We start from the raw sequence: 144,179 nt of genomic DNA on the forward strand, positions 1-144,179 counted from the left end.
AGAGGTAACTCCAATCGTCCTCCAACAGCACCAGAGAGGAAGTAAGCCGACTGCTATAGCTCCAAGCCTTCACAAGGGAAAATGTGAATATCACCAGTGACTCCCTGAAGCAGACTGAGAGTGTATAAACACTCAGGTCCAGGTGTGTTAATTAGAGCTGGAGGGAGGTTGTTACTGGTTCCAAAAGTCAGAAGCATTAAACAGGCATCTGTAATGCCAAACGCAGAGACCTTCTGCAACCAGATGCAGAGCACCTGTATGTACCATCTGACACACCCGTTACACGTACTGGGAATTGTAGGTTCATGAGATTCAGAAGGGCCTGACTTATAGGATTCAGCTCTTCAATTATTAATCATGTGATTATAGACCTAATACAAAAGAGAAGAATTTGCATGGTAGAAAAGCAAAATGAGCAATTATAAGTATACAGTGCTATATAATATGGTGATTGCAATATGGTACAAGGATAAACCCTGTGATGGGAGGAGGATAAGAAGGAGGGGTGAGGATGAGAAGGAGGAGGAGGGGTGAGAAAGAGGAGGAAAGAGGACAAGTAGCATAACAAGGAGGAGAAGGAGGAAAGATGAGGAGAAAGAGGGGGGAGTAGGAAAAGCAAGAGGAGAAGGAGGGGAAGGAGGAAGATGAGGGGAAGGAGGATGAGAAAAAAGAGGAGAAGGAGGGGTGAGGAGGAAAAGGAGGAAGTGTGGAAGAGGAAGAGAAGCAGGAGTGGGGAGAAGAAAGAGGAGGTGGTGGAGGAGCAGAAACATGGGAGAGGAGGGGGGAGGCTGAGTAGAAGAAGGAGGGGAAAAGAAGGAGGAGGAGGATGCGGCGGTGGAAAAGGAGGGGAGGAGAAAGAGGGGAGAGGAGAAGGATGAGGGGGAAGAAGCAGGAGGAGCAGGTAGAATGAGGGGGGAAGGCAAAGGAGGGGGAAGAAGCAGAAAAAATTATGATGGAATCACTGACTCAGTGAATCATGGAAATGTGGTAGATATAGTATATCTCGACTTCAGCAAAGCATTTGATAAAGTATCTCATCTGATCCCTATTGAAAACATGACCAAGTATGGGATTGACAAGGCTATGGTTAGGTGGATTCACAACTGGCTCAATGATCATACTCAAATAGTGGCAATTAATGGTTGCACATCCAATTGTTAAAGTATTTCAAGTGGGGTACCACAATGCTCTCTCCTGGCCCCAGTGTTGTTCAACATTTTTATAAATGATCTAGATAACGGAACTGAAGGTAAACTGATCAAATTTGCAGACGATGTAAAGCCAGGAGGGATAGCTAACACTAGAGAAGACAAAGCATTCAGAATGATCTAGAGAAGCTTGAACAGTGGGCAGCAACTATTAGAATAGCATTTAACAGGGAGGAATGCAAGATTCTACATCTGGGCAAGAAAAATGAAAATTATATGGCTGCGTTCACACGTCGCTTTTTTTTTGCGTTTTCGCTGTGTTTTTTAATGCGCGATTTTGCCATGAAAACGCAAAAAAACAGCATCCCATGCAATCCTATGGGATTCCGCAATGCTGTTCTAATGCTGCGGATTTTGCCGAGGCGGAATCGCATCGTGGAAAAAAACGCAGCATGCTCATTATTTTGCGGAATCGCGGCGATCCCGCACCCATAGGATTGCATTGTTCCGCTTACTTCCCGCATGTGACTGTGCCCACCATGCGAAAAGTAAGCAGAACATTTGCGGATGGTACCCACGGTCCGGAGGAGAGGAGACTGTCCTCCGGGCTGTGGGTACCATATCCCTGTAAAAAATAGAATAAAAAATTTAAAAATGGTGTTATATTCACCTTCCGGCATCCCGCGCAGCCTTCCCGGGCCTCAGCGATGCTTCCGTTCCCAGTAATGCCTTGCGAGACCTTTAATGACGTCGCGGTCTCGCTATAATGTAGCGGTCCCTATTCCTTGCGAGACCGCTACATTATCGCGAGACCGCAGAATGGAATTCTAAGGAATTCTCGCGGTAACTTCTGTGAGAGTTCTGCTACGTGTGCACATAGCCTATCTATAGAAAGGGAGGAATAAAACTATGGGCTCCACATTTTAAAAATAGTGTACATTGAAAAACTGGAGTAAGTTCAGAGAAGAGCTACCAGAATGTTGAGCGGACTGGAAAGTATGTCCTACAAGGAGCTATTAAAGGATCTAGGAATGTTTAGCTTGCAAAAAAGACTAGGAGGCGACCTTAGGTAAATCCGAAAAAAAAAATGCGAAAAAAACGCGAAAAAAACTCAATGTGTGAACACAGCCTAAGAGCAGGCTACAAATATCTGAAGGGCTGTCACAGTTTAGAGAGATCATCATTATTCTCATTTCCACACGAGAAGCAATGGAATGAAACTGAAAGGGAGAAGATACAGATTAGATGTTAGAAAAAACTTTCTGACAGTGACGGTGATCAATGAGTGGAACAGGCTGCCACTAGGGGTGGTGAGTAGAGATGAGCGACTTTGCCTTTTTTCGGGTTGAGTCTGGTTTCATGAAACCCGACGTTCTCAAAAGTAGGGTCGAACGAAATCGGCCGATTATCGAGAAAAGTCGAAGGCCGACTGAAACACGAAACCCAGTGCAAGTCAATGGGGAACCAAGGTTGGCAGTGAGTGGAGGACAGGAAACACACCTACAGTGCCCATTTTAATGCCAAAAACATCAGTTCTTATTACTTAAGCTTGTCAACCTTAATTTACTTTATAATAATAGTTAGGCAGTTAGGCATTGAAAACTGGGGGTTATTTGGCTAAAGTAGTGGGGGGGGGGGGGGTAGGGCTGGCTCCAGATTTTCATGGGCCCTGGGCCAAAGAGTGTCACTGGGCTCCTTTAACACATGCCACAATTCATGATCCTCTGATACGGCAGAGAAATAGCGGTATAGTACAATAAAAAATACTTCACTTCTTACATCTCATGACTGATATCCATTTTAAATTCTCCAATAGCTCCAAAAACGACAGTATATTACTCCATACAGTATTATGGCCACCGCATAGTGCGCTATACAGAGTAATGAGGCCCATATATTTCTCCATACAAAATCATTGGTCCCATATAATGTTTGAAATGGTATATGATGAGCTCCACATAAATGCTACAGTGTATGTTGGTCACCATGGATGAAGCTCCACTGTGTTATGGGCCCAAATAATGCTCCATATATAATGGGTCTCATTTCTAATGCTCCAGTGCATAATGGGCCCTGTAAATGCTGCTCCAGTGTCTGATGTCCACCTTTGGAATGCTCCAGTGTATGGTGGGCCCCATATATTATTCTCCAGAGTATAGTGCTCCCCAAAAATAGCTGTCCCAACATTGAAAACAATTAAATAAGTCTCCTCGCTAGGGAATCCCTGTACTAGTCTGGACTCCTAATCGTCCCCATCTTCCATCTCTCTGCACTTGGACTGTTTAGGCAAAGGGCGTACAGACGTGATGTCATCATGCTCTCTGACCAGAATGTCTCTTTGTCACCGTGTAAGGTGGTATAGTATGCGGGAAGGGGAATCTGAATTTCATCAGGGTCAGATTCTGGCTGTGTAAAGTGCAAGGGGAATGTAGTGGTCTGGGTCAATATACCAGCAGAATCATCAAGCAGTGACTGGTCATCAGTGCACTTGTGGCGCCCCCAGGAGTATGGTCGCCACAGTGGCATTACCTTCCTCCTAGGGAGTGTGATGTCATGCTTGGGAGCAACGAAGGATCTCTCTAGCAGTTAAACCAACACACAACACAGTTCCCACTCCAGGCCAGCAGGGAGAGCTCTGAACCTGACTGCTGAGGAGCTGCTCTCTGTGGTCGGGAGGAGGTAAGTTAGGGCAGTCTGTGAAGGGAAGGGGAAGTGTGTGGACGTGAGAAGGGGAGCTGGAGGATGAGCAGAGTTAAGGCTCACTCCTAGCTGGAGTGCATGGTCGGGATTCTGGTCTCCGAGTTTGTAGGGACACTGATGGTTCTGCAGCAGAAACTGGAGGAAGTAGCAGCTGTAAATGCTCTGTTCCCAACTAAGGCTCGGAGGCCCCAGCAACGACATGTGTGATACATGTGGAAAAGGCTATGGCTGCCTGCCATATGAGAAAGTTCCAAAAGAGAGTCAACAGGGGGAACTTCAGTGAACTCAGTACTGCGAGTACCTCAGATAAGCGCTAGAACGGAGGCCACACTACCTATCTGCAGAGAGAGAATTCCAAATTTGCTTCCAGGCTGACCAACTCCTTCTCCATCTGTACTCTGGGTCCTGGATGGCACTTACCAAGTACAGGTAAAGGAACTGCATGACTGTGTCTGTCATCTTTCTCCTGCACCTGGCGCACGGCTCTGCTACATACTACACTGCACACCATCTACCAACTCTTTCATCTGCCCTGCGACTATGGCCCTACCTATGCATGGCTTCTACATCTTAGCTGCACCACAACATCTGTCCCAGAGAAGCGACACTGTAGCGCGGGTCAATCTGATCAGAAACCATAGGTGGCGTCACGTATCATTCACCTATAAATGTTATTCACCTCTTTGCATGGATGCTCAGGGCCACGGAACGGGTCATCACCACCAACGTGACACATCCCTCTGAGACACCGGCCCGGTACCGATTAACCCCATTGCCCTGGCTGGCCACCCACACTCCATGTCAGGTTCATCTTGGACTGTGGAATTCACGTTTTGACTTGATAACCCAGGCATGGTATGATAGAAAGCGCTAGATGGACTAATGTGAAGTGTGGCCTGCTGCATCATTCACTTTTGGTGGGGGTGAAGGACACAAGGAAAGGGGTTCTTCCTGACCAGGAGCCAGCACTTGACGACTCAGTGCTTGCATTTTTTGAAACTTAAGAAGAGGAGGGCATATTTTTTGGAGTCTGTTTTGGCAATGTAAGCCAAAACCAATTCTTAATGCTCCGGCTTTAAAAGCGGTTAACCTACTCCCAGAAAAGGTAGCCTTCCAGGCGTTCCGGAGCCAGACCATGGCACAGGCTCAACACCTCCTGCCTTAGCTGCTATTGTGCTTTTGCCACTACCAGCAGATGCACCAGCTGGCTCCCCCACGTCCGAGGCCTCTTCCGCCAAACTTCAAAATGTTGCAGAACATGAACCCAAAATAACATCAGATATATGGTACTGTATCAGAAGCGTACAGCTCTATACAGTCAAAGGATGATTGTCAATCTCCCTATATATACCATCAGTCACACAGAGACACTCACAGGCTCAGTATGGATTAGACAAGAATATAAAAAGTAGAAAAAGTGTACCGTATCATCAGATAGCAGGTATATATAGTATAGTTTAAACATTCTAAATCTCCGTAGATATTTCAGGAGACAGACACAGACACTCTCAGGCTCAGTATGGATTACAGCACAATATAAAAAGCCATAAACCAGTAATGGATCTGAAGAGTACAGCTGTACACAGTGTAGGGGTCATTGTTGTCAATCTCAGTATTTATTTTCACAGTCAGAAAATAACTCTCACTTGGTCAGTTTGGATTAGACCAGAATATAACAAGCAGTAAATGGGTAATGTATCACAAGTGTAGAGCTGTATACACTAGTGTTGGGGAAATTTTTAAATGTACATCTAAATTGCAGGAGTAACCCACAGACTGTCACACGCTCAGGATGGATCACATCACAATATAACAAGAAGATCCGCAAGAAATAATCACACATGTGGGACAATGTTCCTGGTGTCAATGATACACTTAGAGTGGTGGGTGGAGGAGGACTTCCTGGCAGAAAGGGTACAGTATCACCAGATACCAGGTATATATAGCATAGTTTAAACATTAAAAATGTACGTTTATATATTCAGGAGTAGTGTTGAGCCACCCCGCTAGTGTTCCAGTCCATTTTGGTTCGTCGAACACAAGGCAAGTTCGTCAAATGTTTGTCGAACACCATTGAAAACAATCGCAGGCAAACACAAACACATACAAACACATAGAAAACAATTACAAAACACCTTAAAAGGTGTCCCAAAGCAGACAAAATGCTCAGAATACAAAAATAACATATGGAAAATGGCAACTACATATAGAAAAGAGGTGGAGGAGTAAAAGGAGGAGGAGGAGGAGACACAGATATAGGCATGTCATGCCCTTATGAAGTCAAGAAAGGCTGGAATAAAAATGTAAAATACCAAAAAACAGTAAAAATCTGAAATCGAAGACGATCATATACCGTCGGACTTCCTACCATAAATTAGGCCAACTGCTGATCGGGCGGCGTTATTCCCACAAACCCCCGAACAGCGTCCATGAAGGCAAAGTGTTTGGTTTCTGGGGGCAGTATGTGTTGTGAGTTCATTTTCCCCTTCATTACTGAGGCCCGAGGAACTCCCTATTCTGGTAAAGAAAGGTAGTGAGCCTGATTATCAAACACCTGAGGCTGATGATGATGACTGGCTGAGTGGAGTTACTGACTGGATATAAGGCTGCCGACGCCCTTCTGCCCTGCGGGTGATTTCTCTGTGGGATCCTTGGAGACCAGTCTGAATTCCTGCTCCTCTAAAGCTAAGTTTGCTGCTCGGCCTTTTGCTTTGGTGCTTTGACTTTGTTTTGCTTTGTTTTTCTGGATTTCTGCCATTCCCTGCTGGGGTGTGCTGAATTCATTTAGCTCTGTCTTCTGAAAATACCTGAGTGCTGATTTAGTTTTTGAAGCCTAGCTGCTTCAGGGCCTTTTTCATATCAGCTTGTTGGCTTATGTCTTTGATAGGGTTTTGGCAGATTGCAGACAGCAGCCTTCCTGTCCTGTCTTATCTAGGTAGTTTTGGGCCCCGTCTTTGCTCAGTCTATCTTTCTGTCTGTGTTAGTATTTTCATCTTGCTTCACCGTCATTATATGTTGGGGGCTGCCTATTGCTTTGGGGTCTGCTCTGGGGCAGTTTAGATTTCCCCTTTCTTTCTTTAGGCCTATGTAATTCTCTGGCTGTGATCGAGGGGTCTAGGGCATCGTAGGAACCCCCCACGGCTACTGCTAGTTGTGTTGATAGGTTCAGGGGTCTGCAATCTGATAGTTGCCAACTTCTCTGGTTTTCTGGACTTAGCTTGTATTTCTGCTTTTGCCTCCTACGGTGACTCATTCATAACAGAATCACCCGCCATACCGCAGATCCTAGGGTACTCAATAGCAGGAAAGAAGTGTAAAAAAAAAAAAAAAGTGTGTATATTTTTTCCTCTATATCTCTGAGGCCGTAGGGGGAATTTTTTTTTTTCTCTCAATGGAGATAAAGCAATTGTCTGATCATGTGGAGCCGCTCGCTGCGGAAGTGCGGGGAATTTCCGCCTACCTTGCTCATTCACATGCTGCTGAACCAAAGATTCCTACACCTGATGTATTTTTTGGGGATCGGTCTAAATTTTTGAATTTCAAAAATAATTGTAAATTATTTTTTGCCTTGAAGCCTAACTCGTCAGGGAGCTCCGCGCAGCAGGTTAAGATTGTCATCTCTTTGCTGCGTGGCGATCCCCAGGATTGGGCGTTTTCTTTGAAACCAGATGATCCTATTCTGACCAATGTGAACGCATTCTTTCAAGCTTTGGGGTTGTTGTATGACGAACCTAATGCCATTGATCAGGCTGAAAAGACCCTGCTGGCATTGAGCCAGGGCCGTGATTCTGCAGAATTGTACTGTCAAAAATTCCGAAAGTGGGCAGTACTTACTACCTGGAATGATAATGCCTTGGCTGCTCTCTTTCGGAAGGGGTTGTCAGAAGCCATAAAAGATACTATGGTGGGATTTCCTGTTCCCTCTGGTCTTGACGATTCTATGTCATTAGCCATTCAGGTTGATCGGCGTTTGCGCGAACGCAAAGCTGCACGAGAGGTGTTGCCACCTGTTGAACAAATGTCTGAACCTATGCAATGTGATAGAGTTTTTTCCAGAGAGCAGCGTCAGGAGTTCAGAAGGCGTAATAAGTTGTGTTTTTCTGTGGAGATGCCTCGCATATTATTTCTGTCTGTCCTAAACGAGAGAAACGCTTTGCACACACGTTTTCTGTTGGGGGTGTTCAACCTAAGTTTCTTCTGGCTATTACTCTGATCTGCTCCCTGTCCACATTTTCCGCCAAGGCTTTTGTGGATTCGGGAGCAGCCCTAAACCTAATGGACTTGGATTTTGCTAAACGTTGTGGATTTCCGATGACACCTCTGCAGACGCCTATCCCTTTGAGGGGGATTGATGCTACTCCTTTGGCTAAAAATAAACCCCAGTTTTGGACCCAGGTGGTAATGCGGGTCACCCCAGACCATCAAGAAAATTGCAGATTTTTGGTGTTGCATAATCTGCATGATACTATTGTTCTGGGGTTTCCCTGGTTACAGATTCATAATCCAGTTTTGGATTGGAAATCTGTGTCTGTGGTGAGTTGGGGTTGTCGGTGTGCCTTTAGTGAGGCTCCGGTGTTTTCCACCTCTCCTCAGTCGCATGATGTTCCTGATTATTTGGCGGGCTTTTATGATGTATTTAGTGAGAATGAGTCTGCGTCTCTGCCTCCTCATAGGAGTTATGACTGTGCTATTGAACTGAGCCCGGGGTGTAAATTTCCCAAGGGTCGGCTCTTCAATTTATCTGTACCCGAGCACGAGGCTATGCGATCCTATATTAAGGAAGCGTTGGAGAAGGGTCATATTAGACCATCCTCGTCACCCTTAGGTGCCGTTTTTTTTTGTAGCCAAAAAGGATGGATCATTAAGACCTTGTATTGATTATCGTGCCCTCAACAAAATTACTGTTAAATATCAGTATCCGTTACCCCTGATTTCTGATCTATTCTCCAGAGTTAAAGGTGCTTGCTGGTTTACCAAGCTTGACCTCAGGGGGGCGTATAATCTTATTCGCATTAAGCATGGGGATGAATGGAAGACGGCGTTTAATACTCCGGAGGGACATTTTGAGTACCTGGTGATGCCTTTTGGGCTCACTAATGCCCCTTCTGTCTTCCAGTGCTTCATGAATGATATTTTCCGAGATTTTGTCGATAAATTTTTGATTATCTATCTGGATGATATTTTGATCTTCTCCAAGGATTGGGATTCTCATGTGGAACATATTCGGACTGTGTTCTGGATCTTGAGGGAGAATTCCATGTATGTCAAAGGATCTAAATGCCTTTTTGGAGTACAAAGGATTTCTTTTTTGGGATTTATTTTGTCCCCGTCAACTACTGAAATGGACCCGGCCAAGGTACAGGCCATTCACGATTGGGTTCAGCCCACTTCTTCGAAGGCCCTCCAGAAGTTTTTGGGTTTTGCTAATTTTTATCGGAAATTTATAGCAAAATTTTCTAGTATTGCCAAGCCATTGACTGATTTGACTAAAAAGGGTGCTGATGTGTTAAATTGGTCTCCGGAGGCTGTTTCTTCCTTTCAGGAGCTGAAGCGAAGATTCACCTCCGCCCCGGTTTTGCGGCAACCTGATGTCTCACTTCCATTCCAGGTAGAGGTGGATGCTTCTGAGATTGGTGCAGGAGCTGTTTTGTCCCAAAAGGATCCTGTAACATCTAAAATGAATCCCTGTGCTTTCTTTTCCCGAAAGTTCTCTCCATCTGAACGTAACTATGATGTGGGGAATAGGGAACTGTTGGCCATGAAATGGGCATTTGAGGAGTGGAGACATTGGTTGGAGGGAGCTAAGCATCAAGTCGTGGTCCTCACTGACCACAAGAATTTGATTTACCTAGAGTCGGCTAAGCGCTTGAACCCTAGACAGGCTAGGTGGGCCTTGTTTTTTACATGTTTTGATTTTGTGGTTTCTTTTCTTCCTGGAACAAAGAATGTCAAGGCAGACGCCCTCTCTAGGAGCTTCTTTGCTGATTCTCCTGTGGTGACCAAGCCTGCTACCATCTTAGGCGAAGGGGTAGTTCTTTCTGCCATCTCGCCCGATTTGAGACGTGCTCTGGAAGAGTTCCAGGAGGACAAACCTGATCGTTGTCCCAGTGGAAAGTTGTATGTTCCTGACCAGTGGAAGAAGAGAGTGATGTCTGAAGTTCATTGCTCTGCTTTGGCTGGTCATCCAGGTATTTTTGGTACTAGAGATCTGGTGAGTCGTTTTTTTTGGTGGCCCTCCTTGTCTCGTGATGTCAGGAATTTTGTGCAGTCCTGTGGGACGTGCTCCCTGTCTAAATCGTGTTCTCGCTCTAGTGGGTTGTTGATGCCTTTGCCTGTCCCCAAGAGGCCATGGACCCATATTTCAATGGATTTCATCTCTGATATGCCTGTCTCTCAGAGGATGACTGTTATTTGGGTGATTTGTGATAGGTTCTCTAAGATGGTTCATCTTGTACCACTCCCTAAGTTGCCGTCTTCCTCTGAGTTGGTGCCCCTGTTTTTACAACAGGTGGTTCGTTTGCACGGGATTCCTGAGAACATTGTATTTGACAGAGGAGTCCAGTTTGTGTCTAGATTTTGGAGAACTTTCTGTTCCAGGCTGGGAATTCAGTTGTCCTTCTCCTCTGCTTTTCACCCTCAGACCAATGGGCAGACAGAGAGAACAAACCAGACCTTGGAGTCATATTTGAGATGTTTTATTTCTGCTGGTCAGGATGATTGGGTTTCATTTTTGCCCTTGGCCGAATTTGCTTTAAATAATAGAGCTAGTTCTGCCACTTTGATGTCACCTTTTTTTGTAACTTTGGGTTTCATCCTCGATTTTCTTCAGGGCAGGTGGAGCCTTCTGCCTGCCCAGGTGTTGACACTGTGGTGGAGAGAATGCACCAGATCTGGGACCAAGTGGTGGATAAGTTATCTCTCTCCCAGGAAAAGGCCCAGCGGTTTTCCAATCGACATAGGACCATTGGTCCCCAGTTTAAGATTGGTGATATGGTGTGGTTATCATCAAAAAATATTGCTATGAAGGTGGCTTCTCCTAAGTTTAAGCCTAGATTTATTGGACCTTACAAGATTTTGGAGATTATTAATCCAGACTCTTTTCGTTTGGCTCTTCCTGTCACATTTATAATCCATAATGTGTTCCATAAGTCCTTGTTGAAGAGGTTTGTTGAACCAGTTGTTCCTGGGGTGGCACCTCCAGACCCTGTATTGGTTGAAGGTAACATGGAATATGAGGTAGAGAAAGTACTGGATTCCCGTCTGGCTAGACGGAGACTCCAGTATTTGGTTAAGTGGAAGGGTTATCGTCAGGAGGATAATTCCTGGGTCTCTGCCTCTGATATTCATGCCAAAAGATTGGTGCGTGCCTTTCATCGGGCTCACCCTGATCGCCCTGGTGGCGTAGTTGAGGGTTCAGTGACCCCTCCTCAAGGGGGAGGTACTGTTGTGAGTTCATTTTCCCCTTCATTACTGAGGCCCGAGGAACTCCCTCTTCTGGTAAAGAAAGGTAGTGAGCCTGATTATCAAACACCTGAGGCTGATGATGATGACTGGCTGAGTGGAGTTACTGACTGGATATAAGGCTGCCAACGCCCTTCTGCCCTGCGGGTGATTTCTCTGTGGGATCCTTGGAGACCAGTCTGAATTCCTGCTCCTCTAAAGCTAAGTTTGCTGCTCGGCCTTTTGCTTTGGTGCTTTGACTTTGTTTTGCTTTGTTTTTCTGGATTTCTGCCATTCCCTGCTGGGGTGTGCTGAATTCATTTAGCTCTGTCTTCTGAAAATACCTGAGTGCTGATTTAGTTTTTGAAGTCTAGCTGCTTCAGGGCCTTTTTCATATCAGCTTGTTGGCTTATGTCTTTGATAGGGTTTTGGCAGATTGCAGACAGCAGCCTTCCTGTCCTTTCCTATCTAGGTAGTTTTGGGCCCCGTCTTTGCTCAGTCTATCTTTCTGTCTGTGTTAGTATTTTCATCTTGCTTCACCGTCATTATATGTTGGGGGCTGCCTATTGCTTTGGGGTCTGCTCTGGGGCAGTTTAGATTTCCCCTTTCTTTCTTTAGGCCTATGTAATTCTCCGTCTGTGATCGAGGGGTCTAGGGCATCGTAGGAACCCCCCACGGCTACTGCTAGTTGTGTTGATAGGTTCAGGGGTCTGCAATCTGATAGTTGCCAACTTCTCTGGTTTTCTGGACTTAGCTTGTATTTCTGCTTATGCCTCCTACGGTGACTCATTCATAACAAGTATGGTTGCAAAGCTGAACCATAAAGGAATGTCCAGAAGGGCACCACCAGGAGTGGAGCCTGCGGCTTAATTCAACTCCACCCGGGAAACCTCAACCATGCCAGCTACAGAAAAGATTGACAGATTGCAAGCTTTGTTGATACTGTGGGTGGTGGTGGATGTCCGTTTCTAGTTGTGCTAGCGATTCGTCAGCTTAATTCCATTAACGAACGAGACTCCGGCATGCCCCCGCGGTACACGTCAAGCTTACTAGAGGGACACGCGAGGCTCTGGCACGCGAGATCGATCAATAACAGGTCTGTCATGCCCTTACATGTCCGGGGCTGCATGCGCGCTACACTGAAAGGTCCAGTGTGTGTCGCTTACAGGTGCAGATAACCCGCTGAACCCCGTTAGTGATGGGGATCTGGGATTCCAATTCTTCCCCGCGAACGAGGATTTCCCAGTAAGTGCAGGTCAACCGGAATTCCGGAATTAGGCCTAACCGGCATTCCAGAAAAAATGAAAAAATGAACCACAGGTGCTGTAGCTTGCGTAACAGCTGGGCTCCTATGCTGAGTAGCATGCAGTTCTTACGTAAACAGGCGGCATAGCTTGGTTCACTGGTGGGCTCCTCTGCTGAGTAGCAGACAGTGCTACAAGGCCCAAAAGGATTTTCTGGACAAGATGCGGTAAAACATAATTAGAAACACACACGGTGTAGCTCCTCAACAGGTGTACTACACCGCTGGCTACCACACACCGCTACTATGCCATGAAACAGTCTATTAACATTGAAAACCATTATTAATGTGAAAATGAAGTTACGCTTTTGGTGAACGAACCGTTCTCGAACGGAACCTCGAACAGCCGAATTTTAAGCAAAGCATTCGAGTTCGAGGAACGGCTCGAACACTGCCGAAAACAGCTGGAATTTTAACTTGGCGAACAGGTCGACTCGAACACCGCTCATCTCTAATCAGGAGGCAGACTCAGACGTTCTCAGGCCCAGTATGGATTCAACAAGATTGTAGAAAGTTGAGAAAGGGTACAGTATCACCCGATAACAGGTATATATGTAGCATAGTTTACACATTAAAAATCTATGTCTATATATCAGGAGGCAGACTCAGAGGGTTACAGGCCCAGTATGGATTTGACGTGATTGTAGAAAGTTGAGAAAGGGTGCAGTATCACCGGATAACAGGTATATATAGCATAGTTTAAACATTAAAAACCTATGTCTATATATCAGGAGGCAGACTCAGATGGTCTCAGGCCCAGTATGGATTCGACGTGATTGTAGAAAGTTGAGAAAGCGTACAGTATCACTGGATAGCAGGTATATATAGCATAGTTTAAACATTAAAAATCTGCGTGTATATTTCCGCAGTCTGACAAAGACACTCACAGCCTCAGTATGGATTAGACAAGAATCTAAAAAGTAGAAAAAGGGTAATGTATTCGAAGCGTACACCAGTATACACTGTTGGGGTATTTTTCAATCTTCATATATATTTCAGTCTCAGTAAGACAGTCCAGACTCTCTGCAAGAGGAAACGAGATGGATACAAGTACAGACGGAAAGTCGAGTGATTGCAGAAATTTTGGAATTACTAATCACGGGAAAAACTCCCAGGAGAATTCTCAGAGGCGATGCTGACCCTCAATTACTTTGTCTGTGGAGACAGCGAAAACAGTTCTTGTGAAGAAAGGTTTGCTGTATCGCAGTGCCGTGGAACCCATCACCGTTACTCATCTCCATCAAATTGTGATCACAGGGACAGATGTAGACATTGTCCTCACTGCCTATCATGATCTGTCAGGTAACTTTGGAGTGCAAAGGACACAAGCCACATGCTGTAGACGATTCTATTGGATTGGCATGAGAGGACACATTTAAAAATGTGGGCAGGAATGTCACACGTCTGTGAGTCGGAAAACCGTGAAAGCTGATGATAAACCACCACTGCATCTCATTGTGATTCGACGTCCATAACAAATGGAAGCCATTGATCATCTGAAGATAGAGCCCAGCAGGACAGGGCATAGCTACGTCTTACCCATCATCTATCATTTCATCAAATTTGTATTGGCAGTCCCAGTGAAGTATTTAACAGGCCAGACTACACAGTGGTGGAGCAGGGAGAGGTAACTATTGCAAGTGCTAGTGCCCTGAGCAAGCAGGGGGGGCCCACTCGTGGGCGGCGGTACTGGCACAGGGCCCCTCATAGTACGCCGGTGTGTCTGACGGCGGGTGTGCACCCCCACCGTCAGAGATACTTGATTCTACTATGAGGGACCTTGTGCCAGTGCTGTTGCCAAACAGTGTGCCCACCCACCTGTCCAGGGCAACGGCACTCGCACGGGTGCGTGCGCCAGGTGGTGACCCCCCGGCCCTGTGGGGGGAGGCAGCCCAGTTAGGGAGGTGGAAAAAATGGCATATGTTGATGTTGGACATTCATCAACTGCAAATGGAGTAATTGGAGAAGTCCGCGGAAGAGGAGGACAAAAGCAAGCCATTTTTCTGGCAACCTACGTGTCAGCAGGGGAGGGTGGGACAGAATCCTTTGAAACCCATGCAAGGTTCATTTTAATGAAGGTTAGATCATCAACATTTTGAGTCGACAGATGGGTCCTTTTTTCTGTCAGGATTGATCCAGCAGCACTGAAGACTCGTTCAGATAACACACTAGCAGCAGGGCAAGCGAGCTCCTGTAAGGCATATTGTGCCAATTCAGGCCAGGTGTCAAGTTTACTGGCCCAATAGTCAAAGGGGAATGACCGGTCAGGGAGAACATTGATATGGGAGGAGAAGTAGTTTGTTACCATACTTGACAACTGCTGTCTCCTGTCACTTTCGATCGATGCAGTATTACCAGTCGTGTGAGCGGTACTTGAAAAATCAGTCCACAACATGGTCATGAAACCCCAGTGTCCAACGCCACTTCGACTGTGTACACCACGAACACCTCTTCCATGTTGCCCCCTATGGCTCATTGGAAAAACATCACCGCTGCTGTGTGCTGGGAATGCCTCAAACAAACGGTTTACCAGAGTTGCTTGTTTGTTAGCCAATATTAGCTCTAGGTTCTCCTGTGGCATGATGTTTTGGAATTTGCCTTTATAGCGTGGATCCAGGATGCTGGCCAACCAGTAGTCGTCATCGTTCATCATTTTGGCAATGCGGGGGTCCCTTTTTAGGATCTGCAAGGCATAATCAGACATGTGGACCAATGTTCCAGGTGTCAATGATGCACTGCGAGTGCTGGGTGGAGGAGCACTTTCTGGCAAGTCAACATCCCTCCAGTCATGCACAAACCCCCGTACCTGACCTTGCCACGCCAACATTTTTTCTTGCCCCCTGAGAAGCATCCTCCTCCCCAAAATAATCATCCCCATCATCCTCCTCCTCTTCCTCTTCTTCCTCCACCTCGTGGAGATTTCCCTGAGCAGACAATGGCTGACTGTCATCAAGGCTTCCCTCCTCCTCTTCCTCCTCGGCTGCAGACACCTGCTCCTTAATGTGCGTCAAAGTTTGCATGAGCAGACGCATAAGTGGGATGCTCATACTTATGATGGCGTCATCTGCGCTTACCAGCCATGTGCATTCCTCAAAACACTGAAGGACTTTACAGAGGTCTTTCAGCTTCGACCACTGCACACCAGACCACTCCATGTCTGCCTGCAAACTGCCTGCCCGTGTATCCTCCCACAAATGAATTACAGCCTGCCTCTGTTCGCACAGCCTCTGAACCATGTGCAGGGTGGAGTTCCACCTTGTTGCAATGTCGATAATTAGGCGGTGCTTGGGAAGGTGGAGCAATCGCTGCAGCTTCTGCATACGACTGGAGTGTACGGGCGACCGGCGGATGTGCGAGCACAGTCTTCGCACCTTATGGAGCATGGGTGTTAACTCCGGATAATTATTGAGGAAGCACTGCACCACCAGGTTCAAGGTGTGAGCCAGGCAAGGTATGTGTCTGAGTTTTGAAAGGGCTATGGCTGCCACAAAATTCCAGCAGTTATCACTAACTACCTTGCCTGCCTCAAGATGTAGACTGCCCAGCCATGACTCAGTTTGTCGCTGCAAGTAGTCGGCCAGTACCTCCGCAGTGTGTCTGTTGTTGCTCAAACACATCATCTTCCACACAGCCTGCTGACGCATACCACTAGCTGCTCGATAGTGGGACAACTCGTGTGCAACATTGGCAGCTGCGGATGGAGTGCTCGTGCGACTGCGCTCTGTGGACGAGCTTTCGCTTCTGGAGGAGGAGGGTGGAACGCCTACAGCCAAGTGTCTCCTATACCATGGGCTAGGCAGGACTGTTCCACAGCCGTTGTCCCCTGTGGACCCTGCATCCACCACATTAACCCAGTGCGCAGTGATGGACACGTAACGGCCCTGGCCATGCCTACTGGACCATGCATCTGTTGTGAGGTGCACCTTTCCACTCACTGATTGCTTGAGTGCATGGACAATGCGATCTTTCACATGCACGTGGAGGGCTGGGATGGCTTTTCAAGAAATGAAGTGCCGACTGGGTAGGTCATAGCGTGGTACTGCGTAGGCCACGAGCTCGTGGAAAGCTTTGCTTTCAACCAACCGGTAGAGCATCATCTCTAACGAGATTAGTTTGGCAATGTGGGTGTTCAAAGCCAGTGTACGTGGATGAGAGGATGAGTACTTTCTTGTCCTACTCAGAGTCTCTGGTAGGGTGAGCTGGACTTGAGAGCTGCTTATGGTGGAACTAGCAGTGGACATGGCGGACTGAGAGAGGGTTGATGATGGTGATGGTGTTGGTGGTGTTGCTGATGGCTTAGATTCAGTCTTTCGTAGCAATAACATTGTGATTCCATGACTGCTTTGCCCTTGCGATGACACCTTGACATTTGCTGGTGGTGGTGTGCTATCTGGTGGGCTTCCAGAGGGGGAAGCGATGTAGTGTTGCTGACTACCTTCATTCGGAGCAGGTGCACATGTGGTACGTGAGGTTTGGTAGTCTGTCCACGCTTGCAAGTGCATGGTGGTTAAATGTCTAAGCATGCAACTGGTATTCAAATTTCCCAGATTTTTCCCTCGGCTAAAGGTCTTTGTGCACTCCTTACAGATAACTTTTGCCTGATCATTAGGATTTTATTCAAAAAAGTGCCACACTGCACTCTTCCTACTATGGAAGACATTTTGAGACCTTGCACGCTGTGCTAATTTGACCGTCTGGCCAAGCTGTCCTGCAACTCTTTTGGTTTTTGTAACACGTTTTTGGACTGCTATGGTCATGCCAGATAACAGCTGTTGTGATGTCGTTGCCTGCTGCGGATCCTCCTCCTCCTCTTCTGAGCTTTTGGCAGCGGCACCCTCTTCCCCCAATGGATGCCAATCTGGGTCAACAACTGGGTCATCCATCACCTCCTCTTCAATTTCATGTGCACCTTCCTCTGTGTCCCCGTGTAAGGTGGTACAGTATGTGGGAAGGGGCACCTGAGTTTCATCAGGATCAGATTCTTTCTCAGTACACTGCGAGGACAATGTAGTGCTCTGAGTGAATGTACCAGCAGAAAAATCTAGCAGTGGCTGTGCATCAGTGCACTCCATGTCAGATTCATCTTGGACTGGTGAATTCACGATTTGACTTGATAACCCAGGCATGGTATGTGAAAAGAGCACCATAGAGTAATCGGTAGTGTGGCCTGCCACATCCTTCACTTTTGGTAGGGTTGAAGGACACAAGGAAATGTGTTGTTCCTGACCAGGAGCCTCCACTGATGACTCAATGCTTTTATTTTTTAAACTTCAGAAGAGGAGGCGAGAGAGCTGGAGGCTGTGTCAGCAATGTAAGCCAAAACTTGTTCCTGAAGCTCCGGCTTTAAAAGTGGTTTACCTACTCCCAGAAAAGAGAGCCTTTGAGGCCTTGTGGAGCCAGACGATGATGCAGGCTCAACACCTCCTGCTTTAGGTGCTATTGTGCTTTTGTCACTACCAACAGATGCAACACCACAACCACCACCATCGGGACCAGCTGGCAACCCCCGCCCACTTCCATGGCATCTTCCACCATACTTCCTCATTTTTGTGAAAATGTACCCAAAATAACACCAGCTATATGGTACTGTAAAACAAGGTAGAAGGTGTATCTACTATTGTTGAGAATTTGAATCTCACTATTGATTTGAGGACGCAGAACTATTGTCTCAGGCCCAGTAGAGATTACACCTCAATGTAACAGGCTGAAATTGGATGGTGTATGACAAGGTGGAGGGTGTCTATAGGATTGGTGAGAATTTGGATCTCCCTAGAGATTTGAGGACGTGGAACTATTGTCTCAGGCCCAGTAGAGATTACACCTCAATATAACAGGCTGAAATTGGATGGTGTATGACAAGGTGGAGGGTGTCTATAGGATTGGTGAGAATTTGAATCTCACTAGAGATTTGAGGACGCAGAGCTATTGTCTCTGGCCCAGGAGAGATTACACCTCAATGTAACAGGCTCAAATTGGATGGTGTATGACAAGGTGGAGGGTGTATGACAAGGTGGAGGGTGTATATAGTATTGGTGAGAATTTGGATCTCACTAGAGATTTGAGGACGCTGAACTATTGTCTCAGGCCCAGGAGAGTTTACACCTCAATGTAACAGGCTGAAATTGGATGGTGTATGACAAGGTGGAGGGTGTCTATAGGATTGGTGAGAATTTGAATCTCACTAGAGATTTGAGGACGCTGACAATGATGCTCTCAGTCCAAGTATGGACGCAGGCAGCCTAATAAGCAGGACTGCTGCACACACAAAAGGGTGGAAAAATGAATGCTTGGTAACTGTGCAGAAAAGAGGAAGAAAAGTATTTTTGCTTTTAAAAAAGCAGTTTGCACAGCAGTGTGCAAACAGCAATGCAGCTATCAGGGAGCCTTATAAGGCAGCCTAATAACCAACAGAGCTTATGCACAAAAATAGAGCCTCCCCTGTCACTGCACACAAACTGTTGTGTTGTAAGTGGATATCGCTAACTGCAGAAGCAGTTTTTTAGTTCTTCTTCCCTGCCTAACGCTCTCCCTTATTCAGAATCAGCAGCAGCAACCTCTCCCTAATGCTAAGATCGGCAGAAGTAAGATGGCGGTCGGTGAGCACGCCCTTTTATAGCCCCTGTGACGCCACACAAAGCCAGCCAATCACTTGCATGCCCTTCTCAAAGATGGTGGTGACCGATGCCTATGTCATGGCTTTGCCCACAGTGTGCGTCCTCCATCATTGGCTGAAAAAGGGCGCTGGAAGCATCTTTTGAAACGCGACTTTGGCGCTCTGGTCGCCAACCTCGTGGCCGACCTCACGCTATTGTCAGGTTTCGTTTCATGAAACCCGACTTCAGCGAAAGTCGCCAACTTTTGAATATGACCGACCCGCTTCGCTCAACTCTAGTGGTGAGTTCTCCTCCAATGGAAGTCTTCACACAGAGGCTGGATAGACATCTGAGATGGTTTAGTGACTTCTGCACCGAGTAGGGGGATGGACATGGTGACCCAGGAGATCCCTTCCAACTCTAAGGGCCCCGTCACACATAGCGACTCACCAGCGATCCCACCAATGATATGAACTTGTCAGGATCGCTGTTGTGTCGCTCATGATCGCAGGTGAGCTGTCAAACAGACAGCTTCACCAGCGATCAGCACCAGCGACGACGAGCCCGCGCGTCACTGTGTACCTTAGATACCAGCGTGCTGGTGCTGGTGCACTTAGAAACCAGCTGTTTACCTTGGTTACCAGCTCCCTGCACCAGCGTGCTGGTATCTAAGGTACACAGAGGGTTTCTAAGCGCCGCGCAGCGCTTAGAAACCCGCTGTTTACCTTGGATACGAGCTCCAGCTCGCTGATCGCTGATCGCTGATCGCAGCGATGCATGCTGGCCAGAGGGAGACCAACGATCAAAAAAAAGTCCAGGCCATTAGAGCACGATCAGCGTTACCCGGCAGGGGGCCGCTCGCTGATCCCCGTCACACACAGCGATCTCGCTGGTGAAATCGCTGTTGCGTCACAAAACTTGTGACTCAGCAGAGATGTCGCTAGCGAGATCGCTGTGTGTGACGGGGGCTTAACATTCTAGGATTCTATGAAAAGGAGGGGGGGAGGAGGAAGAGAAGCAATAGGATGAGAAGGAGGGGGGAGGAGGAGAAAGAGGAGGAGGAGAAGAAAATGGAGAAGGAAGGGGAATGAGGAGGAGAAGGAGAAGTGGGGGAAAAGGATGAGGAGGAGCAGGACAAAGAGGAGAAAGAGAAGGAGAAGGAGGGGTAGAAGGAAGGGGGAGGAAGAGGAGGGCTTCTTTAAAAACCATCAGATTCAAACATATCCCTTTATCTATAATGGGGTCTGTTTAGCTTCCATTGGGGTATCTGCCAAATGGTGGCCACCATATAGTTATGCTCTCCATGACCATCCTCCTATCGGACGTCAGGGATGAATATTTCTCTCCTGTATTGTGTAAATGGTGCACAAACAATAAATGAATCTGTATGTAACTTTGAGAACGCACTCCCTGCTGAGCCTCCTCCTAAAGTACATCCCTTTTTTTAACTTTTGCTGGTATTTTTTGATGATAAACGGGGGCTACCTTCAGCTTCATCTGCCCAGGGCATGAAAATATCTTGCCATGGCCACAACGTCTAACTATTTTAAAGGAAGCACAAAATACTTGCCTTGCCCTGGATGTTGGCAACTCACGCTGCGCCACTGGCGCTTTGCCGTATGTTTGTGCTATATGAAGGAATAAAATAATGATGACATATAGTTGATGGGTTTGCATAAAATCTCATGTGCTGTAATTACAGTGTTGGCCATCGGGGCAGTGTGGTTTTTTGGTACAGTGCTTTTTTTGGGCAAGATGCCACTCAATTTTCCAGGTACATTCGCAGTCTTATGTGGGTGATCAGTTCTAGAGCCGCCTGCAGGGGGCATCCAGAGCCCGTTGTGCAGTGTTGAGAATACACTTTTACTCACTGAGCCGCCTTATCTTACGTGGGGGAGGGGGATTCTCTCGCTTAAAGCATGGCTCTTTAATCCCCTTAATCTCCATGAGATCCACATTTACTGTAGGAATTCACAGAACTGAGGGTCATGGTGACCACTGGCGCTGTCAGCTCTGGAGTATAAGGGGTCCGCACACTACACAGATGTAGATCCAGGCCATAAGTGTTACAATGCCGCTTATCTGATGCTTTTTTCCATAGGTTTCCGCTGACTTTTTTGAACTTTTATGATGGAAACTCAGCACCAGAGAAAACCGTGTAAAACATAAATTCCTGTAAATAATTGATGGCGCTCCCCATTACCATTCCACGCTGTGCATCCAGGAGGCGAGGAGAGAGAAATCCACAGCCATTGCTCTGCTTCGTTAACCCTTCCAACAGCCTCTTCGCAGATGAAAATCGCAACCCTGGGAATAGTGATTGTGGCAGCGCTCAGAGACGTTCGCGCTGTCTGTAGCACAATGGGCGCATGAGCGGGCCGCTGGGATCTATAGAACGCTGCGATTGAAATGTGAGATCTCATTAATTTCGCCTCATTGTTTGGAAGGAGAGATTTGATGTAAATTGCAAGCGGTGGCGGAGATAGAGATTATTCTGAGTGATCGGCTAATGAAAAGGCTTATGAGCAAACAAAAAGTGTGATGGAGTTATCCACGCTATTTACTCAGGGGTTGGCGGGAAATTAAATCTTCCACTTGAGTCGGTTGTTTCCTTGTGATGCCAAATACGTGATGGGAGATGCAGCTGTCCCAACCCCCCTCAATTACTGTTTTCCCACCGACATTTCCTCACCCTACAGCCCAAACATGAGATTCCGCCCGTACAGCATGGTAGATGCCGGCTGACATGATGTGCGCCATCGGGCGAGTGCCCGTCATCCGTTCTGTTTAGTTTTGGAGACTCAGATTGACAAAAAGGGCCGGACCCATGTGACCAAAGCTGATCAATAAGGATGAATTCAACTAGAGCAATCAGTAATACAGAGCAAGTGATAATTTTACCTGACCTTAGCCGAAATTTAATAAGAATTTTATTTCAAGGCAAGTCAGAGGATATCCAAACTTTCCCGTTGCTTTGAAAGATGTGTATGACATTATTCTCTTTTTTATCACAAACTATCATCACTGCTGTCCTGTCACACACTATATAATTTTTAGTCAGTATTTTCTGACTTTTTGTCTCTATGTCTAATTCGTCATATAATGGCTGTGTCACGGTAAGTGACTGACCAGATATGAAATGACCCAGCAGTAGGTTGGTCACCAACAACACAACAAACAAGGTAAGGATAGATAGACAGCAAAAGGAACAGGGTAACAAAAACCACACTTAGCTTTCTCTCATGCAATGCACCGCACAGCAGAGTAAGGCACCAGATCACAGCATTCAGCTGAAGCACCACTGCACCAGTTACCTCCTATCTTCATCACAGTTGGTATCCAAAAGGACCTGTATAACCAACAGTCAGCTGACGCATCAGGTGACCTTTTAAAGGAAGGTGGGAGTGGTCACCACCTGCATCAGCAAACTCACAGCAATGTAATTACACAAGCGGCCACCGGGGGAAAAACTGACATTAACGCCCGATGGCCTGAAAGGAAAAAATTTTGTTTGTGAGAATCCAATCTGCCACGGATCCAAGAATGGATCGTGACAGGCTGATACATTCCCTGCCTCAGCCTTTATACAGGCTTATGATAATGCCTCCTGATTGGTGGCATTATACCATGTGATGTGATACCTGAACAGGTTTATGGGGAAACCCACAAGGCCATGTGATCCTACTGCAGTTTGTAAAGTGATAGCAGACTGTAAAGAATTCACATCCAGGGGTGTCAAGCAGAGCATGCCACTGTTACCACTTTGTCAAGGGAATGCAACTCCGCTGCCTTCAATTGTCAGGACAATTATACAATTGGCTCATGAGATATGGACAAGGTCACGGCTGCTTCCATTACTATGCTGGGTATTGTAGAACTCACTGTGAGTGTATGGTATATACACCTCTGATTCCAACACATGTAATATATGTATCCTCAGAGTGACTACCAGCTCCAAATAGCAAAAGGAACTAGCTGCACCACCAATCGTATGGTATATACACCTCTGATTCCAACACATGGAATCTAATATATTAAGCTCAATGTGGGTGTGTATGTATGTGCATGTATGTATGTATGTCCGGGATTGGCATCCGCACCGTCACAGCTACAGCCACAAAATTTGGCACAGTCACACGTCTGGACCCCGAGAGCGTCATAGGCTATGTTGTGAGGCGTAATTTTAACCCCACATGGTCAAATTCACCAAACAATTTTGCCCCTACCTACATAATGGGGGAAAAAGTGTGTGTGTATCAAGCCCCGCCCCTCATTATGATGTCATAATGGTTGCCATGGCGACGCTGATGTCATCATAGGTTGCAAGCCCGGCCCCTCATTGTGATGTCATAATGCTTGCCATGGCGACGCTAATGTCATAATAGGTTGCAATGGCGAAGATGCTGTCACAATGGTTGCCATGGTAACGATGATGTCTTAATAGGTTGCAATGGTGACTAACGATGATGTCTTAATAGGTTGCAATGGTGGCTAATGATGATGTCTTAATAGGTTGCAATGGTGACGGTTATGTCATAACGGTTGCCATGGTGATGATGATGTCATAATGGGTATATGGGCACGGGACTATGGGGTGGAGGATGTATGACGGGTATATGGGCATGGGACTATTGGATGGCGGATATGTATGATGGGTATATGGGCACGGGACTATGGGATGGAGGATGTGTGATGGGTATATGGGCACTCGACTATGAGATGGAGGATATGTATGATGGGTATTTGGGCACGGGCCTATGGGATGGTGGATATGTATGATGGGTATATGGGTACTGGACTATGGGATGGAGGATAATTATAATTTATTATAACTAACCACAGTTGGTTACTATGCCCGGGCAGCGCCGGGCTCTTCAGCTAGTATATATATATATTTATATATCTCCACAGTACAGCCAGCTCCAAAATAACAAAAGGAACTATCTGCCACCACCAATCATATATACAGGTCGACTGGACGCCTCCGATTCCAACACATGGAATATATACAGTGCGTTGCGAATATACTCGGCCCCCTGGAACTTTTCAACCTTTTCCCACATATCATGCTTCAAACAAATTTTTGGTGAAGAATCAATAACAAGTGGGACACAATTGTGAAGTTAAATGAAATGGCTTTCTTCTTGCCACTCTTCCATAAAGGCCAGATTTGTGCAGTGTATGACTGATTGTTGTCCTATGGACAGACTGTCCCACCACAGCTGTAGATGTCTGTGGTTCATCCAGAGTGATCATGGGCCTCTTGGCTGCATCTCTGATCTGTCTTCTACTTGTTTGAGATGAAAGTTTAGAGGGATGGCCGGGTCTTGGTAGATTTGCAGTGGTATGATACTCCTTCCATTTCAATATGATTGCTTGCACAGTGCTCTTTGGGATGTTTAAAGTTTTGGAAATCATTTTGTATCCAAATCCGGCTTTAAACTTCTCCACAACAGTATCACGGACCTGCTTGTTGTGTTCCTTAGTCTTCATGATGCTCTCTGTGCATCAAACAGAACCCTGTAACTATCACAGAGCAGGTGCATGTATACAGAGAAATGATTACACACAGGTGGATTATATTTATCATTAGTCATTTAGGACAACATTGGATCATTCAGAGATCCACAATGAACTTCTGGAGTGAGTTTGCTGCACTGAAAGTAAAGGGGCCGAATAATATTGCACGCCCCACTTTTCAGTTTTTAAATTTCCAAAAAATTTAAAATACCCAATAAATTTCATTCAACTTCCCAATTGTGTCCCACTTGTTGTTAATTCTTCACTAAAAACTTACATTGGTATTGTAAAAAAATGTGTATTCTTATATAATATTCAGGACTAGTTACCAGATGACAATGTTCTTATAAAAAAATGTAGTGGTTTATTTGGATTCTTCTATCAAAGAAAAGATTATTACAGAAAAACATAAAAATAGGTGAAAGAGAGATTGTCCATTTGTTCATAACTAAGATTGTAACCTTCTTTCCTGGAACTCTGAAAAAGACATGTGTCTTGTAGTGCGTAGCTTCACTGGATGGTAGTTGGATTACATACCAGCTGTCCGTAGTGTCATGGCCCAGCACAGATGACTCCTCAAATGTGTTTCATGGTGATAGGGAAGGAGAGAGCGAGCGCCCCCTAGAGTGAGCCATGATTTATATATCCGTCTGTTAGAGCACGTGGTCTATATACTGTATATATGGAGTTGACCTTTACCATGAGCTAATCTTACATATGTAGTGGAGTTGACATTTACCATGAGCTAAACTTGCTAAAACAACACATGCAATGTCAGCGAAAGCAATGTACAGAACTGAGTGTAATAAGAAATTAACAACCAAATATATGAATATTTAACAGGTATCTTTATGTTTGAAGCATGATATGTGGGGAAAAGGTTGAAAAGTTCCAGGGGGTGAATACTTTCGCAATGCACTGTATATATATATATATATATATCCCCGGAACAGCCAGCTTCACAATAACAAAAGGAACTAGCTGCCAACACCAATCATGTATACAGGCTGACTGGACGCCCCTTACAGGCAGCGTATGGTATATACACCTCTGATTCCAATACATGGAGTATACAGTACATTGTGAAAGTATTTGGCTCCCTGGAACTTTTCAACCTTTTCCCACATATCATGCTTCAAGCATAAAGATACCAAATGTAAATTTTTTGGTGAAGAATCAACAAGTGGGACACAATTGTGAAGTTGAAAGAAATTTATTGGTTATTTTATTTTTTTGTGGAAAGTCAAAAACTGAAAAGTGGGGTGTGCAATATTATTTGTCCCCTTTAACTTAATACTTCGTTGCGCCACCTTTTGCTGCCATTACAGCTGCAAGTCGCTTGGGGTATGTCTCTATCAGTTTTGTACATTGAGAAACTGAAATTCTTGTCCATTCTTCCTTGGCAAACAGCTCGAGCTCAGTGAGGTTTGATGGAGATCCTTTGTGAACAGCAGTTTTCAGCTCTTTCCACAGATTCTCGATTGGATTCAGGTCTAGACTTTGACTTGGCCATTCTAACACCTGGATACGTTTATTTGTGAACCATTCCATTGTGGATTTTGCTTTATGTTTGGGATCATTGTCTTGTTGGAAGACAAATCTCTGTCCAAGGCTCAGGCCTTTTGCAGACTCCAACAGGTTTTCTTCAAAAATGGTCCTGTGGCTCCATCCATCTTCCCATCAATTTTAACCATCTTCCCTGTCCCTGCTGAAAAAAAGCAGGCCCAAACCATGATGCTGCCACCACTATGTTTGACAGTGGGGATGGTGTGTTCAGGGTGATGAACTGTGTTGCCTTTACGCCAAATATATCGTTTGGCATTATTGCCAAGAAGTTCGATTTTGGTTTCATCTGACCAGAGCACCTTCTTCCACATGTTTGGTGTGTCTCCCAGGTAGCTTGTTACAAACTTTAAACAACACTTTTTATGGATATCTTTGAGAAATGGGTTTCTTCTTGTCACTCTTCCATAAAGGCCAGATTTGTGCAGTGTACAACTGATTGTTGTCCTATGGACAGACTGTCCCACCTCAGCTGTAGATCTCTGCAGTTCATCCAGAGTGATCATGGGCCTCTTGGCTGCATCTCTGATCAGTCTTCTCCTTGTTTGAGATGAAAGTTTAGAGGGACGGCCGGGTCTTGGTAGATTTGCAGTAGTATGATACTCCTTCCATTTCAATATGATCGCTTGCACAGTGCTCCTTGGGATGTTTAAAGTTTTGGAAATCATTTTGTATCCAAATCCGGCTTTAAACTTCTCCTCCACAGTATCACGGACCTGCCTGTTGTGTTCCTTGGTCTTCATGATGCTCTCTGTGCTTCAAACAGAACCCTGAGACTATCACAGAGCAGGTACATTTATACGGAGACTTGATTACACACAGGTGGATTATATTTATCATCATTAGTCATTTAGGACAACATTGGATCATTCAGAGATCCACAATGAGCTTCTGGAGTGAGTTTGCTGCACTGAAAGTAAAGGGGCCGAATAATATTGCACGCCCCACTTTTCAGTTTTTGAATTTCCACAAAAATTTAAAATAACCAATAAATTTCATTCAACTTCACAATTGTGTTCCACTTGATTCTTCACCAAAAATTTACATTTGGCATCTTTATGTTTGAAGCATAATATGTGGGAAAAGGTTGAATTGTTCCAGGGAGCCAAATACTTTCGCAATGCACTATATATATATATATGTATATATATATACTAGCTGAAGAGCCCAGCGCTGCCTGGGCATAGTAACTACCTACTGTTAGTTATAACAAATTATAATGATTATATATATATATATATTTTTATATATATCTGAGTTTAGAGCCCCGCCCACTCCGCATAGCCACATTCACTATAATATCCCACATCATCCCGTCAGCCAGAGCCACAAGACTACTACTCCTAATATCCCACATCATTCTGTCAGCCGCCACCGGACTACTACCCCTAATATCCCACATCATCCCGTCAGCCAGAGCCACCGGACTACTACCCCTAATATCCCACATCATCCCGTCAGCCAGAGCCACCGGACTACTACCCCTAATATCCCACATCATCCCATCAGCCTGGGGTCAGAACCAGAGCGCTGAGAGGATTTGCCCTGACTTCCATACCAATGATCCCTTTAATAGAAGCCTGGGGTGAGAATCAGAGCGTTGATGGATTTACCCTAACTTCCTTACCAGAGATCCCTTTAAGAGAGGCCTGGGGTCAGTACCAAAGCGCAGAGTGGATTTGCATTCACTTCCATACCGGGGATCCCTTTAAGAGGGGCCTTGGGTCAGAACCAGAGCGCTGAGTGGATTTGCCCTAACTTCCATACTGGGGATCCTTTTAAGAGAGCCTGGTGTCAGAACCAGAGCGCTGAGTGGAATGGTCCTAACTTCCATACCAATGATCCCTTTAATAGAACCTTGGGGTCAGAATCAGAGGACTGAGGGATTTGCCCTAACTTCCATAAAGGAGATCCCTTTAAGAGAGGCCTGGGGTCAGAACCAAAGCACTGCATGGATTTGCCCTGACTTCCATACCGGGGATCCCTTTATGAGAGGCCTGGGGTCAGAACCAAAGCACTGGATGGATTTGCCCTGACATCCATACCAATGATCCCTTTAAGAGGGAAGATGTGCCTATGGATGTAGGATGTGTGATGGGGATATGGGCACGGGAGGGGGGATTCATTTCTGTCATTTGCTCTCTGCTCCTTTCAGGGGGGCAGACAATGGCTGGGAGCTTATGTTCCCAGGGATGTTAGATTTCTCCCACCATGTCAGTGTCTGCTGGGGTGTTGTCAAGTGGGAAAACTTGCTCATAGCAACCAATCACTGCTCAGCTTCTTTTAACCCGCTCAGGTGAAATGAGAGATGCTTAGTGATTGGTTGCAAGGAAAACTGTTGCTCATAGCAACCAATCACAGCTTAGCTTCTTTTGAACAGCTCTGGTGAAATAAAAGATGCTTCGTGATTGGTGATACACACACACATACATACACTTATATATACTGTGTGTGCATACATATATATATATATATATATATACACACTAGCTGAAGAGCCCGGCGCTGCCCGGGCATAGTAACTAACTAATTTTTGGGATGCTACTAATGCAGGACCTGATGCAAAACCTCTATTGTACTGGCCTAAGAGAGGGAAAGCTCACCTTGCCCAGAAACATGACATGCATGCAATCACCTCATCATTTTTCTAGATTTTCAGGACTGAGATGAGACTTAGGGACACTCTTGAAGATTTGCTGTCTGGCATCCGCCACCCATCTGAAACATCATTGATTTCAATGAATGGTCACATCGAAAGAAGCTAAATGATGGCGCAATCATTCCAAATCAGATTTGAGCTTCTGGCCATCAGGTTGATGGCCGTACAGCATGTGGACGTTTTGGATAAATCAAATCTATTACAGGACCACGATCCATTACCTCCTCCTGGATGGATTTGACTAATAATGTCCATCTTGTTGGCCATGCAATGGGCTAGGTCTTAATGAAAACTCCTGCTCATTCCGGGGGTCATCAGCTTTTTTCTTCAGGTCCTGGCATGATGATTGACATCTGGCATCACCTTAGATATCCACAACTCTCGTGGCAATTTCCCTGCCTCAGTTAGCTCTTTTAGTACTGTGATACATGTTTATTAGACCAAACGCTTCTCGTCACAGGGTCTAAGAGGATGACTTATCTGGAGATATGTCCGATATCCCAACATTTCTCAATCTTGTCCTGGTTCTGGACTGGAGCTGAGCGGTCAGCGACTGCAGTATCCATGATTTACTAGATCATATCTATCTATAGGATTGCACTGTGACCCCGAGGAAAGGATAATGGATAGATATTGGGACCATGAAGGGTTGAAGATCGTAATTCTTACAACACTTTTCTTAACTGCTGAGAGGCTACACAAAAGATGCCAACCAATATTGTGGCACAAAGATTGTCTCTGCTAATAAGATCATTGAAGCTGGCTGTAACATTACATTTTACCAAAATTCTAGCTGACAATTGATTCAAAATTATATCTGAGCAATATTTCCGACAGCCAAAAACTCTCTGCCAAAAATATCTGGCAAGTTGGAATTTCTTCTCCCACTGTGGGCTAACACTAGTGGATTTTTCACATGTTGAAAAGTCATAACTTTGAGCAAGAGTCTTAGGCTGGAGTCAGACACAACGTATAAAAATACAGACCATATTTTACAATCGCAATAAGCAGAGATGTTCCCTGAACAGTGATCCGTATGTCATCCGTTGTCAAGGTGTGGCTCCGTTTTTTGTGCATGTAAGCATCCATATGTCAGCCGTATGGCATCTGTATAGCGTTATTTTCTCGCAACCTTGCAAAATGGACACTTAATGGTTTTGAGGCCTGAAAATAATTTAAATCATCCTCAGCAACCCTATTTATTGCCTCTGCAACAGGTGGCAGCCTCCAATCTGGCCATTTTGGTGCTGTGCTTCTATTGGTGTTTTGTTGGTAACATGTCAGACAGACTTGCGTTCACCCCAACTGAGCGTGTTCTATACAACTGGGTTTTGTCACAACGCTTTGGGCAGCCATACCCAGTGATTGTGGATCCGAGGAGGAGAGGAATATGGGTCCATTCGCTTTTGAGGCAATGCCTCACTAAAGGCCATTTCCACCGGCTCTATAAATATCTGCAGACACATCCCGACAAGTTTTATCAATATTGTCGCATGAGCCTTGCCACCTTTGATGCTTTGTTGGAGACAGTGCACCCTCGAATCTCCTTTCAGGACACCAGGATGTGCAAATGTATATCTGTTGAGGAGCGCCTTCTCCTTACGTTACGGTATGAATGCCTCCTCCTCATACTCTATGTTGATGTTTCTATAAATGTAGTATCTAGTTCGGGTTACCAGTTTTTGTTCTTTTCTTCTTAATATATCACAAATATCTACTCTTTGGAATAATATGTTATATATGTCAAATTCACATAGCCATTATAAATTGTTTAATGTTGTGATAGCCTGGCTTATTAGTTACACACTGTTCTTGTGATCTATATGATTTTTGGTAAATCTTGAACATGTTTTAATTTTAATATTTTGTCTACATTTCTCTTCTTTTAGCTTCCTCACAACTGGTCTGTCCTATGCAGCACTCCATGAATTTTTAATTGGGAAATCTACAATATCAGGCATAGTCCAGTCAACGTGTTCCGAAATCTGGTCACGACTTCATCAAGTGGTCATGCCTGAGCTCAAGATGGAAGACTGGTTGCGGATTGCCTGAGGATTTGATGAGCACTGACAATTTCCCAATTGTATTGGAGCCCTGGATGGGAAGCACATTCGTATGTGTAAGCCGCTGAACTCTGGGTCCCAATTCTATAATTATAAGCAATATTTTTCTGTAGTATTGTTGGCTCTGGTTGACAGTCACTGCAGGTTTATAATTGTAGACATTGGGGCAATTGGAAGAACTGGAGACTCTAGAGTCGTCAATTCTTCCATTATGGGTCGGCAGCTGCGCAATAACTAGTTGAACCTACCACCACCACGTCAGCTTCCTGGCTCTAATCAAGATTCTGTGCCTTATGTTCTTGTTGCAGATGAGGCCTTTCAATTAACCCGACATGTAATGAAGCCATATCCCTGTCGAAACCTGGACCACAGGCACAAAATCTTTAACTTGCGCCTATCACGAGCACGAAGACTGGTGGATTGCGCCTTTGGCATTCTTCATGCCAAATGGCGGGTCCTCCAGTCAGCCATTCAGCTGAGTGAAGCCAATGTAAAAGAGGTCATCGAGGCATGTGTGGTCCTACATAACTTCACACGAATTCATGATTGCTCCTCATCTGATGGTGCTGAAGGTGTGTTGGGCAATGTGGGTAGGCCTAGACCACATGTGATCCCTCTCCGTCGTCTGCTCTCAAAGTCCATGATGTTTTCACCAATTATTTTGTAACCCCTCAGGGTGCTACTCCCTGGCAAGAGCATGCTGTATCTATGTTGTATATGTCAAATATTTGTGTATATAAATGTCATTTTTCCTTTAAGTTATTGTGTACTTTCAGTTAAATTATCTTATATGTTTTCTATTTTTGATCTTAAAAGTTATGAAGTCAATAAGAGACAAAACTTTGCATTTTGAAACTTTTTATGGTGCCAAGAGAAAACTTTTTTAACGGAAACCATATTTCAGTCATATGGCTTTTGTGCCCATGCAAATTTGGGCATATCTTTTTTCAAAATTTGTAAAATCAAATATTTTAACATAAACAGAAATTTGCTACAGCAAAATCAGACAAAAATAATAATTACAAATTTTGGGAGGTTGGGGGTGGGAATGGCGGGAGTCCAGCCTCTGTTTGTTGCTGGCTTTGGTGGCCAACTTGGCCTTGACCCTGTGTGGGTGCATAATCTTGGCCATGATGTATGATGTGGAGAGGATCATGTTGCTGAGTTGCAAAGTGGCCAGAGGGATACCGGAGATGATACTCCTGGGGGTTTTGGTAGCCACGTGAGTCATACCCCCCAATATGGCCATGTCGTTCAAAGCCAGGTTGGGACCAGCCTCCAACACTGGGTCTGAACAAGTGGCCACATTGGGTAGATGGGTTATAGGCTGCCATTTGGGCCTGTGGTGGCCAAGGTTGGGTTAGGGGGGATGAGTTGAGGTGTAGGCACATGTGTAGGAGGTGCCTTAGACCCATATTGAGCATGCACTTCTGGGTTGGGGGCAACTTGGAGGAGGTTAAGGGGTGGCAGCTGCCACCACTCCAAGAACTCAAATACCTCATATGGGGTATTGGGGTGTGCATGCATCAATGAGAATCTAAATGGATCCTCACACACGTAGCCTCACCTCACGGGTTAGGGGACGGAGGTACCGGGCCAGGCTGCACGAATATGCCTCCTCATCCTCATCCAGGGCAGCCCTGGACAGGTAATTCAGCACCCCCATGTCAACACGCCTCCGGGTATCAGAGGCAGGGATCTCTCGCCTTCGTCTCCCACGGCGGGATATGACAGAAGGCTGGGGGGAGGCCTCAAGACGCACAGTAGGGCTGCTGCTGTTGCCCTGGTCATCAAGGCTGCCAGGTGCTGGTGCAGCTGCTGGTACAGGTGCTGGTGCAGGTGGAGCTTGGGGGATGCAGCTGGAAGGTTTAGAAGATGGGCCAGCCACCTCTTCACCTCCCCCAACCGGATCTATAATGGCCTCAGAATCCGACCCTATCTCCCTCTCAGTGAGGTTGAACTGAGTTCTGTTTGGAAATGTGATAAAAAAAAGGTTGGAGATATGACCCTAAAAACCATATGTGTAATGTGGTGTGATGTATGTATTTACGGTCTGAGATCCAGAATTGGAGCCAGAAATGCCAGCCGGTCGTAATATATATACTTCCGCTTGGACAGTGCTGCATCCCCACTCCTGGCCCGCTGCTGACGTTCCCGCCTGTACTGGTCGCGGATGCTGCGCCAGTGCCTCATCACATCTTCCACTGCAATGTGACACAAAAATGTATTATTACATTGCGCAAAAAGTGTATATACAGTACATTTAACATAGTCATGTGGCCAAGTAAGGTGGCAGTTTGAAACATAATCGTGATTACACAGAATGAGCCACAAATACACATAATAGGATTTTAGGGGCTACTGGGAAAACGTGGTGTTTAGTGCAGTTAATAGGATTTTGCAAAAATAAGAAAACTTACTAATTTGTTGCTGTCCCTCATGTGGACGATCCTGAAAATCTGGAAACATTTGTCCACAGATGCGCCTCCATGCCGCCTCTGTTCTGGCCCGGTCGGAGTAATGTGCATCCCTCTGGTCCCAAAGTTCTGGTCTTTCCTGAACCAGAACTATGAGAATCTCGACATTTATGTATGTAGACATGCTGCAGGACTCCGTGGAGGCGTTCTTCCGGGATGTCTGGAGCGCTTTTTGACCTAATTAGCATGTCTTAGGAAATGGGCCATACCATAATCAGAAAGCTGTCACCTGGAAAAGTCTTGCGTATTTCTCGCAAGTCACATGTGTGGTCCGTGTGTAATTTGTATATTTCTCGCCCCCATAGACTTGCATTGGCGTATTTTGACCATAATACGCTGACAATCGCAGCACGCTGCGATTTTCTCAGCCCGTAAAATAGGGCGGAGAAATATACGGCTGATGGGAGCTGTCCCATAGAGAATCATTGGTCCGAGTGCAATGCGTGGTTTTAGCGCCTCTCACTCGTCCGTATTTCTCTCTAGTGTGACGCAGGCCTCACAGTTTCTAAAACATGTCTGTGATCTGCTGCTTTATTCTGGAGCGAAGATGGTGAGATTATCGGAGCAGCTTCCATGGGACTCATTCCCCACCCTAGAACCAGATGGAATGTGGGCTCACACCACCTACTCAAAATGCACAAGGGCAATGTCAGCCATTGTCCGGTCCAACATGGATGTATCATGATTCATCTATAGTTCATATATATGAGATGAAAGCTCTTTTCCTAGCGGATGTCGACATCTAATGCTGGACCTGCAGTTTAGAGGACGGGGTTCTGGGCACAGCCATTAACTGGATGGAAGGCGCCCTGTCAATCATGAGTGGCTGCTATTGTGCACACAGTTTATAATCAGCTGGAGCCCCCAGGAAGAGCGGCAGTCGGGAATTGTCACATCTGCTAACCTGGAGATTTATCACTCTCATCAGGACGGACTGACCTCCTGCTCCTTTCAGCTCTACCCAAAGCAATCACTTAGTATTGTCAACACTAATCGTTTTCCTCATTCAGCGTGGGCACCAATGTCCTCTCTCTTCTTCTGCCTGCGCGTCTCATGCACTTCACTGCCTAAGTCACTGATGGTTACTCCTGGACAATGGGAAACACTTATAAGAAAGAGAAAAATTGCCAGCGTAAAGTTATCATCTTGGAAGATTGGGGGCCCATCTATGAGTGACCTTCATAAGAATTTCCCACGGCTTCTACATGCCTCAGTCTAGGGCAGTGTGGGACAGGGATGCCAAGGGCCCCCCAGTAACCAACCTCAGGGCGCCACTTTTCAGGTACATGGAATTGTGATATTATTCTCAATCACAAATTTATATACCAATGTACTGGGGAGATGGGCATCACGGTGGCTCAGTGGTTAGCATTGCAGCGCTGAAGTCCTGGGTTCAAATCCCACCAAGGACAAGATCTGCAAGGAGTTTGTATGTTCTCACTGTGATTGCGTGGGTTTTCTCTGGGTTCTCCGGTTCCTCCCACATTCCAAAGACATGCTGATAGGGAATTTAGATTGTGAGCCCCATCGGGGGACAATGATGATAATGTGTGCAAATTGTAAAGCGCTGTGGAATATGTTGGTGCTATATAAATAAAAGATTATTATTGTTAATGAATAAGATGCTGCCTTTGTCTGATTACAGTATATTGCGCTGTAAGGTTCCACTATGCGAGTGGACGGGGATTACTCACTTTGCAGGTCTTTGAGGTAAACACTGGCATGCTCAGGGTTAAAATGAAGCCATTCAGTTTATTACTAAGACAGTTCCATCAGCCATTTCACTGTCTATTAAGCATCCAGCTTTAACACATGAATACAGTCTCTCACTGACCCCGGTCAGTATAATACGGACACCTGTCCGTTACCTGCTGGTGTCGGCCACACAGGTTCCCGGGTCTCTCTTGTCCTCAGAGGTATCCGTAAACATGGAAACAAATACAGTCTTTTCCTGAAACATACTTCTCACTGACCCAGGTCAGTATAACACACGGATGTCAAGACCATTACCTGTTGGATCGCCACACAGGTTCTCGGATTCCTCTTGTCCTCAGAGGCATCCGATAAATGTCCATTCACACACAGTCTCTTTCTGACCCCGGTCAGTATCACACGGTTTTCAAGACCATCCGCTCCTTTTGGCTCGGACTCGCCAGCACGGCTTCCCCAGGCTATGTGACGTCCGAGCCTGGAACATGGGAGCTCTGTCTGGGCTGACAGACTCCAACACACTCCCTCACATGTGCAACACACCTGCCTTGGATAGCTGTAACCACTCCCAGCTACCTATCACATGGCTAGTCACATGATCATGACCTCATCACAGGTCCTGCAGATTCACAACCACAACCACACACAGCTAAAACGGGGTACAGTGAGCCCCCTCACCACAGTGTGTGGTACATGGGTAGCCAGACCCTCTCAACTCTCAAAGCTACTCATAGCCCGGACCCAAATGTGAACAACAACTACTTAAAAATTCACGTACACTCAAGAAAACATACCGGGCTACATGACAGGGAGCTGCCATCCCTGTGACACATACCTTCCATTAACCACTTGACCACCAGTCACACCACAATGCCAAGTGATACTCATATAAGAGGGTGTTGGCCCACCGGAGGATTCTCCTGTTATCCTCTGGGCCAGTCCAAGCCTGTTTTGGGGGTTAAATTATGCCAGCCTCGCAAAGGAGGGATACTATATAGGCAGAGGCTTTATAAACAAGCTAACACTACTGGACACTGTCACCAGCGCCGCCCGCAGAGTTGGGCTCAGGATGAAGATTCTACCTGCCAAGACTCAGTGGCGGATTAAGTGGACTATGGGCCCGGGGCTGTTCATAAAACCTGGGCCCCTGTACCCCCCTTCCCACCTGAGCACTGCGGTCCCCGTGCGGGAATTGACAGCCGTACGGACCGCAGCACTTGGTTTGCTGCGGGTCCATACGGAAAACCCGCCACTAGAGTTGAGCGAAACGAGTTGAAAAAATTCAAAAGTCACCGACTTTTGGCAAAGTCGGGTTTCATGAAACGAAACCCGACCCTAGGATGAGGTCGGCCACGAGGTCGGCGACTTACGCGCCAAAGTCGCGTTTCAAAAGTTTGTTTTGCGCTCTTTTTCAGCCAATCAGGATCCACGGACACTGTGGGCAACGTGATGACATAGGCACGGGTCACCACCATCTTTCAGAAGGGCATGCAAGTGATTGGCTTGCTTTGGTGGGCGTCACAGGGGGTATAAAAGGGCGTGCACGCCGACCGCCATCTTACTTCTGCCGATCTTAGTATAGGGAGAGGTTGCTGCTGATTCTGTAGGGAGAGCGTTAGGCAGGGAAGAAGACAAAAAAACTGCTTCTGCTGCTAGCGATTTGGCCTGCACAACACACCAGTCACTGTGTGTGCAGTGCAAGGGGAGGCTATATAGTGGTGTATCAGTGGTGTTGGTTGTTGGGCTGCCTTCTAAGGCTTCCTAACATTCCTGCATTGCTGTTTACCCACTGCTCCGCAAACTGCTTTTTTAAAAGCAATCCCAATTTTTTTTTTTGTCCTGCTGAGAAGACAAAAAAACTGCTTCTGCTGCTAGCAATTTGGCCTGCACAACACACCAGTCACTGTGTGTGCAGTGCAAGGGGAGGCTATATAGTGGTGTATCAGTGGTGTTGGTTGTTGGGCTGCCTTCTAAGGCTTCCTGACATTCCTGCATTGCTGTTTACCCACTGCTCCGCAAACTGCTTTTTTAAAAGCAATCCAATCTCCCTTATCCTCTAGTCACTTTTGTCACAGCTGTGCCATCGAGCCTGTCACATAGCGCTCAGATATTCATTGGGCCTCACACAATCCAAAAGTGTCCAGTGTCCAAAAGTGTGTGCAGAGATTCAAAATCTCCCTTATCCTCTAGTCACTTTGGTCACAGCTGTGCCATCGAGCCTGTCACATAGCGCTCAGATATCAGTGGGCCTCACACAATCCAAAAGTGTCCATCCAGTGTCCAAAAGTGTGTGCAGAGATTCAAAATCTCCCTTATCCTCTAGTCACTTTGGTCACAGCTGTGCCATCGAGCCTGTCACATAGCGCTCAGATATCAGTGGGCCTCACACAATCCAAAAGTGTCCATCCAGTGTCCAAAAGTGTGTGCAGAGATTCAAAATCTCCCTTATCCTCTAGTCACTTTGGTCACAGCTGTGCCATCGAGCCTGTCACATAGCGCTCAGATATCAGTGGGCCTCACACAATCCAAAAGTGTCCATCCAGTGTCCAAAAGTGTGTGCAGAGATTCAAAATCTCCCTTATCCTCTAGTCACTTTGGTCACAGCTGTGCCATCGAGCCTGTCACATAGCGCTCAGATATCAGTGGGCCTCACACAATCCAAAAGTGTCCATCCAGTGTCCAAAAGTGTGTGCAGAGATTCAAAATCTCCCTTATCCTCTAGTCACTTTGGTCACAGCTGTGCCATCGAGCCTGTCACATAGCGCTCAGATATCAGTGGGCCTCACACAATCCAAAAGTGTCCAGTGTCCAAAAGTGTGTGCAGAGATTCAAAATCTCCCTTATCCTCTAGTCACTTTGGTCACAGCTGTGCCACCGAGCCTGTCACATAGCGCTCAGATATCAGTGGGCCTCACACAATCCAAAAGTGTCCATCCAGTGTCCAAAAGTGTGTGCAGAGATTCAAAATCTCCCTTATCCTCTAGTCACTTTGGTCACAGCTGTGCCATCGAGCCTGTCACATAGCGCTCAGATATTCATTGGGCCTCACACAATCCAAAAGTGTCCAGTGTCCAAAAGTGTGTGCAGAGATTCAAAATCTCCCTTATCCTCTAGTCACTTTGGTCACAGCTGTGCCATCGAGCCTGTCACATAGCGCTCAGATATCAGTGGGCCTCACACAATCCAAAAGTGTCCATCCAGTGTCCAAAAGTGTGTGCAGAGATTCAAAATCTCCCTTATCCTCTAGTCACTTTGGTCACAGCTGTGCCATCGAGCCTGTCACATAGCGCTCAGATATCAGTGGGCCTCACACAATCCAAAAGTGTCCATCCAGTGTCCAAAAGTGTGTGCAGAGATTCAAAATCTCCCTTATCCTCTAGTCACTTTTGTCACAGCTGTGCCATCGAGCCTGTCACATAGCGCTCAGATATTCATTGGGCCTCACACAATCCAAAAGTGTCCAGTGTCCAAAAGTGTGTGCAGAGATTCAAAATCTCCCTTATCCTCTAGTCACTTTGGTCACAGCTGTGCCATCGAGCCTGTCACATAGCGCTCAGATATCAGTGGGCCTCACACAATCCAAAAGTGTCCATCCAGTGTCCAAAAGTGTGTGCAGAGATTCAAAATCTCCCTTATCCTCTAGTCACTTTGGTCACAGCTGTGCCATCGAGCCTGTCACATAGCGCTCAGATATCAGTGGGCCTCACACAATCCAAAAGTGTCCAGTGTCCAAAAGTGTGTGCAGAGATTCAAAATCTCCCTTATCCTATAGACACCTTGTACCTTGTTTTACATTACTATATAGTTTGTTGGATTTTGTCTACATTTCTACCAAAAATGAGGAAGGCTGGTGGAAGAGGCTGTGGAATTGGGCGGGGGTTGGCAGCTGGTAATGATGGTGTTGGTGGTGGATCTGATGGTAGTGGCAAGAGCAAAATAGGACCGAATGCAGGAGGTGCTGACCCTGCGTCATCGTCTGGCTACATAAGGCCTCGAACGCTTAGTTTTCTAGGAGTTGGCAAACCGCTTTTAAAGCCAGAGCATCAGGAAAAAGTTTTGTCTTACATTGCTGACTCAGCCTCCAGCTCTATCGCCTCCTCTTCTTCAGTTGTAAAAAGTAAAAGCACTGAGTCGTCATTGGAGGCTCATGTTCATGAACCACACCTTTCCTTGTGTCCTTCACCCCAACCAAGATTGAAGGATGACGCAGGCCATACTACTGATTACTCCATGGAGCTGTTTTCACATACCATGCCTGGATTATCAAGTGAAATGGTGAATTACCCAGGCCAAGATGAATCTGACATGGAGTGCACTGATGCACAGCCGCTGATGGATGATTCTGCTGGTACATTCACTCAGAGCACTACATTGTCCTCGCAGTATACAGAGCCAGATTCTGACCCTGATGAGACTCAGGTGCCCCTTCCCGCACACTATACCACCATACACGGTGACACAGAGGAAGGTGCACATGACATAGAAGAGGAGGTGATGGATGACCCAGTTGTTGACCCAGATTGGCATCCATTGGGGGAAGAGGGTGCTGCTTCCAATAGCTCAGATGAGGAGCATCCACAGCAGACATCGACATCGCAACAGCTGTTATCTGGCAGGCCCGGAGCACTCCAAAGACAGGTTCCAAACATCAAAAGAGTTGCTGGACAGCTTGTCCAGAGGGTCAAAAGATCACAGCGTGCTAGGCCGCAAAATGTCTGCCAAAGTAGGAAGAGTGCAGTGTGGCACTTTTTTGAACAAAATCCTCATGATCAGGCCAAGGTTATCTGTAAGAAGTGCGCAAAGACCTTTAGCCGAGGGAAAAATCTGAAAAATTTGAATACCAGTTGCATGCTTAGACATTTAACCAGCATGCACTTGCAAGCGTGGACACAACACCAAACCTCAAGTGCCACATGTGCAACTGATCACAACGAAGGTAGTCAGCAACGCTACATTGTTTCCCCCACTGTAAGCCCACCGGTTAGCACAGCAGCAAATGTTGAGGTGTCGTTGCAAGACCACAGCAGTCAGGGAATCCCACTGTTATATCAACGAAAGACTGATTCTAGGCCATCAGAAAGAACACCAACTCCATCACCATCATCAACCCTCTCTCAGTCCGCCCTGTCCACCGCTACTTCCACCATATGCAGCTCTCAAGTCCAGCTCACCCTCCCAGACACTATGAGTAGGTCAAGAAAGTACTCAGTCTCTCATCCACGTACACTGGGTTTGAACGCCCACATTGCCAAACTAATCTCGTTTGAGATGATGCCCTTTCGGTTGGTGGAAAGCACAGCTTTCCGCGAACTCATGGCCTATGCAGTACCACGCTATGACCTACCCAGTCGCCACTTCTTCTCTCGCAAAGCCATCCCAGCCCTCCACCATCATGTGAAAGACCGCATTGTCCATGCACTCAAGCAGTCAGTGAGCGGAAAGGTGCACCTCACAACTGATGCATGGTCCAGTCGGCATGGCCAGGGCCGTTACGTGTCCATCACTGCGCACTGGGTTAATGTGGTGGATGCAGGGTCCACAGGGGACAGCGGTGGTGGGACAGTGCTGCCTAGCCCACGGTATAGGAAACAGTTGGCTGTAGGCGTTCGACCCTCCTCCTCCTCCTCCTCCTCCAGAAGCGAAAGCTCGTCCACAGAGCGCAGCCGTACGAGCACTCCATCTGCAGCTGCCACTGTTGCACACGATGTGTCCCCCTATCGAGCAGCTAGTGGAAAGCATCAGCAGGCTGTGTTGCAGATGATGTGTTTGGGCGACAGACACACCGCCGAGGTGCTGGCCGAGTACTTGAAGCGACAAACTGAGTCATGGCTGGGCAGTGTACATCTTGAGGCAGGCAAGGTAGTTAGTGATAACGGCCGTAATTTTGTGGCAGCCATAGCCCTTTCAAAACTCAGCCACATACCTTGCTTGGCTCACACCTTGAACCTGGTGGTGCAGTGCTTCCTCAAAAATTATCCGGAGTTAACAGCCCTGCTCCAGAAGGTGCGAAGACTGTGCGCGCACATCCGCCGGTCGCCTGTACACTCCGTTCGTATGCAGAAGCTGCAGCGATTGCTCCACCTTCCCAACCACCGCCTCATTATCGACATTGCAACAAGGTGGAACTACACCCTGCACATGGTGGAGCGGCTGTGCGAGCAGAGGCAGGCCATAATGCATTTGTGGGAGGATACACGGCCAGGCACTTTGAGAGCAGACATGGAGTTGACAGTTGTGCAGTGGTCGAAGCTGAAAGACCTTTGTAAAGTCCTTCAGTGTTTTGAGGAATGCACACGGCTGGTAAGCGCAGACGACGCCATCCTAAGCATGAGCATCCCACTTATGCGTCTGCTCATGCAAACTTTGACGCACCTTAAGGAGCAGGCGTCTGCAGCCAATGTTGATGAGGAGGAAGAGGAGGAGGGAATCCTTGATGACATTCAGCCATTGTCTGTTCAGGGACCTCTCCTGGACGAGGTGGAGGAAGAAGAGGAGGAGGAGGATGATGATGGGGATGATTACTTAGGGGAGGAGGATGCATCTCGTGGGGCAAGTGAAAATGTTGGCGTGGCAAGGTCTGGTACAGGGTTTGTGCGTGACTGGAGGGATGTGGATTTGCCAGAAAGTGCTCCTCCACCCAGCACTCGCAGTGCATCATTGACACCGGGAACATTGGCCCACATGTCAGATTATGCCTTGCGGATCCTAAAAAGGGACCCCCGCATTGCCAAAATGATGAACGATGACGACTACTGGTTGGCCAGCATCCTGGATCCACGCTATAAAGGCAAATTACAAAACATCATGCCACAGGAGAACCTTGACCTAATATTGGCTAATAAACAAGCAACTCTGGTAAATCGGTTGCTTGAGGCATTCCCAGCACACAGCAGCGGTGATGGTTCTCACACGAGCCGTATGGGCCGGGGGCAGCTTGGCAGAGGTGTTCGTGGTGCACACAGCAGAAGTGGCGTTGGAGACAGGGGTTTCATGACAATGTTGTGGACTGATTTTTCAAATACCGCTCACACAACTGGTAATACTGCATCGATGGAAAGTGACAGGAGACAGCAGTTGTCAACTATGGTTACAAACTACTTTTCCTCCCATATCGATGTTCTCCCACACAGGTCATTCCCCTTTGACTATTGGGCCGCTAAACTGGACACCTGGCCTGAATTGGCCCAATATGCTTTACAGGTAGTGTTGAGCATTCCGATACCGCAAGTATCGGGTATCGGCCGATACTTGCTGTATCGGAATTTCGATACCGACTTCCGATATTTTTTCAATATCGGAATTCGGCATCGGAATCGGAAGTTCAAAGTTGATTGACAGCCTGACGTCATCATGATGCGCGGTGTGTGCGCATCATGATGCGCCGTCATTTCGGGCCTTCCGGGGGTCTCTGCCGGCCTGCCGGGGGGCTGTGCCGGCCTGCCGGGGGGCTGTGTGGACTGCCCGGGGTCTGTACCGGCCTGCCGGGGGGCTGTGCCGGCCTGCCGGTGGTCTGTGCACCCTGTGGGGGTCTGTACCGGCCTGCCGGGGGGCTGTGCCGGCCTGCCGGTGGTCTGTGCACCCTGTGGGGGTCTGTACCGGCCTGCCGGGGGGCTGTGCCGGCCTGCCGGTGGTCTGTGCACCCTGTGGGGGTCTGTACCGGCCTGCCGGGGGGCTGTGCCGGCCTGCCGGTGGTCTGTGCACCCTGTGGGGGTCTGTACCGGCCTGCCGGGGGGCTGTGCCGGCCTGCCGGGGGGCTGTGCTGATGTCCGGGGGTCTGTGCAAGCATCGTCCGATGGGACTACAAGTCCCATCTGGCGATGCCTGCTACCATGACAGTGATTGACACATTAGCCAATGATGGGACAGTAGTAGTCCCATCATCCGGCTAATGTGTTAAAAAAAAAAAAAAAAAAAAATACTACATACATACTACATGCATGCTACATACATACTACATGCTACATACATACTACATATATACTACATACATACTACATACATGCTACATACATGCTACATACATACTGCTGCGTGGGAAATTCCCACACAGCAATGGCATAAAGTGAGACTAGGGACTTTTATTTTTTTTTAAGTGGCGGAGGAATACAGTGCGGAAGGATACCTACCTTCCGTCATTGGATTCCTGCAGCCCGTAGAGAACGGCAGCATCAGCTGATGCTGCAGTTCTCTACCCAAGATCGTCGTGGGACACACTCGTGGACTGCTTCGGATCGTGGGTGAGTATTTTTGTGGTTTGTTATGTTAATATTTATTCCGGAAAAGACAATGGCTTCGGGGAACAATGTGACAAGTATTGGTAAGTATGTTACTCTATGTTATATGTACTGTATGTCTATGTATGTATTGTATGTATGTAGTATACACTCACTGGCCACTTTATTAGGTACACCTGTCCAACTGTGTGTTAAGACTTAATTTCTAATCAGCCAATCACATGGCGGCAACTCAGTGCATTTAGGCATGTAGACATGGTCAAGACAATCTCCTGCAGTTCAAACCGAGCATCAGTATGGGGAAGAAAGGTGATTTGAGTGCCTTTGAACGTGGCATGATTGTTGGTGCCAGAAGGGCTGGTCTGAGTATTTCAGAAACTGCTGATCTACTGGGATTTTCACGCACAACCATCTCTAGGGTTTACAGAGAATGGTCCGAAAAAGAAAAAAAATCCAGTGAGCGGCAGTTCTGTGGCCGGAAATGCCTTGTTGATGCCAGAGGTCAGAGGAGAATGGGCAGACTGGTTCGAGCTGATAGAAAGGCAACAGTGACTCAAATTGCCACCCGTTACAACCAAGGTAGGCAGAAGAGCATCTCTGAACGCACAGTGCGTCGAACTTTGAGGCAGATGGGCTACAGCAGCAGAAGACCACACTGGGTACCACTCCTCTCAGCTAAGAACAGGAAACTGAGGCTACAATTTGCACAAGCTCATCGAAATTGGACAGTAGAAGATTGGAAAAACGTTGCCTGGTCTGATGAGTCTCGATTTCTGCTGCGACATTCGCATGGTAGGGTCAGAATTTGGCGTAAACAACATGAAAGCATGGATCCATCCTGCCTTGTATCAACGGTTCAGGCTGGTGGTGGTGGTGTCATGGTGTGGGGAATTTTTTCTTGCCACTCTTTGGGCCCCTTGGTACCAATTGAGCATCGTTGCAACGCCACAGCCTACCTGAGTATTGTTGCTGACCATGTCCATCCCTTTATGACCACAATGTACCCAACATCTGATGGCTACTTTCAGCAGGATAATGCGCCATGTCATAAAGCTCGAATCATCTCAGATTGGTTTCTTGAACATGACAATGAGTTCACTGTACTCAAATGGCCTCCTCAGTCACCAGATCTCAATCCAATAGAGCATCTTTGGGATGTGGTGGAACGGGAGATTCGCATCAGGGATGTGCAGCCGACAAATCTGCGCCAACTGTGTGATGCCATCATGTCAATATGGTCCAAAATCTCTGAGGAATGCTTCCAGCACCTTGTTGAATCTCTGCCACGAAGAATTGAGGCAGTTCTGAAGGCAAAAGGGGGTCCAACCCCTTACTAGCATGGTGTACCTAATAAAGTGGCCAGTGAGTGTATATGTGGTATGTATGTAGCATGTAGTATGTATGTAGTATGTATGTAGCATGCATGTAGCATGCAGTATGTATGTAGCATGCATGTAGTATATATGTAGTATGTATGTAGCATGCATGTAGTATATATGTAGCATGTATGTAGTATGTATGTGGTATGTATGTAGCATGTAGTATGTATGTAGCATGCATGTAGTATATATGTAGTATGTATGTAGCATGTAGTATGTATGTAGCATGCATGTAGTATATATGTAGTATGTAGCATGTAGTATGTATGTAGCATGCATGTAGTATATATGTAGTATGTAGCATGTAGTATGTATGTAGCATGCATGTAGTATGTATGTAGCATGCATGTAGTATGTATGTGGTATGTATGTAGCATGTAGTATGTATGTAGCATGCATGTAGTATATATGTGTTATGTATGTAGCATGTAGCATGCATGTAGCATGCATGTAGTATGTATGTAGTATGTATGTAGTATATATGTGGTATGTATGTAGCATGTAGTATGTATGTAGCATGCAGTATGTATGTAGCATGCATGTAGTATATATGTAGTATGTATGTAGTATATATGTAGTATGTATGTTGCATGTAGTATTTATGTAGTATGAATGTAGCATGTATGTAGTATGCATGTTGTATGTATGTAGCATGTAATTTTTTTTTTTTTACATTCAACACATTAGCCGGATGATGGGACTATTACTGTCCCATCATTGGCTAATGTGTCAATCACTGTCATGGTAGCAGGCATCGCCCGATGGGACTTGTAGTCCCATCGGACGATGCCTGCACAGATCCCCGAAGCCTGCACAGACCACCGGCAGGCCGGCACAGCCCCCCGGCAGGCCGGCACAGCCCCCCGGAGCCTGCACAGACCACCGGCAGGCCGGCACAGCCCCCCGGCAGGCCGGCACAGCCCCCCGGAGCCTGCACAGCCCCCCGGCAGGCCGGCACAGCCCCCCGGCAGGCCGGCACAGCCCACCGGAGCCTGCACAGACCACCGGCAGGCCGGCACAGCCCCCCGGCAGGCCGGCACAGCCCACCGGAGCCTGCACAGACCACCGGCAGGCCGGCACAGCCCCCCGGCAGGCCGGCACAGACCACCGGAGCCTGCACAGACCCCCTGGCAGGCCGGCACAGCCCCCCGAAAGGCCCGTACAGACCCCAGAGAGGCTGTACAAGGGCAGGAAAGGGTTTTTCTTATTCCGATACCGGAAGTCCCATAGACTTGAATGGGACTTCCGGTATCGGAATCGGCGATACCGATACTTTTTTTAAAGATCGGCCGATACCATCCGATACGATACTTTGAAGTATCGGACGGTATCGCTCAACTCTATTTACAGGAGCTCGCTTGCCCAGCTGCAAGTGTGCTATCGGAAAGAGTCTTCAGTGCAGCTGGATCAATCCTGACAGAAAAAAGGACCCGTCTGTCAACCCAAAATGTGGATGATCTAACCTTCATTAAAATGAACCACGCATGGGTTTCCAAGGATTTTGTCCCACCTTCCCCTGATGACACATAGGGTGACAGAAAAATGGCTTGCTTTGGTCCACCTCTTCCTGGTACTTCACCTATTTCGCCTTTTGCATCAGCTGAATGTCCAACATCAACATATGCCACTTTCTAAAACTCCCTAACTGTGCTGCCTCCTCCCCCATGGCCGGGGTCACCACCTAGCGCACGACACCGTGCGAGTGCCGTTGCCCTGGACAGGTGGGTAGGCCGACTCTTGGGCGCGGGCACTGGCACAGGGTCCCTCATAGTGCAATCAAGTGTCTCTGACGGTGGTGGTGCACACCCGCCGTCAGACACACTGCTGTACTATGAGGGGCCCAGTGCCAGTACCGACGCCCACGAGTGGGCCCCCCTTGCTTGGGCAGGGCCCCAGCATTTGCAATCTTTACCTCTCCCTGCTCCTCCGCTGTGTAATCTGGGCCGTCAAATCCATACTGTGCCTGACACCGTCTGAGCCTGCCTCCTGATGTATAGACATATATTTTGAATGTGTACGCTATCCATACATGTTATCCGGGGATACGGTACCCTTTCTAACCTTTGTGCAATCACGTGCAATCCATACTGGGCCTAACACCGTCTGAGCCTGCCTCCTGAGACATATATTTTGAATGTGTACGCTATCCATACATGTTATCTGGGGATACGGTACCCTTTCTAACCTTTGTGCAATCACGTGCAATCCATACTGGGCCTAACACCGTCTGAGCCTGCCTCCTGAGACATATATTTTGAATGTGTACGCTATCCATACATGTTATCTGGGGATACGGTACCCTTTCTAACCTTTGTGCAATCACGTGCAATCCATACTGGGCCTAACACCGTCTGAGCCTGCCTCCTGAGACATATATTTTGAATGTGTACGCTATCCATACATGTTATCTGGGGATACGGTACCCTTTCTAACCTTTGTGCAATCACGTGCAATCCATACTGGGCCTAACACCGTCTGAGCCTGCCTCCTGAGACATATATTTTGAATGTGTACGCTATCCATACATGTTATCCGGGGATACGGTACCCTTTCTAACCTTTGTGCAATCACCTGCAATCCATACTGGGCCTAACACCGTCTGAGCCTGCCTCCTGATGTATAGACATATATTTTGAATGTGTACGCTATCCATACATGTTATCTGGGGATACGGTACCCTTTCTAACCTTTGTGCAATCACGTGCAATCCATACTGGGCCTAACACCGTCTGAGCCTGCCTCCTGAGACATATATTTTGAATGTGTACGCTATCCATACATGTTATCTGGGGATACGGTACCATTTCTAACCTTTGTGCAATCACGTGCAATCCATACTGGGCCTAACACCGTCTGAGCCTGCCTACTGAGACATATATTTTGAATGTGTACGCTATCCATACATATTACCTGGGGATACGGTACCCTTTCTAACCTTTGTGCAATCACATGCAATCCATACTGGGCCTAACACCGTCTGAGCCTGCCTCCTGAGACATATATTTTGAATGTGTACGCTATCCATACATGTTATCTGGGGATACGGTACCCTTTCTAACCTTTGTGCAATCACGTGCAATCCATACTGGGCCTAACACCATCTGAGCCTGCCTCCTGAGACATATATTTTGAATGTGTACGCTATCCATACATATTATCTGGGGATACGGTACCCTTTCTAACCTTTGTGCAATCACGTGCAATCCATACTGGGCCTAACACCGTCTGAGCCTGCCTCCTGAGACATATATTTTGAATGTGTACGCTATCCATACATGTTATCCTGGGATATGGTACCCTTTCTAACCTTTGTGCAATCACGTGCAATCCATACTGGGCCTAACACCGTCTGAGCCTGCCTCCTGAGACATATATTTTGAATGTGTACGCTATCCATACATGTTATCTGGGGATACGGTACCCTTTCTAACCTTTGTGCAATCACGTGCAATCCATACTGGGCCTAACACCGTCTGAGCCTGCCTCCTGAGACATATATTTTGAATGTGTACGCTATCCATACATGTTATCCGGGGATACGGTACCCTTTCTAACCTTTGTGCAATCACGTGCAATCCATACTGGGCCTAACACCGTCTGAGCCTGCCTCCTGAGACATATATTTTGAATGTGTACGCTATCCATACATGTTATCCGGGGATACGGTACCCTTTCTAACCTTTGTGCAATCACGTGCAATCCATACTGGGCCTAACACCGTCTGAGCCTGCCTCATGCTGTATAGACATATATTTTGAATGTGTACGCTATCCATACATGTTATCCAGGGATACGGTACCCTTTCTAACCTTTGTGCAATCACGTGCAATCCATACTGGGCCTAACACCGTCTGAGCCTGCCTCCTGAGACATATATTTTGAATGTGTACGCTATCCATACATGTTATCTGGGGATACGGTACCCTTTCTCACCTTTGTGCAATTACGTGTAATCCATACTGGGCGTGAGAACGGCTGGCGAGCTGTTAAGCAAGCTACAGCACCTGTCCAGACAAGTACAGGGATTCCCTAGCGAGGAGACTTATTTGATTGTTTTCAATGTTGGGACAGCAATTTTTGGGGAGCACTATACTCTGGAGAATGATAGATGGGGCCCACCATACACTGGAACATTCCAAAGGTGGACATCAGACACTGGAGCAGCATTTACAGGGCCCATTATACACTAGAGCATTAGAAATGGGGCCCATTATGTTTGGAGCATTATTTGGGCCCATAAGACAGTGGAGCTTCATCCATGGGGACCAATATATACTGTAGCATTATGTGGAGCTCATCATATACTGTTTCAAACATTATATGGGACCAATGATTCTGTATGGAGAAATAGATGGGCCTCGTCATGAGATGTAAAAAGTGAGGTATTTTTCATTGTACTATACCGCTATTTCTCTGCCGTATCGGAGCATGATGAGTTGTGGTATGTGTTAAAGGGGCGCTCTTTCGCCCAGGGCACATGAAAACCTGGAGCCAGCCCTCCTACCCCACAGTCTGTAGCCAAATAACCCCCATTTTTCAGTGCGTAACTTGTATTATGAAGTTAATTAAGGTTGACAAGCTTAAGTAAGAAGAATTGATGCTTTTGGCATTCAAATGGGCACTGTAGGTGTGTTTCCTGTCCTCCTCTCACTGCCGACTTTTATTCCCCATTGACTTACATTGGGTTTCGTGTTTCGGGACGACCCCGACTTTTCCCTATAATCGGACGATCTTGCTTGACCCGACTTTTGGAAAAGTCGGGTTTCACGAAACGAAACACGACCCTAAAAAACCAAAAGTCGCTCAACTCTACCCGCCACCATTCCACCACGTGTGGACATGGCCTAAAAAGACGTTGCACATAAGCTGTAGGCCTACGGCCAATACGCACAAAATCGCCCAACGTGATCCTGGCCATAGGGGATCCACTTTAATGTCCCCACTTTAATTTGAAGTCCCCTTACTTCATCCATTGCAGTCCCCTATCACCCACTCACTTCATCTGCAGTGCCGCTTCATCATTTGCAGCCCCTTATCCCCCCTTCCATTTTATCATGTGCAGTCCCCTTCCCCCCCAACTTCATGTGCAGCCCCACTCCCCCATCATCATGTGCAGTTAATTTTACCCCCACATCATGTGCAGTCCCCCTTACCCCCAATTCATCATGTGCAGTCCCCCTTACCCCCAATTCATCATGTGCAGTCCCCCTTACCCCCAATTCATCATGTGCAGTCCCTCTTACCCCCAATTCATCATGTGCAGTCCCTCTTACCCCCAATTCATCATGTTCAGTCCCACTTACCCCTTAATTCATCATGTGCAGTTCCCCTTACCCCCAATTCATCATGTGCAGTCCCACTTACCCCTTAATTCATCATGTGCAGTCCCACTTACCCCTTAATTCATCATGTGCAGTCCCATTTACCCCTTAATTCATCATGTGCAGTCCCACTTACCCCTTAGTTCATCATGTGCAGTCCCACTTACCCCTTAATTCATCATGTGCAGTCCCACTTACCCCTTAATTCATCATGTGCAGTCCCACTTACCCCTTAATTCATCATGTGCAGTCCTCCTTATCCCCCACTTCATCATGTGCAGCCCCACTTATCCCCCACTTCATCATGTGCAGCCCCACTCACCCCCTTCATCATATGCAGCCCCACTCACCCCCCCTTCATCATGTGCAGCCCCACTCACCCCCTTCATCATGTGAAGCCCCCCACTCATCCCCCTTCATCCTGTGATGCCCCCACTCACCCCCTTCATCCTGTACAACCCCAGTCACCCCCTTCATCATATACAGCCCCCAGTCACCCTCCCGTCATCATATACAGCCCCCAGTCACCCCCCGTCATCATATACAGCCCCCAGTCACCCCCCTTCATCATATACAGCCCCCAGTCACCCCCCCGTCATCATATACAGCCCCCAGTCACCCCACCGTCATCATATACAGCCCCCAGTCACCCCCCTTCATCATATACAGGCCCCAGTCATGCCCCCGTCATCATATACAGCCCCCAGTCACCCCCCCGTCATCATATACAGCCCCCAGTCACCCCCCCGTCATCATATACAGCCCCCAGTCACCCCCCTTCATCATATACAGCCCCCAGTTACCCCCCCTTCATCATATACAGGCCCCAGTCACCCCCCCTTCATCATATACAGCCCCCAGTCACCCCCCCTTCATCATATACAGGCCCCTGTCACCCCCTTCATCATATACAGCCCCCAGTCACCCCCCTTCATCATATACAGCCCCCAGTCACCCCCCTTCATCATATACAGCCCCCAGTCACCCCCCTTCATCATATACAGCCCCCAGTCACCCCCCTTCATCATATACAGCCCCCAGTCACCCCCCCTTCATCATATACAGCCCCCAGTCACCCCCCTTCATCATATACAGGCCCCAGTCACCCCCCTTCATCATATACAGCCCCCAGTCACCCCCCTTCATCATATACAGGCCCCAGTCACCCCCCCTTCATCATATACAGGCCCCAGTCACCCCCCCCTTCATCATATACAGGCCCCAGTCACCCCCCTTCATTGTGTACAGCCCCCACTCACCCCCTCCCCCATTTAATTCATTTTATAAATAAAAAAAAATAAAAAAGTTCCCCATACTTACCTCACAGCCGGCTCGCTCCCCAGCAGCGCCTCTGCTTTCAGCATCCTCCGGGACATGTCGGCGCGTGCACGATGACGTCATCGCGCACGCCCGACATCTGACCCGGAAGTACAGCCGGAGCTGAGCAGCCGTCAAGGTGACGGCCGTGCACAGCTCCCGGCCCCTCATAGAATGTGACGCGGGCGGCTGTCTGCTGCCGGTGGCGTCACAGCACAGGGCACGGCCGGCCCTGTACAGGTGCTGGGGGAGCGGTCCGGGGGGCATTTGCCTCTCTGCCACCCGGCCCAGCCCGCCCCTGCCCCTGGGCCCCCAAAAAACCTTGGGCCCGGGGCGACCGCCCCATCCGCCCCTATTAAGATCCGCCATTGCCAAGACTAAATACTGGGCTCGGGGAAATCCTACGTACCTGAACGGACCAAGACTGGGCTCAGGTGGGGAAATGTACCTGCAGTAACAAAGACTGCGCTTGGGGGAAATGGGAATTCTACCTGCCAGGACAAAATACTTGGCTGAGGGAGAAATCCTACCTACCTGATCGGACAAAGACTAGGCTCAGGTGGGCAATTCTACCTGCGGAAACAAAGACTGCGCTCAGGGGGAAAGGGGATTCTACCTGCCAGGACTAAATACTGGGTTTGAGGGATGAGGGAGACTCCATTTTGGATTTATTAATTCAGGCCCAATATATTGTCCAGAGATCTTCGTCCACTCCTGAAGTGGCCCTCACCCTTGGGAGAAGTACATAAATCCCCAAAAGAAGAGAACTTTTGCCAAATGGCAAAAGAATTAGAGACCACGTGCTAATGAGGCGGGGCAGAGCTAGGACCCCCTGCTGTCTTTTGTGCAAGGCAGCCCACATCAAAGGAAGCTCCTTACACTTGGGCACCGACACCCAGAGATGAATTATGAGAGAACCGTGCGTCACAGGGGTAAGTCCAATATACCATCAGAACCCTGGGAGCCCTCCGTATGCACCCCTGCATCTCATATTTCTCTAGCTGTCCCAGACACCAAGCTACCAAGACAGACTGGTTCTCCAGAACCACTTAGCCGACCCAAGTTTGAACTCTCCAGATAGGTCCAGCCCCAATGAACTTGAGACATCAGTTGTCCCATTTGGACCTCCCGCTAGGAAGTTATGACTCATCCTAGAAATTGGGAATTATTTTAGCTAGGAGATGAAGGGAGGAGAATTCAATCCAACCCAGAGGGGCGGTGGCAAATTTGGGAGTTGGCGAGCTAGGGGCTAAAAGCTAGCTACACCTTTAGTCCTTTGTCTTTGTTCTGCCATGGAAGCCACATCACGTCACATGTGGAGACGGACCAGAAGCTAAGAAGGTGCCTGTGGATATGACAGCTTCAGCCACAAGTGATAAGAACGGTAACGTGACACATACAGCTAACTGCTATTCCCAAAATATTGCCTACTTTTATTAGTACCTCTGGCTATAATTTCTGTATATTACTCTGTATATATTTGTATTATCTAGTGCGCCTTTCAGCAATGAAAATATCAATTAATTTTGAGCTGCTCTTTTACCTCGAAACATGATTCCCCCACATCCGTGAGTTTGGCTAGTACTTATACGCTATCTGGGGTTGGTTTCTGACCCGATATAAGCTTTTTAACAGACCGGGCTTATATCTAGAGAGGAACTGGTGGCAGCATACCGTTCTAGTGTTACTGGGGGATCCTGGCAGTGGCGAACAGGAGGTTTATATATATATATATATATATATATATATATATATTCTCGGCCTAGGACTGGTGATATGTATAACGCCATCACTGCAGAGTGCCTCGATAACCAGTACATGAAAGGGCAGCCTCTCCCTCTACTACTTATGTGGCACCGCTGAGGGTCCAGTCGCCACAGAGGTACTGCACCTCAACCAGAGGTGCAGTGTCCCACCTTTCAGGTAAGATGGAGACACCTGACCTGGCTCTGACATGACACTGCATCCACCACACACTCTAGCAGCAGGTGATACGTTTCACCATCCCTACTGGCTAGGAAAGGGTGTTAGAAAGTAGTTGGAGCTTGAGGGTTAGAGCGGGAGAATAGAAGGGAAGTTAGGATCAGTCTTCCCATAGGGGAAGAAGGGGAAAGATGCGCATAGGCAACCTTCCTGTAGGGGAAGGTGGGAAGAGAAAGAATTGTACAGCAGACCCCTGGTCTGAGGGGCTGCTGGTATGGACTGAAGGACTGAAGGAAGCTCCCTGAAGGGGAAAGGGATTTCCCAGAGGCATGGGTGGAGAGAGTGCTCCCCGTGGGGCTCCTTCGATGCTGATGGACGTCAGGTGGGGGAAATCCAGGTCGCAGAAGGGTCTCGGCCCCTAGCCTAGTGTGGTGAACAACAGGACTCAGCTAGCAAGCCGACAGCTGTGGCAACTTTAGGGGCTACAGCCAACTACCACAGTTATCTTCTCCAGAAAGGCAGCCAGAAAGGATCAAGGAAATGCTTTGGGTCATGTTATCCGACAGGGTTCGTGGCTGCTGGCCTGGGACACTGACTGTGAGATGCTGGGAAGGAAGAGGAGTGGAAATCATCACTGTGGAGATGGCCAGGGAAGGCATATACTAACAGGGATTTCTGGAAAGATGATCTCTATCTGCCTGGAAGTTGGCTGGATCCATCGCCAGGAGAACGTGGTACCAAGCGGGCATCTGTGTTCACCAGAACTGTGAGTAAAGCTTTGGAACTACACCTCAATGTGTCCTTTAAATTCTTGCCTCAACACTTACTCAGCACTGCTACATCTACCATCAGTAACCATTGCATCCTTAACCAACCACCACTGCCCTGGGACAACAGCTCTGCCTGTGGAGAGCTATTCTAACTCTGCTGCATTACACCAATAGTCCCAGAGGATCTGCACTGCAGCGCTGGTCCCTTCTGATTAGATAACACAGGTGGCGTCACGAACCCTTAATACAAAAACTCTTTATTTCTCATTCCCCTGTAAATACTCCCCTTTTATTGGACGCCAAGGGTCACAAACCGGGTCACCGCCACTGTGACATTGTCGCTATAAGAAGCGGCCCGGTACTGAGTATTCCCCACGGTCCTGGCGGGCGCACCACTTATTCTAGGTGCAGTTCCCTGACTGTGTAAAGGTTCGTCGGATGCAGTGAACAGCCGGAGGCAGAGAAGGGGTTAACAAAGTTTACTAAAGCAATTAATTAATATGTATTGAGGAAAACCTTCCGCACAGGGAGGTGTTGAGACAGGCAGTGAAATATACAAAAAACACAAGAAGTCAAAAGTGAAGATAAGTACTTATCGATTGAAAATCTTATTGGAGAACGGTTGGAACAGTTCCCGATGGCGTTGCAGTCCGTGAATAAAGTCCTTGGCTCTGTGGCGTAAGAAAGAGATGCACTGTCTCACAACCGTGCTGATTTATCCTGATCCGTTGGTCCTGGGGTCGCTGAGCTTGGGTCCGTTGAACTTGGGGTAAAGTTCCTGCTATGGGTTGTTGCAGTATGACGCGACTCGCCGGGAGCACGATGTCGTACAGGCCGCAGGTAAGACAAAGCCTTGTGCAGAGTCACAGCGTCCAGTGAAAGTTGGTAAGTCGGCTGCACTACCCGTTACAGGTTTTATACATGGGGAGGCACTGGATAGAGTGCTTGAGAGGAGAACAGTCTGTCTGAGAAGGGCTGGCATCAGTGTCAGTAGTTGAGGAGAGGGAGTCAACCTTCATCTTGCTCTGTAATAGCCTTCCTGCCAAGTCTTTCCCCTTCCCACGCTCTGCTCCATTAAGTCCCCCACGCCCCCTTCAGTCAGGTGCTCGAGCTCCTCCCGCCCAGTCAAGTCAGGCATGTCAGGTAAGTCATCCCCCTGCAAACAGCAGTGATGGCCCCGATAATTCCGGCTCCAGAGCGTATTCCTGTCCAATTACGCCATTCCTGTTCACCCCCTTGCACTCCCCCTTTCCTTTCACTCACCATTCCACGGGCGAGACATCTGGGAGCTTGTTATGTTTGTGTGGACCTTTTTCAACAATCTGTTGCCAAATGAATTGGTCCTGGTTACATCGGTTGGGGGGCTGTCCAGCCGTTGTACGTTCGGAGCGACGGAGAATGGAAGAAGTAGTGGAGTCCTCAATTGTAGTTGTACTCGGCTGTTCCGATGTTGGGGAAGCCAGATCAGTGCCCGCCATGACATCCTGACTTTTGTACACATTTTCAGACTGTTGTTCTGTGTCCTCCTCCTCTTCATCCTCCTCCCACTGCGGGAGAGACCAACTCAGGAGCCTCTGGCATTTCTTCCTCTAACACGGGGTCCTTGGAGAAGCATGGCCGGAGCATACTTCTGTGTACTACCTGAGTGGGGGCATCCTCCTCTCCTGGTTAAATTTCATTGACGGGTCCTTTCTCGTGAGCTTCTGTGGTGATTTTGAACAGCACCGTCTCGGGGCTCACCACCTGCTAAGAGGCTCCTAATTCTTTCTGTAGCTGGATTTTACAGTACAACAGACCATTTCTCTTTTGGAGTCGCTCCCACTGTCGAAGTATTCTCAGCGCTTCGGGAGTCAGAGTGTCTCTTTGGCAGTGGCGGATTAAGTGGACTATGGGCCCGGGGCTGTTCATAAAACCTGGGCCCCTGTACCCCCCTTCCCACCTGAGCGCTGCGGTCCCCGTGCGGGAATTGACAGCCGTACGGACCGCAGCACTTGGTTTGCTGCGGGTCCATACGGAAAACCCGCCACCATTCCACCACGTGTGGACATGACCTAAAAAGACGTTGCACATAAGCTGTAGGCCTACGGCCAATACGCACAAAATCGCCCAACGTGATCCTGGCCATAGGGGATCCACTTTAATGTCCCCACTTTAATTTGAAGTCCCCTTACTTCATCCATTGCAGTCCCCTATCACCCACTCACTTCATCTGCAGTGCCGCTTCATCATTTGCAGCCCCTTATCCCCCTTCCATTTTATCATGTGCAGTCCCCTTCCCCCCAACTTCATGTGCAGCCCCACTCCCCCATCATCATGTGCAGTTAGTTTTACCCCCACATCATGTGCAGTCCCCCTTATCCCCAATTCATCATGTGCAGTCCCCCTTACCCCCAATTCATCATGTGCAGTCCCCCTTACCCCCAATTCATCATGTGCAGTCCCTCTTACCCCCAATTCATCATGTTCAGTCCCACTTACCCCTTAATTCATCATGTGCAGTTCCCCTTACCCCCAATTCATCATGTGCAGTCCCACTTACCCCTTAATTAATCATGTGCAGTCCCACTTACCCCTTAATTCATCATGTGCAGTCCCACTTACCCCTTAATTCATCATGTGCAGTCCCCCTTATCCCCCACTTCATCATGTGCAGCCCCACTTATCCCCCACTTCATCATGTGCAGCCCCACTCACCCCCCTTCATCATGTGAAGCCCCCACTCATCCCCCCTTCATCCTGTGAAGCCCCCACTCACCCCCTTTCATCATATACAGCCCCCAGTCACCCCCCGTCATCATATACAGCCCCCAGTCACCCCCCTTCATCATATACAGCCCCCAGTCACCCCCCTCATCATATACAGCCCCCAGTCACCCCCCTTCATCATATACAGCCCCCAGTCACCCCCCTTCATCATATACAGCCCCCAGTCACCCCCCCTTCATCATATACAGCCCCCAGTCACCCCCCTTCATCATATACAGCCCCCAGTCACCCCCCCTTCATCATATACAGCCCCTGGACCCGGGTGCCACTGCCAGCTGGAGCTGCCGCAGCAGGAGCCACCGGCACCACCACTCACTGTCTTGGAGTTGGAGCAAGGACTGATGAGCCTCACTCAGCGAGCCGCAGCGCCAGCCACTCACTAGGTGTCAGGACTCAGGTCAGGAGATGTGCGACAGTGCGCCGCCCGTCGCTGATGTCCGGTCACCGCCCGGTCCCTCCATGTCCAGAGAGAGGCGCGCAGCACGCTTCACAAGCTCCTGCTTCCTCCTTCCGCCCCGTCCTGTCTCCGCCTCGTCACTTCCTCCCTGCGTCGCACACGTGATAAGAGACAGTGGAGGGGAGCTCTCCACGGTCTCCACCAATCAAACGACACTCCTGGGCTGCTGCTGGACTGTGATTGGCTAATGGCACGCGTCTCCTGCCGGCGCCACTGATTCAGATTCAAGGTCGCATTCCCCAGCAGTCAGACAGTGTGTCACCGTGTGTGGGCCCTTCCGTCACGCCAGGGCCCCGGCACTTGCCCGGGTACGCCGGGTGCTGACGCCGGGCCTGAGCGCGCCCCTGCCCCTGGGCCCCCAAAAAACCTTGGGCCCGGGGCGACCGCCCCATCCGCCCCTATTAAGATCCGCCATTGCTCTTTGGTCCTGCCTAGGCAATTGTTTCACCATCACCCATTGTCAGAACAGCACAAGTTCACTGTCCTCCTGCTGTAAGCAGACCCACTCATCCCCGGACCTTCGAAACACTCCCTCACGTGAGGAGATCCAAATTTTGTCAAGTGTAGCTGCCACCATCCCAGCAGTCTTTTGGAATCGAGGAACTTCCTCATCCTCTAGCATCTCATCAGGATTCTGTCCAGGTGTTGCTTTCGGCCCCCCTCCTGTACGCGATCTTATACCGGAACTTCTCCATCTGGGCTACCCAGCGTTGTTCGAGGGCCCTTAACTTAGCGTTCTCCAGATCTGCCAGATTATTATCGGTGCTGACCAACACTTCTGACCTGGCCAGATATTCTGCGCACCTCTCCATTATAGTGTGGCGCCCCTGAGGGTTCAGTCGCCACAGAGGTACTGCACCTCCTCCTGAGGTGTGGTACCCCACTATACAGGTAAGATGGCAACACCTGACCAGCCTCCAACACCTGCATACCACACAAACACAGTAGTGTATTAGAGCAACCTTCATGGCTCCCTGCTTGGAACACAAAGAGTGCTGGGAGGTGGGTGGAGCTTAGATTGCACAAGAGAACAGTAGAATATTTGGAAAAGGGCAGTCTGTGAGAGAAGATCTCCTGAGAGGGATGGAGTGAAGGAGGTGCTGCAGCAGACTTCAGCGACCTGGAGCTGCTGGCATGGGAAAGAGAAATAGAAAGCCTGATTCTTCAGAAGGAAGATAGTTTAGTACAGAACATAATGAGAAGAGAACTAGGGTCAGAGCAGAACCCTCCCTGAAGTTTGAAGCGCATAGCCGGGGTCCGGTCCCCGAGGCTGATTGTGAAACTAACGTTCCAGCAGCAGACACCGGAGGAATTGGAGCTGTGACCACTCTATTCCCACAAAAGAATCGAAGACACGGTGGCAACCTATGTGTGAGCCGGGACATGACGGATGGAGTCCCCGAAGCAGGCTACAGTCACTTGTCATGCGAGTAGAGTTCCAAGGAACATCTGAGAGGAGGAACTTGGGTTTAACACACAACTACAAGTACTTCAGTATAAGAGCTAGTGAGGAGACGTTCAGAACAGGCACACGAAGGGTAGAGCTGGAAAGGTTAATTCCATCTGCCTGGGAGTTGGCTGAGCCCCTAATCTGGAGACCGCAGCATGGAAGCGGGCACCTGTCTGTGCCAAAAACGTGAGTAAAAGAACTGGAACTGCACTCAGCCGTCTCATTGCCTTTTTCCTGCGCCAACCCACTCAGCACTGCTACATCTCTGTGCCTAACACTGCACCATCTACTTCTCCTCACTATCTCCTCATTTGCCAACCTCATCTACTCTGCCCTGGGACTACAGCCCTACCTGGGGAGGGCTACAACATCATTGCTGCACCACACCATCTGTCCCAGAGAAGCAACCTTGCAGCGCTGGTCAAACTGACCAGAAACCACAGGTGGCGTCACGAATAGTGTTGAGCGATACCATCGTATATCGTGAAATATCGGATCGGATTGGATCGGACCGATACCAAAAAAGTATTGGGTATCGCCCCATTCAAGTCAATGGGACAGAAATATCGGAATTAAAAAAACCCTTTCTTTCCTTGTAGGTTAATTCTACATGAAGAAAAACAACTAAGAATAATGTAGAATGTATTGGGGGAGGTGGAGGAGACATTAAAGGCATAGAGGTTTAGCCCAATCAAATGGAATAGCAGGAATTAATTTTTTTTTTAAAGATGTTCGGAGTTACAAAGATATAGACTATGTTAACCTTTTTTATATTTTGTCAGATATGTATGTTTCACTACTTCCATGCTCTTCACCTTCTTTTTTACTTCTCCCACACTTTCTCCTTCATGATCCTCAGCAGCAGCAGCATCTTTTTCATCAACTTCTTCACCTTATTCATCTTCTTCTTCTTCACCTTCTTCCTATTATTCTTTTTTTTTACATTCTTCATATTCTTCTTATTCAACTATTATTCTTCTTCATAGTCTACTTCTTCATCTTCTTCATCATATTCTTATTTGTGACAGGCATTCCTGTAGTTGTTATCTATAAAAGTTTGAAGATTACACCTTCTGTTCTGCCTGTCACAAAAGATGTACAACAGGATTTGTCCGCGTTCAGTTTGGCCTGCAGTAGCAGGCATTTTCCAGGGGCACCACGAGGAGGAACGGGCTCACCCCCATACACTGCTTAGTCTTCTTCTGCTTATAATTTAGATAATATCTTTTGCTCTGATTTTTAGTCTTATGCTTAATGTTCTTCTGCTTTTGGTTCTTCTGATTTTTGTTCTTCTGCTTCTTGGTCTTCTGTCTTGTTGTTCTGCATCTTGGTGGTTGTCTTCATGTTCTTTGTCCTCTTGGTCATCTTCTTCAGGGTCATCTTTTTGGTCTTCTTCGTTGTGGTCTTCAGGGTCGTCGTCATCAGGGAGATCCAGAGTGAGAACCAAAAACCATTTCCACAAGCTTGAAATTGGAAAAGTAGCAGAAGGTACAAGAAGGCTGAGGAACTGCCGAGAATAAGCTGACGGTACCGGAACTCAGATGGGTAGCAGAAGGAACAAGAGCAAATGGAACTAACGAGGACCAGCTGACGGTGCTGGAACCCGGAGGGGCAGCAGAAGGAACAAGAGCCAATGGCACAACCGTGGACCAGCTGACGGTGCTGGAACACGGTTACTAAGCAGGAGGTACCTGTGCTAGAAAGCACTATCAAGGACCAGCAGACGTTGCTAGAACTCATATACCGAGAAGGAGGTACCTAAGCCAAAGGCACTGCCGAGAACCAGCTGACGGTGCAGGAACCCGGAGGGGTAGCAGAAGCTACAAGAATCAATGGAACTACCGAGACCCAGCTGACGGTGCTGGAACCCGGATGGGTAGCAGAAGCTGCAAGAGCCAATGGCACAACCGTGGACCAGCTGACGGTGCTGGAACACGGTTGCTAAGCAGGAGGTACCTGTGCTACAAAGCACTACCAAGGAACAGCAGACATTGCTAGAACTCGGATACCGAGAAGGAGGCACCTAAGTCAAAGGCACTGCCGAGAACCAGCTGATGGTGCAGGAACCCGGAGGGGTAGCAGAAGCTACAAGAATCAATGGAACTACCGAGACCCAGTTGACGGTGCTGGAACCCGGATGGGTAGCAGAAGCTGCAAGAGCCAATGACCCAACCGTGGACCAGCTGACGGTGCTGGAACACGGTTACTAAGCAAGAGGTACCTGTGCTACAAAGCACTACCAAGGACCAGCAGACGTTGCTAGAACTCAGATACCGAGAAGGAGGCACCTAAGCCAAAGGCACTGCCGAGAACCAGCTGACGGTGCAGGAACCCGGAGGGGTAGCAGAAGCTACAAGAATCAATGGAACTACCGAGACCCAGCTGACGGTGCTGGAACCCGGATGGGTAGCAGAAGCTGCAAGAGCCAATGGCACAACCGTGGACCAGCTGACGGTGTTGGAACACGGTTGCTAAGCATGAGGTACCTGTGCTACAAAGCACTACCAAGGACCAGCAGACATTGCTAGAACTCGGATACCGAGAAGGAGGCACCTAAGCCAAAGGCACTGCCGAGAACCAGCTGACAGTGCGGGAACCCGGAGTAGTAGCACAAACTACCCCTGATAAACAACGTTGCAAGGCCGCGAACCGGCCGCAGTTACCAAAACACACAGTCCTACAGGGGGTGCTTGTCCTATTGGCACTATGAAACCAGCCTTTATTACCAGAACCCGCAGCCCACATAGGAAGCACCTAAACTGCAGGCACCATAGACACGGCTAACCCGACCGCATCACGACAGGGCAACGTTTTGGTGGCAAAGTGGCGTTGACACTACCCGGAAACAACAGGCGTGCTGTAACCAGACTGGGCAGGAGGGAGTACCCTTGCCAAAGACACTGCCGAGAACCAGCTGACGGTGCTGGAACCCGGATGGGTAGCACAAGCTGCAAGAGCAAATGGAACTAGCAAGAACCAGCTGACGGTGCTGGAACCCGGAGGGGCAGCAGAAGGAACAAGAGCCAATGGCACTACCGAGGACCAGCTGACGGTGCTGGAACACGGTTACTAAACAGGAGGTACCTGTGCTACAAAGCACTACCAAGGACCAGCAGACGCTGCTGGAACTCGGATACCGAGAAGGAGGCACCTAGGCCAAAGGCTCTGTCTGGAACCAGCTGACCGTGCTGGAACCCGGATGGGTAGCACAAGCTGCAAGAGCAAATGGAACTAGCAAGAACCAGCTGACGGTGCTGGAAACCGGTGGGGCAGCAGAAGGAACAAGAGCCAATGGCACTACCGAAGACCAACTGACGGTGCTGGAACATGGTTACTAAGCAGGAGGTACCTGTGCTAGAAAGCACTACCAAGGACCAGCAGACGTTGCTGGAACTCTGATACCGAGAAGGAGGCACCTAGGCCAAAGGATATGCCCTGAACCAGCTGACGGTGCTGGAACCAGGATGGGTAGCAGAAGGTACCCATGAAAAACAAAGTTTCAAGGCCGTGAGTCGGCCGCAGTTACCGAAACCCACAGTCCTTACAGGGGGTGCTTGTCCTATTGGCACTATGGAACCAGCCTTTATTACCAGAACCCGCAGCCCACATAGGAAGCACCTAAACTGCAGGCACCATAGACTCGGCTAACCCAACCGCAACACGACAGGACAACGTATTGGTGGCAAAGTGACGTTGACACTACCCTGATACAGCAGGCGTGCTGGAACCAGGTTGGGCCGGAGGGAGTACCCGTGCCAAAGACACTTCTGAGCAGCAACTGGCGATGTTTGAGCCCAGGGTCAATCAGGGTGTAGGCTGAGGCCTAATTTCATTAAGTTTAATATCGGTTGTAGACTACTACTGATTTTAACCATGCTCCAATTAGGCCTCTGGCTCCAGTGTCTCTAGTATTTACCATGGCCTCCAACACCGCCAGTTGCTGCTCAAAAGTGCGGTCTGCACAATCAACACTTGTTCCTGTGTTACTGGGGTTCTGTAACGTCAGCTAATCCCCTGATGTGTGTCCGGCAATGTCTCCTGCTCTGTCCACATTCCCACTACTAAATAGGATGTTTTTTTAATGTGGAGGCAGCAGGAGATATTGCCATCCACACAGCAGGGGAGCAGCTGGCGTTACTGAACCCCACTAACACAGGAGCTAGTGTTTTTCTCTGTGCTAACGGCACTTCCGAGCAACAACTGGCGATGTTGGAGCCCAGGATCAATCATGGAGCAGGCTGGGGCCTACTTGAAGCAAGTTGGAAATAGGATGTATTTTTAATGTGGAGGCAGCAGGAGATATTGCCGTCCGCACAGCAGGGGAGCAGCAGGCGTTACTGAACCCCACTTACACAGGAGCTAGTGTTTGTCTCTGTGCAGATGGCACTTCTGAGCAACAACTGGCTGTGTTGAAGCCCAGGGATTACAGTTCAGGTGGTAGAAACATGAACACAACAGGATACCTGGATACTGTTGCCAACCAATTATTCTGGAAGAGGACTGGCAAATTCTGGCGAAATCCAGGCCTTATTCATTTTCAGAAAAGTAAGCCGGTCAACGTTATCGGAGGATAGTCGCGTGCGACGGTCTGTTAGTACACCACGTGCGGCACTAAAGACGCGCTCCGATAATACACTGGCAGCAGGGCAAGCCAGCACCTCCAATGCATACTGGCTAAGCTCTGGCCATGTATCCAGCTTAGAGACCCAAAACTTGAAGGGGGAAGAGCCGTCTGGGAGTACACTGACAGGGCAAGACATGTAGTCTGTCACCATCTGACGGAAACGCTGCCTCCTGCTGACTGGAGCCATCTGTGATGGTGCAGAGCTGCTTTGTAAAGCACTAGCAGCACTGCTCTCGGGTGGAATGGAGAACAAGATGGACTGCACCAGTGTCTCTTGGTACTCCCACATTTAACGCTCCCGGTTCAACGGTGCTATGAGGCTTTGTAAGTTGTCCCGGGAGCGAGGATCTAGGAGGGTGTACACCCAATAATCAGCCGTGTTGAGAATGTGGGCGATGCGGCGGTCGTTTCTCAGACACTGCAGCATGAAATCAACCATGTGCTGCAGACTCCCAACTGCCGAAGAAACGCTGTCCCCTGCTTGAGGCGTCATCTCTGCCTCCTCTGCATCACCCCACCCTCGCTGTACATACTGACTAGAGCATTGTGTACCTCCCTCCTCTGGAGAGATGTCTTGACTCCTCCTCATCCTCCTCACAGTGTCCCCTGCCTAGGCCTTTGTGAGGAACCACGTAGGCAGACTGTCCAGAAGCAGATGGCATTTGTGACTCTTCATCCTCCACCTCTTCCAAAACCTCCTCCCTTAGTGCTTGCAGTGTTTTTTGAAGCAGGCAGATAAGGGGACAGTCATGCTGACTAGTGCATCATCTGCACTCGCCATCCACGTGGAATCATCAAAGGCACGCAAAACGTGGCAGATGTCCTTCATAGAGGCCCACTCAGTGGTGCTGAAGTGTGACCGGCGCACTTGTTTGCGCCTGTTGCAGCTGGTACTCCATTACTGCTGCCTGTTGCTCACACAACTGTTCCAACATATGTAACGTTGAATTCCACCTGGTGGGTAGGTCACATATAATGCGATGTTCCGGAAGGCGGAATCGGCGCTGCAGAGCTGCAATGCGCGATCTTGCCGTGCTGAAACGCCGCAAATGAGCGCACTCTATGCGGACCTTGTGCAGCAGTCCATCAAGATCCGGATAGTCCCTCAGAAAGCTATGTACGACCAAGTTCAGCACATGTGCCAGACATGGGATGCGAGTGAGTTTGCCTAGGCCCAGAGCTGCCACCAGATTTCGGCCATTGTCACACACTACCAAGCCTGGCTGGAGATTCGCTGGCACAAACCACACATCGCTCTCCTGCTTGATGGCATTCCAGAGCTCCTGCGCTGCGTGGCTTCGATTCCCCAATGAAATTAATTTCAGTACGGCCTGTTGACATTTGGCCACGGCTGTGCTCATATCGGTCGTAACAGGCTCCTGCAGCGCTGATTCTGAGGAAATGGAGTATGAGGATGAGTCAATGTATAGAGACTGGATTCCTGCAATCCTTGGAGTTGGCAGAACATGTACAGCGCCACTCTCAAGATCTGTACCCGGCTCCACAACATTGACCTAGTGGGCAGTGAGGGAAAGGTATCGTCCCTGTCCATAGGTACTGGTCCACGCATCAGTGGTCAGGTGGACCTTGCTACTGACGGCGTTTAGTAGCGCATGTTTAATTGTTGCCTCCACATGATATTGCAGGGCAGGGACGGCTTGCCTGCTGAAATAAAAGCGGCTGGGCATGGTGTATTGTGGGACTGCCAATGCCATGAAGTTCCTGAAGGTGTCAGTCTCCACCAGCCTGAATGAGAGCATTTCAAGGGCCAGTAACTTTGCAATGCCAGCATTCAGAGCCTGTGCTCGGGGATGGTTTGCCTAGTATGGCCGCCTTTTCACCCATGCCTGTGCTACCGATGACTGTCGAGTGGCCTGGGAGTGTGAGGATGAATGGGAACATGGTGCTGTGGGTGGAATGTCACTGGGTCTCTGGACAACAGTGCCAGAGGTTCTTCCATGGCGATCCTGTGAGGAAGACGAACCAGCTGTGTGTGAGCTGGAGGAAGAGGCTAAAACACGAGCTGAAGAGGTGGTAGGTGGTGCTGTAGGTTGGCCTACGTCTTCAGTGTGTCGTAACTCAACCACGTGCTTGGTCCGCACATGTTTCCACATATTTGTGGTATTGAGGTTGCTGACACTTTTCCCTCTTTTGACTTTCTGATGACACAGCATGCATTTGACAAAGCAAATGTCATCTGCAACTGTGTCAAAAAAGGACCACGCACTGCAAGTCTTGGGAGCGCCCGTTTTGGCTTTTGGAAGAGGAATGCTCCTAACGGGTGCCGAAGTGGAGGCTACAGGCAACCAAGTCTGCCCCCTCCCTCTCCCTCCTGTTTTGGCTGTTCGGGGAATCTCTTCCTCAGAGCTGCTCACACCACCTTCCTGTTCCTCACGCCATGATGGGTCAAGGACCTCATCATCTACAATCCCCTCTTCCAACACCTGCTTCTCCTGGGTCGTCTCGCCAGCACCGTACACACCAGAAAGTGGCACCTGAGTCTCATCATCATCTGATGCGTACTGAGGTGTGCTGACCATAGGCACTGGCCCACCCGGTTCTTCAGATTCAGAGGGACAAAGCAGTTGCGCATCAGTGCATACTCCCTCTTCTTCACATTCTTGAATGCTGCTTGGCTGGCCCCCTCTTTCCAAGCCAACAGATTCAGAGAACAGAAGTAGAGACTGTGATGGCTCCTGTACAGGCCTCTCTGACTGCCTGGGCAATTTGGCAGGTGGTGAAGAGACAGATGTTTGCTCTTCATTTCTCTGGCCCTGAGAGGATGTGGAAGTCATTGAAGTCGATGCGTTAGCTGCCATCCATCCGACAATGGCTTCAATTTGTTCCTCCCGCAGCAGTGGGGTACGGCGAGGTCCTACAAAGCTGCGCATAAAGGACTGTTGCCTGCTAAAACTGGAGGATGCTGACTCACTGGTGCCTGCAGCAGGCACAGAATCCCCACGTCCTCTCCCTGCAGAATCCCCACGTCCTCTCCCTGCAGAATCCCCACGTCCTCTCCCTGCTGAAACTCCACGCCCACGCGACCACAGCTTCAATTTGTTCGTCACGCAGCAGTGGGGTACGGCGAGGTCCTACAAATCTGTGCATAAAGGACTGTTGCCTGGTAAAACTGGGGGATGCTGACTCACTGGTGCCCGCAGCAGGCACAGAATCCCCACGTCCTCTCCCTGCTGAATCCCCACGTCCTCTCCCTGCTGCAACTCCACGCCCACGTCCTCGTGCCTTACTCCCTGCCTTCTTCATCTTGGTAGTCTGATAAAGATAGGCAGAAAAGTAGAAAGGGGGGCTTAGTGTGCTTATTCCTGAACAGCTGCTAACAGGTATAAGAAACACTAATTTTATAAAGTGTGTGGACTACACTTTAATAGGAGCTAATGTGGCCTATACAACTGTCAAGTGGAGTGTTTGGTGAACTTTATTTTGTTTTTGTTTTTTCAAAAAACCAAAAAGGATGTGACAAAAGATTTGAAAGCGATAGTATCACAAACTTTTTGGAGCTATTACAATGCAGGAAGGTAACCTACAATGCAAAAGATGAGGCTCCAAAAAATAGGGTGATACTAGTCTGGCTACGCCTGCAGGGCACAAGCCAGCATAAAGGCTCCTCTATCTACTCCTATATAGTGTTTGCAACCAAATAAAGTAGATGGATACGGATGGATGCACACTAATAGGAGAATTAATGAAAAATGAGCTGCAATAAAAGAAAAATATGTATGAGGCAGTGACGCACGCTGAGCAGCCTACAAGCAGACGTGCCTGCAGGACACACTACAGCGTGAGCTGCACTCACACAGAGACCTCTCAGACAGCCGTGAACCATGCAGAGAATTGGGCACTAGCACTGAAAGGCTGCAGAAAGGCTCCGCTCTCTACTCCTATAGTGTTTGCAACCAACGTATATGGATACGGATGGATGCACACTAATAGGAGAATGAAAAATTTGCAGCAAGAAAAGAAAAATATGTATGAGGCAGTGACACACTGAGCGGCCTACAAGCAGACGTGCCTGCAGGACACACTACACAGCGTGAGCTGCACTCACACAGACCTTGCAGACAGCTGTGACTAGCGCTGCTGCAAAGCAAAAGAAAGCTACACTTATTGAGAATGTAGCCTGGGTAAAGCACAATGTGATTTGGAAAATCGCTCTCTAACTGTCCCTCACAGTCTTGAACAGCAACCTGTCCCAACTGAATTCACAGCAGAGTGAACCCTAAATGGCGGCGGCGGCTTTTATAGTGCATCATGACATCATTTCAGCAGCCAATCACAGCCATGCCATTAGTTAACATGCCTACATGCCTAACAGGATGTGCCCACACTTCAGAGGATTGTCATTGGCTGAATCAAATCAAACTGGCTCATAGCATTATGGGAACTTCCGATTCCGGTACTCGATATCCTAAAAGTATCGGAACTCAGTATCGGAATTCCGATACCGCGAATATCGGCGGATACCCGATACTTGCAGTATCGGAATGCTCAACACTAGTCACGAATCATCTCAACAACTTTATCCCCATCACTCTACCCCTTTTACATTGAGCGCCTGAGGCCACGGACCAGGTCACGGCCACTGTGACATCTCCCATTGAAATCAACGGGCCCGGCACCGATTACCCCACGGCCTCTGGGGGCGAGCCAATTTCCCACACCAATGCCAGCAGTTTCAGCTTGAAGGAACTGTAGTTGTCCAGGTTGCATTCGGAATCGTGAAGGGACCGACTAGCGTAAGCGATCACCTTCTTTCCCATCCTGAACCTGTGACAACACAGTCCCCAACCAGTGTAAGCTTCCGTCAGTGTGGAGAATGAACGGCACAGAAAAGTCCGCGTAGGCCAGCACCGGTGCCTCAGTCAGCGCATTCTTCAGGTCCCAAAAAGCTTTTTCTTGTTTCTCTTCCCAGCGGATGGGCTGGCCTTTTGCATTCGGGGGTATCCCTTTCAAGAGCTCCAGCAAGGGCTGCGCCACATGGGCAAAGTACTTCACAAACCTTCGGTAATACTCCATCAATCCTAGGAATGCTCAGACGTCTTTCAAGATCTCAGGGGTTGGCCAGTCCTGGATCACCCTGATCTTCTGCTGGGACGGCTCCACTCCATCTGCTGAGACGACATGACCTAGATACTCAATTTGAGTCGGGAACAAGTGGCACTTCTGGGGTTTCACCTTTATTCCGTACTTTTGCAGCACTTGCTCTAGTCTCTGCAGGTGATCTTCAAAGGAGGGAGCATACAATATGATGTCATCCAAGTATATGAGGGTGGCCTCAAAGTTCAAGTCTCCCAAGCACCTTTCCATCAGACGCTGGAATGTACACAGGAGCTTTGGCAAGGCCGAAGGGAATCCTGTTAAACTCAAAGAGCCCCATGGGTAGGATAAAAGCCGTCTTCGCCTGATCCTTCTCCGACATGGGCACCTGCCAGTATCCGCTAGCGAGATCCAAAGTTGAGAAGAATTTGGCTTTTCCCAAAGCGGACAAGGACTCTTCAATCCGAGGCAGAGGATATGAATCCCTCACGGTGCAGGCGTTAAGCTTGCAATAGTCTACGCAGAACCTCAATGTCCCATCCTTCTTTCATACCAGCACGATGGGGGACGCCCACGGACTTTGGCTCTCCCTGCTGACACCTGCCTATAGCATTTGACCAAGTATCTCTTGTACTTCCTGATGCAGCTGAGGAGGGATCTGCTGTTAACGCTGATAGGTGCTGTGTCCCCGGTTGGTATTTCTTGGGTGATACACGTAGTACAACCGAAGTCGTCCTCATGACTCACAAACAAGGACCTGTACCGCCCCAATATTGTCTCTACTTGTTGAACTTGAGCACGTGCGAGTTCGGACAACTCGGCACGCATCTGTTCTAATATGCGACGCCCCTCGTGGATGTATTGGGGCTCCGACATTGGAGACGTGGTGACTATCACTGACCAAGGGTCTTCCCATTTAAATGACAACTGTACGGCCTGGGGCAGAACAATTTCCTCAGGCATCACCACTATCCGTGCTACTTCACTTCTTGGTGGCAGCACTACTTCTGTTCCCTCCCGCACAACGGCCAAAGTTCGGGCCGCCAACAGTCCGGCTGGCAGCAGCTCGGTCAAGGAGGGTTCTAGCTGTACTTCCACCCCCTACAGCGGGGCATTGGCTTGAACAGTTAAGGTCAGTATGGTCTGTCCCCGTGGTAGGGTGAGTTTAGCAGAGTTCGGCACCGTCACCTTTCCTAACGCTCCTCCATGGCTGGATGACTCTTGGGATTGAACGGCCCATAGCAGTCGTTGGAATACTTGCCGCTGGGGGGTATGGGTGCTCCACTGTTTCAGGGATAAGTGAGCGGGTTCGTCCAGAAGCACTTTCCCAAACTCCTTCAGGACGTTCATCCCCAAAGTGACAGTATGACTGGGGCCGGCTTCGCCCTGGGTCAAACTACTCCCTTCCGTCCGAGGTCTTTGCCGCACAGAGAAACTTGCATCCACACCACCCCTGCGACCGGGATGGGCAGGTGATTTGCCACCGTCAACTTCGCTACCACTCGGGCCGCAGCATCTCCAGACAAATGTTGATGGAAGTAGGCTTCGGGCATTGTGGTCACCTGAGATCCCGTATCCACCAGACAACGCACTGCCCGCCCATCAAATTCAGCCCAGACTAGCGTGCACGTGGACACTAGATTTGCGGGACTTTCACTACTCCTTCCTTTCCATTCTGGCTCCGGGCGACCTCCCCCAGGCTTGGAGCCCTTTAGTTTAACAGCTGGCACGGGCGAGGTCCACCCCGACCAAACATTCCCGAGCAAAGTGTCCTATCTCTCCGCAGTTGAAGCAGGCGACAGACCTCGGCTATCGGGGTCTCCTGGCCCCATTACTGGCGCTCGGACCAGTTTCCACTTTCTCCTTCATCTGGGCCAATTCTCCTTGGATATTCAGCAGCTCCTTCCTCATCTATTCGAGCCATGGGAGTTCAGTGAAAGCATTCACTGTTGCTTCCCCACTCTGGACCTTTCATGCCAGGACCGTCACCCTCTGGCGGTCACGTAAGCCAGCCTCACTTCCTATGTCCGCAAAAGTGAGGCAGGGGTCCACACATACCCGCTCCCTCAGGGTCTGTTTGGTCAGGACATTTCATAACCAAGTCACTAACAGGTCATGTAGCACAACGTCAGTCGGCCCTATTCCCTCTCTGTCCTTTCTGACAACTCTTGTATGGCATGCAACTCTTATATGGCATTCATATACTGCGTCATCGTCTCCCCCTCCCTTTGCATATGACTAAACAGGCGAGTGCAGAGCTCCGCTACGTCAGTAGGGTCCCCGTGGGTGGCTTCCAGAATCTGCAGTACTTTAGTCAACGTGTCCCGTACCCGGGGGGCGCGCAGCATCACGGAGTAATTAACCTCTCCATCCAGGGCCATAATGGCCACCTCAGCCTCTAGCTAGGGAGTCATAGGGTGCATTCTCAACATACCCCTCATACGCTCGGTCCAGCTCCACAACATGGTATTGGACCCCGTGAATTTGGGCAAAATGCTTAACATGGCCCCAAGGAGATACTGGTCCTGTGCCCGGTTGCCTGTTCTGCCGACTCCATGCTGCCAGACTGCATCCTGCCGACTACACCAAAATGTAAAGGTTTGTCGGATGCAGTGAACAGCTAGAGGCAGAGAAGGGGTTAACAACGTTTACTAAAGCAATTAATGAATATGTATTGAGGGAAACCTTCCGTGCAGGGAGGTGTTGAGGTGTTGAGACAGGCAGTGAAATATACAAGAAAACACAACAAGAAGTAAAAAGTGAAGATAAGGACTTATCGATTGAAGATCTTATTGGAGAACGGTTGGAACAGTTCCCGACAGCGTCGCAGTCCGTGAACAAAGTCCTTGGCTCTGTGGCATAATAACGAGATGAACTGTCTGCTGACCGTGCCGAAGTATCCCGATCCGTTGGTCCTGGGGTCATTGAGTTTGGGTTTGTTGAACTTGGATCCATTAAACTTGGGGTAAAGATCCTGCTGTGGGTTGTTGAAGTATGTCGCAACTCACCGGGAGCACGATGCCGTACAGGCCGCAGATATGACAAGGCCTTGTGCGGAGTCAAAGCATCCAGGGAAAGTCAATAAGTCGGCTGCACTACCCGTTACAGTTTTCGTACTTGGGGAGGCACTGGATAGAGTGCTCGAGAGAACAGTCTGAGAAGTGCTGGCGTCAGTGGCGGTAGTTGAGGAGAGGGAGTCAACATTCGTCCTGCTCTGTAGTCGCCTTCTCGCCAAGTCTCTCCCCTTCCCACATTCCGTTCCTTTTAAATCCCCCACGCTTCCTTCAGTCAGGTGCTCGAGCTCTTCCCGCCCAGTCAAGTCAAGGACGTCAGGCAAGTCATCCCCCTGCAAACAGCAGTGACTGCCCCGATAGTTCCGGCTCCAGAGCGTATTCCTGTCCGATGATGCCATTTCTGTTCACCCCCTTATAACTGACTTGAGGGTAAGGGGGGTGCCAGAGAGAAGTTGCTGTGTAAGCTCTGTCACAGATTGCTGACGGCAGGGGGATATCCATATCCCCCGACTCCATCTCATGTGTGTGTTTTCTTCACACTGGGCTGAGGGGGAAATCCTAACTACCTAAACAGACCAAAACTGGGCTCAGGTGATGAAACCTACCTGCGGGAACAAAGACTGAAGTTAAGGGAAAAGGGGATTCTACCTGCCATGACTAAATACTGGGCTGAGGGGGAAATCCTACATACCTGAACGGACAAAGACGGCTCGGGGGGACAATATGCCCGCTGGGTTCAGGCTCGGTCTCTGTGAATTACGTTGACTGCTGATGAAATAAAATTAGGAGCCCAGAGACCAGCATGGCACGCAGCACTGGACATGACGATGACACATGCAGTACAGTAGATTGTGAGCTGCTGGTACAAGCATTGGATTCCGGCAGCAGCTGAGGACGGTGACGTCAGAGTTACCCTTTCTGGGGTGATTTATTAGGGCTTGTGTGGAGCAGGTAGGGAGATAATCCATTACTGAGCACTGACAGGATGCTCCATCTTCTCTCCAAGCCAGGAGCGTAGGGATTATCGGACATTATCCCACTCCTCATCATTAGTAGGCTCAGCTGACACCGGACTACTGCAGAGTACAATCACACCCATCATCCCTGACCCCGTAGCTCACAATCTAATCTCCTATCACACAATGTATCACTACACCCATCATCCCTGCCCACGGAGCTCACAATCTAGTCTCCTATCACACAGTTTATCACGGCTCCCATCATCCCTGACCACGGAGCTCACAATTTAATCTCCTATCACACAGTGTATCACTACTCCCATCATCCCTGACCCCAGAGCTCACAATCTAATCTCCTATCACACAATGTATCACTACTCCCATCATCCCTGACCCCAGAGCTCACAATCTAATCTCCTATCACACAGTGTATCACTACTCCCATCATCCCTGACCCCAGAGCTCACAATCTAATCTCCTATCACACAATGTATCACTACTCCCATCATCCCTGACCCAGGAGCTCACAATCTAATCTATCACACAGTGTATCACTACTCCCATAATCCCCGACCCCGGAGCTCACAATCTAATCTCCTATCACACAGTGTATCACTACTCCCATCATCCCTGACCCAGGAGCTCACAATCTAGTCTACTATCACACAGTTTATCACTGCTCCCATCATCCCTGACCCCGGACCTCACAATCTAATCTCCTATCACACAGTGTATCACTATTCCCATCATCCCTGACCCCAGAGCTCACAATCTAATCTCCAATCACACAGGGTATCACTACTCCCATCATCCCTGACCCAGGAACTCACAATCTAATCTCCTATCACTCAGTGTATCACTACTCCCATCATCCCTGACCCCGGAGATCACAATCTAATCTATCACACAATGTATCACTACTTCCATCATCCCCGACCCCGGAGCTCACAATCTAATCTCCTATCACACAGTGTATCACTACTCCCATCATCCCTGACCCCGAAGATCACAATCTAATCTCCTATCACACAGGGTATCACTACTCCCATCATCCCTGACCCCAGAGCTCACAATCTAATCTCCTATCACACAATGTATCACTACTCCCATCATCCGTGACCCAGGAGCTCACAATCTAATCACCTATCACACAGTGTATCACTACTCCCATCATCCCTGACCCCAGAGCTCACAATCTAATCTCCTATCACACAATGTATCACTACTCCCATCATCCCTGACCCCGGAGCTCACAATCTAATCTCCTATCACACAGTGTATCACTACTCCCATCATCCCTGACCCCGGAGCTCACAATTTAATCTCCTATCACACAGTGTATCACTACTCCCATCATCCCTGACCCCAGAGCTCACAATCTAATCTCCTATCACACAATGTATCACTACTCCCATCATCCCTGACCCCAGAGCTCACAATCTAATCTCCTATCACACAGTGTATCACTACTCCCATCATCCCTGACCCCAGAGCTCACAATCTAATCTCCTATCACACAATGTATCACTACTCCCATCATCCCTGACCCAGGAGCTCACAATCTAATCTATCACACAGTGTATCACTACTCCCATAATCCCCGACCCCGGAGCTCACAATCTAATATCCTATCACACAGTGTATCACTACTCCCATCATCCCTGACCCAGGAGCTCACAATCTAATCTCCTATCACACAGTGTATCACTACTCCCATCATCCCTGACCCCGGACCTCACAATCTAATCTCCTATCACACAGTGTATCACTACTCCCATCATCCCTGACCCCAGAGCTCACAATCTAATCTCCAATCACACAGGGTATCACTACTCCCATCATCCCTGACCCCGGAGATCACAATCTAATCTCCTATCACACAATGTATCACTACTCCCATCATCCGTGACCCAGGAGCTCACAATCTAATCTATCACACAGTGTATCACTACTCCCATAATCCCCGACCCCGGAGCTCACAATCTAATCTCCTATCACACAGTGTATCACTACTCCCATCATCCCTGACCCAGGAGCTCACAATCTAATCTCCAATCACACAGGGTATCACTACTCCCATCATCCCTGACCCCAGAGATCACAATCTAATCTATCACACAATGTATCACTACTTCCATCATCCCCGACCCCGGAGCTCACAATCTAATCTCCTATCACACAGTGTATCACTACTCCCATCATCCCTGACCCCGGAGATCACAATCTAATCTCCTATCACACAGTGTATCACTACTCCCTCATCCCTGACCCCAGAGCTCACAATCTAATCTCCTATCACACAGTGTATCACTACTCCCATCATCCCTGACCCCGGAGCTCACAATCTAATCTCCTATCACACAGTGTATCACTACTCCCATCATCCCTGACCCCGGAGCTCACAATCTAATCTCCTATCACACAGTGTATCACTACTCCCATCATCCCTGACCCTGGAGCTCACAATCTAATCTCCTATCACACAGTGTATCACTACTCCCATCATCCCTGACCCCAGAGCTCACAATCTAATCTCCTATCACACAGTGTATCACTACTCCCATCATCCCTGACCCCGGAGATCACAATCTAATCTCCTATCACACAATGTATCACTACGCCCATCATCCCTGCCCACGGAGCTCACAATCTAGTCTCCTATCACACAGTTTATCACGGCTCCCATCATCCCTGACCACGGAGCTCACAATTTAATCTCCTATCACACAGTGTATCACTACTCCCATCATCCCTGACCCCAGAGCTCACAATCTAATCTCCTATCACACAATGTATCACTACTCCCATCATCCCTGACCCCAGAGCTCACAATCTAATCTCCTATCACACAATGTATCACTACTCCCATCATCCCTGACCCAGGAGCTCACAATCTAATCTATCACACAGTGTATCACTACTCCCATAATCCCCGACCCCGGAGATCACAATCTAATCTCCTATCACACAGTGTATCACTACTCCCATCATCCCTGACCCAGGAGCTCACAATCTAATCTCCTATCACACAGTGTATCACTACTCCCATCATCCCTGACCCAGGAGCTCACAATCTAATCTCCTATCACACAGTTTATCACGGCTCCCATCATCCCTGACCCCGGACCTCACAATCTAATCTCCTATCACACAGTGTATCACTACTCCCATCATCCCTGACCCAGGAGCTCACAATCTAATCTCCTATCACACAGTTTATCACGGCTCCCATCATCCCTGACCCTGGACCTCACAATCTAATCTCCTATCACACAGTGTATCACTACTCCCATCATCCCTGACCCAGGAACTCACAATCTAATCTCCTATCACTCAGTGTATCACTACTCCCATCATCCCTGACCCAGGAGCTCACAATCTAATCTCCTATCACACAGTGTATCACTACTCCCATCATCCCTGACCCCGGAGATCACAATCTAATCTATCACACAATGTATCACTACTTCCATCATCCCCGACCCCGGAGCTCACAATCTAATCTCCTATCACACAGTGTATCACTACTCCCATCATCCCTGACCCCGGAGATCACAATCTAATCTCCTATCACACAGTGTATCACTACTCCCATCATCCCTGACCCCAGAGCTCACAATCTAATCTATCACACAATGTATCACTACTCCCATCATCCCTGACCCCAGAGCTCACAATCTAATCTCCTATCACACAGGGTATCACTACTCCCATCATCCCTGACCCCAGAGCTCACAATCTAATCTCCTATCACACAGTGTATCACTACTCCCATCATCCCTGACCCCGGAGCTCACAATTTAATCTCCTATCACACAGTGTATCACTACTCGCATCATCCCTGACCCCGGAGCTCACAATCTAATCTCCTATCACACAGTGTATCACTACTCCCATCATCCCTGACCCCGGAGCTCACAATTTAATCTCCTATCACACAGTGTATCACTACTCCCATCATCCCTGACCCCAGAGCTCACAATCTAATCTCCTATCACACAATGTATCACTACTCCCATCATCCCTGACCCCAGAGCTCACAATCTAATCTCCTATCACACAGTGTATCACTACTCCCATCATCCCTGACCCCAGAGCTCACAATCTAATCTCCTATCACACAATGTATCACTACTCCCATCATCCCTGACCCAGGAGCTCACAATCTAATCTATCACACAGTGTATCACTACTCCCATAATCCCTGACCCCGGAGGTCACAATCTAATCTCCTATCACACAGTGTATCACTACTCCCATCATCCCTGACCCAGGAGCTCACAATCTAGTCTCCTATCACACAGTTTATCACGGCTCCCACCATCCCTGACCCCGGACCTCACAATCTAATCTCCTATCACACAGTGTATCACTACTCCCATCATCCCTGACCCCGGAGCTCACAATCTAATCTCCTATCACACAGTGTATCACTACTCCCATCATCCCTGACCCCGGAGCTCACAATCTAATCTCCTATCACACAGTGTATCACTACTCCCATCATCCCTGACCCCGGAGATCACAATCTAATCTCCTATCACACAATGTATCACTACTCCCATCATCCCTGACCCAGGAGCTCACAATCTAATCTATCACACAGTGTATCACTACTCCCATAATCCCCGACCCCGGAGCTCACAATCTAATCTCCTATCACACAGTGAATCACTACTCCCATCATCCCTGACCCAGGAGCTCACAATCTAATCTCCAATCACACAGGGTATCACTACTTCCATCATCCCTGACCCAGGAACTCACAATCTAATCTCCTATCACTCAGTGTATCACTACTCCCATCATCCCTGACCCAGGAGCTCACAATCTAATCTCCTATCACACAGTGTATCACTACTCCCATCATCCCTGACCCCGGAGATCACAATCTAATCTATCACACAATGTATCACTACTCCCATCATCCCTGACCCCAGAGCTCACAATCTAATCTCCTATCACACAGTGTATCACTACTCCCATCATCCCTGACCCCGGAGCTCACAATCTAATCTCCTATCACACAGTGTATCACTACTCCCATCATCCCTGACCCCGGAGATCACAATCTAATCTCCTATCACACAATGTATCACTACTCCCATCATCCCTGACCCAGGAGCTCACAATCTAATCTATCACACAGTGTATCACTACTCCCATAATCCCCGACCCCGGAGCTCACAATCTAATCTCCTATCACACAGTGAATCACTACTCCCATCATCCCTGACCCAGGAGCTCACAATCTAATCTCCAATCACACAGGGTATCACTACTCCCATCATCCCTGACCCAGGAACTCACAATCTAATCTCCTATCACTCAGTGTATCACTACTCCCATCATCCCTGACCCAGGAGCTCACAATCTAATCTCCTATCACACAGTGTATCACTACTCCCATCATCCCTGACCCCGGAGATCACAATCTAATCTATCACACAATGTATCACTACTTCCATCATCCCTGACCCCGGAGCTCACAATCTAATCTCCTATCACACAGTGTATCACTACTCCCATCATCCCTGACCCCGGAGATCACAATCTAATCTCCTATCACACAGTGTATCACTACTCCCATCATCCCTGACCCCGGAGATCACAATCTAATCTATCACACAGTGTATCACTACTCCCATCATCCCTGACCCCGGAGCTCACAATCTAATCTCTTATCACACAGTGTATCACTACTCCCATCATCCCTGACCCCGGAGATCACAATCTAATCTCCTATCACACAGTGTATCACTACTCCCATCATCCCTGACCCCGGAGCTCACAATCTAATCTCCTATCACACAGTGTATCACTACTCCCATCATCCCTGACCCCGGAGCTCACAATCTAATCTCCTATCACACAGTGTATCACTACTCCCATCATCCCTGACCCCGGAGCTCACAATCTAATCTCCTATCACACAGGGTATCACTAATCCCATCATCCCTGACCCCGGAGCTCACAATCTAATCTCCTATCACACAGTGTAACACTACTCCCGTCATCCCTGACCCCGGAGCTCACAATCTAATCTCCTATCACACAGTGTATCACTACTCCCATCATCCCTGACCCCGGAGATCACAATCTAATCTCCTTTCACACAGTGTATCACTACTCCCATCATCCCTGACCCCGGAGCTCACAATCTAATCTCCTATCACTCAGTGTATCACTACTCCCATCATCCCTAACCCTAGAGCTCAAAATCTAATCTCCTATCACACAGTATATCACTACTCCCATCATCCCTGACCCCAGTGCTCACAATCTAATCTCCTATCACACAGTGTATCACTACTCCCATCATCCCTGACCCCAGAGCTCACAATCTAATCTCCTATCACACAGTGTATCACTGCTCCCATCATCCCTGACCCCGGAGCTCAAAATCTAATCTCCTATCACACAGTGTATCACTACTCCCATCATCCCTGACCCCAGAGCTCACAATCTAATCTCCTATCACACAGTGTATCACTACTCCCATCATCCCTGACCTCGGAGCTCACAATCCAATCTCCTATCACACAGTGTATCACTACTCCCTTCATCCCTGACCCCGGAGCTCACAATCTAATCTCCTATCACACAATGTACCACTACTCCCATCATCCATGACCCAGGAGCTCACAATCTAATCTCCTATCACACAGTGTATCACTACTCCCATCATCACTGACTCCAGAGCTCACAATCTAATCTCCTATCACACAGTGTATCACTACTCCCATCATCCCTGACCCCGTAGCTCACAATCTAATCTCCTATCACACAGTGTATCACTACTCCCATCATCCCTGACTTCAGAGCTCACAATCTAATCTCCTATCACACAGTGTATCACTACTCCCATCATCCCTGACCCCGTAGCTCACAATCTAATCTCCTATCACACAGTGTATCACTACTCCCATCATCCCTGACTTCAGAGCTCACAATCTAATCTCCTATCACACAATGTATCACTACTCCCATCATCCCTGACCCCAGAGCTCACAATCTAATCTCCTATCACACAATGTATCACTACTCCCATCATCCCTGACCCCGGAGATCACAATCTAATTTCCTATCACATAATGTATCACTACTCCCATCATCCCTGACCCCGGAGCTCACAATCTAATCTCCTATCACACAGTGTATCACTAATCCCATCATCCCTGACCCCAGAGCTCACAATCCAATCTCCTATCACACAGTGTATCACTACTCCCATCATCCCTGACCCCAGAGCTCACAATCTAATCTCCTATCACACAATGTATCATTACTCCCATCATCCCTGACCCCGGAGCTCACAATCTAATCTCCTATCACACAGGGTATCACTACTCCCATCATCCCCGACCCCGGAGCTCACAATCTAATCTCCTATCACACAGTGTATCACTACTCCCATCAACCCTGACCCCGGAGCTCACAATTTAATCTCCTATCACACAGGGTATCACTACTCCCATCATCCCTGACCCCAGAGCTCACAATCTAATCTCCTATCACACAATGTATCACTACTCCTATCATCCATGACCCAGGAGCTCACAATCTAATCTCCTATCACAGAGTGTATCACTACTCCCATCATCCCTGACTTCAGAGCTCACAATCTAATGACCTATTGGATCGTCTGCCAGGGCCGTGGGGTACTCGGAGCCGGGCCCGTTGATTTCAATGGGAGATGTCACAGTGGCGGTGACCCGGTCTGTGGCCCTGGGCGTCCATGTAAAAGGGGTAGAGTGATGGGGATAAAGTCACTAAAGTCATTGAGATAATTCGTGACACCACCTGTGGTTTCTGGTCAGTTTGACCAGTGCTGCAGGGTTGCCTCTCTGGAACAGATGGTGTGGTGCAGCAATGATGTTGTAGCCCTCCACAGGTAGGGCTGTAGTCCCAGGGCAGAGTAGATGAGGTTGGCAAATGAGGAGATAGTGAGGAGAAGTAGATAGTGCGGTGTTAGGCACAGAGATGTAGAGGGGTTGGCGTAGGAAGAAGCCAAGGAGACAGATGAATGCAGTTCCAGTTCTTTTACTCACGTTCCTGGCACAGATAGGTACCCGCTTCAATGCTGCGGTCTCCAGATCAGGGGCTCAGCCAACTCCCAGGCAGATGGAATTAACCTTTCCAGCTCTCCCTTTTGTATGCCTGTTCTGAACATCTCCTCACTAGCGCTTATTTGAGGTACTCACAGTGCTGAGTTACACTGAAGTTTCTCCTCTCAGATGTTCTTTAGATCTCTACTTGTACGGCAGACAGTTGTATCCTGCTTCGGGGACTCCTTGCTATCAAGTCCTGGTTCACTTATGTTGCTGTTGTGCCCCCAAGTCTTAGTTGGGAAAAAAGTGGTGACAACTTCTATTCCTCCTGTGTCTGCTGCAGGACCATCAGTATCCATACAACCTCGGGGACCAGACCCCGGCCAAGCGCTTAGAACTTGAGGACGGGCTCCACTCCGACCCTAGTCCTTAGTTCTCTTCTTCTCCTTATATTTCGCACTAATCTTTCTTCCTTCTGGAGAATCAGGCTTTCTATTTCTCTTTCCCATGCCAGCAGCTTCAGGTCACTGAAGTCTGCTGCAGCACCTCCTTCATGCCATCCCTCTCAGGGGATCTTCTCTCACAGACTGACCTTTTCCTAATATTCTCCTGCTCTCTTGTGCAGTCTAAGCTCTACCCACCTCCCAGCACTCTTCGTGTTCCAAGCAGGGAGCCATGAAGGTTGCTCTGCTACACTGTGTTTGTGTGGGATGCAGGTGTTGGAGGCTGGTCAGCTGTTACCATCTTACCTGGAGAGTGGAATACTACACCTCAGGAGGAGGTGCAGTACCTCTGTGGCGACTGAACCCTCAGGGGCGCCACACTATCACAGAGTGTATCACTACTCCCATCATCCCTGACCCCGGAGCTCACAATCTAATCTCCTATTGTGGTAGTGGCCCCGATTGGGGGGTGGTCCACTGCTTACCGCGACCAGACGATGAAAAGACGAGATGGAGGCAGATTTCAGTTGTAACAGGTCCGAGTTTATTGGCCGTCCTCCTGACGACCGTAGCCATACACCGCAGCACCTTTACAGCTCTCTGAATCCAGGCCCGGGTACCTTCACCTTTCCTTCAGTCGTAGTGTTGTTCCTCGCGGATCTTTCGCTGGGGCTGTCCTAGACCAATCTACCTCCAGCGCTTCACCTGCCCGAGGTCGACATCCACTCGGTACCCCCGTGGCCTCGTCTGTCCTGTGGTCCATTGTGTCAGGGCCACCCCCCTGACTGTCTCTTCCTGTCAGTCCTCTGGTCGAGCTCTCCACCGTCGTCAGTCTTCTGTATTGAGTCTCTTCCACCTGAGCTCCTCCGGGACTAGCCTAGCCTGGAACCCTGTCCTGTCCTCTTTATCCCCTTCCTCGGGAATTTCCCTCCTGGGTTCCTGTCTCCCCGCCCCCCATGACTAAGCGGTTTCCTAAGCCCTAAGCTGATGTCAAGTCCTGAACTACGCTCCCCCCTGCCATCTTGTGGTCAATTCTAGGTAGTGCACTCCCTTTTCCATCTACCCCCAGCTGTCTCCATTCTGTCATTACTTCCATCTGGACCCAGTGCACAAACCATCCCTTCTCCCTCCAGTCAAGTCCGTCCTTCAAGTCACCTTCCCCACACTCCCCCTTCCTTTGTCCATTGTCGTCCCTGACAATCGTATTCCCTACCTACGTCGCTCTGAAGCTTGTCCACCGTCTGTTGTTGGACCGGTTCTTGGGCCAAACCCGCCATACGCGGGGGGGCTGAACCACACCGGGAGCACCATGCTCCGAGCAGCCTACTGCTACTCGCTGGCGCGCACGCCACGTGACAACTTCTTTCAGGTTGGCGAGGTCCACCTGGACTACTCTATGGCGTGTACCTCCCTCTACTCTCCCCTACTACTTCCTTCAACTATCTGGAACGCCATGACCGAGGCCTTTCGCCTACCAGGTCATCGTTGGCGCCCGCCCTTCCTTTTGGGGTTTCCGTGGTGCCGGGGACCTGACTGACGGATCACTGTCTGGGTCGATATCTCTCGGCTTTTTGTCCTTCACTTAAAAAAGAGTCATGGTCGGCGTTTTTGTCACATCTACCTCGAACCTGGGACCTCTTACACATTTTTATACATACTGCACATTAATTCAACTTTTAGTCTACCATATACAGGGGTTGGACAAAATAATGGAAACACCTGGAAATATGAACAAAAGTTAGTTTAATATGGTGTCGATCCACCTTTTGCGGCGATTACAGCCTCAATTCTCCAAGGTATGGATTCATACAAGGTGTGAATTGTTTCCAAAGGAATTTTAACCCATTCTTCAGTTAAAACACCCTCCAGTTCTTTGAGCAACAATGGCGGCGGAAATCAACGTCTAACTTGAATCTCTAAAATCGACCATAAATGCTCAATAATGTTAAAGGTCTGGGCAGGGCCGCATCATCCATGAGCCAAGTTGATAAATGAGCTCAAGCGGCACTCTGTCTCTGAAGAGAGGGGGCGGCAGCGCGGTGCCGCCCCCTGCAGTCAGATAACGTGCTATACAAAAGAGGCTGTATACAGCCTCGCCCTCATACACAGCGACTCGCTGTGTATGAGGGCGAGGCTGTATATAGCCTCTTTTGTATAGCACATTAGGCGTATCCAGGGGGGGCAGCTGGGCTAGTTGCCCCGGGCGCAGGCAGCAGGGGGGCGCAGTCCGCAGTGTCTTTCCCGCCCCGGGACCCGGCGGCTGCGTTCTGCCGCTCCCCATCCTGTACAATTTAAGCTCTGACCGCCGGGTCAGAGCGACGTCAGCAGCATGACCATGTCATGTGATCATGCTGCTGACGTCACTCCCCGGCGCCCAGAGCAAACGCGGGTGGTGGTGGTAAGTGCGCTCCTCTGTGGAGCTCAAAAACCACCGAAGATGGGGGATGGGGGGGTGTTAATGAGTGGAGATGGGGTTTAATGTTGGGATGGGTGTTAATGAGTTAGGGGGTTAATGAGTGGAGATGGGGGTTAATGTGGGGATGGGGGTTAATGAGTGGGGGTTAATGTGTGGGGGTTAATGTGGGGATGGGGGTTAATGAGTGGGGGGTTAATGAGTGGAGATGGGGGTTAATGTGTGGGGGTTAATGAGTGGAGATGGGGTTAATGTGGGAATGAGGGTTAATGTGTGGGGATGGGGGTTAATGAGTGGGGGGTTAATGAGTGGGGATGGGGGTTAATGTGTGGGGGTTAATGTGGGGATGGGGTTAATGTGTGGGGATGGGGTTAATGTGTGGGGATGGGGGTTAATGAGTGGGGGGTTAATGAGTGGGGATGGGGGTTAATGTGTGGGGGGTTAAAGAGTGGGGATGGGCGTTAATGAGTGGGGGGCTAATGAGTGGTGATGGGGGTTAATGTGGGGGGGTTAATGTGTGGGGATGGGGGTTAATGTGTGGGGATGGGGGTTAATGAGTGGGGGGTTAATGAATGGAGATGGGGGTTAATGTGTGGGGGGTTAATGAGTGGAGATGGGGGTTAATGTGTGGGGGTTATGGTGTATGGCTGTACGTTGAGGCCTAGATGTGATCGCAATGCGGCTGAAAAATTGTGCTGTCGATTTCGTAGTTAATGGCGGTGCAGTTGTGCATATATTGGGCAGAAAAAAGTGTTTAACAGCTGTAACTTTCAGTGCGCGCTGCTCTACATCCTTGCATAGTGTATGACTGCATATCGGCCGCAATGCTGACACAACGTGTCAATGCATCATAAGGCAAAAAGGCCTTGAAAAACAAATGCATTTTTTTTTCCTCCAAACAAATCCATCAGAGAAACAAATGTTTGTTAGTTTTCTGGCGTAAAAATGCTTTACATAAGTTTTTGCGCAACTTAGTTGAGCAAAATGCTACAACTTTTGCTGTTTTTCCACCAATCCTTGCTAGCTCTTGTAATGGGGCCTATTATACTGTATGGAGCATTATGTGGGCCCATTATACTGTATGGAGGAATATGTGGTGCCCATAATACTGTATGGATGGTTATATGGTGCTCATAACACTGTATGGAGGACTATGTGGTGCCCATAACACTGTATAGAGGACTATGTGGTACCCATAATACTGTATGAAAGAATATGTGGTGCCCATAATACTGCATGGACGACTATGTGGCGCCTATAATACTGTATGGAGGATTATATGGTGCTCATAAATACTGTATGGAGGGTTATATGGTGCCCATATCACTGTATGGAGGACTATGTGGTGCTCATAACACTGTATGGAGGACTATGTGGTGCCCATAACACTATGGAGGACTATGTGGTGCCCATAATACTGTATGGAGCACTGTGTGGTGCCCATAATACTGTATGGAGCACTGTGTGGTGCCTATAATACAGTATGGAGGACTATGTAGTGCCCATAATACTGTATGGAGCACTATGTGGTGCTAATAATACTGTATGGAGAACTACGTGGTGCCAATAATACTGTATGGAGGACTATGTGGTGCCAATAATGCAGTATGGAGGACTATGTGGTGCCCATAATACTGTATGGAGGATTATGTGGTGCTCATAATACTGTATAGAGGACTACGTGGTGCCCATAATTCTGCATGGAGGGATATGTGGTGCCCATAATTCTGCATGGAGAGATACATGGTGCCCATAATTCTGTATGGAGGACTACATGGTGCCCATAATTCTGTATGGAGGACTATGTGGTGCCCATAATTCTGTATGGAGGACTATGTGGTGCCCATAATACTGTATGGAGGACTATGTTGTGCCCATAATACTGTATGGAGGACTACGTGGTGCCCATAATTCTGTATGGAGAACTATGTGGTACCCATAATTCTGTATGGAGAACTATGTGGTACCCATAATACTGTCTGGAGGACTATGTGTTGCCAATAATACTGTATGGAGGACTATGCGGTGCCCATAATACAGTACTATATGGAGGACTATGTGGTGCCCATAATTCTGTATGTAGGACTACACAGTGCCCATAATACTGTATGGAGGACTATGTGGTGTCCAGATTTCTGTATGGAGGACTAAGCGGTGCCCGATAATTCTGTATGGAGGACTACGTGGTGTCCCATAATTCTGTATGGAGGAATGTGATGCCCATAATTCTGTATGGAGGACTATGCGGTGCCCATAATACTGTATGTACGGATATGTGGTGTACTGTAGAATGTTGCCAGGCCTGCCATTGCCATTAATGATCCCTCTTCTGGTTTCTTCTGTGTGGTTCTTGTATGTGCGGTGATGGTGCTGACATCCTTGTGTTTAGACATCTTTTCTCTATTTCTCTAAATTAAAATGTCCACTAATGTACAAATTTTTACAGGATAGATATAAATCTGTATGAACCAGATTAATTTCTACCGATTTAAAAAATTTACTAGGGGGGGGGCGCCGTTGTGCAGTTCGCCTCAGGCGGCAGAGCGGCTAGGTTCACCCCTGTGTCTGGGGATTGTGGGGGCAAGATGAGATGCTCAACTTCATTAGAATGTTCCTCGCGCCATGCTTTAATGATTCTAGCTGTATGAATTGGTGCATTATCATCTTGAAAGAAGGCGTTCCCCTCCGGGAACAGTGCTTGAACCATAGGATGCACTTGGTCACCCAAAATGCCTAAATAATCTCAGCTGTTAATTCTTCCATGAAGGGATATCATTGTCCCGGCGTATCTCCATGAAATAGCACCCCAGATCATCACAGAACCTCCGCAATGTTTTACGGTTGGGAGAAGGCAGTCTGGGTGGAATACTTCTTTCGGCTGTCTCCAAACGTACACTCGGCCGGAGGTCGGAAATAGGGTAAACGATGATTCGTCTGATAATATCACATGTTTCCACTGCTCGAGGGACCGATTCTGGAGGTTTCTACACCACTCTAAACGCTTGGAAACATTTGTCATTGAGAGCAGCGGTTTTTGAATTGCAGCTCTTCCGTGGAATCCAGATTTGTGCAGCTGCTGACAAACAGTTTTCGTGGAAACTGGGTTCTGTAGGTGTTCATTGAGCTCAGCAGTGATTTTCTGAGCTGTGGTCATGCGATCCTCTCTCAAAATTCGCTTTAGAGTCCGACGGTCTCTCTCAGTCAACTTCGACTTTCGGCCGGACCTGTGCTTTGCTGCGGACGTTTTTCCTTCTCTTTCAAACGCAGTCATTACTTTGGAGACAGTACCTCTTGACACGCCAAGCATTCGGGCACGTTCTGTTACACTAGCGCACGTTCTGTTACACTAGCGCCTGCCATACGAGCACCAACAATTTGGCCCCTTTGAAAATCCGAGAGGTCTGCCATTGGCATCAGGTTCTCATCAATGTTCCTACAATTCTGCAAAACAAACAGTTAATTTACATCCACATATCACATAACACAAATAATCAACTACAGAACATTACCATATGTCACGGTTTGCATGTTTATAACATGTTCGAAGATTATGATGCCAAAAAGTTAGGTGTTTCCATTATTTTGCACAACCCCTGCATAGTTACTTCTACTTTAATAACAGTATGAGTTACCCAACAGGGGTAACCCCCCTCTTTTTTTCTTTTTTTTCCAACACAACATTTCAAAACAAAGTGTAAGTACTCCCCCTTCCTTTTACATTGGCACTTCCTCCCCCGCATCCCCGCTATATCAGGAGTAAGTGATCAACATTAATAAATCATGTCCTTATCTTGGACCTCGAACTGTCCTCTGGCCTGCACAATGGTGCATCGAAATCCCGGTAGTCTGGGCCATCTCCTGATAGCCGATGTTATGCCGATAGTAGGGGGCTCCACAGCCGTGGAGCTCCCGGGATGCTGGGAGTGTCTTTGTGGGTCCTTTTTACGGGGGGCTCGTTTCCTTCGGGTTCAACGATCATGGCTACTGCATAATAGCCGCGGGGACAGTACTTATAGTATGACACCAAGTCCCCCTCCCGCAAAGCCCGGCCGTGATGGAAGGAAGTCACGTTGAAATATACCTTCTGGCCGGTTGCAAGGTCCCGAATGAACCCGTATCCTTTTTCCAGATTGGTATACACTATCCGCCCTGTAGATTGAGAAGCCGCCATGCCGGCCTCCCCTCTCTCGTGGAGCAGGCTCCAGACCTCCCGCTCTCTGGCCTTCTTCTGTATGACCTCCACAACCCAAACGGAGGGTCCGGTGTAGGCCGTGGAGTCCGGTGGGCGGGACGCGGCCGAGGTTGAGAGCGGGGCAGAGGCGGCCACAGATTTTGGCGGCCCAGCAGCTGCTGGGGCCGGGCGACGGGCAGGTGTGGTGCCCCTGAGGCTCGGTTGCCACAGAGGTACTGCACCTCCTCCTGAGGTGTGGTGCCCCACCATCCGGGTAAGTTGGAGGCTCCTGACCATGCTCCAACACTCGCATCCCACACAACAGAGTAGTTCAGCAAAAACATAGCGGCTCCCTGCTTGGAGTGTAGCAGAACACCTTTGGTGGCTCCCTGCTTGGAACACAAAACGTGCTGGGAGGCGGGTGGAGTTGAGAATAGATAAAAGAGCGGGAAGGGTTAGGATTACAGGTCAGTCTGGAGAGGAAGTGACTCAGAGAGGAGTGAGGGAAGAAGATCCCTGAGAGAGGGATGGAGGAAGGAGGTGCTGCAGCAGACCTCAGTGACCTTGGTCTGCTGGCATGGGAAAGGAAAGAAGGAGAAAGACATTGAACTGAAACCTGATCTTCCAAAAGAAGGAGAGATTAGTATGGAACGAAGTAGTAAAAGGGAACAGAGGACGTGGGTTAGGAGAGAACCCTGCATAGAAGTTCTAAGCGCAAGGCCGGGGCCCAGTTCCCGAGGTTGTATGGATGCTAATTGCCCTGCAGCAGACACCGGTGGAGTAGTGGGCTGTAAATGCACTACTCCCATCTAAGACTTGGAGGCACAACAGCAACTTGGATAGTGAGCCGGGGCTCAGGAGTAGGGAGTCCCCGAAGCAGGCTACAGCTGTCTGCCATACAAGTAGAGTTCTTGGGAACATCTGTCAGGAGGCACTCCAGTGTAACTCAGTACTGGGACTACTTCGCACTTAAAGGCGCTATAAGAGGAGACGTTCAGAAAAGGTACATGTTGGCGGAGCGTTGGAAGGGAGCATTCCATCTGACCTGGAGGTTGATTGAGCCTCTAACCTGGAGAACACAGTATGGAGGCAGGCACCTGTGTGTACTACAGACTGTGAGTAAAGCTTTGGAACTACAAGGCCTGGTGTCCTCCATTGATTCTTGCGCCCACACACCGAGCACTGCTATATCCGAGTACCAGCTACTACACTGCCTGCACCTCTCAGCTACCCCCCACATCTATACTGCCCTGGGACTACAGCTCCACCTGTGGGGAGCTTCACCATCGTGGCTGCAACACACCACCAGTCCAAGAGGATCTGCATGCAGCGTCGGCTTAACATCTCCCTTGCCCAACACCACAGGTGGCGTCACGAACTATTCCATTAACTACATTCCAACATTCAAACTTCCCCTATTAATTGGGCAACCAGGGCCACGGACCGGGTCACTGCTGCTGTGACACATCGCGCTGACACCGGCCCGGCACTGAGTACCCCACTGCCCTGAGAGGGCGACCTACAGGGGCAGCCATGGGTCCCGGTGGATAGGCCACAGAGCCCGACAAGCAGGCCACAGCCGACTCCGGGTGTGACGCAGATGCAGCTGCGGTGCAGGCCACAACCGGAGTCATGGACGGGGCCGGAGTGGCGGCAGGCGTTGGTGGATAGGCCGCCGCCTCAAGGTGGAATGTGGCTGGGCCGGGGGACATCTCACCTTCCCCGGCGCCGCCGCCTCCGGCAGGCCACCCCGCAGCTCCTCCCGCAACCTCCGATCTTTATCCCGCCATCCGGCAGGGCTGGCCTCCAGGCTCATTGGTCCCGCGGGGAGGCTCCCAGGCGATGTCTTCGGCGGCTGCTCCAGCAGGGCCCACAGTCGCTCCTCTTCTCCAACCGATGTCTGGGTTGCTGTCAGTGGCTCCCAGAGGCAGGTCTCCCGACGAGATTCGACCTCCTGACGCCACCGCCCCGGATCCTCTGATGACAGTGAATGATCCGGAACAAAGTCTCGAATTTGTAATCCACAGGCAAAGCAATTCAAGTCCTTTTTTTCCATTTTTTCTGTCGCAGGCTTGCCGCGGAAGGTGTAGTATTAGCGGCGGCGGATCCTGCCGACCACGCCAAATGTGGTAGTGGCCCGGATTGGGGGGTGGTCCACTGCTTACCACGACCAGACGATGCAAAGACGAGACGGAGGCAGATTTCAGTTGTAACAGGTCCGAGTTTATTGGCCATACTCCTGACGACCGTAGCCATACACCGCAGCACCTTTACAGCTCTCCGTATCCAGGCACGGGTACCTTCACCTTTTTTTCAGTCATAGTGTCATTTCTCGTGGATCTTTCGCTGGGGCTGTCCTAGACAAATCTACCACCAGCGCTTCACCTGCCCGAGGTCGACATCCACTCGGTACCCCCGGGGCCTCATCTGTCCTACGGTCCGTTGTGTCAGGGCCACCCCCATGACTGTCTCTTCCTGTCAGTCCCCTGGTCGAGCTCTCCACCGTCGTCAGTCTTCTGTACTGAGTCTCTTCCACCTGAGCTCCTCCCGGGACTAGCCTAGCCTGGAACCCTGTCCTGTCCTATTTATCCCCTTCCTCGGGAATTTCCCTCCTGGGTTCCAGTCTCCCCGCCCCCCATGACTAAGCGGTTTCCTAAGCCCTAAGCTGATGTCAAGTCCTGAACTATGCTCCCCCTGCCATCTTGTGGTCAATTCTAGGTATTTCACTCCCTTTTCCATCTACCTCCAGCTATCTCCCTTCTGTCATTACTACCATCCGTCTCCAGTGCACAAACCATCCCTTCTCCCTCCAGTCAAGTCCGTCCGTCAAGTCACCTTCCCCACACTATCACACAGTGCATCACAACTCCCATCATCCCTGACCCCGGAGCTCACAATCCAATCTCCTATCACACAGTGTATCACTACTCCCATCATCCCTGACCCCAGAGCTCACAATCTAATCTCCTATCACACAGTATATCACTACTCCCATCATCCCTGACCCCAGAGCTCATAATCTAATCTCCTATCACACAGTGTATCACTACTCCCATCATCCCTGACCCCGGAGCTCACAATCTAATCTCCTATCACACAGTGTACCACTACTCCCATCATCCCTGACCCCGGAGCTCACAATCTAATCTCCTATCACACAGGGTATCACTACTCCCATCATCCCTGACCCCAGAGCTTACAATCTAATCTCCTATCACACAGTGTATCACTACTCCCATCATCCCTGACCCCAGAGCTCACAATCTAATCTCCTATCACACAGTGTATCACTACTCCCATCATCCCTGACCCCAGAGCTCACAATCTAATCTCCTATCACACAGTGTATCACTACTCCCATCATCCCTGACCCCAGAGCTCACAATCCAATCTCCTATCACACAGTGTATCACTACTCCCATCATCCCTGACCCCAAAGCTCACAATCTAATCTCCTATCACACAATGTATCACTACTCCCATCATCCCTGACCCCGGAGCTCAGAATCTAATTTCCTATCACACAGTGTATCACTACTCCCATCATCCCTGACCCCAGAGATCACAATCTAATCTCCAATCACACAGTGTATCACTACTCCCATCATCCCTGACCCCGGAGATCACAATCTAATCTCCTATCACACAATGTATCACTACTCCCATCATCCCTGACCCCGGAGCTTACAATCTAATCTCCTATCACACAGTGTATCACTACTCCCATCATCCCTGACCCCAGAGCTCACAATCTAATCTCCTATCACACAGTATATCACTACTCCCATCATCCCTGACCCCGGAGCTCACAATCTAATCTCCTATCACACAATGTATCACTACTCCCATCATCCCTGACCCCAGAGCTCACAATCTAATCTCCTGTCATACAATGTATCACTACTCCCATCATCCCTGACCCCAGAGCTCACAATCTAATCTCCTATCACACAGTGTATCACTACTCCCATCATCCCTGACCCCGGAGATCACAATCTAATCTCCTATCACACAGTGTATCACTACTCCCATCATCCCTGACCCCGGAGATCACAATCTAATCTCCTATCACACAATGTATCACTACTCCCATCATCACTGACCCCAGAGCTCACAATCCAATCTCCTATCACACAGTGTATCACTACTCCCATCATCCCTGACCCCAGAGCTCACAATCTAATCTCCTATCACATAATGTATCACTACTCCCATCATCCCTGACCCCGGAGCTCAGAATCTAATTTCCTATCACACAGTGTATCACTACTCCCATCATCCCTGACCCCAGAGATCACAATCTAATCTCCAATCACACAGTGTATCACTACTCCCATCATCCCTGACCCCGGAGATCACAATCTAATCTCCTATCACACAATGTATCACTACTCCCATCATCACTGACCCCGGAGCTTACAATCTAATCTCCTATCACACAGTGTATCACTACTCCCATCATCCCTGACCCCAGAGCTCACAATCTAATCTCCTATCACACAGTGTATCACTACTCCCATCATCCCTGACCCCGGAGCTCACAATCTAATCTCCTATCACACAGTGTATCACTACTCCCATCATCCCTGACCCCGGAGCTTACAATCTAATCTCCTATCACACAGTGTATCACTACTCCCATCATCCCTGACCCCAGAGCTCACAATCTAATCTCCTGTCATACAATGTATCACTACTCCCATCATCCCTGACCCCAGAGCTCACAATCTAATCTCCTATCACACAGTGTATCACTACTCCCATCATCCCTGACCCCGGAGCTCACAATCTAATCTCCTATCACACAGTGTATCACTACTCCCATCATCCCTGACCCCAGAGCTCACAATCTAATCTCCTATCACACAGTGTATCACTACTCCCATCATCCCTGACCCCGGAGCTCACAATCTAATCTCCTATCACATGGTGTAACACTACTCCCATCATCCCTGACCCCAGAGCTCACAATCTAATCTCCTATCACATAATGTATCACTACTCCCATCATCCCTGACCCCAGAGCTCACAATCTAATCTCCTATCACACAGTGTATCACTACTCCCATCATCCCTGACCCAGAGCTCACAATCTAATCTTCTATCACACAATGTATCACTACTCCCATCATCCCTGACCCCAGAGCTCACAATCTAATCTCCTGTCACACAATGTATCACTACTCCCATCATCCCTGACCCCAGAGCTCACAATATAATCTCCTGTCACACAGTGTATCACTACTCCCATCATCCCTGACCCCAGAGCTCACAATCTAATCTCCTATCACACAGTGTATCACTACTCCCATCATCCCTGACCCCAGAGCTCACAATCTAATCTCCTATCACACAGTGTATCACTACTCCCATCATCACTGACCCCGGAGATCACAATCTAATCTCCTATCACACAGTGTATCACTACTCCCATCATCCCTGACCCAGGAGCTCACAATCTAATCTCCTATCACACAGTGTATCACTACTCCCATCATCCCTGACCCCAGAGCTCACAATCTAATCTCCTATCACACAGTGTATCACTACTCCCATCATCACTGACCCCTCAGTGCACTGGTGAGAGTGGACACAGAACGGCGTCTGCCTCAGCTTTACGCCAGCCATTGTCTCAGTAATTACCCGAGTCGCCACTGATGATCGCCGAGTTGGAAAAATCAATAGGCCAAAAGCAGCGAAGCGTCCAACATTGTGCTGGTGGTATGAGCACCCTGCTGTCACCCGGCACAGGCAGCCATGCTCCCCTGTAGTAACTGGACGCCATGCTGTGTCCTCCATGCATTAAGAGCAGTTATGTGATGTATGGAGGATAAGGCCTCTTTCACACATCCATCAGTCGCAATCTGTCATTTTTAGAAAAAATGAATCCAGTGACTGATGCCGCTGGATCCGTTTTTTTTCTCATAGACTTGTATTAGCGACGGATTGCGATGGATGGCCGCACGTTTCATCCGTCGTGTGCTGGATCCGTTGGAATTTGTTTGTCCGTCGTCTTGAGCCAATGAACAAAGTAACGTTTTTTGTCTCCGTCGAAAAATCGGACAGCGCCTCTATAATGGAAGCCTATGGGCGCAGGTTCCGTCGCTGTCTGACAAATGACGGAATCCAGCGACGGATTCCGTTTTTTTAAACTGAGCATACCCCAATTATTACCAGGTAGGGCAGTCGTATGCAGCGAAAAAGCGGATCAGTCGCATCAGTTTTTTACAATCTGTGACGGATCCGTTTTTTTCCAAAACTGCTGGATTGCGACTGATGACTTAAAACTGATGTGTGAAAGAGGTCCAAGTCACCACTGCACCGTCATGGTAAATAGAGAGGATAGCGGGAAACAAAGCAGAATGAATCACATCCAATCATCCAGCAGGACTACAGTCACATAATCCTCAGAGAGCCCAGATCTGGGATCGTGGTGGGGGTCCAGGACTTATGTCCCACAGCTGCCCTGCATCCTGGTAGTCTTGTCCTAGAGCCTGGGAGTTGGTATGTTACCCCCGAAGGACACACATGTAAGCGAAACCTGTCTTCATGCTGGGACATAATGGACATCTCTGATACTTGTGCTCCCATAGGAAATATGCCTCTGCTGGTGCAGGAGGAGGAAGGACAGAAGGGAGAGGACAGAGGAGTCCGGAGGGAAGTGGTCAGAGGAGTCCGGAGGGAAGAGGCTAGAGGAGTCCAGAGGGAGGAGGTCAGAAGAGTCCGGAGGGAGGAGGCAGGAGGTGTCTGGAGGGAGGAGGCCAAAGGAGTCGAGATTGAGGAGGACAAAGGAATCTGGAGGGAGGAGGACAGAGGCGTCTGAAGGGAAAAGAGCAGAGGAGACCTAAGGGAGGAGGACAGAGGAGTCTGGAGGGAGTATGAAGAGGACAAAGGAGTGTGGAGTGAGGCGGAAGTGGACAGAGGAGTCTGGAGGGAGGATAGCGGAGTCTGGAGGGAGGAGGACAGAGGAGTCTGGAGGGACGAGGACACAGCAGTCTAAAGGGAAGAGGACAGAGGAGTCTGGAGGACAGAGGAGTCTGGAGGGAGGAGGAAGAGGACAAAGGAGTCCGGAGTGAGGAGAAAAAGGACAGAGGAATCCGGGGGGAGGAGAACAGAGGAGGTAGGAGGACAGAGGAGTCTGGAAGGAGGAGGTGGACAGAGGAGTCTGGAAGAAGGTAGAGAGGAGTCCAGAGGGAGGAGGAGAACAAAGGAGTCCAAAGGGAGAAGTACAGAGGAATCTGGATGGAGGAGTCCAGAGGGAGGAGAAGGAGGACCGAGGAGTCAGGAGGGAGGAGGAAGACAGAGGGGTCTGGAGGGAGGAGGACAGAAGAGTTCAGAGGGAGGAGGAGTCCAGAGGGAGGACAGAGCAATCCAGAGAGAGGAGGAGGAGGACAGAGTAGTCCGGAGAGAGGAGGACAGAGGAGTCCAGAGGGAGGAGGAAGAGGACAGAGGAGTCGGGAGGGAGGAGGAGGAGGACACTAGAGTCAGGAGGGAGGAGGATAGAGGAATTCGGAGGGAAGAGGACAGTGGAGTCCGGAGGGAGGAGGAAAGAGGAGTATGGAGGGAGTAACACAGAGGAGTTCAGAGGGAGGAGGACAGTGGAGTCCCGAGAGAGGAGGGGGACAGAGGAGTCTGGAGGGAGTAGGACAGAGGAGTTCGGAGGTAGTAGGAGGAGCACAGTGGAGTTCGGAGAACAGAGGAGTCCGAAGGAAGACAGAGGAGTCTGGAGGTAGGAAGACAGAGGGGTCTGGAGGGAGGAGTACAGAGGGAGGAAGACAGGAGTCCAAAGAGAGGAGGAGGACAGTGGAGTCCAGAGTGAGGAGGACAGAGGAGTCCAGAGAGAGGAGAAAAAGGACAGAGTCCTCTGAAGGGAGGAGGATAGAGAAGTCTGGAGGGAGGAGGAGGGTAGAGGAGTCTGGAGGGAGGAGGACAGAGGAGTCTGGAGGGAGGAGGATGATAGAAGAGTTTGGTGGGAGGAGGAGGAGGACAGAGGAGTCTGAAGGGAGGAGGACAGAGGAGGAAGACAGAGGAGTCCGGAGGGAGAAGGAAGAGGACAGAGGAGTCAGAAGGGAGGAGGAAGAGGACAGAGAAGTCTGGAGGGAGGAGAAGAAGGACAGATGAGTCCAGAGGGAGGAGAAAGACAGACAACTCCTGAGGAAGGAAGAGGAAGACAGATGAGTCCAGAGGAAGGAGGATGACAGATGAGTTGAGTGAGGAGAAGGAGGATAGATGAGTCCAGAGGGAGTAAAAGGATGACAGATGAGTCCAGAAGGAGGAGAAGGACAGTCAACTCCTGAGGAAGATGAAGGAGGATGGATGAATCCTGAGGACGGAGGAGGAGGACAGATGAGTCCAGAGGGAGGAGGAGGACAGATGAGTAGTGAAGGAGGAGGACAGTCAAGTCCAGAGGGAGTAGGAAGAGGACATATGAGTCCAGGGGGATGAGGAAGACAGACAATTCCTGAGGAAGGAGAAGGAGGACAGATGAGTCCAGTGGAAGGATGAGAACAGAGGAGTCTGGAGGGAGGAGGACAGAGGAGTCTGGAGGGAGAAGGAGGAAGAAACAGGAGTCTGGAGAGAGAAGAGGTCAGAGGAGTCGGAGGGAGGAGGATGAGGACAGAGGAGTCCAGAGTGAGGAGGATAAAGGAGTCCAGAGTGAGGAGGACAGAGGAGTCTGGAGAGAGGAGGACAGAGGAGTCCAGGGGAGGACAGGGGAGTCTGGAGGAAGACAGATGAATCCAGAGGGAGGAAGTCTGAAGGGATGAGGACAGAGGAGTATAGAGGGAGAAGGAGAGAGGAGTTTGGAGGGAGTAGGAGGAGTCTGAAGGATGTAGGAAAGAGGAGTCCAGAGGGAGGAAGACAGAGGAGTCTGGATTAAGGAGGACAGAGGAGTCCAGAGGAAGTAGAAGGAGGACACAGGAGTTGGGAGAAAGGAGGACAGAGGAGTCCGGAGAAAGAAAGTGGACAAAGGAGTCCGAAGGAAGGAGGACAGAGGAGTCTGGAGGAAGGAGGAGGAGGACAGAGGAGTCTGGAAGGAGGAGGACAGAGTAGTCGGGAGAAAAGAGGAGGACAGAGGAGTCCAGAGTGGGGAGGAGTACAGAGGAGTCCGGAGGGAGTAGGAGGATGACAGAGGAGTCCTGAGGGAGGAGGACAGAGAAGTCTGGAGGAAGGAGGACAGAGGTTTCCGGAGGGAAGAGAACAGAGGAGTCTGGAGGGAGGAGGAGTAGTACAGAGGAGTCCAGAGGAAAGAGGATAACAGAGGAGTATGGAGGAAGGAAGAGGACAGAGGAATCTGGAGGGATGAGGACAGAGGATTCCGGAGGAAGGAAGAGGAGAACAGAGGAGTCTGGATGAAGGAGTCCGGAGGGAGCAGGAGGACAGAGGAGTCTAGAGGGATGAGGACAGGGGAGTCTGGAAAGAGGAGGACAGAGGAGTCTGGAAAGAGGAGGACAGAGGAATCTGGAGGGAGGAGGACAGAGGAGTCTGGAGGGAGGAGGACAGAGGAGTCCGGAGGGAGGAGGATGACAGAGGAATCTGGAAGGAGTAGGACAGTGGAGTCTGGAGGAAGGAGAAGGAGGATAGAGGAGTATAGTGGGAAGAATCTGGAGGGAGGAGTAGTAGAGGAGTCCAGAGGAAAGAAGATAACAGAGGAGTATGGAGGAGGGAGGAGGACAGAGGAGTCTGGAGTGAGATAGAGGAGTCCAGAGGGAGGAGGAGGATAGAGGAGTACGGAGGGAGTAGGACAGACGAGTCTGGAATAAGGAGGACAACAGAGTCCGGAGGGAGGAGGAGGACAGAGGGGTCCGAAGTGAGGAGGAATCCATAGAGAGGAGGACAGATGAGTCAAGAGGGAGGAGAAGGACAGAGGAGTCCAGAAGGATTAGGACAGAGGAGTCTGGAGGGAGGAGGACAGAGGAGCCGGAGGGAGGAGGACATAGCTGTCTGGAGTAAGGAGGACACAGAAGTCTGGAGGGAGGAGAACAGGCGGGTTTAGAGGGAGGAGGAGGAGTACAGAGGAGTCTACACGGAATGCTGGGCAGAGCCTGGAGCAATTAAGCTCCGAGTAGCTGAAGGCTACCCGCAGGCGCTTGCGCCTATATGATAATTTCCATTTTATTGGGATAGGACCACCCGGACTCCTCAACGGGTGCTCTCCCCCACTTATCTTACACTTCAGAACCATCTTTTAGTTTTTAGGGGCAGAATGACCGAGCCTATAATGGAGCCTATCAGGTACCTATTTCCCCATCCCTCTTTTGGGTATTTTCTGCCAGGGACTTAATCCGTGGACCATTGTCTGTTCCTGACCATAAATCATCATATCCAACTTTCATATGCTCTCTTTTACATTTTGTCATGGCAAGCATCTCACTTTCTCATCATTTTCCTATATATCTACATTTTTAATATTTGAACTCTCTTTCCAACATATATTTTAAATATTTTTCCAACATTTATTTGTCAAGCGTTAGTGTGGCACCCCTGAGGCTCAGTCGCCACAGAGGTACTGCACCTTCTCCTAAGGTGTGGTGCCCCACCGTCTGGGTAAGTTGGGAGCTCCTTTCCACACTCCAACACCAGCACCCCACACAACAGGGTAGTTCTGCACAACCACATTGCGGCTCAGTGCTTAGACAGTAGCAGAGCACCTCTGGTGGTTCCCTGCTTGGAACACTGGATGTGTTGGGAGGTGGGTGGAGTTTAGATCCATATAAAAGATTGGGGAGGTTTAGAATTACAGGTCAGTCCCTTAGGGGCAGTCTGACAGAAGGTCGGCGGAGTAGGAAGTCACTTAGAGAGGAGTGGGGATCCATGGAAGAAGGGATGGAAGAAGGAGTGCTGCAGCTGCCTCAGTGACCTGAGCCAGCTGGCACGGGAAAGTAAGGAAGGTGGAAAGACGTGGAACTGTAACCTAAGCATCCATAGGAAGGAAAGACAAGTACGGAATGAAGGAGTAGAGAGAACAGAGAGGAGACGTGGGTTGGAAGAGGAACCCTGCCTATAGATTCTCAGCGCAAGCCCGGGGCCTGGTCCCCGAGGTTGTATGGACACTTATGGTTCTGCAGCAGACACCAGTGGAGTAGTTGGCTGTAAATGCATTACTCCCATCCAAGACTTGAGGCACAACAGCAACACAGAGAGCCGGGAGTGAGGCGTCCCCGAAACAGAGCTGTCTGCCGTGCAAGTAGAGTTCTAGGAACATCTCTTAGGAGGCATTCCAGGGTTAGTAAGTACTGGAGTGCTTCAGACCACAAGGTGCATTGGTGGAGTCGTTCAGGAAGGTACATGTTGGCGGAGTGTTGGAAAGGAGAGCCCTGACTTGCCGGGAGGTTGGTTGAGTCTTTACCCGGAGAACACGGCACGGAGGCAGGCACCAGTGTGTACCATGAACTGTGAGTAAAGCTTTGAAACTGCAGCTCTGGTGTCCTCCATTCATTTGTGCGCTAACACCTTCAGCACCGCTACATCTTGGTACCAGCATCCATACCATCCTGTGCCTCTCCTCACCCATAGCACCTACACTGCCCTGGCACTACAGCTCCACCTGTGGGAAGCTACACCATCTTTGCCGAACCACACCATCAGTCCCAGCGGATCTACATGCGGCGTCGGCTTAACACCTCCCTTGCCGAACACCACAGGTGGCGTCACAAACTACTATTCCATTAACTACCACAAACCACCCCATTGATTTGGGCGCCCAGGGCCACGGACCGGGTCACCGCTGCTGTGACACATCCCCCTGACACCGGCCCGGTACCGAGTACCCCACGGCCCCGGGAGGGTGACCCATTAGTGCTCCCCCTTCCTTTGCGGGAAGCACCCCCATACATCCCTGCCACGTCAAGAGATAGGGTTTCTTACCCCGAGGGGATGCGGAACAGTCCCCATGCTGTGCAACAGTGCACAGCAGTCCCGTTCGTCTGTGTACGTCAGCGGTGCTCCGGGCCGTTTCCTGATGGCCGATTTTGCCTGCCGGCAAAATTGAACTCCACAGCCGTGGAGCCCCCAGGATGTTTGGCAGTCCCAGGGTCACGGGTGTCCTCAGTGCCCGATACCTGAGAGTCCGCCTCGCCCCTGGGATGGTCACATTCCTCTGAGTAGATGATGACGGCCACGGCATAGTAGCCACGAGGGCAGTACTCCTTGTAGACGGACACCCAGTCCTCCATGTGCAGGGCCCTCCCATGTTTTATGGAGGCTGCATTGAGTTAGACTTTATGGCCAGTCTCTGTCTCTTTGATGAACCCGTAGCCCCATTCAATGTTGGTGTAAATGAGTTGTCCGTGGCTCCGGGGAACTGACATGGCTATTTCCCCCTTCTCATGAAGGAGTGCCCAGATCTCCCGCTCCTTGGTCGTCTTTTGGGCGATGATGTCAAAGATCCGCATAGGAAGCGGACTCTCCCGGTGCCGGTGACGTGGGACGGGGGGAAGCTGGGTGGGGAGGCTGAGGGTCGGTAACGGGGACCTTGGGCCTAGTGCTCATACGGGGCGGGGAGGCAGGGGCTGCCTGCGGTGCCAGCGGATGGGGCGGGGAGACGCTCACCTTCCCCAGAGCCGCGTCTTCCTTCAGCCTTCTCCGCAGCTCCTCCAGGAACTGGTGCATCTGAGCGACCGGGGTCTCTGAGGTGTTGCCAGCCTCCACCGGCTGGAAGGCCTCCATGTTCCCATTGCAGCTTCCGGTCCCGTCATCTGAGGTGCACTGTCGTTCTTCCTGCTGTACGGCAGGAACAGCCTCCAGGCCCGAAGGTTCCGTGGGGAGCGTGAGCGGCAACTCCTCCAGTCACCACTTCGGCTCAGCCTGAGCTGCGGGCGACCACACCTCCGTCCTCTCTCCAGGCTCCAGCTCCGCAGGTCCTGTCATCGAGGGCTCTGGCTTGCTCCGTGGTACTTCAGTTCGGGTAAGTGCCCGGTTCTCCGGCAACAGCTCCCAGGTGCAGATAATCCGTCGGGCCTCCTCCTCATGCTGCCACTGTCACTCCAGTCATCCGAGCCCACGGCAGCTGCAGTGACGCATCGTGTCTGATGTCCCAGGTCTCAATGGTGTCAGGCAGCCACACCCTGCTTTTCCAGCAGTGTCACTCCCATTCCAGGGTGGGGCGCTTGTCAGCCTCTCCACCCATTTCCCAGCATTCAGTGGGAAAGGGCGCTTGACACTCGGAGTATACCAGTCCTCCCAGGGGCGGACCCAGCACAGTTGACAGTCTGCGTTTGGCGCCATCCAGATGCTGTCACGCCCCTGGAGTGCCCCTTGTTGACACGGGCAGTCCATCTTGGCGCCGAAATCCTCCATCCCGACGGCCACAATTTTGGTTATTGTGCAAAGTCACTTTCAGGTGGTTTCAGTCACAGTCTCAAATATACACTCACTGGCCACTTTATTAGGTACACCTGTCCAACTGTGTGTTAAGACTTAATTTCTAATCAGCCAATCACATGGCGGCAACTCAGTGCATTTAGGCATGTAGACATGGTCAAGACAATCTCCTGCAGTTCAAACCGAGCATCAGTATGGGGAAGAAAGGTGATTTGAGTGCCTTTGAACGTGGCATGATTGTTGGTGCCAGAAGGGCTGGTCTGAGTATTTCAGAAACTGCTGATCTACTGGGATTTTCACGCACAACCATCTCTAGGGTTTACAGAGAATGGTCCGAAAAAGAAAAAAAATCCAGTGAGCGGCAGTTCTGTGGCCGGAAATGCCTTGTTGATGCCAGAGGTCAGAGGAGAATGGGCAGACTGGTTCGAGCTGATAGAAAGGCAACAGTGACTAAAATTGCCACCCGTTACAACCAAGGTAGGCAGAAGAGCATCTCTGAACGCACAGTGCGTCGAACTTTGAGGCAGATGGGCTACAGCAGCAGAAGACCACACCGGGTACCACTCCTCTCAGCTAAGAACAGGAAACTGAGGCTACAATTTGCACAAGCTCATCGAAATTGGACAGTAGAAGATTGGAAAAACGTTGCCTGGTCTGATGAGTCTCGATTTCTGCTGCGACATTCGGATGGTAGGGTCAGAATTTGGCGTAAACAACATGAAAGCATGGATCCATCCTGCCTTGTATCAACGGTTCAGGCTGGTGGTGGTGGTGTCATGGTGTGGGGAATTTTTTCTTGGCACTCTTTGGGCCCCTTGGTACCAATTGAGCATCGTTGCAACACCACAGCCTACCTGAGTATTGTTGCTGACCATGTCCATCCCTTTATGACCACAATGTACCCAACATCTGATGGCTACTTTCAGCAGGATAATGCGCCATGTCATAAAGCTCGAATCATCTCAGATTGGTTTCTTGAACATGACAATGAGTTCACTGTACTCAAATGGCCTCCTCAGTCACCAGATCTCAATCCAATAGAGCATCTTTGGGATGTGGTGGAACGGGAGATTCGCATCAGGGATGTGCAGCCGACAAATCTGCGCCAACTGTGTGATGCCATCATGTCAATATGGTCCAAAATCTCTGAGGAATGCTTCCAGCACCTTGTTGAATCTCTGCCACGAAGAATTGAGGCAGTTCTGAAGGCAAAAGGGGGTCCAACCCGTTACTAGCATGGTGTACCTAATAAAGTGGCCAGTGAGTGTAAGTATTCACCAGCCAAAATCTTCAACCTGCTCACTGCGGATCCTTGCAACCTTCTCCACAGCACTCTACTTTTCTTTATCTTCCGGCGCGGTCTCACCGCCTGTGTTGAGCAGTGATGTTCCTGCCGACTATGCCACATGTAGGATCGTGTGCTGACTGGGGGCTGTGTAGTCCCTACAGCACACTCCGTACTTTGCAACGGCCGAAGTGTGATCCCACATACTGGAGACCGGAGCCCGTAGACGTTCAAACAGCTTCTTTTATTTAGGTTCCTTTTCCAGCATCAACAGCTCTGGACAGCTCCTACACACCTGCTTAGGTACCCGTAAACACGTCTCTTCCTTTCCTCCGCTGCTCCCCCGGTGCGACATCATTTCAGTCCCTCTTACTGTGGCTGCTTTAGGCCCATGGCCACAGCGATCACCTACCCGGCCCGTCCATCCGCTGACACACCTACTTTGCTTCAGTGCCCAGCTATCCAGCAGTTCGGTACCTCAGGCTCTCTGTCCCTTCCGCTGTCTTCGGGGGCCACCCCCCTTTCTTTGCTCTCTCTCTCTTTCTTCTTCTCTGTCTCTCTCCTCTGTCTCTTCCTGGGCTCTTCTTCCCTCTGTCTCCTCCTGAGCTTTCTGGCCCTTCTCTCATCTGAGGACCTCCCCTTTTATCCCTTCAGCTTGGGAATCCCCTTCTCCTGTTCCACTAGCTCTGCCCACCATGACTTGGCTTTTCCTAGCATTAGCTGTTGTTAAGACCTTTCTCTCTCTGTACTGTGTCTCCCTCTAGTGGCCAAGCTCTGTACTCCACTGTCTCTAGCTAATCCCTTCTTCCTCCTACACGTACATATACACTCACTGGCCACTTTATTAGGTACACCATGCTAGTAACGGGTTGGACCCCCTTTTGCCTTCAGAACTGCCTCAATTCTTCGTGGCAGAGATTCAACAAGGTGCTGGAAGCATTCCTCAGAGATTTTGGACCATATTGACATGATGGCATCACACAGTTGGCGCAGATTTGTCGGCTGCACATCCCTGATGCGAATCTCCCGTTCCACCACATCCCAAAGATGCTCTATTGGATTGAGATCTGGTGACTGAGGAGGCCATTTGAGTACAGTGAACTCATTGTCATGTTCAAGAAACCAATCTGAGATGATTCGAGCTTTATGACATGGCGCATTATCCTGCTGAAATTAGCCATCAGGTGCCTGTTCTTAGCTGAGAGGAGTGGTACCCAGTGTGGTCTTCTGCTGCTGTAGCCCATCTGCCTCAAAGTTCGACGCACTGTGCGTTCAGAGATGCTCTTCTGCCTACCTTGGTTGTAACGGGTGGCAATTTGAGTCACTGTTGCCTTTCTATCAGCTCGAACCAGTATGCCCATTCTCCTCTGACCTCTGGCGTCAACAAGGCATTTCCGGCCACAGAACTGCCGCTCATTGGATTTTTTTTCTTTTTCGGACCATTCTCTGTAAACCCTAGAGATGGTTGTGCGTGAAAATCCCAGTAGATCAGCAGTTTCTGAAATACTCAGACCAGCCCTTCTGGCACCAACAATCATGCCACGTTCAAAGGCACTCAAATCACCTTTCTTCCCCATACTGATGCTCGGTTTGAACTGCAGGAGATTGTCTTGACCATGTCTACATGCCTAAATGCACTGAGTTGCCGCCATGTGATTGGCTGATTAGAAATTAAGTCTTAACACACAGTTGGACAGGTGTACCTAATAAAGTGGCCAGTGAGTGTATATGTTACAGTAAAACATTTTACATAGAACATGTACATTTGTCCTTCGCACCCAGACTGGTCCACGTATTAGTCCACCCTCCTACACATGCACGCTCTGTATCCTCCTTATCCGCAGGGTGGGTGCTGTACTACTTTCCTGACTCATACACACTCTGTACCCTTCTCATCTGCATGGTGGGTGCTGTACTACATTCCTGCTTTGTGCACGCTCTGTACCTTACTTATCTGCAGGGTAGGTGCTATACTATATTCTTGCTTTATGCATGCTCTGTACTCTCCTAATCCGCAGGGTGGGTGGTGTACTACATTTCTGCCTCATGCACACTCTGTACCCTTCTCATCCACAGGGTGGATGCTGTACTACATTCCTGCCTAGTACACGCTCTGCACCTTCCTTATCCGCAGGGTGGGTGTTGTAATACATTCCTGACTCATGCATGCTGTGTACCCTCCTTATCCATAGGGTGGGTGCTGTACTACATTCCTGCCTCGTGCACAGATTCCCCAGTTACAGTACATATAATGGTGGCCCTGAACTTGTGTCTTCCCGGTGCAGACCTCTGTGGCGGTGCCCCCTGCAGTCTCCAGTGATGGGGCGGCGAGCTGGATAATGCCTGCATGAACGTTAGATCTCACTGCTGATCATTATAATTCTACACACGGGTCCATTATAAATATCACTGAGGGGAGAGGTGGCAGAATTAGGAAATCTCATCCGGCGGAGCCATAACGAACGCTGATTACTATGGAGGATATACGAGGCGGCCGCCGGTGCGGTGATAGGGTACATCAGGATGACAATGGCTGATTGATGCATCCTGCGCCCGCCATAGATTCCATATTGAGCTGATAATTAGTGGCATCTGATATACCGCTGTCCCTCGCCTCCGAAATAAACCTTCAAATCAACATTTAGATTTTTTGTGCTGCGCTCCATAAACACGCTGCACGCCCCCTGCTTTTATTGTTGGGGGGTTTGCATTTTTTTCCTCCTACGGCGAGCATTATTTGGGTAATGAATTCTGTCTTGTCGTCCCGTTTTCTGCACTGGGAGTGAGGATTCTACGGGCAGATTTATGGCGCCCATGAGAGGAGAAGACAAGAGGCAGCTCAGAAAGGATTACACGTCACTGGGCCAGTCATGGCGACCGGTCTCAGTACCTGAGCAGTCACCTCCTGAGGGTCATAGCCCCCAGTAATGGGACACAGACAACTGTCCTAGACCCCTGCTTCAACCAGTGATGCACAGTGAGGGGCCTGGTGTCCGCCTCTAAATTCAGGAAATTGCCTGGAGATTTGAGAGGTGGTGCATTGGGGACATGTTCACTGTATGAACCCGGCCGTTTCATATCACACCAGAGCAGAACAACACCCCCAGTATGTGCAGATGATGGGAGTAAGTGTGCCTCATCGTAATGTATGGCCCTATACATCTATTACCATGCAGAGTTTTTCTTTTTCATCCTCATAAATGCAGATAAATTAGCATTGTAAATCAGCGGGGCTGCATAGTGATTCCAGGTAGAATGGGCAGGAAAGAGCCAGGATAATGAGATGGAGCCAAAGTTACCTTGACCAAGAGTCCTTGAATGTGAAGAGCAAAAGGTCACATGTGGAGGAAGGACGAAGGCGAGACACCAACCTTACAAGAAGAGCATCTTTAATGAAGCCTCAGGCTCCAGAACTTCAATCATCACTGACAGAAGAGAAAATTCAAGGCTAGAAAAAGACCCAGCTATGGACACGTCATCATACAGGACATTCATACCGGGCCATACACGAGTCATCTTACAGGACGTTCATACCAGGCCATACATGAGTCATCATACACGACGTTCATCCCTGGCCATACACAAGTCATCATACAGGGCGTTCATAACCGACCACACACTAATAATCATACAGGGCGTTCATACCCAGCCATACAAAAGTCATCATGCAGAACATTCATAACTGATCACACACATCATAAAAGACGTTCATACCCAGCCATACACGAGTCACCATACAGGTCGTTCACACCGGGCCATACACGAGTCATCTTTCAGGACGTTCATACCCGGCCATACACGAGTCACCATACTGTGCGTTCATACCGGGCCATACACGAGTCATTATACAAAGCGTTAATAACCGACCACACACGAGTAATCATACAGGACGTTCATACACAAGTCCTCATATACTGTAGGATGTTCATACCGGGCCATACACGAGTCATCACACAGGACGTTCATACCGGGCCATACACAAGTCATCATACAGGACATTCATACTGGGTCATACACACAGGATGTTCATACCTGGCCATACACAAGTCATGATACAGGACGTTCATACTGGGCCATACACGAGTCATCATTCAGAACGTTCATACCCCGCCATACACAAGTTAAAATACAGGACATTTACAGGAGTTGGACAAAATAATGGAAACACCTGGAAACATCAACAAAAGTTAGTTTAATATGGTGTAGGGCCACCTTTTGCGGCGATTACAGCCTCAATTCTCTGAGGTATGGATTCATACAAGGTGTGAATTGTTTCCAAAGGAATTTTAGCCCATTCTTCAGTTAAAACACCCTCCAGTTCTTTGAGCGACGATGGCCGCGGAAATCGACGTCTAACTTGAATCTCTAAAATCGACCATAAATGCTCAATAATGTTGAGGTCTGGGGATTGTGAGGGCAGATAAGATGCTCAACTTCATTACAATGTTCCTCGTGCCATGCTTTAATGATTCTAGCTGTATGATTTGGTGCATTATCATCCTGAAAGATAGCGTTCCCCTCCGGGAACAGTGCTTGAACCATAGGATGCACTTGGTCGCCCAAAATGCCTAAATAATCTCGGCTGTTAATTCCTCCATGAAGAGATATCATTGGCCCGGCGGATCTCCACAAAATAGCACCCCAGATCATCACTGAACCTCCGCCATGTTTTATTGTTGGGAGAAGACAGTCTGGATGGAATGCTTCTTTCGGCGGTCTCCAAATGTACACTCGGCCGGAGGTCGGAAATAGGGTAAACGATGATTCGTCTGAGACTATCACATGTTTCCACTGCTCGAGGGGCCAATTCTAGAGGTTACTACACCACTCTAAACGCTTGGGAACATTTGTCATTGAGAGCAGCGGTTTTCTAATTGCAGCTCTTCCGTGGAGTCCAGATTTGTGCAGCTCCCGATGAACAATTTTCGTGGAAACTGGGTTCTGTAGGTGTACATTGAGCTCAGCAGTGATTTTCAGAGCCGTGGTCTTGCGATCCTCTCTCACAATTCGCTTTAGAGTCCGACGGTCTCTCTCAGTCAACTTCGACTTTCGGCAGGACCTGTGCTTTTGTGTTTGTGTTTTTCCTTCTCTTTCAAACGCAGTCATTACTTTGGAGACAGTACCTCTTGACACGCCAAGCGTTCGGGCAGTTTCTGTTACACTAGGGCCTGCCATACAAGAACCAACAATTTGGCCTCTTTGAAAATCCGAGAGGTCTGCCATTGGTATCAGGTTCTCATCAATGTTCCTACAATTCTGCAAAACAAACAGTTAATTTACATCCACATATCACATAACACAAATAATCAACTACAAAACATTACAGGAGAGGGAGGACTGGGAGCTTGCATCGCATCCAAATGAAAACCACTTTGGGCTGAGTTCATTAATCCACAGGTGGGTGCACGAATTCGCTGGTGAGCACAGCAGATATCCACAAGAAGAAAGTTCGTTCGGCACACCGGCATAAATGAAAAAAACTTTATTAGGCTAATATGCCATATTAAAAGGCAAAAAACACCTGACGCGTTTCTGGTGCACAAAGGCACCCTTAGTCATAGGTAAATAAAAACAAAATGCATAGAAAAATATATACAGGTTACAAACCAATCACAAAGCTTGCAATTAATTACAAAAAGTGGCAACACATGAAAGGAAGAGTGAGTGGTTCCTTGCAATGATACAGATCACTCCAGGATTGAAGTTCCCAAGGAAATAAAAAAAAAATATTTACAATAATATAAATGAATATATCTAAAAGTAATTAAATAACTCCAAAATGATCTTCCAATGGAAAATGGATTTTCTGCGCAGAAATAAATGATTCCATGCGAAAGGTGTGAATGAGTGCCTACGGACAATATATAGAGTTAGTCAGAATCAAAAGGAATTTTTTACACCTCAAAAATAATTTATAGATGCGCAGGAATGAGTGGTTCCATGCAAAAGGTGTGAATAAGTACCTACAAACAATATATGGAATTAATAACAATCAGATGGAGTTTTTTGCACGTGTAATAAAATATTTCATGCAAAGAGTGTGAATGAGTGCTTGCGAGCAATATATAGAATTAGTCACGAAAAAAAAAAGTTTTTTTTGGACTTGAAAAATAAATTATAGATACGCAGGAATAAAAGGTTCCATGCAAGAGGTGTGAATGAGTGCCTACAAACAGTATATAAACTTGGTGACAATCAAATGGAATTTTTAGCACATAAAAAATGAAAAATAAATTATAGACACATAGCAATCAATGGTGGAACTATTACGGAAAGCTTGATAAACATATGAATAAAATAGGAGCTTTGAGATAAATTCTATGCTTTCCTACTATAACAAAATAAATGCGCAAAATAAACTAAATACGGATCACTGTAAAATTATTTTTGACAGAAAAAACTAATAAGTACATAAATTTCATTAATAAATACAGAACAAATCGTTCCTGAAATTCATACCGTTTGGAGATTTAGTGTCTAATTTTAATATCCAAAAAGCTTCACGTATATTTAATAGCTTGTGTCTATCACCACCTCGTGCAGGAGTTTTAACCTTTTCTAGACCATAGAAGGCAAATGAATCCATATTGCTATGATGAGCATGAACGAAGTGTTTTACCGCTCCTGAATAGGAAGCGTTTCTTTGTTCTATATTTCTGATATGTTCGGCTATTCTTTTTTTTAGTTTGCGTATAGTACAGCCGATATACTGAATCTTACACTCTGTGCAACAAATACAATAAACGACAAACTGACTGTCACAATTGATAAAAGATGTAATTTGTTGAGAAAAACCTTGGTATGAAAAAATAAATTTGGATTTGTCTATTGCATATGTGCAAACATTGCACCTGGAACCAGCACATTTGTAAAATCCAGTGGAAGTAATCCAAGTACGAATTTTTTCTGGTGATTTTAAAAGACTGGGAGAAAGATAATTCGCCAAACTGGTTCCCCTTCGGGCAACATAACGGCAGCCAGATTGTATGATTTGTCTTAATTTAGTGTCTTGGTTTGTGACGGGCAGATATTTTTTCACAATTTCTTTAATTTGATTGAATTGTGGGCTGAATGGCGTTGAAAAAGTCACCATGGAATCAGCAGAAGCTGAGGATTTTTCCTTTAAACTGGTAAATCTTGGTTTGTTCATCACTTTGTGGAATGCATTGCTGACAATTTGATTATTGTAACCTCGATCAAAAAGACGTTTTTTTATAACTTTACTTTCTTGTAAAAACAAGGCATTGTCTGAACATAAATGTTTAGTCCTATTGAATTCCCCATAAGGGATGGACTGGATGGTATGTTGGGGATGACATGAAGAAGAAAGTAAAAGTGAATTACCTGCAGTTTCCTTTCTATAAATGGTAGTGTGAACTTTGCCATTGATGGGATCACCTGTGAGCAATAAATCCAAAAAGGAAACTTGATTCCCTGTGCCACTAATAGTGAATATTAAATTTAGATTATTAGAATTGAGATAAGAATGAAAAAGGGACAAGTCTGTGGAATTACCCTTCCAAACGAACATCAGATCGTCCACATATCTACCGAACCAAAAAATGTCATTGAAGAATGGGTTGGATCATAAAAAAGAAATTGCTCTTCCCACCAAGCCATATATAATATGGCTAAAGAAGGTGAGAAATTTAACCCCATAGGGGCACCCAAAATTTGAAGAAAAAATGATTTATTAAACATAAAATAATTGTGACTCAGTAGATATGCGGACGATCTGATAATGAAAGATTTTAGTTCACCCGAATAATTACTATAATTATCCATATGGTGCGATAAAGCCTGTAGAGCAAGAGAATGAGGAATCGAGGAGTACAAGTTGGTTACATCACAAGTGAAAAAGCTGAAATTTTTCTGCCAAATAAAATGATCAAACGCATGAATCACAGATGCAGAATTTTTCAAATACCCTGGAATGCGAAGGGTTAAAGGTTGCAAAAATTTATCTACCCAAACACTTACATTTTCGTTTAGTGAACCAATACTAGAAATGATAGGACGGAGTGGAGGAGGGAATTGATTTTTGTGGATTTTGGGTAACCCATGGAAAATAGGAATTACTGGGTGGTCAGGTAACAACCATTTAGCTGTTTTTGAACAAAATATGTTCATTTTTAGACCATCCTGTACCAAGTTAGTTAATTCACACTTGAAAGTGGAGGAAGGATCACGGCTCAATGTGGAATATGTGCAGGTGTCATTTAACACACTGAGAACAGAACTGATATATAAATCAGTGTCTAAAATGACTGTGCAGCTGCCTTTATCAGATTGTTTGATTAATAAATTTGGGTTATTCTGCAAATCCTTGATGGCTTGAGATCGAGTGATGCTTAAATTATGAAAAAAATCAGTGGATTTAATGCTCTTGTCTAATTCTCGTAAATCTCTCTCCACCAAGGATTGAAAAAGGTCCAAGCTGGGTACTCTCGATTGCAATGGATAGTATGAAGAATTGTGTGGCACAACATGAACGTCTCAGTCATGTATGAGATCTGGATCATCATGTGGATCCTGTAAGGAAGAAATAGTGGTTAATGCAAATTGCTCTCTGAAGGAAAGCGAAGCAAATAATTCATCATGAAAATTAACAGGATCAGAGATGTCAATCATGTTGTCACTGGAATCATTCTGGAAAAAATGTCTTTTCACTGTAAGGAGTCTGGTAAACTTGTTCACATCTTTGATTGTCTGGAAAAGGTCACATTTTTTACTGGGAACAAAGTTCAATCCTTTCTGCAAGATATCAATTTGTGCTGGGGTCAAAATGAACGGAGTCAGGACTACAACATTGGAAACAGGACTTAGAACATGTTCTCTTGTTGCACGTTGGATAACGCTTCCATGTGCGTTTTTCTCTTCCTCCTGCCACCTCTCCTGCATCTCCGTTTTTTGTCATGGCACCAGACGGATTGCGGGAGTCTGTTGGCTGGTGTTGCGCATTGCTTTTTGTAATTAATCGCAAGCTTTGTGATTGGTTTGTAACCTGTATATATTTTTCTATGCATATTGTTTTTATTTACCTATGACTAAGGGTGCCTTTGTGCACCAGAAACGCGTCAGGTGTTTTTTGCATTTTAATATGGCATATTAGCCTAATAAAGTTTTTTTCATTTATATCTTCTTACAAAACATTACCATATGTCATGGTTTGCATGTTTATAACATGTTCGAAGATTATGATGCCAAAACATTAGGTGTTTCCATTATTTTGTTCAACCCCTGTATACCTGCCCATACTAGAGTCATCAATAAGGCGATTATATCCAGCCATACATAAGTCATGATACAGGACATTCATACAACGCCATACAAGAGTCATCATACAGAACGTTCATCCTAGGCCATACATGAGTCATCATACAGGATATTCATACCCGGCCATACATGAGTCATCATACAGGATGATCATACCGGGCCTCACACGAGTCATCATACAGGACGTTCATACCGGGGCCATACAAGAGTCATCATACAGGATATTTATACCAAGCCATACAAGAGTCATCAAACAGCATGTTCATACTGGGTCATACACGAGTCATCATACAGGACGTTCATACCGGGCCATAAATGAGTCATCATGCAGGATGTCTATATTCGGCATTACACGAGTCATCATACAGAGCATTCCTACCCTGCCATACATGAGTCATCATACAGGACGTTCATACCTGGCCATACACAAGTCATCATACAGGACGTTCATACCCGGCCATGCATGCATGAGTCATTATACAGGATGTTCATACTCGGCCATAAACAAGTCACCAATCAGGATGTTCATACTCGGTGAGGGAGGAGGCAATGAATGAGGTGGGGGAGAGGGCAATGATAGAGGTGGGGGAGAAGGCAACAATTGAGGTGGGTAAGAGGGCAATGATGGAGGTGGACAGCAATTATGTTGGTGGTGGAGAGGACAATGATGGTGGTGGGGAGAAGGCAATAATGGAGATGGGGTAGAGGGCAATGATCAAGGTGAAGGGGAAGTCAGTGATGGTGGTAGGGGAGAGGACAATGATGGTGGTGGCAGAGGACTATAAAGGAGGTAGGGGAGAAGGCAATGGTGTAGGTGGGATAGAAGAGAATAAGGATGTGAATGGCAAAGAGGACAATTATGGTTGTGGCAGAAGACTCTGATGGACGTGAGGCTGAAGACAATGATGGAGGTGGGCAGAAGGCAAGGATGGAGGAGGGGGAAATGGCAATAATGGAGGTGGGGAGTGGGCAATGATGGAAGTGGGGAGAGATCAATGTTGGAGGGGAGGGGGCAATGTTGGGGGTGAGGGAGAACAATGATGTGGGTAGTGGAGATGACAATGATGGAGATGAGGGAGGGGCAATGTTGGAGGTGGGGGAGAGGGCATTGATGGAGGTAGGGGAGAGGGCAATGATGGAAGTGAGGGATAAGAGAATAATGATGTGGATGGTGGAGAGCACAATGATGGAGGTAGCAAAGACAATGATAAAGGTGCTGGAAAAGAAAATGATGGAGGTGTGGGAGGAAGCAAAGATGCATGTGAGGGAAAGGGCAAAGATAAAGGTAGGGAGAAGGCACTGATGGAGGTGGGGAGAGGGGAATGATAGAGGTCAAGGAGAGGGAAATGATGGAGGTAGGGAAAAGACAATGATGGAACTAGGATAGAAGGCGACGGTGTCGGAGGGGGAGAGGGCAATGACGGAGGTGGGCGAGAGAGCAATGTTGTAGGAGAGGGAGAGGGCAATGATGAAGGTTGGGGAGAGGTCAATGATGGATCTGGGGAGAAGGTCCTGATGTAGGTGGCAGAAAGGGCAATAAAGTACGTGGCGAGTGGGCAATTATGGAGGTGGCAGAGAGGGCAATGATGAAGGGGAGAGGGCAATGGTGAGAGTAGGGGAGAGGGCAGTGATGGAGGTGGGAGAGAGGGAAATAATGGAGGTGAGGGAGACAAGAATAATGATATGGATTGTGGAGAGGACAATGAAGAGAGTGGCAGAGGACAATGATGAAGGTGGGGGGAGAAGAGTAATGATGTGGATGGTGGAGAGGACAATGATGGCAGAAGCAGAAAGCAAACTTGGAGATCAGGGAGAAGACAATTATGCAGGTGTGGAAGAAAACAATTGTGGAGGTGGGGTAGAGGGCAATGATGGAGGTGGAGGAGAGAGCAATGATGGAGGTAGGGGAGAGGGTAATGAAGGAGATGGGGGAGAGGGCAAAGATGGAGGTAGGGGAGAGGAGAGGACAATGATTTAGGTGAGGGAAAGGGCAATGATGGAGGTGGGGGTGAGGGCATTGATGGAGGTAGGGGAGAGGGCAATGATGGATGTTAGGGGGAAGAGAATAATGATGTGAATGTTGGAGAAGACAATGATGGCTGTGGCAGAGGACAATAATAGAGGAGGGGAGAAAGCAATGATAGAGGTGGGGGAGAAAAGAATCATGATGTGGATGGTGGAGAGGACAATGATGGAGGTGACAGAAGACAAAAGATAGAGGTGGGCGAGATTGTAAAGTTGGATGTGGGGGAAAGGGCAATGATGGAGCTCGGGGAGAAGACATGATAGAGGTGGGGAAGAAAGCAATTATAGAGGTGGGGAGAGGGCAATGATGGAGGTGAGGGAGGGTAATGATGGAGGTGGGGAGAGGGCAATGATGAAGATGAGGGAAAGGGCAATGGTGGGGGTGGGAGAGCAATGATGTGGGTTGTGGAGTGGACAATGATGGCAGTGGCAGAGGACAATGATGGAGGTTGAGTGGGAGAAGGCAATGATGGAGGTGGGGGGAGAAAAGGATAATGGTGTGGATCGTGGAGAGTACAATGATGGCGGTGGCAGAAGGCAATGATGAAGGTGGGGCAAGGGCAATCATGGAGGTGAGGAGAGAAGGCAATGATGGTGTAGAGGTGGATGAGAGGCCAATGATGGAGGTGGAGGGGAAGGCAATGATGGATGTGCGAGAGAGGGCAATGAAGGAGTTAAAGGATAGGGCAATCAAGGAGGTGGGGCGGAAAGCAATGATGGAGATGGAGGAGAAGGCAATGATGGAGATGGGGAATGGGTAATGATGGAGGTGTGGAAGAGGACAATGATGGAGGTGGCAGAGAAGAGGATATTGATGTGGATGGTGGAGAGAACAATGATGTCAGTGGCAGAAGACAATAATACAGGTGGGGGAGAAGACAATGATGGAGGTGGGGAAGAAAGCAATGATGGAGGTGGGGTAAAGAACAGTGATGGAGGTGGGGGAGAAAGCAATGTTGGAGGTGCGGGAGGTGGGGAGAAGGCAATCATGAAGGTGGGGTGGAGGGCAATGATGGAGGTTGGGGAGAAGGCAATCATGAAGGTGGGGAGAGGGCACTGATGGAAGTTGGGGAAGGTCAATGATGTGAGTGGGGAGAGGGCAATGATGTAGGTGGGAGAGAGGGCAATGATGGAGGTGGAGAAAGGGCAATGATGGACATGGGGAGAGGGCAATGATGGAGGTGAGTGAGGGGGCAATGGTGGGGGTGGGGACAAGGCAATGGTGGGGGTGGGGAGATGGCAATGATGGAGGTGGGATAAAGAGCAGTGATGGAGGTGGGGGAGAAAGCAATGTTGGAGGTGCAGGAGGTGGGGAGAAGGCAATCATGAAGGTGGGATGGAGGGCAATGATGGAGCTTGGGGAGAGGGCAATGATGGAGGTTGGAGAGAGATCAATTTTGGACCTGGGGAGAGGGCACTGATATAGATGGGGAGAGGGCAATAATGTAGGTGAGGAAAGAGCAATGATGGAAGTGGGGTAAGGGCAATGATGGCGGTTGGGAGAGGGCAATGTTTGAGGTGAGGGAGAGGGCAATGGTAGGGGTGGGGGAGAACAATCATGTGGGTGGTGGAGAGGACAATGATAAAGGTGGGGAAAGGGCAATGATGGAGATGGGGAGAAGGCAATGTTGGAGGTGGGGGAGAGGGAGGTGAGAGAGAAGAGAATAATGATGTGGATAGCGGAGAGGACAATGATGGCTGTGGCAGAATACAATTATAGAGGTGGGGAGAAGGCAATGAAGGAGGTGGAGGTGGGCACACAATAATGATGTGTGTTGTGAGTTCATTCTCTGGTTCATCAGTTGTGAGTTCTCCTTACAGACTCCATCTGGTGGTAACAGGAGGTAGTGAGGCTGATTTGATCGGTGGAGATCTGCCACCTGAGAATGAGGATGACGATTGGACCTCAGGAATCTCAGATTGGATTTAAGACAGCCGACGCCCTATTCAGTTGCTGGTGATTCCTTCTGACTTGTCAGCTCTTGGTTTTCAGCTCTGTTCCAGTCATCTAAAGCTAAGTTTTTCTGCTAATGTTCACACTTGATTTTGTTGGTCTATTCAGTTTTTATGTGGTCAGCCAGCCCCGGCTGGGGGCTGTGCTGAATTTCCACTCTTATTTTGCCAATTTGATTTTTTGTCCCTTACTAGTTTGGCCTCTTTTTGCTCTGTCTCAGAATATTTCAGAGTGCTGATATAGTGGGAGAAGTCTAGTGACTTCAGGGTTAATTTTGCTATCAGAAGTGTTGGACATTATTTTTGTAGGGTTTTTTGTAGGTTGCAGACAGTGTCTTTCCCTTTCCTTTCCTTTCTAGTTAGTTTGGGCCCCATCGTTTGCTCAGCCTATTTTCCTGCCTGTGTTTGTGCTTTCATCTTGTTTCACCGTCAATACATGTGTGGGGGCTGTCTTTCCTTTGGGGTCTGCTCTGGGGCAGTTAGTTTTCCCCTTTTCTTGCTTTAGGCCTATTTAGTCCTCCAGCCAGGCCGAGGCGTCAAGGATCATCGTAAGTACGCTCAACGGCTGCTACTAGTTGTGCGGTAGGATCAGGGATCTGCAATCTGCATAGATGCCAACCTCTCTGGTTTTCTGTGACTCAGATTGTTTTGCTTATTTTCTCCTCGGTGACCCATTCATAACAGAATCACCAGCCATACCGCAGATTCTAGGGTACTCAAAAGCAGGAAAGAGTTGTTAAAAAAAAAAAAGAAAAAAAAAGTGTCAGAATTTTTATTTTTTTATTTTATATTTTTTCCTCTTTTTTTCTCTGGGGCCGTAGGAGAATTTTTTTTTTCCTTTTACCTAATGGAGATTAAGCAATTGTCTGATCGTGTGGAGCAGCTTGCTGCTGAAGTGCAGGGAATTTCCACCTACCTCATTCAGTCACATGCTGCTGAACCTAAGATCCCTACTCCTGATGTGTTTTCTGAGGATCTAAATTTCTGAATTTTAAGAATAATTGTAAATTATTTCTGGCCTTGAAGCCCAACTCATCGGGGAGCTCTGTGCAGCAGGTTAAAATTGTCATCTCCTTGCTGCGCGGCGATCCCCAGGATTGGGCTTTTTCTCTGACACCTGAAAATCCTATTCTGACTAATGTAGATGCATTTTTTCAAGCCTTGGGGTTGTTGTATGATGAACCTAATGCTGTTGATCAAGCTGAGAGAACCCTGTTGGCATTAAACCAGGGTCAGGATTCTGCAGTTATATTGTCAACAATTCCGAAAGTGGGCAGTCCTTAATACATGGAATGATAGTGCATTGGCAGCTCTCTTTCGGAAGGGTTTATCAGAGACCGTAAAAGATGTTATGGTGGGATTTCCTGTTCCCTCTGGTCTGGATGATTCTATGTCATTAGTAGTGTTGAGCATTCCGATACCGCAAGTATCGGGTATCGGCCGATATTAGCTGTATCGGAATTCCGATACTTAGTTCCGATACTTTTTTCATATCGAATACCGGAATCGGAAGTTCCCATAATGCTAGGAGCCCGCTCGATTTGATTCAGGCAATGGGGATCCTCAGAAGTGTGGGCACATCCTGTTAGGCATGTAGGCATGTTAACTACTGGCATGGCTGTGATTGACTGCTGAAATGATGTCATGATGCACTATAAAAACCGCTGCAGCCGCCATTTCTGGTCACTCTGCTGTGAATTCAGTTAGGGACAGGCTGCTGTTGAAGACTGTGAGGGACAGTTAGAAATAGCGATCATCCAAAATATCTACCCAGGCTACATAATCCACCACTGTAGCATTTTTGTAGCCCAGCAGCGCTGTTTTAATAGCTGTCTGCAAGGGCTGTGTGAGTGCAGACCCACGCTGTGTAGTGTGTCCTGCAGGCACGTCTGCTTGTAGGCCAGCCAGCGTGTGTCTCTGCCTCATACACATTTTTCTTTCATTGCTGCTTTTTTTTTCTCCTGTATAGTGTGCTTCCATACGTATCCATATACGTTGGTTGCAAACACTAAAGGAGTGGACAGCGGAGCCTTTCAGCAGCCTTTCAGTGCTATAGCCCATTTCTCTGCACTGTTTTTGGCTGTCTGATAGGTCTCTCTGTGTGTGAGTGCAGCTCACGTTGCAGTGTGTTCTAAAGCCACCGCTAGCTGTAGTCCGCTCAGCGTGCGTCACTGCCTCATGCATAGTCCTTTTTTTGCAGCTAATTTAGCCAGATTTTTGCTCCTATATTAGTGTGCTTCCAACCGCATCCATTGTCATTGGTTGGTTGCAAACCCTATATAGGATTAGATAGAGGAGCCTTTTTGCTGGCTTGTGCCCTTCAGGGCCAGCCAGACTAGTATCACCCTATTTTTTGGAGCCTCATTAATTGCATTGTAGGTTAGCTTCCTGCATTGTAATCGCTCCAAAAAGTTTGTGATACTATAGCTTTCAAACTTTGGTCACATCCTTTTCTCCCCCCCCCAAAAAAAAGGAAATAAAGTTCACCAAACACTCCACTTTACAGTTATCTAGGCCACATTAGATCATATTAAAGTGTAGTACACACACTCTTAGCCAAATTAGTGTTTCTTATACTGGTCAGCAGGTGTTCAGGAATAAGAACACTAAGCCACCCCTTTTTTACTTTTCTGCCTATCTATCAGTCTACCAAGCTGAAGAAGGCAGGGAGTAAGGCATGTGGTCGTGGCCGTGGAGTTTCAGCAGGGAGAGGATGGGGGGATTCAGCAGGGAGAGGACGTGGGGATTCGGTGTCTGCTGCGGCCACCAGTGACCCGGCATCCCCCACTTTTACCAGGCAACAGTCCTTCATGCGCAGCTTTGTAGTACCTCGCCGTACCCCACTGCTGCGTGACGAACAAATTGAAGCCGTTGTCGGATGGATGGCAGCTAACGCATCCACTTCAATGACTTCCGCATCCTCCCAAGGCCAGAGCACTGAAGAGCAACCATCTGTCTCTTCACCACCTGCCAAATTGCCCAGGCAGTCTGAGAGCCCTGGAAAGGAGCCATCTCAATCTTTACTTCTGTTCTCAGAATCTGTTGGCTTGGAAAGAGGTGGCCAGCCAAGCAGCATTCTAGAGCGTGAAGAAGAGGGAGTATGCAGTGATGCGCAACTGCTTTGTCCCTCTGAATCTGAAGAGGCGGGTGGGCCAGTGCCTATGGTCAGCACACCTCAGTGCTCATCTGATGATGATGAGACTCAGTTGCCAATTTCTGGTGCGTACGGTGCTGGCGAGACAACCCAGGACCAGCCGGTGCTTGAAGAGGGGAGTGGAGATGATGAGGTCCTTGACCCATCATGGCGTCAGCCACAGGAAGGTGGTGGGAGCAGCTCTGAGGAAGAGATTCCCCGAATGGCCAAAAGAGGAGGGAGAGGGCGGGGGCAGACTTGGTTGCCTGTAGCCTCCACTTTGGCACCCGTGAGGAGCAATCCTCTTCGAAAACACAAAACGGGCGCTCCCAGGACTTGCAGTGCGTGGTCCTTTTTTGACACAGTTGCAGATGACATTTGCTTTGTCAAATGCAAGCTGTGTCATCAGAAAGTGAAACGAGCGAAAAATGTGAGCAACCTCAATACCACAAATATGTGGAAACGTGCGTACCAAGCACGAGGTGGAGTTACACAGACACACTGAAGATGTAGGCCAACCTTCAGCAGCACCTACCACCTCTTCAGCTCGCGTTGGGGCCTCTTCCTCCAGCTCACACACAGCTGGTTCGGCTTCCTCACTGGAACGCCATGGAAGAACCACTGCCACTGTTGTCCAGAGACCCAGTGAAATTCCACCCACTGAACCACGTTCGCAGTCATCATCACACTCCCAGGCCACTCACCAGCAATCGGTAGCACAGGCATGGGAGAAAAAGCGGCCATACTCGGCAAACCATCCCCGAGCACTGGCTCTGAATGCCGGCATTGCCAAACTACTGGCCCTTGAGATGCTGTCATTCAGGCTGGTGGAGACTGACACCTTCCGGAACTTTATGTCATTGGCAGTTCCACAATACAATGTGCCCAGCCGCTTTTATTTCAGCAGGCAAGCCGTCCCTGCCCTGCAAAAGCATGTGGAGGGAAAAATTAAAAATGCGCTACTAAATGCCGTCAGTAGCAAGGTCCACCTGACCACCGATGCGTGGACCAGTAGCCATGGACAGGGACGATACCTTTCCCTCACTGCCCATTGGGTCAATGTTGTGGAGCCGGGTACAGATCTGGAGAGTGGCTCTGTACGTATTCTGCCAACTCCAAGGATTGCAGGAATGCAGTCTGTACATATTGAGTCCTCCTCCTACTCTAGTTCCTCGGAATCAGCACTGCGTGAGCCTGTTAGGCCAGATATGAGCACAGGTGTGGCCAAACGTCAACAGGCCGTCCTTAAATTAATTTCTTTGGGGAATCGGAGCCACACAGCACAGGAGCTCTGGAATGCCATCAAGCAGGAGAGTGATGTGTGGTTTGTGCCAGCGAATCTCCAGCCAGGTTTGGTAGTGAGTGACAATGGCCGAAATCTAGTGGCAGCTCTGGGCCTAGGCAACCTCACTCACATACCATGTCTGGCACACATGCTCAATTTGGTCATGCAGAGCTTTCTGAGGGACTATCCGGATCTTGATGCACTGCTGCACAAGGTTCGCCTAGAGTGTGCTCACTTGCGGCGTTCCAGCATGGCAAGATCGCGCATTGCATCTCTGCAACGCCGATTCCGCCTGCCAGAACATCGCATCATATGTGACCTCCCCACCAGGTGGAATTCAACGTTACATATGTTGGAGCGGTTGTGTGAGCAGCAGGCAGCAGTAATGGAGTACCAGCTGCATCAGGCACAAACAAGTCGCACTGTGCGCCGGACACACTTCACCACCACTGAGTGGGCCACTATGAGGGACATCTGCCAAGTTTTGCGTGCCTTCGATGACTCCACGCGGATGGCCAGTGCAGATGATGCACTAATCAACATGACTGTCCCCCTCATCTGTCTGCTTCAAAAAACCTTACAAGCACTAAGTGAGGAGGTTTTTGAAGAGGTCGAGGATGAGCAGTCAGAAATGCCATCTGCTTCTGGCAAGTCTGCGCAACGTGCTTCCACACAAAGGCCCAGGCAGGGGACACTTAGTGAGGAGGATGACGAGGAGTCAATGGAGGAGGAGGAACACATCTCTCCAGAGGAGGGAGGTACACAAGGCTCTAGTAGTCACTGTGTACAGCGAGGGTGGGGTGATGCTGAGCAGGCAGAGATGCTGCCTCAAGCTGGGGACAGCGTTTCCGGTCCAGTTGGCAGTCTGCAGCACATGGTTGATTTCATGCGGCAGTGCTTGTTAAATGACCGCCGCATCGCCAACATTCTCCACACGGCTGATTATTGGGTGTACACCCTCCTAGATCCTCGCTACCGGGACAACTTACAAAGCCTCATACCACAGTTGAACCGGGAGCGAAAAATGCGGGAGTACCAAGAAACACTTGTGCAGGCCATCATATTCTCCATTCCCCCCGCAAGTGTTGCTGGTAGTGCTTTTCAAAGAAGCCATGTGGGTAGAGGCAGTGGAGGAAGCTCTGCACAAAGAGGTAGCAGAGGCAGTGCCGCAGGACAAGGCAAGGCCAGTATGGCCCAAATGTGGAAAAGTTTTGTGGGACCGCCACAAACGGCTACACCATCACAGATGGCTCCAGTCAGCAGGAGGCAACGTTTCCGTCAGATGGTGACAGACTATTTGTCTTGCCCTGTTAGTGTTCTCCCAGACGGCTCTTCCCCGTTCAAGTATTGGGTCTCTAAGCTGGATACATGGCCAGAGCTTAGCCAGTATGCATTGGAGGTGCTGGCTTGCCCTGCTGCCAGTGTATTATCGGAACGTGTCTTTAGTGCTGCAGGTGGTGTGGTAACAGACCGTCGCACGAGACTATCCGCCGATAATGTTGACCGGCTTACTTTTCTGAAAATGAACAAGGCCTGGATCTCACCTGAATTTGCCAGTCCTCTTCCAGAATAAATAATTGACTGGCAACAGGATCCAGGTCTCCTGTTGTGTTCATGTTTCTATGACCTGAACTTTATTTCCTGGGCTACAGCAATGCCTGTTGTTGCTCAGAAGTGCTGTCCGCACAGACAAAACACTCGCTCATGTGTAAGTGGGGTTCGGTAACGTCAGCTGATCCCCTGCTGTGTGTATGGCAAAGTGTCCTGCTCCCTCCACAGTCAAACAACCTCAGATTTACACCTGGCTCCAAGTAGGCCTCGGCCTACTACCTGATTTTCCCTGGGCTCCGACACCGCCAGTTGGTGCTCAGAAGTGCTGTCCGCACAGACAAAACACTCGCTCATGTGTAAGTGGGGTTCGGTAACGTCAGCTGATCCCCTGCTGTGTGTACGGCAAACTCTCCTGCTGCCTACAACTTCTGACTACCTCTGATTTAATATGTTCTCTGATTTGCCCTCTGTCTCCACTCTGTTTTGAGTATTTCCTCCGGCCTACAATACCGCCTGTTTCTGCTCTCAAGTGCCGTCTGCACAATCCACACTTGTTCCTGTTTTACCTGGGTTCTGTAACATCTGCTCATCTCCAGAGGTGAGCACGGCAATGTCTCCTGCTTTGTCTACATTCCCACTACTTGTAGTGGAAATGTGGACAGAGCAGGAGACATTGCCTGACTCACCTCTAGGGAGAAGCTGCTGTTACAGAACCCCAGTAACACAGGAACAAGTGTGGGTTATGCAGACGGCATTTCAAAGCAGCAACTGGTGTGGTTGGAAGCCAGAGGAAATACTCGAAACAGAGTGAAGCCAGAGGCCTAATTGGAGTACGTTGACAGTTAGTAGTAGTCTAGAAACAAACGCAAACTGCCACCAAGTAGGCCTCGGCCTACTACCTGATTTTCCCTGGGCTCCGACACCGCCAGTTGGTGCTCAGAAGTGCTGTCCGCACAGACAAAACACTCGCTCATGTGTAAGTGGGGTTCGGTAACGTCAGCTTATCCCCTGCTGTGTGTATGGCAAAGTGTCCTGCTCCCTCCACAGTCAAACAACCTCAGATTTACACCTGGCTCCAAGTAGGCCTCGGCCTACTACCTGATTTTCCCTGGGCTCCAACACCGCCAGTTGGTGCTCAGAAGTGCTGTCCGCACAGACAAAACACTCGCTCATGTGTAAGTGGGGTTCGGTAACGTCAGCTGATCCCCTGCTGTGTGTATGGCAAAGTGTCCTGCTCCCTCCACAGTCAAACAACCTCAGATTTACTCCTGGCTCCAAGTAGGCCTCGGCCTACTTCCTGATTTTCCCTGGGCTCCGACACCGCCAGTTGGTGCTCAGAAGTGCTGTCCGCACAGACAAAACACTCGCTCATGTGTAAGTGGGGTTCGGTAACGTCAGCTGATCCCCTGCTGTGTGTACGGCAAACTCTTCTGCTGCCTACAACTTCTGACTACCTCTGATTTAATATGTTCTCTGATTTGCCCTCTGTCTCCACTCTGTTTTGAGTATTTCCTCCGGCCTACAACACCGCCTGTTTCTGCTCTCAAGTGCCGTCTGCACAATCCACACTTGTTCCTGTGTTACCTGGGTCCTGTAACATCTGCTCATCTCCAGAGGTGAGCACAGCAATGTCTCCTGCTTTGTCTACATTCCCACTACTTGTAGTGGAAATGTGGACAGAGCAGGAGACATTGCCTGACTCACCTCTAGGGAGAAGCTGCTGTTACAGAACCCCAGTAACACAGGAACAAGTGTGGGTTGTGCAGACGGCATTTCAGAGCATCAACTGGCGTGGTTGGAAGCCAGAGGAAATACTCGAAACAGAGTGAAGACAGAGGCCTAATTGGAGTACGTTGACAGTTAGTAGTAGTCTAGAAACAATCGCAAACTGCCACCAAGTAGGCCTCGGCCTACTACCTTATTTTCCCTGGGCTCCGACACCGCCAGTTGGTGCTCAGAAGTGCTGTCCGCACAGATAAAACACTCGCTCATGTGTAAGTGGGGTTCGGTAACGTCAGCTGATCCCCTGCTGTGTGTATGGCAAAGTGTCCTGCTCCCTCCACAGTCAAACAACCTCAGATTTACACCTGGCTCCAAGTAGGCCTCGGCCTACTACCTGATTTTCCCTGGGCTCCGACACCGCCAGTTGGTGCTCAGAAGTGCTGTCCGCACAGACAAAACACTCACTCATGTGTAAGTGGGGTTCGGTAACGTCTGCTGATCCCCTGCTGTGTGTATGGCAAAGTGTCCTGCTCCCTCCACAGTCAAACAACCTCAGATTTACACCTGGCTCCTAGTAGGCCTCGGCCTGCACCCTGATTGTCCCTGGCTTCCAACAACGCTAGTTGGTGCTCGGAAGTGCTGTCCACACAGAAAAACACACTTGTTCATGTGAAAGTGGGGGTCAGTAACGTCAGCTGATCCCCTGCTGTGTGGAGGGCAAAGTGTCCTGCTCCCTCCAAAGTCAAAATACCTCAGCTTTACACCTGGCTCCTAGTAGGCCTCGGCCTGCACCCTGATTGTCCCTGGCTTCCAACAACGCTAGTTGGTGCTCGGAAGTACTGTCCACACAGAAAAACACACTTGTTCATGTGAAAGTGGGGGTCAGTAACGTCAGCTGATCCCCTGCTGTGTGGAGGGCAAAGTGTCCTGCTCCCTCCAAAGTCAAAATACCTCAGCTTTACACCTGGCTCGTAGTAGGCCTCGGCCTGCACCCTGATTGTCCCTGGCTTCCAACAATGCTAGTTGGTGCTCGGAAGTGCTGTCCACACAGAAAAACACACTTGTTCATGTGAAAGTGGGGGTCAGTAACGTCAGCTGATCCCCTGCTGTGTGTATGGCAAAGTGTCCTGCTCCCTCCAAAGTCAAAATACCTCCGCTTTACACCTGGCTCCTAGTAGGCCTCGGCCTGCACCATGATTGTCCCTGGGCTCCAACAACGCCAGTTGGTGCTCGGAAGTGCTGTCCACACAGAAATAAACACTCGTTCATGTGAAAATGGGGGTCAGTAACGTCAGCTGATCCCCTGCTGTGTGGAGGGCAAACTGCTGCTGCCTCCAAATTGTAACTACTTCAGATTTAAACATTCTCTGATTTGGCCTCTGTCTCCACTCTGTCTCTAGTATTTCCCCTGACCTCCAACACCGCCAGTTCCTGCTCACAGTTGCTGTCCACGCATTCCACACGTGTTCCTGTGTTACTGGGGTTCTGTAACATCAGCAGATCCCCCAATATGTGTCCGCCATTGTCTCCTGCGCTGTCCACCTTCCCACTGCAAGCGGTGGGAATGTGGACAGAGCAGGAGACAGTGGCAGACACTCATCAGGGGATCTGCTGACATTACAGTACCCCAGTAACCCAGGAACACGTGTGGATTGGCTAGACGGCTGCTGTACGCATAAACTGGCGGTGTTGGTGGTCACGTGAAATCCTGGAAACAGAGTGGAGACAGATGCCTAATTGGAGCACGTTGACAGTCTGTTGTAGCCTACAAACAATCAAAAACTGCCACCAAGTAGGCCTCGGCCTGCACCATGATTGTCCCTGGGCTCCAACAACGCCAGTTGGTGCTCGGAAGTGCTGTCCACACAGAAATAAACACTCGTTCATGTGAAAGTGGGGGTCAGTAACGTCAGCTGATCCCCTGCTGTGTGGAGGGCAAACTGCTACTGCCTCCAAATTCAAACAACGTCTTATCTTAAACGGCCTCCAAGTAGGCCTCAGCCTACAAAATGACTATCCCTGGGCTCCAACATCGTCAGTTGTTGCTCGGAAGTGCTGTTCACACAGAAATAAACACTCGTTCATGTGAAAGTGGGGGTCAGTAACGTCAACTGATCCCCTGCTGTGTGGAGGGCAAACTGCTGCTGCCTCCAAATTCAAACAACGTCTTATCTTAAACTGCCTCCAAGTAGGCCTCAGCCTACAAAATGACTATCCCTGGGCTCCAACATCGTCAGTTGTTGCTCGGAAGTGCTGTCCACACAGAAATAAACACTCGTTCATGTGAAAGTGGGGGTCAGTAACGTCAGCTGATCCCCTGCTGTGTGGAGGGCAAACTGCTGCTGCCTCCAAATTGTAACTACTTCAGATCTAAACATTCTCTGATTTGGCCTCTGTCTCCACTCTGTCTCTAGTATTTCCCCTGACCTCCAACACCGCCAGTTCCTGCTCACAGTTGCCGTCCACGCATTCCACACTTGTTCCTGTGTTCCTGGTGTTCTGTTACGTGAGCAGATCCCCCAATGTGTGTCCGGCACTGTCTCCTGCGCTGTCCACCTTTACACTACAAGTGGTGGGAATGTGGACAGAGCAGGAGACAGTGGCAGACACACATCAGGGGATCTGCTGACATTACAGAACCCCAGTAACACAGTAACACGTGTGGATTGGGCAGACGGCTACTGTACGCATAAACTGGCGGTGTTGGTGGTCACGTGAAATCCTGGAAACAGAGTGGAGACAGATGCCTAATTGGAGCACGTTGACAGTCTGTTGTAGCCTACAAACAATCTAAAACTACCACCAAGTAGGCCTCGGCCTACACCATGATTGTCCCTGGGCTCCAACAACGCCAGTTGGTGCTCGGCAGTGTCTTTGGCACGGGTACTCCCTGTTGCCCAGCCTGTTTTCAGCACGCCTGCTGTTTCCGGGTAGGTCACTATGCCACCAATCCGTTGTCCTGTCGTCTTGCGGCCGGGTTAGCCGACTCTACGGTGCCTGCAGTTTAGGTGACTCCTATGTGGGCTGTGGGAACTGGCACTGAAGGCTGGATCCGTAGTGCCAATGGGACATGGACCCCCTGTAGGACTGTGGGTTTCGGTAACTGCGGCCGGCTTGCGGCCTGGCTACTTTGCTTTGAATGGGTACCTTCTGCTACCCACCCGGGTTCCAGCACTGTCTGCTGGTTCTCGCCAGAGCCTTTGGCCTAGGTGCCTCCATCTCGGTATCCGAAGTCCAGCGCCGTCAGCTGGTCCTTGGTAGTGCTTTCTAGCACAGGTACCTCCTGCCTAGTAACCGTGGTCCAGCACCGTCACCTGTTCCTCGGTAGTGCCATTGGCTCTTGTAGCTTTTGCTACCCATCTGGGTTCCAGCACCGTCAGCTGGTTCTCGGCAGTGTCTTTGGCATGGGTACTCCCTGTTGCCCAGCCTGTTTTCAGCACGCCTGCTGTTTCCGGGTAGTGTCAAGGTCACTATGCCACCAATCCGTTGTCCTGTCATCTTGCGGCCAGGTTAGCCGACTCTACGGTGCCTGCAGATTAGGTGACTCCTATGTGGGCTGCGGGAACTGGCACTGAAGGCTGGATCCATAGTGCCAATGGGACATGGACCCCCTGTAGGACTGTGGGTTTCGGTAACTGCGGCCTGCTTGCGGCCTGGCTACTTTGCTTTGAATGGGTACCTTCTGCTACCCACCCGGGTTCCAGCACTGTCTGTTGGTTCTCGCCAGAGCCTTTGGCCTAGGTGCCTCCATCTCGGTATCCGAAGTCCAGCACCGTCAGCTGGTCCTTGGTAGTGCTTTCTAGCACAGGTACCTCCTGCCTAGTAACCGTGGTCCAGCACCGTCAGCTGTTCCTCGGTAGTGCCATTGGCTCTTGTAGCTTTTGCTACCCATCTGGGTTCCAGCACCGTCAGCTGGTTCTCGGCAGTGTCTTTGGCACGGGTACTCCCTGTTGCCCAGCCTGTTTTCAGCACGCCTGCTGTTTCCGAGTAGTGTCAAGGTCACTATGCCACCAATCCGTTGTCCTGTCGTCTTGCGGCCGGGTTAGCCGACTCTACGGTGCCTGCAGTTTAGGTGACTCCTATGTGGGCTGCGGGAACTGGCACTGAAGGCTGGATCCGTAGTGCCAAGGGGACATGGACCCCCTGTAGGACTGTGGGTTTTGGTAACTGCGGCCGGCTTGCGGCCTGGCTACTTTGCTTTGAATGGGTACCTTCTGCTACCCACCCGGGTTCCAGCACTGTCTGCTGGTTCTCGCCAGAGCCTTTGGCCTAGGTGCCTCCATCTCGGTATCCGAAGTCCAGCACCATCAGCTGGTCCTTGGTAGTGCTTTCTAGCACAGGTACCTCCTGCCTAGTATCCGTGGTCCAGCACCGTCAGCTGTTCCTCGGTAGTGCCATTGGCTCTTGTAGCTTTTGCTACCCATCTGGGTTCCAGCACCGTCAGCTGGTTCTCTGCAGAGTCTTTGGCACGGGTACTCCCTGTTGCCCAGCCTGATTTCAGCACGCCTGCTGTTTCCGGGTAGTGTCAAGGTCACTATGCCACCAATCCGTTGTCCTGTCGTCTTGCGGCCGGGTTAGCCGACTCTGCGGTGCCTGCAGTTTAGGTGACTCCTATGTGGGCTGCGGGAACTGGCACTGAAGGCTGGATCCGTAGTGCCAATGGGACATGGACCCCCTGTAGGACTGTGGGTTTCGGTAACTGCGGCCGGCTTGTGGCCTGGCTACTTTGCTTTGAATGGGTACCTTCTGCTACCCACCCGGGTTCCAGCACTGTCTGCTGGTTCTCGCCAGAGCCTTTGGCCTAGGTGCCTCCATCTCGGTATCCGAGGTCCAGCACCGTCTGCTGGTCCTTGGTAGTGCTTTTTAGCACAGGTACCTTCTGCTTAGTAACCGTGGTCCAGCACCGTCAGTTGGTCCTCGGCAGTGCCATTGGCTCTTGTTCCTTCTGCTACCCATCCGGGTGCCAGCACTGTCTGCTGGTTCTCGCCACAGCCTTTGGCCTAGGTGCCTCCATCTCGGTATCCGAGGTCCAGCACCGTCAGCTGGTCCTTGGTAGTGCTTTTTAGCACAGGTACCTTCTGCTTAGTAACCGTGGTCCAGCACCGTCAGATGGTCCTCAGTAGTGCCATTGGCTATTGTTCCTTCTGCTGCCACTACGGGTTCCAGTACTGTCAGCTGGTTCTCGCCAGTTTCTCAGCCTTCTTGTACCTTCTGCTACATTTCCAAGATCAAGCTTTTTGAAATTGTCTTTGGTAATCCTTATTGATCTCCATGACGACGACCCTGATGACGACGACCCTGAAGACCACACCAAAGAAGACCAGAAATATGACCCTAAATAATATGACCAAGAGGACAAAGAACATGAAGACATCCACCAAGATACAGAACAAAAGACAGAAGAACAAGAAGCAGAAGAAGCAAAAGCAGAAGAACAGAAAGCAGAAGAACATTAAGCATAAGACTAAAAATCAGCATAGAAGATATCAAAATTATAAGCAGAAGAAGACTAAGTAGTAAATGGGGGTGAGTCCGTTCCTCCTCGTGGTGCCCCTGGAAAATGCCTGCTCCTGCAGGCCAAACTGAACGCGGACAAATCCTGTTGTAAATCTTTAGTGACAGGCAGAACGTAAGGTGTAATCTTATAACTTTTATAGATAAGTACTACAGGAATGCCTGTCACCATAAGAAAATGAAGAAAAAGAAGAATAGGAATAGGAAGAAGATCAAGAAATAGCATATGAAAATTAATAATAGCTGAATAAGAAGAATATGAAGAATGGAAAAAAAAAATAATGGGAAGAAGGTGAAGAAGAAGAAGATGAATAAGGTGAAGAAAAAGTTGATAAAAAAATGCTACTGCTGCGGATCATGAAGGAGAAAGTGTGGAAGAAGTACAAAAGAAGGTGAAGAGCATGGAAGTTGTGAAACATACATATCTGACAAAATATAAAAAAGTTAACATAGTCAATATCTTTTTAACTCCGAACGTCTTGAAAAAAAAAATTGGAATTAATGCTATGTCATGTGATTTGAATAAACCACTATGCCTTTAATGTCTCCTCCACCTCCCACAATACATTCTACATGATTCTTATTTGTTTTCAATTATGTAGAATTAGCCAACAAGGAAATAAAGGGCTTTTTTTTAATTCCGATACCGGAAGTCCCATTGACTTGAATGGGACTTCCGGTATCGGAATCGGCGATACCCGATATTTTTTTCGTATCGGGCGATACCATCCGATACAATATTTTTGGGTATCGAACGGTATCGCTCAACACTTTTCATTAGCCATTCAAGTTGATCGACGTTTACGTGAACGTAAAACTACACGGGAGGCGCTGCCACCTTTTGAACAAACGTCTGAACCTATGCAATGTGATGGGGTTTTGTCTAGGGCGCAACGTCAGGAGTTTAGAAGGCGTAATAAGCTGTGTTTTTTCTGTGGAGACTAGTGTTGAGCATTCCGATACCACAAGTATCGGGTATCGGCCGATATTCACTGTATCGGAATTCCGAATATGAGTTTCGATACTTTTAGCATATCGAATACCGGAATCGGAAGTTCCCATAATGCTATGAGCCAGTTTGATTTGATTCAGCCAATGGCAATCCTCAGAAGTGTGGGCACATCCTGTTAGGCATGTAGGCATGTTAACTAATGGCATGGCTGTGATTGGCTGCTGAAATGATGTCGTGATGCACTATAAAAGCCGCCGCCGCCATTTCGGGTTCACTCTGCTGTGAATTCAGTTAGGGACAGGCTGCTGTTCAAGACTGTGAGGGACAGTTAGAGATAGCGATTTTCACAATCATAGTGTGCTTTACCCAGGCTACATAATCCACCACTGTAGCTTTCTTTTGCCTTGCAGCAGTGTTCACAGCTGTCTGCAAGGTCTGTGTGAGTGCAGCTCACGCTGAGTAGTGTGTCCTGCAGCCACGTCTGGTTGTATACCGCTCAGCGTGTGTCACTGCCTCATACATATTTTTCTTTTTTTGCTGCTCATTTCTCATTCTCCTATTAGTGTGCACTGTGCATCCAACCATATCCATATACGTTGGATGCAAACACTATAGGAGTAGACAGCGGAGCCTCTCTGCAGCCTTTCAGTGCTAGTGCCCAGTTTGCTGCACTGTTCACGGCTGTCTGAGAGGTCTCTGTGTGTGAGTGCAGCTCACGCTGAGTAGTGTGTCCTTCAGCTACGTCAGGTTGTAGGCCTCTCAGCGTGCGTCACTGCCTCACACATATTTTTCTTTTATTGCAGCTCATTTTTTATTCTCCTATTAGTGTGCATCCATCCGTATCCATATATGGTGGTTGCAAACACTATAGGAGTAGACAGCGGACCCTCTCTGCAGCCTTTCAGTGCTAGTGCCCACTTATCTGCACTGTTCACGACTGTCTGAGAGGTCTCTGTGTGTGAGTGCAGCTCACGCTGAGTAGTGTGTCCTGCAGCTGCGTCTGGTTGTAGGCCGCTCAGCGTGCGTCACTGCCTCACACATATTTTTCTTTTATTGCAGCTCATTTTTTATTCTCCTATTAGTGTGCATCCATCCGTATCCATCTACATTGGTTGGTTGCAATCACTATATAGGAGTAGATAGAGGAGCCTTTTTTCTGGCTTGTGCCCTTCAGCTGCAGCCAGATTAGTATTACCCTATTTTTTAGAGCCTCATCTTTTGCATTGTAGGCTACCTTCCTACATTGTAATAGCTGCAAAAAGTTTGTGATACTATCGCTTTCAAATCTTTGGTCACATCCTTTTAGTTTTTTTAAAAAACAAAATAAAGTTCACCAAACACTCTATTTGACAGTTGTGTTGGCCACATTAGCTCCTATTAAAGTGTAGTCCACACACACACACTTCATAAAATTAGTGTTTCTTATACCTGTTACCAGCTGTTCAGGAATAAGCACACTAAGCCCCCCCTTTGTACTTTTCTGCCTATCTTTATCAGTCTACCAAGATGAAGAAGGCAGGGAGTAAGGCGCGTGGGCGTGGAGTTTCAGCAGGGAGAGGACGTGGGGATTCTGCAGGGAGAGGACGTGGGGATTCTGCAGGGAGAGGATGTGGGGATTCTGTGCCTGCTGCGGGCACCAGTGAGTCAGCATCCTCCAGTTTTAGCAGGCAACAGTCCTTTATGCGCAGCTTTGTAGGACCTCGCCGTACCCCACTGCTGCAGGAGGAACAAATTGAAGCCATTGTCGGATGGATGGCAGCTAACGCATCGACTTCAATGACTTCCACGTCCTCTCAGGGCCAGAGCACTGAAGAGCAACCATCTGTCTCTTCACCACCTGCCAAAGTGCTCACGCAGTCAGAGAGCCCTGGACAGGAGCAATCACAGTCTCTACTTCTGTTCTCTGAATCTGTTGGCTTGAAAAGAGGGGGCCAGCCAAGCAGCATTTAAGAATGTGAAGAAGAGGGAGTATGCAGTGATGCGCAACTTCTTTGTCCCTCTGAATCTGAAGAGGTGGGTGGGCCAGTGCCTATGGTCAGCACACCTCAGTACGCATCAGATGATGACGAGACTCAGGTGCCACTTTCTGGTGCGTACGGTGCTGGCGAGACAACCCAGGAGAGGCAGGTGTTTGAAGAGGGGAGTGTAGATGATGAGGTCCTTGACCCATCATGGCGTGAGGAACAGGAAGGTGGTGGGAGCAGCTCTGAGGAAGAGATTCCCTGAACGGCCAAAACAGGAGGGAGAGGGAGGGGGCAGACTTGGTTGCCTGTAGCCTCCACTTCGGCACCCGATAGGAGCATTCCTCTTTCAAAAGCCAAAACGGGCGCTCCCAAGACTTGCAGTGCGTGGTCCTTTTTTGACAAAGTTGCAGATGACATTTGCTTTGTCAAATGCAAGCTGTGTCATCAGAAAGTCAAAAGAGGGAAAAGTGTCAGCAACCTCAATACCACAAATATGTGGAAACATGTGCAGACCAAGCACGTGGTGGAGTTACACAGACACATTGAAGACGTAGGCCAACGTACAGCACCACCTACCACCTCTTCAGCTCATGTTGGGACCTCTTCCTCCAGCTCACACACAGCTGGTTCGGCTTCCTCACAGGATCGCCAAGGAAGAACCTCTGGCACTGTTGTCCGGAGACCCAGTGACATTCCACCCACAGCACCACGTTCCCAGTCATCCTCTCACTCCCAGGCCACTCTACAGCCATCGGTAGCACAGGCATGGGATAAAAGGCGGCCATACTCGGCAAACCATCCCCGAGCACAGGCTCTGAATGCTGGCATTGCCAAACTACTGGCCCTTGAAATGCTCTCATTCAGGCTGGTGGAGACTGACACCTTCTGGAACGTCATGGCATTGGCAGTCCCACAATACACCGTGCCCAGCCGCTTTTATTTCAGCAGGCAAGCCGTCCCTGCCCTGCAAAAACATGTGAAGGGAAAAATAAAACATGCGCTACTAAACGCCGTCAGTAGCAAGGTCCACCTGAACACCGATGCGTGGACCAGTAACCATGGACAGGGACGATACCTTTCCCTCACTGCCCATTAGGTCAATGATGTGGAGCCGGGTATAGATCTGGAGAGTGGCGCTGTACGTGTTCTGCCAACTCCACGGATTGCAGGAATCCAGTCTGTACACATTGACTCCTCCTCCTACTCAAGTTCCTCAGAAACAGTGCTGCAGGAGCCTGTTACAACCGATATGAGCACAGCCGTGGCCAAACGTCAACAGGCCGTACTCAAATTAATTTCTTTGGGGAATCGAAGCCACACAGTGCAGGAGCTCTGGAATGCCATCAAGCAGGAGAGCGACGTGTGGTTTGTGCCAGCGAATCTCCAGCCGGGCTTGGTAGTGTGTGACAATGGCTGAAATCTGGTGGCAGCTCTGGGCCTAGGCAACCTCACTCACATCCCATGTCTGGCACATGTGCTGAATTTGGTCTTGCAGAGCTTTCTGAGGGACTATCCGGATCTTGAGGCATTGCTGCACAAGGTCCGCATAGAGTGCGCTCACTTGCGGCGTTTCAGCACGGCAAGATCGCGCCTCGCTGCTCTGCAGCGCCGATTCCGCCTTCCGGAACATCGCATCATAAGTGACCTACCCACCAAGTGGAATTCAACGTTACATATGTTGGAGCGGTGGTGTGAGCAGCAGGCAGCAGTCATGGAGTACCAGCTGCATCAGGCGCAAACAAGTCGCACTTTGCGCCGGTCACACTTCAGCACCACTGAGTGGGCCTCTATGAAGGACATCTGCCGCGTTTTGCGTGCCTTCGATGATTCCATGCGGATGGCGAGTGCAGATGATGCACTAGTCAGCATGACTGTCCCCCTTATCTGCCTGCTTCAAAAAACACTGCAAGCACTAAGGGAGGAGGTTTTGGAAGAGGTGGAGGATGAGGAGTCCCAAATGCCATCTGCTTCTGGACAGTCTGCGCTACTTGGTTCCTCACAAAGGCCTAGGCAGGGGACACTTTGTGAGGAGGATGAGGAGGAGTCAATGGAGGAGCAAGACATCTCTCCAGAGGAGGGAGGTACACAATGCTCTAGTCAGTATGTACAGCGAGGGTGGGGTGATGCAGAGGAGGCAGAGATGACGCCTCAAGCAGGGGACAGCGTTTCTTCGGCAGTTGGGAGTCTGCAGCACATGGTTGATTTCATGCTGCAGTGCCTGAGAAACGACCGCCGCATCGCCCACATTCTCAACACGGCTGATTATTGGGTGTACACCCTCCTAGATCCTTGCTCCCGGGACAACTTACAAAGCCTCATACTACCGTTGAACTGGGAGCGTAAACTGCGGGAGTACCAAGACACACTGGTGCAGTCCATCATGTTCTCCATTCCACCCGACAGCAGAGCTGCTAGTGCTTTACAAAGCAGCTCTGTGCGTTGAGGCAGTGGAGGAAGCTCAGCACAAAGAGGGAGCAGAGGCAACGCCTCAGCCCAAGGCAAGACCACTATGGCTCAAATGTGGCAAAGTTTTGTGTGTCCAGCACAAATGTCTACACCATCACAGACAGCTCCAGTCAGCAGGAGGCAACGTTTCCGTCAGATGGTGACAGACTACATGTCTTGCCCTATCAGTGTACTCCCAGATGGCTTTTCCCCCTTCAAGTTTTGGGTCTCTAAGCTGGATACGTGGCCAGATCTTAGCCAGTATGAATTGGAGGTGCTGTCTTGCCCTGCTGTCAGTGTATTATGGGAACGCGTCTTTAGTGCCGCAGGTGGTGTACTAACAGACCGTCGCACGCGACTATCCTCCAATAACGTTGACCGGCTTACTTTTCTGAAAATGAACAAGGCCTGGATCTCGCCAGAATTTGCCAGTCCTCTTCCAGAATAAATAATTGGTTGGCAACATTATCCAAGTCTCCTGTTGTGTTCATGTTTCTACCACCTGAACTGTAATCCCTGGGCTTCAACACAGCCAGTTGTTGCTCAGAAGTGCTGTCTGCACAGAGAAAAACACTAGCTCCTGTGTTAGTGGGGTTCAGTAATGCCAGCTGCTCCCCTGCTGTGTGGATGGCAAAGTCTCCTGCTCCCTCCACATTCAAACTACTACTGATTTTTAACCGTGCTCCACTTAGGCCTCTGACTCCACTCTCTCTAGTTTTTCCCCTGGCCTCCAACCCCACCAGTTTCTGCTCAGAAGTGGCGTCTGCACAATCCACACTTGTTCCTGTGTTACTGGGGCTCTGTCACGTCAGTTGATCCCCTGATTTGTGTCCGGCAATGTCTCCTGCTCTGTCCACATTCCCATTACTAGTGGTGGGAATGTGGACAGAGCAGGAGACCTTGCCGGTCACACATCAGGGGATCAACTGACGTGACTGAGCCCCAGTAACACAGGAACAAGTGTGGATTGTGCAAATGGGTCGCCCTCGCACACCCAGGGCAGCGGGGGTACTCGGTACCGGGCCGGTGTCGAGGCGGGAAAGTGTCACAGCAGCGGCGACCCGGTCCGTGGCCCTGGGTGCCCAATATCAATGGCGGTTATGTTATTGGTGTTAAAGTTTATATGAAGAGTTTGTGACGCCACCCGTGGTGTTTGGCAATTAAGGTGGTAAGCCAACGCTGCATGCAGATCCGCTGGGACTCATGGTGTGGTGCTGCAGAGATGGTATAACTCCCCACAGGTGGAGCTGTAGTCCCAGGACAGTGTAGGTGCAATAGATGAGGAGAGGCGCAGAATGGTATGGAGGCTGGTACCCAGGTGTAGTGGTGCTGGAATAACTGGAGGACACCAGAGTATGCGGTTCCAAAGCTTTACTCACTGTTTGCAGTTCACACAACTGCCTGCCTCCGTACTGTGTTCTCCAGGTCAGGGCTCCAGCCAACCTCCAGGCAGGATAGGATTCTCCCTTCCACACTCCACCAACATGTACCTTCCTGAACGACTCCTCTAATGCGCCTTTAGGTGCAAACACTCCAGTACTTAGTTAACCTGGAATGCATCTCTTTAGGTGTTCCTAGTCTCTACCTTGTATGACAGACAGCTGTAGCCTGCTTCGGGGACTCCACTCTACGTCCCGGCTCTCTATCCGTGTTGCTGTTGTGTCCCAAGTCTATGATGGGAGCAAGGCGTTAACGGCTCACTACTCCTCCGGTGTCTGTTGCCAGACATAAAGTTCCAATCAACCTCGGGGATCGGGCCCCGGCATTTTGCGCTCTCTGGACTGGAAGGGTTCTCTCTCTTTCTCAACCTGCTTCCCACCATCCTTCTCTTCTCCTTCGTTCCGATCTGTTCTATCTCTCTTATGGAAGGTTAGGTTATCAATCTTATCAGTCTCTTTCTCTGGTCTTTCTCGTGCCAGCAGCCCAGATCACTGGGACCTGCTGCAGCACGTCCCTCAGACACCCATCTTCTCTCTTCTCTCTCGTCTAACCAACTAACTAATAACTTTCACTCTTCCCTCTCTTTTATATCTAACTCTACCAGCCTCCCCAGCATCTCTCGTGTTACGAAGCCAGGGACCACAAAAGGCACCCTATGACCTTTCCAGCATAAAGCATGGATGGGTCCCTGCTGAACTATCCTGTGTGTGGGGTGCAGGTGTTGAAATGCGGAAAGGAGTTCCCAGCCTACCTGGATGGTGGGGCACTACACCTTAGGAGAAGGTGCAGTACCTCTGTGGCGACTGAAGCCTCAGGGGCGCCACACAGACGCCACTTCTGAGCAGAAACTGGCGGGGTTGGAGGCCAGGGGAAATACTAGAGACAGTGGAGCCAGAGGCCTAAGTGGAGCACGGTTACAATCAGTAGTAGTCTACAACCTATATAAAACTTGCTGCAAGTAGGCCTCCGCCTGCTGCATGATTGATCCTGGGCTTCAACACAGCCAGTTGTCGCTCAGAAGTGCTGTCCGCACAGAGAAAAACACTAGCTCGTGTGTTAGTGGGGTTCAGTCACGCCAGCTGCTCCCCTATTGTGTGGACGGCAAAGTCTCCTGCTCCCTCCACATTGACACAACATCCGATTTTCTACTTGTTCCAAGTAGGCCTCAGCCTGCTGCATGATTGATCCTGGGCTTCAACACAGCCAGTTGTTGCTTGGAAGTACTGTCCGCACAGAGAAAAACACTAGCTCCTGTGTTAGTGGGGTTCAGTCACGCCAGCTGCTCCCCTGCAATGTGGACGGCAAAGTCTATTGCTCCCTCCACATTGACACAACATCCAATTTTCTACTTGTTTCAAGTAGGCCTCAGTCTGCTGCATGATTGATCCTGGGCTTCAACACAGCCAGTTGTCGCTCGGAAGTGATGTCCGCACAGAGAAAAACACTAGCTCCTGTGTTAGTGGGGTTCTGTAACGCCATCTGCTCCCCTGCTGTGTGGACGGCAAAGTCTCCTGCTCCCTCCACAATCAAACTACTACTGATTTTTAACCGTGCTCCACTTAGGCCTCTGGCTCCACTGTCTCTAGTATTTCCCTTGGCCTCCAACCCCGCCAGTTGCTGCTCTGAAGTGGTGTCTGCACAATCCACACTTGTTCCTGGGGCTCAGTCACGTCAGTTGATCCCCTGATGTGTGTCCGGCAATGTCTCCTGCTCTGTCCACATTCCCATTACTAGTAGTGGGAATGTGGACAGAGCAGGAGACCTTGCCGGACACAGATCAGGGGATCAACTGACGTGACTGAGCCCCAGTAACTCAGGAACAAGTGTGGATTGTGCAGATGCCACTTCAGAGCTGTAACTGGCGGGGTTGGAGGCCAGGGGAAATACTAGAGACAGTGGAGCCAGAGGCCAAAGTGGAGCACGGTTACAATCAGTAGTAGTCTACAACCTATATAAAACTTGCTGCAAGTTGGCCTCCGCCTGCTGCATGATTGATCCTGGGCTTCAATACAGCCAGTTGTCGCTCGGAAGTGCTGTCCGCACAGAGAAAAACACTAGCTCCTGTATTAGTGGGGTTCAGTAACGTCTGCTGTTCCCCTGCTGTGTGGACGGCAATGTCTCCTGCTGCCTCCACATGCAAAACACATCAGGCCTCTGCCTGCTCCATGCTTGATCCTGGGCTCCAACAACGCCAGTTGGTGTTCAGAAGTGCCGTCTTCACAGAGTAAAACACACTAGCTACTGTGTTAGTGGGGTTCAGTAACGTCAGCTGTTCCCCTGCTGTGTGGACGGCAATTTCTCCTGCCGCCTCCAAAAGCACACTACATCTTATTTTCTACATGCTCCAAGTTGGCCTCAGCCTGCTCCTTGATTGATCCTGGGCTTCAATACAGCCAGTTGTTACTCGGAAGTGCCGTCTGCACAGAGAAAAACACATGCTCCAGTGTTAGTGGGGTTCAGTAACGCCAGCTGCTCCCCTGCTGTGTGGACGACAAAGTCTCCTGCTGCCTCCAAAATCACACTGCATCTTATTTTCTACTCGCTCCAAGTAGGCCTCAGCCTGCTCCATGATTGATCCTGGGCTTCAACACAGCCAGTTGTTGCTTGGAAGTGCCGTCCGCACAGAGAGAAACACTAGCTCCTGTGTCAGTGGGGTTCAGTAACGCCAGCTGCTCCCCTGCTGTGTGGATGGCAAAATCTCCTGCTGCCTACACAGTCACACTGCTACTGATTTTTAACCGTGCTCCACTTAGGCCTCTGGCTCCACTGTCTCTAGTATTTCCCTTGGCCTCCAACCCCACCAGTTGCTGCTCTGAAGTGGCGTCTGCACAATCCACACTTGTTCCTGTGTTACTTGGGCTCAGTCACATCAGTTGATCCCCTGATGTGTGTCTCCTGCTCTGTCCACATTCCCATTACTAGTAGTGGGAAAGACAAGTACGAAACGAAGTGGAAGGAGAACAGAGAGGAGGAGTGGGTTGGATAGGAACCCTGCCTATAGGTTCTCAGCCCAAGGCCGGGCCCGGTCCCCGAGGTTGTATGGAAACTTATGGTTCTGCAGCAGACCCCGGTGGAGTAGGTGGCTGTAAATGCACTACTCCCATCCAAGACTTGGGACACAACAGCGAAACAGATAGAGAGCCGGGATTCAGGAGAAGGGAGTCCCCAAAGTAGGCTACAGCTGTCTGTCATACAAGTGAGAGTGTTGTTAGGAACATCTGACAGGAGGAACTTCAGAGAACCACGGTGCTGGAGCTCTTCACACCCATAGGCGCTATAGAGGAGTCGTTCAGCAAAGGCACATGTTGGAGGGGTGCTGGCGGGGAGAGCCTTCTTGCCTGAAGGTTGGCTGGGCCTCTGTTCCAGAGGACACGGTACCGAAGCGGGCACCTGTGTGCACTACGAACTGTGAGTAAAGCTTTGAAACTGCAAGCCCTGGTGTCCTCCATTCATTCCCACATCAGCACCGCTACATTGGGGGTATCAACATCTACACCATTCTGTGCCCCTACTCCTCCATCGCACCTATACACTGCCCTGGGACTATAGCTCCACCTGTGGGGAGCTACACCATCTTAGCTGCATCACACCATCAGTCCCAGTGTATCTGCAAGCAGCGCTGGCTTACCATCTTACTTGCCAAATACCTCGGGTGGCGTCACAAACTTTATATTACAAACTAACACCACCGCCATTGATATTGGGGCCCAGGGCAACGGACTGGGTCACCGCTGCTGTGACAAATCATCCCCCTGACACTGGCCCGGTACTGAGTACCCCACAGCCCTGGGTGAAGCCAGCGTGGGCGATCAACTTCCCCTAGTCGAGCCCCTCCATCGGCTGCAACACCTACTGCCTCTTCGGTGTCCAGCCATCTGGTTCCCCAGGCGTCCTCTGTCTGCAGCTGTCCTGTCAGGGCCACCCACCCCGACTGACTGACTCTAACCCTGGCACTCTCCCTCCTTTTATTCCCTTTCTTTTGGAACTCCCCTTCTCAGTCCCAGTAACTCCGCCCATCATGACTTTGCGTTTCCAAGCTTCAGCTGCTGTTAGGTCCTTTTCTCACCTTCCTGTGTCTCCCTCTAGTGGCCAAAACTCGGTACTTCACTGTCTCTAACTAATTCCATCTTCTTTCCCCACACATGTATGCAAGTTACTGTACAATAAAGCATTGTACACTGCACATTTTCCATTTGCCTTTTTCCATCAGACAGATCCACGTATCAGTCCATCCTCCTACACCCGCCTGCCAGCTGTGCCCGCCTGCATGCCAGAGTGCCAGCCGTGCCCACCAGAGTACCAGTCACGCCCGTATGTACTTGCCCGCATCTGTCATTACTGTTCCATCCCCCAGTGGATTCTGCTGCTACTACCAGACACAGCCCTGGAGGGGTGTTCCTGGCAGCTACCTGCCGCACAAGTCTAACTTCACCATCAGAGGCTCTAGTGAACACCAAGGTAGCTGCTTAATCACTCCCTTCCAGGGTAGTCTGGTTTGTGGCACAGTGGGGCCACAATCCTCACTCGCGCCATCCAGTCTGGGCATTTCCGTTGTTCACACCCCTCTGCTCATCAACTTGCATCGATACAGAGGTCTTTGTCCGTCAGTTAACAGGTTGATATGTGATGTGCCGACGAAGTGGAATTCCACTCTGCACATGTTGCAGCGACTGTGGCAGCAGCAACGAGCCCTGACGCTGTGGCACCCGTGAGGGTTCAGTCACCACAGAGGTACTGCTCCTCATCCAGAAGTGTGGTATTCCGCTCTCAGGTAAGAAAGGGGGCACTACCCAGAACCCAGACACCTTGCATCCAACACCAGACCTCTCCAGGCCAGGGAAGAACTAGGGAGAGGGTGTGGGTGGAGAAAGCAGCAGGGGGAGAACTGAAGGAAGTGACAGTGAGAGAGTGAGTTAGTTGGAGCTGGGGACTTGAGCAGTGAGGAGCTCGTATTTGAACCAGCAGACAGTAGAAAGAGAGAAAGGAAAGACATAAGAACAGAAAGATAAACTTCAGTGGAAGAGAGAAAGAAGGGGTCCTAGGGGCACGGGTAGTGAGGAATCCACCCGTGGGGCCAGTATCCACGCCGACCATAGTCGGGTGGAGGGACCAGGTCACAGTAAGGGACCGGCCCCAGACTAGTGGAGAATTTAATGACTCAGCTAGCTAACCGGAGGTTGCAGTATCTGCATGTGCTTCAGCCACATCCAACACATTCACCGAAAAGGCAGCCGGATAGGATCAAGGGGACCTAGTGGATGTCGCCTGAAAAGATCTGGGGCTGCTGGCTTGGGACACTGTGTGTGAAGGCGCAGGGCAGGAGAGGAGGGTTCCAGCGCAGTGAGACAGCGCAGGGAGATGGCCAGGAAAGGAACATCTGAAGGAGGCTCTGACACAGTGTACCCAAATTACCTGAGAGCTGGCTGGACCACCGACCCGGAGGACACAGCACCCTGGTTGGGGATTGTAACTAGAAGAACTGTGAGTAAAAGTGTGAAGACTGCACTCCACTGTTTCCTCTGACTTATTTACAGTGTCAACTAGCTTGCACCACAACCACCATCATCACCTCTAACACCTATAACTGCCCTGGGGCTTAGCTCTACACGTGGAGAGCTGTAACAACTCTGCTGCATCACCAACAGTCTCAGCGGTCTCTTTTGCAGCGTCGGCTATCACTTTCCTTGCCGAACATCATTGGTGGTGTCACGAATCATCCCCATCTTTATTCCCTAAAACCATCATCATCTTCATTTTTCATTGCACCCTCAGGGCCACGGACTGGGTCACTGCTGCCGTGACATCCCCTTTAAGAACTGACCAGCCTGGTACCGAGTAACCCCTGGCTCTGGGGCGCTGCAACGCAGTATGTCATGTTGTATAGCCTGGGCCAACGTAGTACAGACGTGACACGTATCACGTTTACAGAGTGGGCACAGGACCTCTGCACCCTTCTGCACAGTTTTAAAATGGCTACTAAGATGGTCAGCGCTGACGATGCCGTCATCAGCATCACTATTCTGGTCATTTATATGCTGGAGCAGACTTTGAATAGCCTGCAGGAGGAGATGGTGGTCCCAGAAGAAGAGGAGGAAGCAGAGGAGGCTGCGGAAGGGAGAACATTGTCTCGAAGTTCAAGACTGTCTTCACACAGGCGGGTGCCAAGGGAGGATGGATTACTGCGATCGAGGGGGGCTGGTAATAACAGACAAACTGTTATCGAAGGTGCGAGATCCGAGGAACAAATGGAGGAGGAAGAGGAGATGGGAGAGCAACTGTCAAATGAAGAGGATAATCCTCCACTCCACTCTCTGTTGTTCATGGTTAGCGGGACGGGACGAAGGAAACAAGTCTCATTGTTACCCAGCCACCAACACAGCATGTGCTCGGACCACATGGTAGAGCCTGACATATGAGTGCCTTCTTGCTGCACTATCTGCAACGTGATCCCCGTATAGTTATGATTAGAAATAATGCTGACTGCTGGGTTGCCACTTTATTAGGTCCACATTATAAAACCAAATTTTGTCAGTTGATTCCCGCCCTAGAAAGGGACCCGCGAATGCTGGAGTATCGAAACACACTTTTATGCAACCTTAAGAGAGCTTTTCCCTAAGACAACAGTGAAGCACACAGTTTGCATCGCAGCTGTAGACTTACAACCTCTGGCCCGTCAATTTGTCAACGCCAAAACATTAGCAGCAGCAGCAGTGGTGGAAGTGGAAGAAGCAATTTCTGTGAGTCCTTTGACAGTATTTTGAGACCAACTTATGCACCAGCACAACAGAGTCCAGGTCTTACACGTGGTGAACGAATGGAGAGGATGGTGCAGGAGTATCTAGAACTAAATATCAATACCATCAGGGAGGGTTTGGACCCTTTCACATTTTGGTCTTCCAAAGTGGAGGAGTGGCCTGAGCTCACCACAAATGCCTTGAAGGTTTTATAATGCCCGGCAGCCAGCGTTCTCTCAGAACGTGTCTTCAGCGCTGCTGGTGGTGTCCTGATGGATAAGCGCACACGGCTGTCCCCTGAAAGTGTTGACCAACTAGCTTTCATTAAGATGGACAAGTCATGGATCTCCAATGACTTTTGCACCCCTATCGGAGACTGTACAGACTAGGTGATATTGCATTTTTTTAGTGTGATGCATTAATGTCACATAACTGCACTCTGTGATATCTTTAGTGTGGCTTCTGTGGCTGCTGCTGATGTTAACACAAATTTGTGTAAATGTGAAAAGTCATGGCTAGTCTACATCTGCTGTGTTAGCTGTAATGGAAGATGTCTCTGTCCCAATTATACCATTTCTATTCACATGACAGTTATTCCACTTTGGTGATATCAGGCCATCATTTTTTAAAATGTGAACACTCGTGCTTGGGTGTCCATCTGCTGGATTGGGTGTGGTGAAAGACCTGTCGGTTACTATTTCTAGTGTGGCTGAAATTGATGCCACTTCTGTGGTGTCAGGCCCTCATTTCTTTAAAAGTGAACACTCCTTGTAGGGTGTTCATCTGCTGGACTGGGTGTAGTGAAAGACCTGTCGGTCCCTATTATACTATTTCTACTGTGGTGAAATTGATGCCACTTTGGTGGTGTCTGCCAATAATTTTTGGTAACGTGAACATTTCTGGTTCGGTGTCCATCTGCTGGATTGGGTGTATTGGGTGTATTGAAAGACCTGTCGGTCCCTTTTAGACTATTTCTACTGTGGCTGAAATTGATGCCACTTCTGTGCTGTCTGCCGATAATTTTTGGAGATGTGAACACTCCTGATTGGGTGTGCATCTGTAGGATTGGGTGCAGTGAAAGAACTGTCGGTCCCTATTATACTATTTCTACCATGGTGAAAATGATGCCACTTCTGTGGTGTAAGGCCCTCATTTCTTTAAATGTGATCAAAGTAAGGCCGGTGTCACACTGCGTTGCACTGTGGTATAACGCGGTGTAACGCAGTCCGTTAACGCTGCCATTCAGCCCCATTGTCGGGCGCATCACGACTCATGCCGTAAAGCGGCACGCGCTCGCGATGTGCCATCATTCTCTGACGGAGTCGCGGGCGCGGGCTGCAGCGTCTGAGGCTCCGTCACCGCTAGCGCAGATGAATCATCTGTGCTAGCACAGATGATTCATCTGCACTAGCAGGTATAGCATAACACAGATGCATTGAACGGGCTGCTTAACGTAATGTGAACCTAAGAGATAAACAGGCACCATCCTAGATATCATAAGATATAGGATCACTTAGTGCATATGAAAATATATAGAAACACACAAGAAAAAGTATATGCACCAACCATAGGGATCACCACAAGTCAATATAATACAAAAAAATTAAGTTTATTGCAGATCCCTGATCTTAGCCACACAACTAATAGTAGCAGTGGAGAGTTCCTACGTTGTTCCTAGATGCCTCGTCACCGCCGGAGGACTACATAAACCTAAAGAAAGAAAAGAGAAAACTAACTGCCCCAGAGCAGACCCCAAAGGAAAAGACAGCCCCCACACATGTATTGACAGTGAAGCAAGATGAAAACACGTACACAGGCATGAAAATAGGCTGAGCAAACGATGGGGCCCGACTAACTGGAAAGGACAGGAAAGGAAAGCCACTGTCTGCAATCTGTCAAAAAACCCTACCAAAAATAATGTCCAACACGTCTGATAGCAAAAACCCTGAAGTCACTAGACTTCTCCCACGATATCAGCACTCTGAAATATTCTGAAACAGAGCAAAAAGAGGCCAATCTAATAAGGGACAAAAAGACAAATTGGCAAATACAGATAA

This window comes from Dendrobates tinctorius, unplaced genomic scaffold (assembly GCF_039654945.1).
Source record: "Dendrobates tinctorius isolate UK_male_01 unplaced genomic scaffold, ASM3965494v1 ptg000189l, whole genome shotgun sequence".
Taxonomy (NCBI): domain Eukaryota; kingdom Metazoa; phylum Chordata; class Amphibia; order Anura; family Dendrobatidae; genus Dendrobates; species Dendrobates tinctorius.